This window comes from Leptonychotes weddellii, chromosome 12 (genome assembly GCF_054177405.1).
Source record: "Leptonychotes weddellii isolate Sample4059 chromosome 12, ASM5417740v2, whole genome shotgun sequence".
NCBI lineage: Eukaryota > Metazoa > Chordata > Mammalia > Carnivora > Phocidae > Leptonychotes > Leptonychotes weddellii.
Window position 1 is genome coordinate 20,716,491 of NC_138380.1, and position 135,075 is coordinate 20,851,565.

Consider the following 135,075-nt stretch of genomic DNA (forward strand, 5'->3'; position numbering starts at 1 on the left):
AGACTTCTGACCTACAACTGTAAGATACTCCAGCTAACTGTAAGATAATTAGTGTGTGTTATTTGAAGCTACTACGTTTGTGCTGATTTGTTACAGCAGCAATAGGAAACTGATACCAGGTTGTTTTACCACCTGTAGGGACAGAAGTTAAATTGTGGAAAATTGATAGCCATACAAATCCTTCTTGTCCATAGTAATACAAATGGTTTCTGTTCAAAGAACTGTAAAAATGCATTGTCCAGTGCATCAAATTCTCATTTGAAATGCTTTTAACATCTTTGTCCAGTGCGTCAGATTCTCATTTGAAATGCTTTTAACATCTTATTGGTCCCTTCATTAATCAACAAGTTGAATAAAATCTCCAACACATGTTAATTTTATATTTGTATAAGTACATGTGATTAACTAAAAAAACTATAGTATAGTTTATATATGATCATGTGGTGCTCACATTCCGCACCCCTGTGCCTTTGAATCTAGGCTCTCTTAATATTTTTGAATCCACTGTGATCGTACTAATTTGATTTCTGTTTTTTCAGGCAGTCAATTATCACCAATTTAAAAAAAGGCATGTGTTAGCAAGGCCTGCAGTTGGGATTCCAATGGGAAGGTGTTATATCTACCAAGATTTGGGCTATGATGTGGCAATCCATTCAGACTTGGGAACATGTCAAATAGTGTATTTTTTAAATAGCTAAGGCCTTAAGGAATATGTTCTACCCAGGCAACAGATAGGTATTTTGATACTTCTTTTCTGAGAATTCATGCTAATATCTTCCCTACGATCTACTGCTGAACATATTTATCAACAGGGACTGGGACTATCAAAAGCACTCTGTGTAGGAGTAACAGGTCAACCTTGTGAAGTGCTGTCAGCGTGGGGCCGGGCAGGATGGACGAAGACCAGGAGTGTAAGGGATAGAGGCTCTCTCCATACAACAGGTGCAGAGAAATGTCACAACACCCTCAGGCTGTTCCAGGCTACGGAAGCCAACCTCCTAACTGGAGACACTGAGCTCAGAGACGTTAAGTGACTTGCTCAAGGTCTCACGGAGTAAGTCTGGCTGAGTGCTGAATCCAGGTCTTTCCCTGTCCCCAGCCCAGCTTTTTGGTCGCATTAGGCAGGGACTTTGCTATACAGAGCATGGAGTGTTGTGTTCTCGCTAGGAGCGGTACTGCCCCAAGGAGTTTTGGGTTGTCTCGATGATTGAGGAACACTATTGCATGCGGAGGACATGAGCCAAGACTGCTAAGTTGTCCCGTAACAAGCGTGGTAATCCCCCAAATGAAGAATTGTCCTGCATGCGGTCCAATTTTTAAATGTATCCTCAGATATTCATCATCTGGGCCTAAAACCTAATTTCTTTTGTACATAAACACAAAATATTTTTTACATGGTTTAGAAATACAGTGACTTTCTCAGGAATAAACTACTGTATAAGTTAAGGATGGTTGTGCTTTATTTTGTTCAGAATTTTACCTAAAGTTGTTTGTCAATTTGGAAAATCATGTCAGGAGCAGTGATTGAAGGGTCAGGGTTGTCAGGATGACCGCCTGTCTTTGTCTTATTTGTGGCTGTTTGAATTTAAAGTGAGTCTGTTTTTAGGGTAAGCATCAATTATTTCATTATGTGTTCTAGTATAGTTGTCCTGGGCACTTATTATTATTTTATTTGTAATTATAGTAATTGTTATAAATCACAGTTCTTTTTTAAGATTTTATTTATTTATTTCAGAGAGTGAAAGAGAGAAAGCACGAGAGGAGGGAGGGTCAGAGGGAGAAGCAGATTCCCCGCTGAGCAGAGAACCCTATGTGGGACTTGATCCCGGGACTCCAGGATCATGACCTGAGCCGAAGGCAGATGCTTAACTGACTGAGCCACCCAGGCGCCCAAATGATAGTTCTTTTATTTCTCCTTTATACTGTAGGGGCAACATATTATCTTTGGAAATTATCTATAGATTTAATTTCATTGTAGTAAAGAGTGGGTGATACCAAATATTTGTTATAAAACATGGGGAGATTAAACAGGTTTGAGAACCACTGTAGTGGAATGAACACAGCCAGCAAACAGCAAAATCTTGCTGGAACAGCTTGGTTTTGCTGCTTATTTGGGGGCATGTTACAATTTCCCGGAGGTGGTTTCCCCTTCTATAAAATAAGCATAACATCCTCCTTCTACTTCTCACAGTACTTGTATTAACCAAACAACACCATGTAAATACAAGTATAAGGAATATTTCTCAGTGTAGCCTTGAATAGAACATGCTTATTTGGGATTAAATTGAATACTTAACAATGCTCTTATCATTCCTGGTGGAGGTAATGTAGGCTTTAAGTTGTTTGCTTTAAAGTTTTAACTGGGGGGGGGGGGCGCCTGGGTGGCTCAGATGGTTAAGCGTCTGCCTTCGGCTCAGGTCATGATCCCAGGGTCCTGGAATCGAGTCCCGCATCGGGCTCCTGACTCAGCGGGGAGTCTGCTTCTTCCTCTCCCTCTGCCTCTCCCACTGCTCATGCTCTCTCTCTCTCTCTCTGTATCTCTGTGTCTCAAATGAATAAATAAAATCTTTAAAAAAAAAAAAAGTTTTAAATGGGTACTTGACAAAAGAAAATACCCAAACCAAATGGCTGACAAGCTGTTGAAAAGGTGCTCAACTTCATTAGTCAACATGAAAATGGAAATGAAAACTACAAGGTAATAACACCATTATCCACCCACCAGGATGACTAAAATGAAAAACAATATCCCGACAGTGTCAAGAATATGAAGCAATGGAAACTCACACATTGCTGATGGGAGTGTAAATTAGTACAACCCTGTGGACATCTGTTTGGCCGTATCAGTTAAAGCAATCCTATGACCCAACAATTCCACTCCCAGTTATAAAGCCAATCCAAATGTGTACATACATTTCCTAAAAGCTATGGACAAGAATATTCATAGACGCATTCTTATAATAGCCCCAAACTGGAAATACCCTAAATGTCTACCATCAATAAAAGGGATAAATTGTGGTATATTTCTACAATGGTATAACATAGCAGAAGATGAACCATGTGCAACCACACAGATTAATTTCACAATGCTCAGCACAGGTCATATACTTATGAGTACTTATTGTTTGATTCCATTTATATGAAATCCAAAAGCAAACAAAATTAATCTTTGGTGTTTAAAGCAGAATAGCAGTTACCTTGGGGGTGAGTTGGGACTGGATGGGGTTATGAGGAGGGCATTAGGGAGTGCTGGTCATGTTCTGTTTCTTGATCTAGATGCAGGTTACACAGTATGCTCAATTTGTTAAAATGAATTGAACTGTACATTTTATGTCTTGTGCATTTTTCTATTCTTATTATAAATGATTAATTTTTTTCTTTTTTTATTATGTTATGTTAATCACCATACAGTACATCACTAGTTTTTGATGTAGTGTTCCACGATTCATTGTTTTCGTATAACACCCAGTGCTCCATGCAGAACGTGCCCTCTTTAATACCCATCACCAGGCTAACCCATCCTCCCAACCCCCTCCCCTCTAGAACCCTCAGTTTGTTTCTCAGAGTCCATCGTCTCTCATGGTTCGTCTCCCCCACCGATTTCCCCCCCTTCATTTCTCCCTTCCTACTATCTTCTTTTCTTTAACATATAAAAACGTTAAACAAAAAAATAATTGTTTATCCAGGCCAGTGCTGCTTTAGTCCCATGATTTGCTTTCTTTTTTCCTAGTGATCAAGCCCTGGCAAGTTTAAGGCTCTGTTTGGGACCACAAAGCAGAACAAAGTTAATGGGCTCCTACAGGGGTCAAGGTCAGGAACACAGCTCCAAAGTCCTGCAGCCCAAGAATAAGGGTGTGGTCAGGGCTACCCTTATGCAAAATGCAAGAAAGGCATTTACATAGGTCGGGTTTTTTTTTTCTTTCAGTTTTTCTTTCTTGTTCTCTAAGGGGATGAGAAGTGATGGGAAAAGGGAGTGAGAATGGATCACATGAGAGAATATTTGTGAAAACACCCTGTAAACAGCAAGGCATACAAAAAAAGTTATTAATAGAGGGCAAGGATAAGTGGGAGGACTGGTTTGGGGATGCAGAAGGGAAAGGTAAAGTAGAAAGAGACAATGGAGAGTGTCTCTCTGGTGGTATCTTATTTTTCTCCTTCTCTTACCCAACCTTGGAACTGGAGAACCTTGCGTCTTATTGGGTTGTTCCCGCCCCTGGAGTTTGTTCTCCTTGCCGGGCCGAGTCCCGCTTTCTGCCGCAAGAGGGTGGTATGGCCTCGCTGAGCTGGGGTGTCAACTGCGGGTTTGAGTGACTTCGGCACCATGGGGCTGAGGAGTGGCCAAGAGTTTAATCTGGTTCTGAGAACCAGACCCCAGACTGTCCAAATCCTCCTTTGTCTTCTCCTACCCCAAGTGACCCATGGGGAAACCGTGGAGCGGGAGGGCAGGGAGGCATTTTGCATGTTGCCATTCATCTCTGGTGTATTCAAATCCCGGGCATAGTTTGGGAAGTTAGTGGGAGTGCTTTGTTCTGTGGGCTGGTGGAGAATAAAATGTGCATTGTCTTCACAAGAGCTCGAAGACCAACGCCAGGAATCCAACTCTTTCTGGACCAGAGTCGTGGGGGCTTTCAAAAAGGGAATATTGATACCATGGGCTTTTTAAAACACTCCCCATAAACATTTTCTCTGACTGTTGAGTGATTTTCCCCTCCACTTTTCCTCTCCTCTTGCTTGTTCCATCCCTGAGACTTCACCAACTCCACCTGAACACCACACGGAGGAGCCAGGGGGCACCTAAAAGACCAATCACTCCCTGGGTCTCTGGAGTTGCGCGCATGGATCGCCAGCATCCAAATCATCTGGGTGCTTTTAAATAGATTCCGGGGCGCCACCCCAGACTTACTGAGTTACAGCCACTAGGTGGACCAGAAACTTGCATTTTTAAACAGGCACACATACCGTAGTCCCCTTTCACTACACACTGGTGGTGATGCACACTAACTTTTGAGTTCCGGCTTAGTTCAGCCTCCTCAATTTGCAGGGGAAGAAACCAAACTCAGACAAAGGTCAAGTGACTTACCCTATGTTACCCAGAGGGTTGAAAGCATCCCTACCACTTAAATCAAAACCCTGAACCCTGACTTCACACCTGCAGTTTTTACTCCATACTCTTGAGAGCCCCAGAGCTTTGAAGAGGTGTTTTGGGGGTTCTGCAAATATTTGATGGTAAGGTGATCTGCTTAAAAGAAAAAAAAACTGTTAGCATTTGCCACTTTTATGGTGTGAATCAGGATTTTTTTTAAGATTTTATTTATTTGAGAGAGAGAGCATGTGCTAGCTCATGCAAGCAAGGGGAAGGGGCAGAGAGGGAGAGAGAGAAGCAGACTCCCTGCTGAGCTCCATCCCAGGACCCTAGGATCATGACGTGAGCTGAAGTCAGACGCTTAACTGACTGAGCCACCCAGGCACCCGTGAATCAGGATTTTTTAAAATACCGTGTCTACAACTGTCTCTCATTATCCCCTTTTAATATTATGGAGATCAGCATGAAAATCCCATTGTTAGTACCGACTGACTTAGATAAATTATTGAAAGCCACTTTTACCTGTTTTATACATTGGGATTCCGTGTAAAATTTCATTTGACAAAACAATTCTGCCACTCGGTATAAATTTTATTGGGCACCCGTGAAACTCCAAAAACACCATGTTAAGCGCTGTGGAAATAAGTGAAGATCACCCGAATGAGAAGAAACTGAAGCTACTTATTCAAAGCTTTGCCATAGCCAGGGAGTCAGCTACCATCATTTGCATTAGGTAGAGATGCGAAGGCAGGCAGAGGAGAGGAAAAGCTTTATAGTGACGAAGGGGAAGGCTTCAGGTGTGCCCTGATGGGAGGTTCTTGGCATAGGAAAGCTGGAGGAGGGTGGACTAGAAATGGGGCATCTTATGTGATTGGTTTGGGGAGCATATTTGGCTTTCTCTGCTTGGTCTGAGCTGGAAGCCAGAGCAAAAATTAGAGAAGCTGATACTCAAGTTGATACTTGACTTGGTCAAGTCCTGACTGTTCTGGGCCAATTGCTGCAGAGGCTGTGACTTGGCTTCCTAGATGAGTTGCAGCAGAGGCTGTGCGTCAGAGTTCTATTGTCATATATGGCCTGCCCACTGTCTGTTTTTCCAGGCCCTCAGCATTATATGCATTGTTTCACTTAAGCCCCATTACAGCCCCATGAGACTGTTAATGTTATTATCTCAGTTTTATGAATGAGAAATGGAGTTGCGGAGAAGTTAGGTAACTTGCCCAAAGTCAGACAGCTATGAAGAGATAAAGCTGGGTCCTGAGCCGAAGCAGACTGACCTCAGACCCCTGCGTTTTTCATTAAGCTGTATTTCTGTCTCTTCTCCATATGAAAAAAAAATGTAGGAATTGACAAACTAAAATTCATTTGAAAATGAAAAAGATCTAGAATGGCCGAAACAACTTGGAAAGAGAATAACAAAGTTGGAGAGCTAACATTCCTAGAGAGTTAACATAACAAGACTTCTTAGAAAACGATAGTAATGGGGCGCCTGGGTGGCTCAATTGGTTAAGCGACTGCCTTCAGCTCAGGTCATGATCCCAGAGTCCTGGGATCGAGTCCCGCATCGGGCTCCCTGCTCTGCGGGGAGCCTGCTTCTCCCTCTCCCACTCCCCCTGCTTGTGTTCCCTCTCTCGCTGTGTCTCTCTCTATCAAATAAATAAGTAAAATCTTAAAAAAAAAAAAAAGAAAACGATAGTAATTAAGAGCGTGTGCAATGGACCTCAAGATAGATCATGGAAGTGAATAGAGAAAAAAAAATGTATATGATGACAAAAATTGATTTTTGAAAAAGATTTAAAGGCAACTCAATAGAGAAAGGATAGTGGTTTCAATGAATGAGTTTGGAACAATTGCATATTCATATGCAAAAAATGAACTTCAATCCATACTTCATACCATACACAAAAATTAAGTCAAACTAGATCTTAGACCCAAATATAAAATCTAAAACTATAAAACTACTAGAAGAAAACATAGGAGAAGAACTTTGTGACTTCTGATTAAACAAAGATTTTGTAGATATGGCACAATCTATAAAAGAAAAATTTGGTAAATTGGACTTTATCAAAATTAAAACTTCTGCTCTAAAAATAAACTAAAAAGACAAAAAACAAAAACCCCTTCTGTTCTTGAAAAGACACTGTGAGAAGAATGAAAAGACAAATCACAGACTGGGAAAAAATATTTGCAAAACACATACCTGATAGAGAACTTGTGCCCAGAGTATATGAGAACCTTTGAAAACTCAATAATGAAACAGACAACTCAATTTTTTTTAAGTGGACAAAAGAGATGAACAGACATTTCACCAGAGAAAATATATAGATGAGGGGGCCCTGGCTGGCTCAGTCGGTAGAGCATGTGACTCTTGATATCTGGGTTGTGAGTTTGGGCCCCGTGTTGGGTGTAGAGATTACTTAAAATTTTTTTTTAATTTTTAAAAAAAGAAGAAAATATATGAATGACAAATAAGCACACGAGAAGATGCTGAAACATCCTTAGTCATTAAGGAAATGCAAATTAAAATCACAATGAGATATTGCTACATACATATTAGGATGTCTGACTTAAAAGACAGATCATATGGTGGGGGAGGATAGAAAAAAGACAGATCATATGGGGCGCCTGGGTGGCTCTGTCTATTGAGTGTCTGACTCTTGATTTCTGCTCGGGTGGTGATCTCAGGGTTGTGAGTTCTATCCCCTGTGTTGGGCTCCACGCTGGGCATGGAGCCTGTTTGGGATTCTCTCTCCTTCTGTTCTTCCCCACTCACTCTTGCTCTTTCTCTCTGAAACAAATACATAAAATCTTAAAAAAATAAAATAAAAGACCAATCATACCGAGAATTGACAAGGATATGGAAGAACCAGAACTCATAAACTGCTGGTGGGAAAGTAAGAGTACAGACACTGTAGAAAACAGTTTGGTAGTTTCTTTAAAAAGTTACATACACCCTACCATATGATCCAACCATTCCACATCTGTGCATTTACCTAGGGGAAGAGAAAGCATATTCCATACAAAGACTTGTATAGGAATGTTCATGGCAACTTTATTGTTAATAGCCAAAAATGGGAAACAAATCAGATGTCCATCAACAGTTAAATGGATAAACAAACTGAAGTATATTCACACAATGGAGTACTACTCATCAATAAAAAGAAATAAATTATTTTTTGTAACAGCCTTAGTGAGATATAATTCACATACAATAAAATTCACCCATGCAAAGTGTGCGAGTCAATGATTTTTTATATATTCCGTGTTGCACAACCATTACCACAGTCAATTTGAGAACATTTTCATCACACCACAAAGAAACCCTGTTCTCTTTAGCAATTGCCTTCAATTTCCCCCAGTTCTCACCGCCAGCCTTTAGGCAACCACTAATCTACTTCCTGTCTCTATACATTTGCCAATTCTGAACATTTCATATTAAAATGGAATCATGCAGTATGTGTTTTTTTGTGTGAGTGTGTCTGGCTTCTTTCACTTAGCATAAGGTCAAGATTCACCCACGCCATAGCGTATCAGTACTTCATTCCTTTTTATGACTGAATAATATTCAACCTTATGGATTATACCATATTTTGTTTATCCATTCATCAGATGGAAGGTATTTGGGTTGTTTCCACATATTGGCTATTGTGAATACTCCTGCTATAAACATTCACGTATAAGTTGTGAGCCCATTTGTTTTCATTTCTCTTGGGTATATACCTAGAAATGGAATTGTTGGGTCATATGGCATGACTTTTGAGGAATCTCAAGACTATTTTCCAAAGTGGTTGCACCATTTTACATTCCTACCAGTAGTTGTTTGTGGGTTATAATTTCTCTATATACTCTCCAACACTTGTTATTATCTGACTTTTTCTTTTTTAAAGTAGGCTTCATGCCCAGCATGGAACCCAACTCGGGGTTTGAACTCACTACTGTGTGATTGAGACCTGAGCTGAGATCAAGAGTCTGACACTTAATGGACAGAGCCACCCAGGGGCCCCTGACTTTTTCATTATAGCCCCCCTAATGTTATTGAGTATCTTTCCATGTGTATTTGTATATCTTCTTTGGAGATACGTCTGCTCAGATCCTTTGCTCATTTTTTAATTGGATTATTTGTCTTTTATGAGTGAGTTATAAGTTCTTTACCTATTGCAGATATAAGTCCCCTATCAGAGGAATAAACCATTGATACACAACAACGTGATGAATCTCAAATAATTATACAAAGTGAAAGAAACCAGACCAAAAAAAAAAAAAGAGTAAATATGGTACAATCTATTTTTATAAAATTGTAGAAAATGTAAAATAATCTAAAGTTACAGAAAGCAGATCCTGGGCTACCAGAGGGAGAGTTTGGAGGGAGGTGCAGAGAGGGAGGGTTTTTAAAAGTGCACAAGGAAACTCTTGGTGATGATGTTTATTTTCATTATCCTGACCATGGCGGTGGTTTCACAGGCGTATGCATACGTTAAAAATTGTCAAGTTCTACACTTTAAACATGTGTAGTGTATTGTATGTCAATTATACCCCAAGAAAGCTATTTCAAAAGAATCCAAAGAACTTTACAATACTCTGCTGTTTCACCTTTGTCATGTCGGTATTTTTCACCAGAAAACGCCCTCCCAACTATACTCCCTAAAATTTATTTTGCTCTTCTACACTCACCAATGTTCTCCAAGTTCTCCCATCCCACACAGCTCGATTCCAGGATATGCCCCCATTTCCCGCCCCATTCATTGGTGCTCCTCTCCCAGGAGCCCAATGTCAGACTGCCCAGGTCCTAGGATGATGCATGCTTAAGATTCCTGCAGAACTTAGCCCAATGTCTTAATTCTGGTTTAGTTTGTTGATTAAAAGCACAGACTCTGAGGCAATAAGCAAGTTCATTTACCTGTATATGCCTTACTTTCCTCACATATAAAACAGGCATAAAGGCACAGCATAAGCAATATAGTCAGTGAAACTGTAATAGCGTTCCATGGTGACAGATGATAGCTACATTTGTGGTGAGCCTAGCATAATATATAAATTTGTCAAATCACTATGTTGTGCACCTGAAACTAATGGAACGTTGTGCATCAATGATACTCAATTTTTTTTAATTTAATAAACAAAATGGGCATAAAAATAGTGCTTACCTCACTATTTTTAATCATCACACACAGGGTTGGTGTGATGATTAAATGAGTTAATATAAGCAAGATGTTTGGATCAGTTGCTGGCACATAGCAAGCCTAGATAAGTGTTTGCACTTATTTATATTTGGGACAAGGGTGGAGATTTGCCAAGAATTGGGTGGGTAGCTGTTTCTGGGGGAGAAAGAACTTTCGGGCTGTTTGGGAAATAGTTTCCTTGTGGTTTCTTCTTTATGGGAGGATCTGTTGCTGCTGGCCCTTCTTTTGTTAGAAGTTCTGATTGAGGGCGCCTGGGTGGCTCAGTTGGTTAAGCCACTGCCTTCGGCTCGGGTCATGATCCTGGAGTCCCGGGATCGAGTCCCGCATCGGGCTCCCTGCTCGGCGGGGAGTCTGCTTCTCCCTCTGACCCTCCCCCCTCTCATGTACTCTCTCTCTCTTTCATTCTCTCTCTTTCAAATAAATAAATAAAATCTTTAAAAAAAATTCTGATTGATCTTGCTTTGTCGTGTACTTCCGTCCATGGCATATCTAGACATTGAGGGCATGGTGAACCTGTTATCAAGGGGAGATACAAAGGTAATGAGGGGCAAGATTATTGCGCTGAGCCTTTCAACATTTGTTATGTGAACCCAGGGAAGGGAATGATGTACCAAATGCTACAAAAGCTGGTATTTCCAGCCATTTGTTTGGTCAGACATTTGTCAACTCACTCCTTCCTGATAGATCAGCACTGTGAGAACAAGATAGAACAGAGAGGCAATGTCTCTTCAGCAGAACATAGACTTATTCTATGGATCCAGGAGAGTACCCTGACCCCAGCACACCTCTCTGTGGGGTAATAGAAGGATGGGGAACCCCTGTTTTCTCTTTGCTTGTTGACCCAGCCTTGTAAGAACTCCCCTTACCTAATAAAGCCTAATCCTTAATGTATGCTGAGTGACATGTTAGAATGCATCTTAAGTCCTGGAACACAATAGGAGGTGACCCAGAAAGGCCCACCTGGCATGACAGAAACACACTGAGAGTTATATGGTCTATTCCTCTGGCTCAGTTTCTGTTTATTGTTGGCCTGGGGACTAGGATGATTCTTGGGGCAGAGAAGTCCCTACAGGATAATTAAAAGTTGACTATATAAACATTTCCACAAATTAAACCAAAGAAATGTATTTAGCGCTAGCTGAATCTAGACACTAATTGTTTCCTTGGATCAAATCATAAGGCCTTTCAATTTTTTTTTTTTAATTTTTAAATTATCTTTTCGTTGTGGTAAAAAAACACGTTACATAAAATTTACCATCTTAACCATTTTTAAGTGTACTGAACAGAACTATTAAGCATATTCACATTACTGTGCAACCAATCTCCAGAATCTTTTCATCTTGCAGAGCTGAAACTCTATGTCCATTGAACAACAACTTCCCATTCTGTCCAGCTCCAGGCAACCATCATTCTACTTGTTGTTTTTATGAATTTGAATACCCTAGACATATAAGTGGATCATATAGTATTCATCTTTTGCGACTGGATTAATTCACTTAGCTTAATGTCTTTGAGGTTCATCCATGTTGTAGCATCTGTCAGAATTTCATTCCTCTTTAAGGCAGAATCATATTCCTTTGTATATATACATATACCACATTTTGTTTATCCATTCATCTGTTGATGGAGATTTGGATTGCTTTCACCTCTTGGCTATTATGAATAATGCTGCTAGGAACATGGGTGTACAAATAACTTTGCAGTTTCCTGCTTTCAGTTCTTTTGGATATATACCCAGAAATAAAATTGCTGGATCATATAGTAAAGGCTTATCTTGGAAAAAAAAAAAACATTATCTAAACAGTAAAATGAATATGATTCTATTGTGGTGTAGAAGATATTATATACATGAATTTTTAAGATAGGAATATTCCCAAAGTGATCTACTGATTCAGTGTAATTTCTACCAAAATCCCAGCTGACTTCTTTGTAGAAATTAGTAAGCTGATTCTAAAATTTATATTGAATAGTAAGGGACACAGAACAGCCAAAAGAGTCTTGAAAAAAGAAGTAGCAGAAGGATCATACTTCTCGGTTTCAAAATTTACAATAAAGCAATGTCAATCAACACAATGTGGTATTGGCATAAGAATAGAGCTATAGACCCATAGAATAGACTTGAGAGTCCAGAAATGAACCCATCCATCTATGGCCAACTGATTTTCAACAAGGGTGCAAGACCACTTAGTGGGGAAAGAATGATCTTTTCAACAAATGGTGCTAGAAAAACTAGTTATCCACAAGCAAAAGAATGAAGCTCTCACCCCATATATAAAAATTTACTCAAAATGGATGTAAAATATAAAACTCTTAAAAGAAAATGTAAGGGTAAATCTCCATGACCTTGGATGTGGCAAAGGATTCCTAGATGTGACACCAAAAGCATGAGCAACAACAACAAATAGATCAATCGGACTTCATCAAAACTAAAAATGTTTGTGCTTCAGAAGACACCATCTCAGTCTGTTTGAGCTACTATAACAAAATACTATAGACTGGGCAGCTTACAGACAACAGAATTTTATTTCTCATAGTTCTGGAGGCTGGAAGTCTGAAATCAGGGTGCCACCGTGGTCAAGTGAGGGCCCTCTTCTGGGTCACAGACTTCTCATTGTGTCCCATGGCAGAAAAGACCAGGGAGCTCTGTGGTCTCTTTTATAAGAGCGTAACCCCACTCATGACAGTTCCACTTTCATGACCTAAGCATCTTCCAAGTGTTCCACATCCTATTACCATCACACTGGGTTTCATAATTTTGAGGGGACACAAACATTCAGCAGACACCACCAAGAAAGTGAAAATACAACTCACAGAACAGGAGAAAATATTTGCAAATCATATATTTGCTAAGGGAGTTGTATCCAGAATATACAAAGAGGTGTTACAACTCAATAATAAAAAGACCATAATCCAATTAAAAACGGGCAAGGATCTGAATAGAAATGAAGAGCTGGGGGCGCCTGGGTGACTCAGTTGGTTAAGCGTCTGCCTTCGGCTCAGGTCATGATCCCAGCATTCTGGGATCAAGCCCAGTGTCGGGCTCCCTGCTGAGCAGGGAGTCTGCTTCTTCCTCTGCCCCTCCCTCCTGCTCATGCTTTCGCATGCTCTCTCTCTCTGAAATAAATAAATAAAATCTTAAAAAAAAAAAAAAAAGGGCGCCTGGGTGGCTCAGTTGGTTGAGCGACTGCCTTCGGCTCAGGTCATGATCCCGGAGTCCCTGGATCGAGTCCCGCATCGGGCTCCCTGCTCGGCAGGGAGTCTGCTTCTCCCTCTGACCCTCCTCCCTCTCATGCTCTCTGTCTCTCATTCTCTCTCTCTCAAATAAATAAATAAAAAAATCTTAAAAAAAAAGAAACAAAGAGTTGATCAGTCATGCTACAGTGTGGATGAATCTTGAAAACATTATGCTAAGTGAAAGAAGCCAGTCACAAAAGGCTACATATGATGTAATTCCATTCATATGGAATGTGCACAACAGGGAGATCTATGTACAGTAGACCCTTGAACAACACAGATTTGAACTGTGTGGATCCACTTGTACACGGATTTTTTTCAATAAATGCAGTACAGTACTGCAAATGTATTTTCTCTTCCTTATGTTTTTATTAACATTTTCTTTTCTCTAGCTTACTTTATTATAAAAAGAGAGTGTGTATAATATACATAACACACAAAATATGTGTTAATCAACTGTTTATGTTATTCGTAAGGCTTCCAATCAACAGTAGGTTATTAGGAGTTCGGTGTTTGGGGAATCAAAGTTAATTGCAGATTTTCAACCGTGCAGGGAGTCAATGTCCCTAACCTCCACACTGCTCAAGGGTCAACTATATAGAGAAAGTAGATGAGTGGTTGCTTACAGCTGGGGTGGGGAGAGAAGCAGGCGGGAAGAGGAGTGGCAGCTAAAGGGCCTGGGATTTCTTCTGAGGTGATGAAATGTTCTAAAATTGACTGGTGATGTTTGTACATATCTACGAATCTACTAAAAATCATTGAATTGTACACTTTAAGGGGGTGAATTGTATGGTATGTGCATTATATCTCCATAAAGCTATTTAGGAAAAAAAATTTATTGGAAAGATCAGAATCCTGTGACTCTAGGACAGGGCCGTGACTGCTGGGCCCTCAAAGGACTCTTAGAGGAGAGGACTCTGGCCCAGAGCAGGGGTCCTCCTTCTAGGATCCCCTAACTTGCAGCATCAACACCACCTGGGAGCTCCTTAGAAAAACAGATCTTTGGGCCACACTCAGACCTACTGAATCAAAACTCTGGCTGTGAAGCCCAACAATCTGTGTTCTCAGGAGCTCTCTGGTGATGGATGCTGGTACAGTCTCAAGTTTGAACATCACTTGAGCACTGTGGGGGAAGCCAAGAAGATTCTACCTCCCCTCTGCTCTTTCTGGGCACGTGTTTGCTCTGTTGCTACAGACAGACTCTCGGCACTGCCCATCCTCCCCCCAGCCCACAGTAGTTGTCATGGTAGAAAATGGCCACCAACAATTCCCAAATTTAATTTTTTTTTTTTTTTTTTTTTGAGCACCAGCCAAATCGGGACCAGCATCCAGTTCCAATTGCAGATCCTGGAGGAGAAACTCAGGTGGCCTGGTTTGTGTCAGCAACCTTTGAATGGAGGGAGGTGGGGTAGGGAAGGGAAGAAAAAGCAATGGGTATCCTTTATGGGTGGTGACAGAAGAAAATCTAGGGTGACTAAGCATCATGGTTTAACTGGGACTTTCCTAGTTTCAGCACTGAAAGTCTCATGTCCTGGGAAGCCCCTCAGTCCTGAGCCAACTATAACAATTGGTCACCCGACAACTGAGGCTTGGGGCAGGAAGGGAAGGGCCTTCACTTTTGCGGAGGGTGCAAAAAAGAAAGGAGGTGAGACTCACAAATGGGGGTATTTGGGGATGTTTAGTGCATTTTTGGTTGTCACCATGATGCGTATGCTAGTGACATTCTACAATACTTGGGTCAGAACTACACAAAGAAGAATTGTCCTGTCCCAAATGTCAGTAGCCCCCCTGCTGAGACCCTTCTGTAGCAAAACGAAGGCATGACCGCTAACCAAGTTGCATATTAAAATCACCTGGGACCTTTAAAGTGCCTCGATTGGACCTCTAGACCCAGCCCCAGGGTTTCTGATTTAACTGGTCTAAGGAGGTACCCAAGGCCAAAATTAAAGTTTCCCCCAGGTGAGTTTAGTGTGCAACTGGGTCGATAGGACTGTGACAACTAGAGAGGGATCAGCCGCGGAAGTTGGCGACCTGGAAGGTGAATTATTTAGGCCTTGGGGGAAGAAGGAAGTTGGAATGTCTGAGGCTGTAGAGAGAGATCTAGAAGGCTGGAGGACAATGATGAAGACTTGAGGTTTGTTCATGGAAAGAGGCTCTGCAGCCTAGATCCAACCCCTTGGAACCAGAGCAGGTACGTGCTCAGTGCCCATTAAGCAGAGTGGCAGGGCAGGTGAGAGTCAGAAGTGGCTCTAAATACCTAAGTTCTTCAGGAAGTAAAAGCCGGCTGGTCAGCCCAGAGAAGCAGGGAGATGCAGGTAGCATGACAGGGGTGACAGTGGTTACAGGTGCTGGGCTGGTGAGGTAGCCAAGCCTCTGCCTTGCTTATTACCTGGACAGCTCATTAAATACACAATTCCTCCAGTATTTGCAAAGCCTGTTGGTTTGGGGTAAAAACTTGTGATTTCTGAGTCTCTCAGTAAGACCAGAAGTGAATGTTTGACTTCACGTATTTGTAAAATGGTGTTTAATTACTTTAACAGTTGTTTACACTACGCCTTTCACATGATCTTACTTTCACATGATCTTACTGGGTCCTTCTTGTGCATGGTGGGTAACTCTCATGACCTCTTTGGCAAGGAGAGTCCAACTTAGGACAACAGTTAACTTGGTTAGAGTCACATGGCTAGAAAAAAGGGGCACCAGGGGGCCTGAGTTTAGGACAGCCCTCTTTTCACCACGAGAGAGTTCTTTTTCTCTTCCCATAGCCCACTGCGGCCTTCCTGCATTTGTGAGGGAAGTGCATTCTCCTCTCAGCCTGGCTGGGCAACAGTTTGGATCGCACCAGTCCCAATGCATTGCTTAAAAACCAACTGGGCTAAGTATCAATAAATGTGGATATAATATGTCTTATAAAAATTAATCTTGTCAGGAGGAAGCTACTCCCCTTACCCCAATGTCTGGCTTCCAAAGAGAAGAGCTCAACAGAGGAAGGAAGACTTTGCAGGAGATAGAAGAGCAGGATGCAGGGAGAGCTTGGTGGACCCTTCCGGAACTGTGTATGTTTTTTTCTCCATTGCCCCTGGGTTCTCTGAGCAAAGTGGGTTTCCTTTGCTAAAACAAATCTCCCTTTTTTGGTCTCTGAACTGCAGGATACGAGGCATAAAATAATAATAATAATAATAATAATAATAATAATAAATTAAATAAAACAAATCTCACTTTGTTAATGTTGAGAAAAATTCAAACCTGCTCAGTGCTTTCCCACCCCAGTATATCAGAACTGTCCCTCACAACATCTTGACTGTGAACAGTTAATTGGTGCTCTCATTTTTCCACAGAAATTCATGATCTCAAAAAATAAAAAATAGGGGCGCCTGGGTGGCTCAGTCATTAACCGTCTGCCTTCGGCTCAGGTCATGGTCCCAGGGTCCTGGGATCGAGCCCCGCATCGGGCTCTCTGCTCCGCGGGAAGCCTGCTTCTCCCTCTCCCACTCCCCCTGCTTGTTTCCTCTCTCGCTGTGTCTCTCTGTCAAATAAATAAATAAAATCTTTAAAAAAAAATAAATAAAAAATAAAAAATAAATAAATAAAATAAAAAATAAATCCATGATTTCTATTCACTACCCCCCTCTCCCAGCCTCTTCCACCAGCTTGAATTTGCTTTGTGAGTAAAATCGGGTGAAAAGCTGGCCAGAACTGAAGGCACTTCTGAGTGGAGAGCCAAAGGCAGATGCTATCCTCAGCACGCGAGCCCTGAATGTGGGTTTAATTGAGGGAAAAGAGATTTGTCCGATGCTGGGTTTACGGCTGTCTCAAGTTGTGAAGCTGAAGGCATTTGGTCTAGAAAATGTGTCTTAAGGGTTGAGTAGTCAGGAGAAGGGCCAGGAGAGGCTCATGCTGTGCAGCTTTTTCTTGGCAAATAGCCACCAAGATTTAATCCACACTGGTCCCTGATGGTTATGACTTCTTTGAGTTTATATAGTATCATCGTTTGGGGAAAAAAAACAAACAGCTGTGTTGTTTTTTAATTTTTTTAATTTTTAAATTTTTTAATTATTTTATTTATTTATTTTTTAAAGATTTTATTTATTTATTTAATTGACAGAGAGAAAGAGACAGCAAGAGAGGGAACACGAGCAGGGGGAGTGGGAGAGGGAGAAGCAGGCTTCCCGCCGAGCAGGGAGCCCAATGCGGGGCTCGATCCCAAGACCCTGGGATCATGACCTGAGCTGAAGGCAGAAGCTTAACCGACTGAGCCCCCCAGGCGCCCTGAATTTTTTTATTATTTTTAAAAAATAATTATTTATTTTAGAGGGGTGGGGAGGGGCAGCGGGAGAGGGAGAGAATCTCAAGCAGACTCCCTGCTGAGAGTGGAGCCCCATGTGAGGCTCAATCTCAGGACCCTGAGATCATGACCTGAGCTGAAATCACGAGTCAGACACTTAGCTGACTGAGCCACCCAGGCGTCCCTGTTTTTTAATTTTATTTTTTTTTAAGTGTGCTCCAGACCTGACATGGGGCTTGAACTCATGACCCTGAGATTAAGAGTTGCATGCTCTACCAACTGAGCCAGCCAGGCGCCCCAGTTGTGCTGTTTTTGATAAAATATGTTTGTTAAAAATGTAAATAATCATTATAAAGAAAATTCAATTTATATAATCATTATTAATGCATCCAACAAATAATTATTGTGAGCCTGCCATTTGCCAGGCACCATTCAAAGCACTGGGGATATGACAGTGATCAAAACAGAATGCCTATTTGCACAGAGCTTACATGTTAATGGAAAGAGTAGCCAAAAAATAAAGAAATATGAAATATATCAAGTGGTGATAAGAAAGTATAAACTACTCAAAATCCCATCACCAGAAAAAACCGTTGTTAACATTTTGGTGAATATCCTTGCAGACCCTTCTTCTTGCCTGTATACAAATAGAGATATAATTTTATATCAATGGGTATTTTCACGTGCTGAGCACAACCTGCTTCTGGTTTTTTTTTTAAGCTTTTTTAAAAAATATTTTATTTATTTATTAGAGAGAGAGCACAAGCAGGGGGAGCAGCATAGGGAGAGTGAAAAGCAGGCTCCCTTTGAGCATGGAGCCCGATGCGGGACTTGATCCCAGGACCCTGGGATCATGACCTGAGCTGAAGGCAGATGCTTAACTGACTGAGCCACCCGGGCGTCCCTGCTTCTGTTTCTACTAAGATTTTCTGACATCTTTTCGTGTCAATAAATAAAAATTGACATGATTTTCCCCCCCAGTTTTGACTTTTTTTTAATTTGGAAAATTTCGAACATATAGAAAGTAGAGAGAATGATATAGTGACACTTTTCCTAATCCCCATTTAACAATTGTTAACATTTTTAAAAAGATTTTATTTATTTATTTGAGATAGAGCAAGAGTGAGCGAGAGAGAGAGCACACACGCAAACTGGGGGGAGGGGCAGAGAGAGAGGGAGAAGCAGGTTTTCCACTGGGCAGGGAGCCCGACTTGGGGTTCGATCCCAGGATCCCGGTGGGATCATGATCTGAGCCGAAGGCAGACGTTTAACTGATTGAGCCACCCAGGTGCCCCACAATTGTTAACATTTTGCCATATTTCCGTCAACGATTTGGGGGCGGTGCTTATGTCTGTTAAACCATATTACAGACTTCATGAACTTTGTACCTTTTCTGTTCCTACCCCACCTGGGTGAACTGCAATTCAATTCTTTTTTTGGGGGGGGGTGCAGAATTCAATTCTGACATTAACTATCTGGAGTTAGTATCAGACTCCACAGGCTTAAGCTCAGACTCCCACAAGACGGCCTTCACTTTAGATGTCAGCCTTACTTAGGGGTCCCCAGGCCACCTGCACTCCTGACCAACTGGCTACAAATTAAGGGGTTCCCATAATCCCCACAGGTTCAGTAATTTGCTAGAACAACTCACAGAACTCAGGAAAGTGCTACACTGATGATTAAAGTTCTATTATAAAGGCTATATGTGGGGTGAGGTCTGAGAGGAAGGCTGAGCTCCCATGTCCCCTCTCCATGGAGTCAGGGTGTGGTACCCTCCTGGTAAATCAAGGTGTCAGAAGCTCCACTGAGATTCAGTGTCCAGAGGTTTGTTTTGGTTTTTTTTGTTTGTTGGGGCGCCTGGGTGGCTCAGTCGTTAAGCGTCTGCCTTCGGCTCAGGTCATGATCCCAGGGTTTCTGGCTCGAGCCCCACATTGGTCTCCCTGCTCAGCAGGAAGCCTACTTCTCCCTCTCCCACTCCCCCCTGCTTGTGTTTCCTCTCACTGTCTCTCTCTCTGTCAAATAAATAAATAAAATCTTTTTTAAAAAAATGTGGGGTTTTTTTGTTTGTTTATTTGTGTTTTTTTAGAGAGGGCAAAGGGGGGAGGGGCAGAGGGAGAAGGAGAGAGAGAATCTTAAACAGGCTCCACACCCAGCGCAGAGCCCAAGGCGGGGCTTGATCTCAGGACTCTGAGATCATGACCTGAGCTGAAATCAAGAGTCAGACGCTTGGGGCATCCACCCAGGCACCCCTCAATGTCCAGAGTTTTGATCAGGGTTTCATTACTAGGCATGATTGATTAAATCAATGGTCATATGATTGAACTCAGTCTCCAGCTCCTTTTCCCTCATAGGAGGTCAGTTGGGCCCAAAGTTACAAACCTTGAATTGGTCTTTCTGGTGACCAACCCACATCCCAAAGCTATCTAGAGGTCCACTGGTGCTTTTCATTCAGTTTCATATTAACTATCAGTGAGATGCACAGGCAGTCACGAGACCTTTTAAGAATGTAGCAACCGGCACATGTTTTATCCTTATCAGAACTATGCAGGCTATAGGACAGCCTTTGGGGCTAAAGGTGAACATTTTTCTGCTTCTATCCCTCATCGATATGTAACAAAATTAACAATAGTTCCGACTTGATTTTCAATGGCTGCCTGGGATCTAAGGTATGCATACACCCTAATGTTCAGTTCCTTATTGATGGAAATTTAGGATATTTTCGTCTTCCACTAGGGCAAACCACACCGGGATGAACATTCCTATGCATGCACCTTTTTACCCTAAAAGTGTTCTTTTACTACCTGAGAAAATTGTGGCTGCTTGTTCCTGGCAGGAAGCTGTGAAATCCAATCTGAGGGTTTTGTCTTCCAGCTAAGCACAGCCTATCTCTGTTTTAGAGCCGTCCGCCCAGCTGTGCTTGAGTTTCTACTACCATCTGTGTGCCAAACAAGTCTGATGTTATCTGGTTCTTTTGGGTGAATAGGAGGGCCTTCTCCTGGCTCTCCAAGGCCAAGTGGAGACAGATGCTATGGACTGAATTGCTTCCCCGCCAAATTCATATAAAGCCCTCACTCTGATGCGACAGTATCTGCAGATAGGATTTTTCGGAGGTAAGGAAGATTAAATGAGGTCATAAGGGTGGTGCCCTATTCCAATAGGACTTTGACCTTATAAGAAGAGGAAGAGAGAGAGATCACACTGTCTTTCCCTCTGTATGGAGACACCCTCTGTATGGAGTACACAGTGAGAATCTGGTCATATGCAAGCCAGAAAGAGAGCTCTCACCTGACTTGGCGGCACCCTGAACTTGAACTTCCAGGAAGCCTCCAGAACTGTAAGAAAATAAATTTCTGTCATGTAAGCCACCCAGTCTGTGGTATGGCATTTATGACAGCCTGAAGTGAGACAGCAGAGCATTTAATCAAAACTCTTTTGATGACAGGTGACAGAAACCCCATTTGAATCAGTTAGGAAAAAAAGTATTCATTCAGGGAACTCTAGGAAAGGTTGAACAACCCAAACGAGAAAAGAATAGGTACTGAGAGGAAACCACTGGCCTCTGCCACGCTGTGTTTACAACTTATCCCCAGAGTTCAGTGACTCACCTCATCCTGGGGTTTGGAGTAGGGGTCAGGGGACGAGAGAAGAGAACGAAGGAGAACTGGATGGGGCCACGATGTCACAAGCACCATCCCATGGCAGATCTAAGCTTTCATGGATGTCCCCATGGCAGCACCTGTCTGGGAGTAGAGAGGAACTTGTTTATTGATGTATGATATTCCACCTTGGGGTAAGCTCACCACTAGTGAGTAAAAGAAACACCCTCTCTTTCTTTCTTCCCTTCAGAAAAACACCTTCTTGCTTAAAGAAAACATATTTCTTTGCTTGGAGGAAGAAGTGAGGACCTTTCTGTTGGGAGTGGGGTCAGGCCCATTGAACTTTGCATCAGAGTTCAGTGTTCCTAGGGTGGCCATCGTGCCTAAGGACAGAAGTTGTAGAGCTTTTGGTATTTCAATTTTTTAAAAAAAGATTTTATTTTTAAGTAATCTCTATACCCAACATGGGGCTCAAACTTACAACCCTGAAATCAAGAGTCACATGCTCTACCAACTGAGCCAGCCAGGTGCCCCAGGTATTTCAAATATTTCTAAAATTTTATTTCAGATTTATTATTCTAACAGTATTTGACCTCTTTGGAGCATTTGATGCTGCTTCAAAGATGATCCCTTTGCAGTACATTCTCCTGGTTCTCCACTTTCCTTTCTGGCTACTCCTTCCTAGTCTCTACTTCCTTGCCAATCCTTCAGTGTTTACCTGTAGGGCTCTGCCTTAGCCCCCCTTCTCCCTGGCTCATCTCAACCATTTCCTTGTCTTTACCCACCACCTATATATAATGATGACTCTCAAATCTGTATCTTCAACCCAGTCCCTGCCTTCAGTCTCACACATACTACAGTCTGCTGGCCTTGGCTCATTCATAAATGCCTCAATGCTCAACATAGCTAAGACTGAACTCAACATCTTCACCCTTGCACCCCTCCCCATTACCACAAAAGTTGTTTTTTTCTTCTGGGTTCCATACTCAGAACCCTGGTTTCTCTTTCCTACTAACACAACCTACAACTCAATCACCATATCAAAATTCTTCTTCCTAAATTCATCTTAAGTATCCATATCTCCATCAGCACTGCCACTAGACCTCTACGCCACCAGACCTCACCAGGATTATTTACAAGTTTCTTTTTTTTTTTTTTAAGATTTTATTTATTTGAGAGGGAGAGAGAAAAAACACAAGCAGGGGGAGTGGCAGAGAGAGAGCAAGAAGCAGACTCCCCACTGACTGCAGAGCCTGATGTGGGGGCTCGATCCCAGGACCCCAGGATCATGATCTGAGCTGAAGGCAGACGCTTAATCGACTGAGCCACCCTGGCGCCCCTACAAGTTTATTATTTCTGTTTTTGCCCCCCTTGCCCAGCCACTTAGCATTGCAACTAGATTGATTTTTCTGACTAAAGAGCTAGGAGACAAGTTATTTAAAACATTTACTATATACCCACTATATAACAGTGGTTTGAGGACAGGAAGAGAAATAGGACACTATGGGGTGGGGAGGTTGTTTGTTTTTGCAAATATTGGCCAAATATCTACGTGGTGTTTTAAAAATTCTAATCACAAAACTTTTTAAAATAATGATTTTACTGATATATAATTCACATACCATAACATTCATCCTAAAGATGTATAAAATGGTTTTTATATTCACAAAGTTGTGCAACCATCACTATTTAATTCCAGAATATTCCTTCTCTCCCCACTTCCCCTCCCCTGGCAACCACTAATCTATTTTCTGTCTCTAGAAATTTGCCTATTCTTGTATTTCAAATTAATGAAATCATATAATATGTGGTTCTTTTTTTTTTTGGTCTGGCTGTTTTCACTTAGCATGTTTTCAAGGTTCATCCACATTGTAGCGTGTATCAGTATTTCATTCCTTTATTTTTAAAATTAATTAAAATGACATAAATTTATTTCCTCATAGTTCTGAAGGCTGGAAGTCCCAGATCAACGTGTTGGTGGACCAAGTTTTCCTGAGGCCTCTCTCCTTGGCTTCCAGATGGGTACTTCATTACTTTAATATTTAATATTCTATCATGTGGATATATCACATTTTGTTTATCCATTTATCAGTTGGTAGGCTTAGGGTTGTTTTCATTTGGCTATTATAAATAATGCTACTATGAACATTCATGTACAAATGTCTGTATGGACTTATGTTTTCATTCTCATGGGTATACACCTAGGAGTGGAACTGCTGGGTCATTTGGTAAACTTAACGTTTTGAAGAATTGCCAGACTGTTTTCCAAAGCAGCGGCACCAATTTACAATCCTACTAGCAGTGTGTGAGGGTTTCAATCTTTCCACATCCTCACCAACACTTGATGTCTTTTTTTAGCCATTTCAGGGAGTGTGAAGTGGTATCTCATTATGGTTCTGTATATCTCGTTTGGAGAAATATCTATTCAAATCCTTTGCCTATTTAAAAAATTGATTTGTCTTTTCATTGTTGAATTGTAAGAGTTCTTATACATTCTGAATGCTAATCCTTTAGATATATGATTTGCAAAAATTTTCTTTCATTTTGTGGATTGTCATTTCACTTTCTTAATTGTGCCCTTTGACACACAAAAGTTTTTAGTTGTTTTTTTTTTTTTTAAGATTTTATTTATTTATTTGACAGAGAGAGAGATAGCGAGAGCAAGAACACAAGCAGGGGGGGTGGGAGAGGGAGAAGCAGGGGGGGCAGGAGAGGGAGAAGCAGGCTTCCTGCTGAGCAGGGAGCCCGATGTGGGACTCAATCCCAGGACCCTGGGATCATGACCTGAGCTGAAGGCAGACGCTTAACGACTGAGCCACCCAGGCGCCCAAAAGTTTTTAGTTTTGATGAAGTCTGATTTACCCGTTTTTCTTTTTGGTGTTGTACTTTTGGTGCCATATCTAAGAAACTATTGCCTAATCCAAGATCATGAAGATATAGTCCTGTTTTCTTCCAAGGGTCTTATAGTTTTAGCTCTTACATTTAGGTTCTGGGATTTATTTTTTCATTTATGTGCAAGGTAGGTCCAACATCATTCTTTAGCTTGTGAATATTCACAGAACTTTTAAACTGTATGGCTGGTCTTTCTTTGCAATTAGACTATAAACTCCATGAGGGCAGAGACCAAAATGATCTTACTAAATTTTTTTTAAAGATTTTATTTATTTGTCAGAGAGAGAGTACAAGCAGGAGGAGCAGAAGGCAGAGGGAGAAGCAGGCTCCCCACTGAGCAGGGAGCCCGATACGGGACTCGATCTCAGGACCCTGAGATCATGACCTCAGCCGAAGGCAGACGCTTAACCAACTGAGCCACCCAGGCGTCCCTTACTAAATTTTTTCTGAATGAATGGATGAATTAGGTTGCCAGAATATCACGTTTCTTTTCTTTTGTCTGAAATCATATCAATTCTGTGCAGTAGCACTGTTTTCATTATGATGTTGGCAATTCAAATCTGTTGACAGTAACAATTCAGAAACGAATACACAGGCTGATAGGAATTGTATTATTTAACAGGCTTCATGGTAGTGAAACCTATTTGGATTCAAATCCTGACTTTAAGAACTGTATAACCTTGGGCAAAGTACATTACCTACTTCTTATTCTATAAAATGGGGATTTAGTTGGTGTAGCTGTCAAAAGGATTAAATCAGATTTTTTAACTACAGTGCTTTACACATTGTAAGCATTCATCAAATAGTGCATTTATTACTGCAAAGAACTAGCAGCAATGTTGGGAAATCCATTAACATACTTTTGTCCAAAATTTCTTCAGAGTGCAGATTCCAAGATTACCATTTTCTTTTGTGAATTGAGAATTGTCAGACCTTTGTTTTTTGATTTGGAAAGACATACACAAAAATTCAATTCAATGTGGAAATGATCCTTTTTTTAAAAAATATTTATTTATTTGACAGAAAGAGAGAGTGAGAGAGGGAACACAAGCAGGGGAGCGGGAGAGAGAGAAGCAGGCTTCCCGCCCAGCAGGGAGCCCAGTGCGGGGCTCGATCCCAGGACCCTGGGACCATGACCCCAGCCGAAGGCAGACGCTTAATGACTGAGCCACCCAGGCGCCCCTCAATGTGGAAATGATCCTAAAGATGTATGTAAATACCATGGAGTTCAGAGTGTCCTGAGCAATAGAATAAAATACCTTTTTGGGCTAAGAACTTAGTAGACAAGGGGCTGAGCAGAGATCGTAGGCATTTTGGGTTCATCTCAGTGTGGCACATATTTCAGTTTTGTACATTACTTGTACATTACGTGTCTGTCTCATCCACCAAAGTCAGTACAGAAACCCTGTCTTCAGTTATCTTTGCATTTCCAGTACGGTGGACACTGCACGGACGGTTGAATTGAGGCGCCTTGTCCACGGGCGTCAGAAAGGATTCCCTGGATAGGAATGGAGAAGTCCGAAGGGGGTTGGAAAGACCTTGGACCCACTGCCAAGGAGAGAAGAGCAGCTCAGGTATGGAACACACTGGTCCTATTGCTCCAGTCGTACGCAAGTAACGGAGAGAACCACAACCGACTGCCTCTTCCCAGCTCCTGGCTCGGCAGGGCCACTTCCGGGAGGGGGCGGGGAGACAGGAGGAGGCGTGCCGGGAAGAAGGCCGTTTGCGCTGCACCGGGCGGAAGTGTGCCAAAGGTACCGGTGCTGCGACTTCCGGTCCGGGTTAACACCGCTTAAGTACACTGCGTGGTTTGTGTAGCGCGGGGACAGACTTCTGAAGGCAATTCAGTGGGTGAAGAGGAGAGTATCGGCGTCTGAACTCAGAAGCCTGGAGTCTAGTGGGAGGATAGGAAAAAAAGCCGGGAACCCAAATACAATCTAACCTCTGTTTCCGAGGGGGCAACTTCCACGGGAACCCCTCTGCCCTGGTAACGGCCAAAGAGGAGATGGCGCCAGTCAGGGAGCGGCCGTGGCCGACACAGTGAGGAAGCTTGAAGGCGGAGCAACCGGAGAAGCCTCGGGAGAACAGCCAGAGCCGTCGCTGTCGCTACCACTGCCACCACCATGGAAGGGGCAAAGCCGACTTTGCAGCTCGTATACCAAGCAGTGCAGGCGCTTTACCACGACCCAGATCCCAGCGGAAAGGAGCGCGCCTCGTTTTGGCTTGGAGAGCTGCAGCGTTCGGTGAGGGGCCCAGAGAGGCCGTTCTGCGCCGCGGGGCAAGGGCGGGGTGGGACCTAGGCTCGAGCTGGATCCTGAGCCGGGCGGTTGGCCTCGTGAGATGCTCCTTAGGGAGGAGCTGCTGCCGCGGGGTGGGGCTGCGAGGCTACATATATGCCGCTTTTCGGAAACTAGTCGCAGCTGGTCGGTCGCGAACTGGCCCTTTCCCCACCCCGTACAATCAGATTTGTAGGTCCTGTACTCGCTTGTGGTATCGATCTGGTCCTGTTTAAGTTTTACGCTTGCTCCTTGCTTCTTAGGCCCTGCTTTCGCGTTTAGTCTTCCTTCAAATCCAGTCCCAGTCTCTCTCCATCTTCCACTTACGGATGCTTTATCCGTCTCCTCTCGGTGTCCCAGTGTTCGCGTCTGGCAATTCCATCCCAGTCGTAGCCTTGCACCTTAGTGTGCCTTACTGATTTTTCATTAAGTAACAGTGATAGTTTGAATCTATTATTCTCGAAACTTCTCAGGTTTCTAGATTCTTTTACACGCGAATTTCCACCGTGTTTTGGAGTACAACGTGATGTAAAGAGAAAAATACCAGTTGAAAATCCTTGCAGTTAGTTCACATCTTGCTGCATATTTGTTCCCTAACCTTGTTTTTTTCCTTGACTTTAGGTTCTTTATAAGATATTGGTATCCATAGCTGCCTTGATTATTCCATATGACTGTGTGAACATCCAGTTAGGGGTTTAATTTCAACCTGTTAGACCTATTGTATTTCTGCATTCTTTGATTCACGTGTCTTAACTTTCCTCTAAATTTCATACTCACTTTTTCTGTGCTTTATTTCTATGTGTGTGTATACTTGGTGATCTTGCTGACTTTCTTATTTTTGCATTTTATATTCCCAAGCATATTTTTAAAGTTTACTCCTTCTCCTTTCTTTTTTAAAACTAATAACTGATACTCCTTCCCCTTTCTTTTTTAAAACTAATAACTGATATTTAAAATTTTGCAACTTTGGCTTTAGATATTACATTTAAAAATTTGGGGATCCCAAGTTCTGGATAAACTCATGGGAAAAGATAAAGGAATAAGACTCACTGTAGGCTACACAAGAAAATCATTCACATGTGCTCTTATTTAGTGTTTAGTTTTTGGGGAGTTATAAATCTGATACATCATACTAAAAGTCATCTCTTCCCTACTAAACTTGCTTTTTGTTGTGTGTATTTTAAAATAAATATTTGTGTGCTTACCCTGTACCAGCAACTGTGCTAGGCTTTGGTATATGCAAATGAACCAGACAAAAATCTCTGCTTGCCACATAATATATTTGTGATGACTAAATGAGTTAATATCTGCAAAAAGCTTAGAAAAGTTCTTGGAACCCAGAGTTTAAGATATGTTAGTAATTGTTATTTAAGTGGTAGTCACTCTTCTTACTTGCCACTACTCTCTGTTACAACCTTACATTATCATCATTATTACTATTTACAGTAAGGGTCCCAACAGGAACAGATGGCACACTTGTAATAGAATAATTCAAGGAGGGCTCATTTTATAAAAGTATTGTTTATAAAGGTGCTGGTATAATGTGGTACCACAAGAGATAATGAAGTAACCAGTAGCCAGACTGATTAACATCCATAGGCAGGAAGGAATAGGAGAGGGAGTAGTTACTTGAACTCCGAAGGAAAGTGTGGAGTTGGCTGCCTTGAGAGGAGACGGTCTGGAGGAATAAATATATTGACCTTATTCCCCTAAACTCCTGGGATTCTTATTTGGGCAAACCCAAACAGAAGCTAGGGGACACTGGAACCTGTTGATATAGTCCATATAGGTCAGCATAGTGGGGCAAAAAGCAGTAGGGAAGGGTGGAAAAGTGGACCTAAAAACACATCATTTTTAGGCAACTTCAGCATCAGGATTCACAACTCAGCTGACATTTCAGCCCTTAATTCCCTTACCTCCTTTTCTCAGCCTCGTGATCACACTGTCACATCTTGGATCTTTTCATTACTAAAAAGCCACCAACTCAAGTCACTAACTCAGCTACATGGTCACACAGTCACAACCTGAATCTTGTCATTATTAAAAAGTCACCAGCCTGGGGGTGCCTGGCTGGCTCAGTTGGTAGAATATGTGGCTCTTGATCTTGCAATCATGAGTTCAAGACCCATGCTGGTATAGAGCTTACTTAAAATAAAAGGCGGGGAGTGCTTGGCTGGCTCAGTTGGTTAAGCTCAGGTCTTTATCTCAGGGTGGTGAGTTTAAAACTCATACTGGGCTCCACACTGGGTGTGGAGCCTACTTTAAAAAAAAGTCACCAGCCCCCCATATCACTAACTCAGATATCTGCTCTGATCACAACCCACTCTTCTAGTTTGCTGCTTAGGGATTCAAGTAACCTTATATAGTAGGCGTTTTTTGAAATCTATAATTTTTGAAATTTTTTGAAATCTATAATTTTAATTTCTATCAAAATTAAAAAGTTATGGGGCACTTGGGTGGCTCAGTCGGTTAAGTGTCCAACTCTTGATTTTGGCTCAGGTCATGATCTCAGGATCGTGAGATCCTGCCCCTGCGTGGGGCTCTGCACTGGGCAGGGAGCCTGCTTAAGATTCTCCCTCTACTAGCTCCCCGACCTCTCGCTCACATGCTCCCTCTCTCAATAAAAAAACAAAACCAAAAATCAACCCCCCCCCCCAAAAATGTAGTTTTTTTTTTTTTTTTTTAAGATTTTATTTATTTGACAGAGAGACACAGCGAGAGAGGGAACACAAGCAGGGAGAGTGCGAGAGGGAGAAGCAGGCCTCCCGCAGAACAGGGAGCCTGATGCGGGGCTTGATCCCAGGACCCTGGGATCATGACCTGAGCTGAAGGCAGGCACTTAATGACTGAACCACCCAGGCACCCCACGTAGTTGTATTTTTAAAACTTAAAATATTTTAAAATAAACTTTTAAAACTTTAAAAAGTTATAAAATGGAGATTTTACAAGAAAAAGTCCTACGATGTAAAGAGCAGTTATGTTTAGACTTTCTTCTGTGAAAGATGAAGATTTGGACTCCCTCCGTCTTCTCTTCTGTTGCATCTCTCTAAACATAGTTATATCAGTTTTTGTTAAATATACACAACACACATTGTGAACCACATAGCATATATAACATGGTAATTTTTCCCTTTTTTGTGCAACTTTTTTTTTTCCTGGTGGTAGTCATTACCTTTTTCTTTCTTTCACATTTGCTTCATCTTCTGTATATCTGTAATAATTTGTTCAAAACCCTCTGTGAGTATGTAAATATCCTCTTAGTATGTTCAGATTGGTAATGTTTCCTTTTTTGGTAGAAGAAAACCTCTCCCTAGAGGGCTCTATCTTCCTGCTCGATCTGACCTTGTTATTCTCCAGGTCTGTTGCATAATTATTGTCCTGGGATCTCTATTTAAACCCTCCTAGGGAATTACATTCTCTTTCTTGTGTTAGGTGCATTGAATCCTGGATCCCATGATCTTTTCTTGGATTACTCCCTTATTTGATGGCTAATTGAGAAGGGAACCTTTACCCCTTCTCTCTTATATTTCTGTTGGTCTTTTTTTCTTGGACCACTTTTATCCTAAGAGCAATCCTCTGCATATAAATGGGGCTGCCAGTGCAGGTGGGAGAATGAACCAGGGAATGGATCTTACCACTATGTATGTAGGCTTTATTTATTTATTTTTAAAGATTTTATTTATTTATTCATGAGAGAGAGAGAGAGGCAGAGGCAGAGGGAGAAGCAGGCTCTCCACGGAGCAGGGAGCCCGATGCGGGACTCAGTCCCAGAACCCTGGGATCACGACTGGAGCCAAAGGCAGACGCTTAACCGACTGAGCCACCCGGGTGCCCCAGTATGATATTCTTGTCCTTAGGTGGGTCTGTTGGCTAAGAGTGCAGAGTCCCTCTGTATCAGTCTTTCCAAAGTAAATCTTGAGTCTTCTGTGATGGTGGGAGGATAGTAGCCTGGCCACTAAGTCACGGGGAAGATCTCAGTCTAACTGCTTATTACAGATTTTGAACCCACTCCTTTGTTTTTTGTTCCACCTGTGCATCTGCCTTCAAGTGTACCTTTTAATTCTTGTACCTGGTACTTTAAATTCCCTGAGATTTTGCAACGTGAATCATTTTGCCCCCTTGGCTTCCCCTTTCTCATCCTGTCCTTCCTCTGAAAAAGTTTCAACTTTTTTAGACCTGCTAAGACAGTTAACTCCTCCATAAGCATTCTAGTTTTCACAGTTTTGTTAATATCAGTCATGTTTCCATTCTTTTTGTCCTTGTGGAACACCCCCCCCCTTTTTAAAAAATCTCTTTACTCTGATTTTAGTAGATTTTTGGAAGGGACCTTGCAAACAAATGTATTCAGTCAGTTCAATCATGTTAAACAAATCCCTGAATTAGTTCTTGAATTTCATCAAAACCTTATTCAGTTGACTGGCTCCTATTGTTTCTTCATTAGGTCTTGTCTTTACTTCTCTCTAATTTGGATTACAAGGTCTATCATTCTAGTAATTTTCTTAAATATGCTGTACCATCAGCCCTTCACCTCTGATTTGGTATAACTTCAGCATAGGTGTAGCCAACTGCTTCTCCCTTCTCCTGTCAGGTCTAGGTGCTCTGCATCCATTTTCTGAATTCTTAGGAACCTTGATCTTTTGGTTATCCTGTCTCTCACTTGCATCTACAGACTCCCTCTTTACTGCGTCTTTCCCATCAGCATTCATACAGCTGTAGTATTTCCCATAGTAAGCAAATGGTTATGGTGGGGAGGGAGAAGGGAGGTGGTAGAGAATGCTTTCTCTGTCCAATTTTGTTATTTCTTTAATTCTTTCATACCTCTGTGGTTTTACTCTTTCCCTGTCTTGTCTTCAAATGAAGAAACTAACCAATCTTTTCAAAGCCTAGCCTAAATTCTTTCTCCTTGAAGTCTTTTTTTTTTTTTTAAAGATTTTATTTATTTATTTGAGACAGAGAGAATGAGAGAGAGAGCACATGAGAGGGGGGAGGGTCAGAGGGAGAAGCAGGCTCCCTGCCAAGCAGAGAGCCCGATGTGGGACTCGATCCCGGGATTCCAGGATCATGACCTGAGCCGAAAGCAGTCGCTTAACCAACTGAGCCACCCAGGCGCCCTCTCCTTGAAGTCTTAACTGATTCTCTTCAAATGAAAATCATTCTGCCTCCACTGAACACCTAGAGCACTTTATATAATTGCATTTGTAATTTTTTTTTACCTTTTTGAAAATCTGTTTTGTTCCCCCATTAGACTGTAGAATCATTTTATTTGTTTATATGATACAGTTGAGGGAATAATTTAATGGTTATTAAGAAAGCAGTGATCAAGGTGCCTGACACAAAGGTTCTTAAAAATGTGTGTTGAGGGGCACCTGGGTGGCGGCTTAGTAGGTTAAGCGTTTGACTCTTGGTTTCTGCTCAGGTCATGATCTCAGGGACCCACATCAGGCTCCATGCTCAGTGTGGAGTCTGCTTGTCCCTCTCCCTCTGTTCCTTCCCTTGCTCCTGCTCTCTCTCTCGCAGAAATAAATAAATAAAATCTTTAAAAACAAAAATGTGTGTTGAATGAATAGCTGGTTGTAGGCACCTCCGAAGGGATAGTTGGATGTCTCAAATTTGTCTTTACCTGTGGATTTCATTTATTTTTGCTGCCTCTCTCTACCATACCCATGGGTAATTGAAAATAATATTATTCAGCCTCCTATGATGTTCTGTTTTGAGTCTTTCCATCCTTATTTATTTATTTTTTAAAGATTTTATTTATTTGACAGCAGGAGAGCACAAGCAGTGGGAGTGGCAGAGGGAGAGGGAGAAGCAGGCAGGGAGCCCGATGCAGGGCTCGATCCTGGGATCGTGACTTGAGCTGAAGGCAGTTGCTTAACCAAATGAACCACCCAGGCGCCCCTCCATCCACCCCCCCCCTTTTTTTTTTTAAACAACCTTTGTGAGGGGCACCTGGGTGCTCAATCAGTTAAGAGTCTGCCTTCAGTTCAGGTCATGATCTCAGGGTCCTGGTATCAGCCCAGCAGGGAGTCTGCTTCTCCCTCCCCCTTCCACTTGTGCTCTCTCTTGCTTTCTCAAATAAATAAATAAAATCTTTGAAAAAAAACACAACCTTTGTGAGATAAATTTATATTGCCCTCATTTTACTCTTTAAAAGACTTGGGTACAGGAAAGGAGAGGAACTTTTTGACTCAATGAGGCTTTCTCGAGGTAGTCACTAAGTACAGACTAAAAGTCTGTTCTAGTGTAGTAACAGGCATATAGTGTTTTAATTTCAAGTTTGTTGTTAAGGAAAGAATTTGCCTAGTTTGTTTGAAAACCATTTTGAAGAATACACATTTTTTTTAATATATTTTATTTATTTATTTGACAGAGAGAGACACAGCGAGAAAGGGAACACAAGCAGGGGGAGTGGGGGAGGGAGCAGGGAGCCTGATGTGGGGCCCTATCCCCAGGACCCTGGGATCATGACCCGAGCTGAAGGCAGACGCTTAACAACTGAGCCACCCAGGCACCCCAGAAGAATATACATTTTGAAAAAACGTATCACTTCCCTCTTAACTCTCACTTTACTAATCTTAAAGCCATTTAGTAGAATTCTAATGACCTGGTGACAATAGATTTGGTTTAAAGGTGTAATTTAGATAAGGTTTAGTCCATGCTATGAGTTAGCATCTTTTCTCTTTCTGTAGTATTTATATAAAACAACCATTTGCCAAAGAATCTATATTCATTACTCTAAACTTTTTTTTTCCTGACAAAATTCTTGGAAACAACCTACAGCCATGGTTTTGATTTATGTGATAGGCAGGTATCACTGATATCCAAAGTGTTTTAAAATAAAGCAAGTTATTTTGAGACAGATCTTAAAGGAAGCCTATCAGTGAACTGTTCTGAACACTTTGTCCACTTCTGGTAACCCAAATGAGTAGGTGGTGTAGAAAGCAAGCAATAGAAGGAAAGACCATCTCTTTATACAGCTAATGAATTATGCTATGCATTTCTTCTGAGTTTGTAAGTTAGATTATAAGGAGACTACTTTTATAGACACAATCTGTGGGTCAGAGGTTAGCTCAAAAATTTTATAGTTCAGTCTGGAAACTGAAACGGAATGATGAAATCATAAAAAGCAATCAAATGAAATCATGCTCTGATGGACTAAGTTGACGTCATGTTTGGTTTGTCACATATCCTTGGGAGTTTTCTTCTAAATATCCTATCAGGAAAGTCATGGATCATGGAATTTCAGCTTCAGATTTCTTTCTTAATAATTTTCCTCTCTGGAATTTCTTAATTCTTTAGTCTAGTTAAAAAAAAATCTAGGGTCTTTGGTTTTTCTTTTAGCAATTGCAGTTATTGACTTGACATATCTGAAAATCTGGGCTTTTTTTATGCTTATGCTTTCATCCTCCAGTTAAGTGACTTTTAAAACATGACATGCTTTTGAAAGGAGAGCTTTCTAGAAAAGAGAAAATATTCATCTACAAATTTGTGGATCATTTAATTCAATGAACAGGACTACTGTATGCCTTGCATTGCTGGAAACTGGAAACATAAATGATAAAAACCAGAGACCTGTATTCCAGAGTTTAGCAATCTGGCTGTGTCATCTAATATGGTAGCCATTAGCCAGATGGCTATTGTGGCTACTTAAATTAATTAAAATTAAATAAAAGTTAAAATCAGTTCCGTATTTGCCACATTCCAAGTCTTGGACAGTGCAGATACAGACATTTCATGTCTTTGGTGTGTTGGAAACTATGAGTGAGAATTTGTGATGGTATTTATGTTGGCATGGTAGTCTGTTAGCCAGTGGCATTCATCCATGTTTGGATTAGTTTATTTCTTGTCTTCCCAGGCCTTGGACCAGAGTTGGTAGTGCGATTCAGGATATAAAATTATCAGGGCAGTGCTGCATTTTCTAATTATAACACAGTTTTCTTCCAAAGCTTTCCAGATAGTTCATTTTTTTTTATGTTGATTGCACTGATGCCTATAAAGAAAACGGAAAATAGATTGCATAGATTTTTTTTTTTATTGTGGTAAAATATTCATAACATAAATAACCATTTTTAGGTATATAGTTCAGTGGCATTAGGTACATTCATGTCGTTGTGCAGCCATCATCCCCGCTGGTCTCTAGAACTTTTTCATCTTCCCAGACTAAAACTCTGAACCTATTAAATAATAACTCTCTATTGCCTCTTCTCTCCAGCCCCTGGCAGCACCATTCGACTTTTTGTCTCTATGAATTTGACTATTCCAGATACCTTGTATAAGTAGAATCATATACTATTTGTACTTTTGTGTCTTGTTTATTTCACTTAGCATAATGTCTTTAAGGTTCATTCACAATCATTCCTTTTTTAAAATTGCAGTAAAATGTACATAACATAAAATTCACCATTTAACCATTTTAAAGTGTACAGATTAATGGGTTTAAGTACATTTATGTTGTTGTGCATCCATTATCACCATTCATCTCCAAACTTTTTCATCTTGTAAAACTGAAACTGCCTATTAAACACAGTTAACTCCCCATTTTTCCCTCCCCATCCCCCAGCCCCTAGCAACCTGGTTTCTATCTCTGTGAATTTCACTACTCTAGGTACCTCATATAAATGGAAACATACTGTATTTGAACTTTTGTGACTGGCTTATTCACATAGCATAATGTCTTCGGGGTTCATCTATGGTGTATCATTTGTCAGAATTTCATCCTCTTTTAAGGCTGAATAATAACGTATGTACCACATTTTGTTTATCCACTCATCTATCAATGAACACTTGGGTTGCTTCTACCTTTTGGCTATTGCAGATAATGCTGTTATGAGCATGGGTATACAAATACCTTTTGGAGGAGGCCCTGCTTTCAGTTCTTCTGAGTATATATCCAGAAAGGGAATTGCTGGTTATATGGTAATGCTGCTTGTTTTTTTTTTTGTTTTAAGGAACTGCCATACTGTTTTCCAGATTTTATAGAATTTTAAGCTCTGTTGAACTTGAAAACAAATTTAATTCATAGGAAGTTGAGATTGCTCAGATTACCTCTCTTGTATTTTTCTAGCTTGTACCCTGGTACTGAAGTAACTACCAGAGAGAGTTTTACTGCTGTACAGCTGAAGTCTCAGATAGGAGCTTTATTTCTTGTTACTGGAAGTTCATAGTGCTGCTAAAGGGCAAAATATTGTAGTGTTTGTCGTGCAGAAGTCCTTAAAAATACTGACTTAATTTTCCTTTCTGGTAGAGTTTCCAAAATGACAATATTATGAAACGTGGTTTTTTTCTTTTGGTAAGAAATTTTCTGTTAATGGAGTTTTCATTATGTATTTTACTTATTTTTTCTCAAGCCCATAGCACAGTTCTTTTCAGTTTTTCCTCTGTATTCATTGTTTTCTTGTATTTTCTGTTTCAGCCATGTATAACACTATTTAAATGGCCCCAGAACAGAAGAAAGTACTTAGAATTAGACCTGAAAATATACATGTTTTTTACATAAGGTTTCAGAGTTTTCTAACACTTCGATGCTTTTTTTTTTTTTTTTACAACACTTTAAGCTAGACATTTCACATTCCTATAAGACTGAAAAACTTGAATCTTCAGCACAGTGTTAACATATGCTTAATTTGTCTGAGAATATTCTCATTCTTCTGGTTTGTATGAGTTGTTGTAAAACTTGGCTCAGATGGGCAGGAATAGAGACCGGTGATTAAAGGAAATACGTTTTCTATATTTTTGGCTTTTAGGAAGTACTTACCTTGGCTTTGTTTCAAATGGTTTCAAGGTTGGCATTTTCTGCTTTTAAAATAGGACTGCCTAGTATAATTAGTAAGGCCCACAGCAAGCAAAGTGATTACCAAGGAATGCATGCTTGAGTCACTCCCAAACAAAGTTGATTTTATGGATCCAGATTTATTTATCTTTTTTCAGGGCCATTCTTGAGGTTCACGTTCACATACTTAGGTTATTGAGGATTTTAAATTTGGATAGGGATTTTTTACACTTGTCATGAAAATATTTTGGCAGGATTTCTCAGTACCATATTATGCGTGACTGACAGTCATAAATTTGAGCCAAATTTCATTTGACAGAGTTCATTAGGACTTAGGATTGTTCGAAAATGCTTGTCCCAGAAACGTGGGGATCTCATCAGAAACTGAGGCGGCCACAGGATTCAGTGCTGTCATTTGGTCTTACTGATTGCTTTCATTGAAATCAAGATAGAACAATGCATGTGGGTGCTACAGTCTGAAAGTTGACTTGAAGAGTGTTTGGAAATTTCTCGTGGACTTTGAATAGCTTAATGATCTTTTAAAGAATTATTTTTAGCTAGGAATCTCTACCCTCCTATAAGGGAAATAGTATCTCCCTTTTAATTATTTATTCAATTATTATGGAGATGGCTGTGAAAATGTTTAAGTTGGCTGAATTTGTCTCTATAAAGGAGCCTTTTTGCTTCTAGAAAAGTTATTTAATGCGCAACAAGAGTATTTTGTGGGTATGGGAGCCTGCTAGGGGCTTTTTATGACTGTTTTTCATTTACACTCTGCTTTTGGAGATGGGCATTGTTTACTTATCACTGCTGTGGTGAAGGTTTTAGCTAAGTTCATTTCATCATGGTTTCTGTATTTCAGGCCATCTTACAAAACAAGTTATTTTGAAAAATATCATTTTTAGGTAGTAATGGTTATCTTTTAGGCTCCATAGTTTATGTTTTTCTTAATATTCCTTCAAACCATTTTCTTTCCCTAAGAAAACCATCAGAAAGTAACTCGTGACAGAACTAGCAGTTTATCCTAAATTTGTAAAATTCTCATGAAAGATTAGATACAAAGGCTTAAGATAGTTGACCAAATTAAAAAGTTACTTTCTCTGTTTCAGGTAAATTAGACTTACTCACAAGGGAATGATTTTTTTTCTTGATTTGGGAAATTCTCGTTTTCTAGCTCTTTACCACATTGTTATAGGGTATATGTCTAAAGCTTTTGTTCTTGGACTGATAGTTTTTTGGGGGGTTTTGTTTTATTCTTTTTACTCTACTCTGTCTTAGTCTCTTCCCCCAATATACTGTAAATCTTTAAAAGTCTTTATATAATAAATGTATCATTCATTAATTGAAATGCTTAAAAAAGTACAGCAACCTGATACTTTTATGTTACTTTTCAAATTTCACTGAAATATTTGTATTTCCAGAACCTCATTTTCTATTTGCCAGAGCTCTTCTGTCCTCAGTGAAGTATTTTAAGTAATTCTGCTTAATTTGAGCAGTTTTTTGTAGGATTAACTAGCAGCTTTAATCCACTTCCAATTCTTGGCAGCTAATGAATCCTTAGGCTCCTGTCTGGGTGTGTGCTTGCTTTGTTGACAGCCTGCCTGCTCAGTGATTTTAGGTTGATTCGGCAGTTTTAGAACTGTTGGTGTAGAAGTGAGTCTTGGAGCAACAGAGCACCATTAAAGAAAAAGAAAGGGCAAGTACTTTTAGGATCTGCTGTGAAGTATAATGAAAGACTTAGAGTATGTTAGTGAAAGGATTGCTGGGCCATAGCCTGCTTCATATTCATCACATAGTCATGGAAATATCTTTTGAAAAGACTGATGTAAAGGCCTGTTCTGCTACTGCTTTGTGAAATGGAAGATTGGAATTAGATGCTTAAATGGAAAATGTTCTCTTGTTGCAGCCTCTTTGAAATGTGCTGCTGGTGGGAGCTGCAGCTTCCTCCTGCTGACTCTGAGCCCCAGGCTTCGGTTGAGATGGTCCTTTCAGAAATGTGGAGCTTAGTCCAAGCCTGGATTTCAGTGGGTAGCACCTGGCATCTGTGGCTAGAAAGTCCTATAAAGTGTAAGTGCTTTATTCTCTCCTTGTCAAGAATCCCTTTTCCTTCCTTATCTTCCTTCTGTCTGCAACTCAGCAGAGGGGAAGTACAATGAGCAATATACTGTAGTGTCTAGGGTATCAGGATTTGGTTGCATTTTCTTTATGATTCAGTGACCAAAACAAGATTATTTGTTTTTGGATGTCAACAATTCTTAAACCGTCCTAGAATTCAAAATAAAGTGTTAAATTATGACCCCTTAATATATAGTACTGACAGTATCATCCCAAGTAATTTTTCATTGACAGTCTACTTAGCAGCTGTGATATTTAAGTTTGCCAGGTTTCTTTAGAGATCACTCTGTATTTTATTCTTACTCTAAAAGACAAGTATTTGAAAAGAGAGGCACATTTGACCAGTGGGTGAGGTAGCATCAAGATAAATAAGGATGGTTAAAATGAGAGGACAGCTCTTTCCCTTTGGTTCTACCTGTTTGGGAATTTTCTGAAGACCAGTTTCTCCTAGAAGTGTCCTAGGAAATTCAGCTTTTAGTTTAGTTACAAAACAACAAAAACCTAGATAATTACATAATGAGCATTAAAAGATACAAGTTTTATAGGTGATTTAGTTGCTTGGAGTTAAGTGCTGTTCTCTTTTTTCCTATTTCAGAAATACTGGTAATATTTTAAAGTAAGCTCATTCCAGAAGATTCCCGTTTTAGGGAGATTTTAAGGTTCTTTTCACTGAAATTTTTCTGAAAAATCTAAATCTTCAGATTTTAGCTAGGAAATTATTGAGCTTCTTCTCATTGCTAAAACAAAATCTATATTTAAAATAAAACAGAACCAAGGCTCCATCTGTGCAAGGCATGTGAGGTTCTACAAATGAGGATTCTGAATGAAAAATGTCTCATCCTCTCGGCCTTTGTTTTCTTTATCTGTAAAGAACTGATTTGCTTATTCTCTCTTGCCCTTTCGCAGTACATTTTGGATTCTGTTCTTAGAGCTGATTCCCAATCCTTAAGTATTTAGCTATGTAGTAGAAGGATGAGCTTTTCATGATTGGGAACGCAAAGAGGTGTTACAGACTTAGGAGATGATAGTATCTTGTCATTTTGCTTCATATTTAGTAATTTAATAAATACTTTATTTAAGTACTTCTTACGGCCAAAGGATTTTGTGAGATGTAGACAGTAGTTAAAATTGTTCTTTACCTTTGAAGAGCTTTACCTTTGAAGAGCTCACAGTCTTATTAGAAAAGGTGAACGAAGCCCTGAGTAATTATAGTACAAAGTTCTACGGTTGAGCTGTCATAGAGCCAATATAAAAAGATTCCTGCCTCCAATATTTTCTTGTTATCTCTGTGTTTCAGGAGTTTGAATATGATGTGTTTAGTGGTTATTTGTGTGGGGGAGTGGAGGACAGGAATGTTCTCTGTTGCCCCAGTCTACCATAGTCTCAGCTCCAGGGCCGCTGTTCTCAGTGGTGGGGCGTTCTCAGTGGTGGGGCTTTCTCAGTGACCCTGATCTCACCTATGGCATTCTTGCTTTGCCTTGCATCTGGCAGGTCTTGTGCAGGATACTTTTATTTGCCCTTCTGTTGGTCTGTAACAGCAGTAGGTCTTCACCTGCCGTGAGGGTGACAAGATTTGCTGCCCCCACGCAGCTTGAGGCTTTTGTTCAGTAAGGGAGAGGATCTAGTCAGCTTTTTGTGCCTTCTGTGCCCTTGAGGGTTCCTGTCCAGGATCATCCTACCCGAAGGAGTTTTTCTCTGGTCTTTTGCCCTATCTCCGATCTTTGTCCTGAGTATTTGGGGGAGGTCTGTGGAGAAGAGCCTGTAGGTGGTTGTGAACTCCCCTTGTGTCTCTGAGTCCCAGAGGTTTTACGTGTTCATGCTAGTCCATACTCAGACTTTATCAGTTTGTTCATAATTTTAGCTGTATTTTTATTAATTGGTTATGTTGTGCCCTGTGTCTTTTCCTCATTTGTTATTGCCACAGATGAACCAGTACTTGCCTCCTGTCTCCTTGGAGGTCTGTCTTTAGATTTCAGTCTACTTGGTTACCCTGGGACCTGAGCTTTCTGATGCATTTTAAGAAGTTATTTTGTCATTTATTTGTTTTTGTTTATTGTTAACTCAAAAGCAGTGTTCTTTCTGACTTGCTACATCTTAGATAGATGTAGAACTCCTCTCAGGTATTTTTTTTTTTTTTTTAAAAGATTTTATTTACTGTCAGAGAGAGAGAGCGTGGGCACGCCCACACACACAAGCAGGGGGAGGGGCAGGCAGAGGGAGAAGCAGGTTCCCCACTGAGCAGGGAGCCTGATGTGGGACTCGATCCCAGCCAGGACCCTGGGATCATGACCTGAGCCAAAGGCAGACACTTAACCAGTTGAGCCACCCAGGCGTCTCTCCTCTCAGGTATTTTTATTCATATGTTTTAAACCCCACAAGATGATATTACTTTATATAATCAGCGTCCGTAAAGATTTACTCACATCCTTAACCTTTCTATTACTCTTCATTTCTTCCTATTTACATGTTTCCATCCAGAATTATTTTCCTGTTCCATGAAGAACACCCTTTAGTGTTTTCTTCTTTTTGGGTATGTTGGTTATAAACTGTCTTCTTCTCTTTTACTATTATTTAAAATTTTTTTTGTTTATTTATCTTATTTAGTTAGTTAGTAAGTAAGCAAAGCAGCGAACAAGCAGATAAGCAAGCAAGCACTAGACCCAGTGTGTGGCTTGAACTCATAACCCCAGGATCAAAACCCAGGTGGTCTACCAACTGAGTCAGCCAGGCACCCCTTTCTTTAGGGTCTTAAATGTCTTATTTTGTTACATTTTGGAAGGGCTTTTTGTTGGTATAAAATAACTGATTGGTAGTTATTTTCCTTCAGTACTTTGAAGATACTGGTTCCCATTGTTAATGTTGACAAGCCAGCTATAAATCTAATTGTTCTTTTAAAGATAATATATCTTCTTTTCTCTTTTCTCTGTCCTTTAGATTTTCCTCTTTGGCCTTTTTTTTTTTTTTAAGATTTACTAATTTATTTGAGAGAGAGCACGTGAGGGTACAGAGAGAGTCTTAACCAGATTCTGCACTGAGGGCTGAGCCCAGTGCAGGGCTCGATCTCATGACCCGGAGATCATTACCTGAGCCGAAACCAAGAGTTGGGACGTTTCACCGACTGCATCACCCAGGCGCCCCTCCTTTTTGGCTTCTTGACCTTGTTATTATGATGTGCCTAGGTCTGGTTTTTCTGTCCTTAGGGTTTATAGAGCTTCTTAAGTCTGTGGGTTGGTGTGTTTTACCACTTTGGAAATTTCTCAGCCATTATCTGTAGTGCTTCTGCCCCATTTCTTCTTTTCCTTCTAGGATTTTAGTTATATGTATGTTAAAGTTTTTCATTGTGTCCCACATGTCACTCGGATTCTTCCCATTCTTTCCCTTCTGTCTCTTTTGATTTTGTGCTTCGGTCTTGTTGTTTTCTCTTGATTTGTTTCTAGCATAGTAATCTTTTCTTCAGTTGTCTAATTTGCAGTTTTAACCCTTCCATTTGGTTATTAATTTTGGTTACTGTATTTTTCAGTTTTAGAATTTCCATTTGATTCTTTTTTATAGATTACATTTCTTAATGGACGTTCTCCAGTTTGTCTTCTAATTCCTTAAATATATTAATCAGCTACTTAATTTTTTCCCAACTGTTTGAAAAGTTCATAACTTAAAAGAACTGTAGAGTGAACAGTGATAACCCTTCTCAATTTGACAGTGTTCCATTTGCTTCTCTCTGTCTTTCTCTTTCTGTCCTTCTCTGAGTGTATTTTTTTTTTAACCTTTTGGAAGTAAATTGAAGACCTTTTAATGCTGTACCCCTAAACACTGACATATTTCTTGTAAGAACAAGGACATTTTTCTAAACTAAAACCATTGTTACTCTAGAAATATAACTTTGGCATAATGGTATTATCTAATACACAGCCTATATTCAGATTTCCCAATAGCTTTTATTTTTTATTTTTCCTAATCCAGGATCCATTTAAGGAAATGCATTGCTTGTAGTTGGTCTTTTTAGTTCTTCAGGGTATTTTTGTTTTTCTTTTATGATAGTGACATTAAAAAACAAATCTAGGCCCATGTTTGTTTTTAATATGCCCCGCTATTTGGATTTGTCTCATCATTTTCTCCTGATTTCATTCAGGTAAAACATTTTTTGGAGGAATACTACACGGTTGATAATTTGTTGTTTCCAGTGAAACACATCAGGAGTAGTATAAAAATTTGTTTGTTCCAGGCGCCTGGGTGGCTCAGTCGTTAAGCATCTGCCTTCGGCTCAGGTCATGATCCCAGGGTCCTGGGATTGAGCCCCACTTCGGGCTCCCTGCTCGGCGGGAAGCCTACTTCTCCCTCTCCCCGTGCTTGTGTTCCTGCTCTCTCTATCTCTCTCTCTCTCAAATAAATAAAATCTTAAAAAAAAAAAAATTGTTCCATTATTGGTGATGTTAAGTTTTGTCACTTCAGTTAAGACATCATAGTTGTTTTAGTCCTCATTCCATTATCTAGGTACATTATTTTCTGTTGTCTGTTTCTTTACCCTTTGTTATTGTTATTTAGTCTTGCTTTTGTTTGATACTGGATATATTATGAAAAGTTGAAGGGATACTAAATGATGTTTTCCTCCTGACATGATTTCTTTTGCTTCTGGCAGGTCTTTATAATAGGACCAAATCCCTTTAATCTAAGAAGAGATTGAGCAGATTCTAAACTGTGTTTCTTTCTTTCATTTGGTGATAAAATACACGTAACATAAAATTTACCATTTTTAACTATTTTATCTTATTTATTTTTAAAGATTTATTTGAGAGGGAGAGAGCGTGCGCATGTGCGCATGGGGAGGGGCATAAGGAGAAGGGGAGAGAAACTTTAGTAGACTCCTCGCCGAGCTTGGAGCCTGATGTGGGGCTCGATCCCAGGACCTTGAGATGACCTGAGCCGAAACCAAGAATCAGTTGCTCAACCGACTGCACCACCCAGGGACCCCCATTTTAGCTATTTTAAAGTGTACATTTAGTGGCATTAAATACATTCACATTAATGTACCACCATTACTTTTTTTTTTTTTTATGACAGGGAGAGAGAGACAGCGAGAGAGGGAACACAAGCAGGGGGAGTGGGAGAGGGAGAAGCAGGCTTCCCTCGGAGCAGGGAGCCCAACGCGGGGCTCGATCCCAGGACCCTGGGATCACGACCTGAGCCGAAGGCATATGCTTAATGACTGAGCCACCCAGGCGCCCCAAATGTACCACCATTACCACAGTGCATCTCCAGAACTTTTCATCTTCAACTGAAACTCTGTACCCATCAAACAGTAACTCTCCCCATTATCCTCTCCCTTCAGTGCCTGGCAATCAAAATTCTAACTTTGTCTCTATGAATCTGACTACTCTTGGTACTTCATATTAGTAGAATCATGCAGTATTTGTCCTTTTGTGTCTGGTTTATTTCACTTAGCAAAATGTCCTCAAGGTTCATCCATGTTATAGCATGTAATGGTACTTCTTAAGGCTGAATAATAATCATTGTATGTGTATACCACATTTTGTTTATCCATTCATCTTTCAGTTAGCATTTGAGTTGTTTTCAACCTTTGGCTATTTTGAAATACGCTGCTATGAACATTAGTGTATATCAGTATCTGAGTCCCTACTTTCCATTGTTTTGGGCATATACTCAGAAGCAGAATTGCTGGATCACATGGTAATTTTATTTTTAATTTTTGAGGCTCAGACGGTTAACACTTAACTATCTGAGCCACCCAGGTGCCCCATGTTGTGTAGTTTTCAGTGTACAAGTCTTTTTGCTTCCTTACTTTATTCCTGAGTAGATTCTGTTCTTTTTTTTGATGCTATTGTAAATGCAATTGTTTTCTTAATTTCCTTTTCAAATTGTTCATTGTTAATGTATAAAAACTGTTCATGTTTAATATATAAAAACTGATTTGAGGTGTTGATTTTGTATTTTGCAACTTTCCTGAATTCATCTATTAGTTCTAATAGATTTTTTGGGAATCTTTAGGGTTTTCTACATATAAGATCATGTCATATGTAAGTAACCATCATTTTACCCCTTCCTGTCCAATTTGAATGCCTTTTCTTTTTCTTGCTTAATTGCTTTGGCTGGAACTTCCAGTAAGAATTTCCAATGCTGTGTTGAATTTAAGTGGCAAAAGTGGGCATCCTTGTCTTGTTGCTGATCTTAGAGTTTTGAAAACCTGCCAGTGACCATTGAGTAAGATGTTCATTTTGGGTTTTTCATGTATGGTCTTTTTTATGTTGAGGTAGTTTTCTTCTTTTCCTAGTTTGTTGAGTGTCATGAAAGGGTGTTACATTTTGCCAAATGCTTTTTCTGCATCAATTGAAATGTTAGTCTTTTTTTCCCCTTCATTCTTTTAACATATGGTATATTACACTTTTACATTTTTTTATGTTGAACCACCCTTGCATTCCATGAATAAATCTGTCTTGGTCATGGTGTGTAATCCTTTAATGTACTGTTGAATTCGGTTTGCTAGCATGTTATTGAGGGGTTTTTTCATCAATATTTAAATTGGTCTGAAGTTTTCTTGTGTCTTTGGCTTCGGTATCAGAGTAGTTTTGGTTTCATAGAATAAATTAGGAAGCATTCTCTCCTCCTCTTCAGTTTTTTGGAAGAGTTTGAGAAAAAATTGGTCTTTAAATGTTTGGTAGAAAACACCAGTAAAACCATCTGGTCCTGGGCTTTTCTTTATTGGGAGGTTTTGATTCAATATTTTTACTAGTTATAGCAATATAGTCTATTTAGATTTTCTATTTCTTCTTGATTCAGTCTTGGTACATTGTATGTTTCTGTCTGCCCATTTCATCTACAGTATCCAATTTGTTGGTATACTGTTGTTCATAGTGTTTCTTATAATCTTTTTTTATTCTGTAAAATTGATAGTAAGTCCTCACTTTCATTTCTTTCTTAGTTAATATAGCTAAAGGTTTGGCTTTTTTTTTTTTTTTAATCTTTTCAAAGAATCAAATCTTTGTTTTTCTGTTCTCTATTTTATTTATCTTTGCTCCAATTTTTATTATTTTCTTCCTTGTGCTAGCTTTGGGTTTAGTTTGTTCTTTTTCCTGCAAATTGCCAGCTGCATCCAAAGGTTTGATGAGACACAAGTTTGATCCTCTTGTCATTGTGGTATCCTGTTCTTTTGTCAGGATGCACATAATATTTGGTTGGTTGTTCTCATGATCTGTGAAACAAATTACCTTAAAACAAAAATTGTTTTGGGGGTACTCAGCTGGCTCAGTCAGTAGAACATACGACTCTTGATCTCAAGATTGTGAGTTCAAGCCCCACATTGAGCATGGAGCCTACTTAAAAAAAATTTTTAAAAACAAAAACAAAAATCACTTCATTGTATCTCACAATTTTGTAGGTCACAAATTTGAGCAGGACTCTGTGGATTCTAATTCTGCTCCATGAAGTTTGGTGGATGGGCTGGTCTAGAGGTTCTCAGATGGCTTCATTTTCATGACTGACACTGATAGAAATGGCTGGAAGGCTGGACTTATCCGGGCTCCTCTTGCTTTCCATGTAGTCTTAGGTCTCTTTACATTGTCTCTCCAGTAGAGAACTCTGAGGTTTGTTTTTTTGTTTTTTTTTTTAAGATTTTATTTATTTATTTGACAGAGAGAAACACAGCGAGTGAGGGAACACATGCAGGGGGAGTGGGAGAGGGAGAAGTAGGCTTCCCGCTGAGCAGGGAGCGCGATGATGCGGGCTCGATCCCAGGACCCTGGGATCATGACCTGAGCCAAAGGCAGACACTTAACAACAGAGCCACCCAGGCACCCCCCTGTTTCTTTTTAAAGCTCACCCACTAATTTTATCCCCTATTCATGAATATTGCCTATAGCAATTATTACTGTGGTGTTGAAATAGTAATTGTCTATTTTTCTCATTCCTTCTTACCTTTATTAACTAAGCATTCTTCTGTAAAAATGATGTTTTATATCTTACAAATAACTTCACACTTATTTATTTGGTCATTGTTCGCATCAGTATGGACTCATGGCATTTGCTTTATTTTTGAGTTTATAATCCAATACTATCATAATCCATTTTCTTACACTAGGTTTTTTATCTTTGGCCATTGAGCTCTTTCAGGTTGGCTTCTATGTCCTTTGGACTTTAGACTGGGTTTTTGTTGTTGTTGTTGTTTTAGATTCAGCAATTGTTTAATGTTATCGTGTCCAATTTATTTAGATGGATAGCCAATATCTCTGTGTTTTTCTGGTAGACTAGTTTTTAAAATGTTTTTCTGGCCTGCTTTCCTTGTAGAGATGTTATTCTATTCATTATTTTCTTTTTCCCCTTATATCTATATATGGCATTTGGCTTCAATTGCTTATTTTTTTATGAAATTAGTCTTTCTGAACTTTTGGAGGCATGGCTAAGGGTAGTATTTTCATCTTCAAAGAGCTTCCTTTTCTGTTGTTTTCTGATAGTATTTACAAATGTGATTTGATTTCTAAGATTTCCTAGTTTTGTTACCTTCTCCTTTTCTTCTTTTGTCTCTATTTTACTTATCCTGTATAATATTGATTCTGTTCACAGCATTCTATCTTCAGTTTTGAGTCCTGTCCTTCCATTTCAAGAATTTATAGAAGCTAGACTGTACCATCTCCTTAGATGTTATGTAGGCCTCTTCCACTCACCTCTTCTACTCACCTGCTTTCAGATCGGACAAAACCTCTTCTATTTTCAGTCCTCAAATTGTCTCTCTGTTCTTTCCATTGAATACTTTTTGGTTCTTTTGGTGTTCCTCTTGCCTTATATCCATTAGATACCCTGTTATTTTTCTCTGCTTCTGCTTTTACTGAAGCTGAAACTACACAGGTCTTACAGATGTCACTGGTTTGTCCCCAACCACTTATATTTTGGGGTTCTTAGACATAACAAGATAATACCTGGTTTTGTTGTAAATGCCCATAGTGCTTTAGTTTTGCTCTTTAACTGCTGTGTTTTTATGAGGGCATTTATGGAGATTCCAAGGTTTCATAGAATCTTTTTGCTATTATTTTTTTAAAATAACAGTTGGAGGGGAGCCTGGCTGGCTCAGTTGGTAGAGCATGCGACTTGTGATCTCAGGGTCATGAGTTCAAACCCCACATTGGGTACAGAGCTTACTTAAAAAAAACAAAAGCCAGGGGCTCCTGGGTGGCTCAGTTGTTAAGCGTCTGCCTTTGGCTCAGATCATGATCTCAGGGTCCTGGGATCGAGTCCCGCATAGGGCTTCCTGCTCAGCAGGGGAGTCTGCTTCTCCCTCTCCCTCTGTGCTCTCTCTCTCTCTCAAATAAATAAAATATATTTTTTTTAAAAGCCAATAAACTAGATTATAAAGTATCAGTTTGAGAAAAATATATTTTGATGGCATATTAAACTACAGATGTGCTTGAGTTACTGGTTAGATACCAAATAGCTAAAAACTTACGTGGCTGGAAGATTTTTTGTGTGACACAATGTTTTATGCTTATTTTCCACCATCTTATTTGATTGAAAGCTAAGTTTTATGTTAATTAACCTCTAATGAACTTCAGTGTCTCTGTTTTCAGTTTACTTTGGGAACTTGTACAGGCCATTTATTCTGCCTGTTTCTCTTTATTGACTCCTGTTTATCTTTGGAAAGATCTTGAAGAATCATTATGTATTACTTGTGAAGTGCTCCAGCTTTATAAGAAATTAACTAGGTGAATCTATGTGATCTCCTTCCACAATTGCTTCTGCTGAATTGAGATTGAAAATTTTTTTTCAGTTCATTATTGCCAACCTACTTTAGCCTTCTCCCAAGAAGAGGCAGTTTGGTTGAATTGGATTAAAATTAATCAGTTGTTAATTAGTTGCCTACTCTGTACTGTACAACTTTGTTCCCAAAGTTATCTTTCAAAATAGAACTCTTTTATAACTGTGACTAGCCATTAGACCAAATCCTATGCTTTCATTCCATTATTATTTCCATAGATACATTTATTTTCTCCTGTGAAAATGATTTTAGTAGTATGTATATATAGCACTTTCCCAAACATAAATACATTAGAAAATAATAGAAGTATGTGAAATATTCATTTAGGGTGAGATTTTTTTTCTGCTAAAAGGAACTAAAGATTGAAATGTAGGTCTACTGAGACCTATTTATAGATATATTAAAATGGTTATCAGATTCAATTCTCAAAGTGAAGAAAAGCTTATTAAAGTGGAAAGGAAACATCTAAACAGATAGGGTTGGAAGTTGTACAGTGACATTTTAGTTTTAGTAGGAGCTTTTGGGACTTTTTTCTTCCTACTCTCCCCCCTACACAATAATGATTCTGATCAGCAAGATTAGACCTATTGATCTGATTGATAACTCTCATGCCTTCCTAGAATGAGTCAGAAGGATTTAGGTAATACTTTTGTTGAACAGGGCCTATAAATATATAGTTTGAGGTATTGGCTAAATTAGTGGGTAATTTAGCTTGTCATGTTTTTATTATATTGGTCTACATATGTCTTTATATGTATTGAGGTGTAACATTAAAATTACTTAGTACAATATCCTTTAAGACATTTTTGTCTGATCTGCTTTCAGGTTCATGCATGGGAGATTTCAGACCAATTGTTACAGATCCGACAGGATGTGGAATCATGCTACTTTGCTGCACAGACCATGAAAATGAAAATTCAGACCTCATTTTATGAGCTCCCCACAGACTCTCATGCCTCTTTACGGGACTCATTACTAACCCATATCCAGAACTTGAAAGACTTGTCACCTGTCATTGTAACGCAGGTAAATCCTGTGCTTCTCATTAGGGAAATTTGTAAGGCCATTAGGATTTATCAGATTTTGATTGACATTGCTAGGCCATGTGAAATAATGTTAACTTTATTATGGACTTAATGGGATATTCTTAAGTGGATAGAAAGTGAAAATCTTCTATGTTAATATTAGAGTTCATTTGATTTCAAACCATTTTAAATACCAGAAGTGGGGGAGATGAGTATAGGTTTTCACAGGCAGGCATATGTGGTGCCCCCCCCTCCCCCCACCGTTAAAATTGCAGATGATAAAAATATTGTATATTCTTTTGTTCTGGGTCAGAGGTCTGCCTACTTGCTTTTAAAAAAATCGTTTCTGGACCAGTTGGCTAGTAAAAGTCTTACGAATGAAACAGTGAAGCATCTGGCCCTTCCACCTTAGACTGGTAAATACATTAGAAAGGAAAACTGGAAGCTTCAGTGAATACATACTCATGTGTGTTCTCTGCCTGGCATAGAAGTGCCCTTGAAGAGGAAGGAGGCTTTTGCATAAGGCTTCAAGATGAGAAATGGAAAGAGAAGGGAAATGGCATTCCATTACTTGAGGAGTGAGTCAAGGGCTGACTTTGTCAGTAGCTTTGGCCTTTTGGCACAGTATAATTTATCTGTCCATGAAGTTCTATGGTATTGCCAAATAAAAGTAAGTATTGATATATTCTGAGGAAAATCTATAGTCTGTTCTTTCTGATTTCTTTTTGTTGTTTTTTGGTTTTGTTTTTTCATTTTTAGAGGTTAACTTTTAAATCCTAGCAATTTGTAGCTAGCCCGGAAGAGTTTATATTATATGTGTAGTTGTGGAGGTGAGGAGAGGTGGGTGGGTGGGGTGTCAGTCTTTGTTGTCACATTGTTTGGATAAAGAAGTTTAGTTTCTTTGCTTTCCAATTAATATTGATGGTAACCCTGTTTCTGTTCATCTGTTCTATTCATTTATTTAATCTCTTCTTATTCAGCTGGCTTTAGCAATAGCAGACCTTGCCCTACAGATGCCTTCCTGGAAGGGATGTGTACAAACATTGGTGGAAAAGTAAGTAACTTGTATTAACTATATTCTAGCATTTGGAATTACTATTAACCTTGTACAAAGAGAAATTTGTTCGCATTAGCTAGACATTTGGAATATTTTCCCAAACACTTAACAAAGAATTATTACTAACTTTTGTTAGATTAAAAGAAAATCATTTAAAATTTAAATATTACAGAAGTGTGTCATGTGGAACATAAAAGGCCTTCATAATTTATACACACATGTTCCTTGAATTAACTGCAGCGAAGTCTTTCATTGTCTTGTGGGTCACTCCCACTAACTGACATGTCAGCAGTTCTATAAAAACATTGTCAGAATGTTTAAGATTATATTAAATGAGAAGTCATTATGAGTAAAAGTTCTTACTGATTGGGGTTTATTTCATATCTGTCAAAGGGACAGTATGATTTTTAGATACATGGAGCCTGCTACTTTGAATAAAAGCATTTCCTCATGGTCTTGGCCGGATAATCTTGATATTTGTTTGCATTTTGGCATTTGGTTAGGATATTATTTTTGAGCAAAGTGGATGTCCTTTTTACCTAATCCAACTACAGTGTGTCATTAAAGCCTTTATATGGATAGTTGGTTTTTGTTTTTGTTTTTTTTTAAGATTTTATTTATTTATTTGACAGACAGAGACACAGCGAGAGAGAGCACAAGCAGGGGGAGTGGGAGAGGGAGAAGCAGGGAGCCCGATGCGGGGCTCAATCCCAGGACTCTGGGATCATGACCTGAGCCGAAGGCAGCCGATTAACGACTGAGCCACCCAGGCGCCATGGATAGTTTGTTTTTTTTTTTTAAGAAAATTAACACATGTTCCTTGAAAAAACTTCTAATAGTGTGGAAGCTTTCAAAGTAAAAGCCTTTCTCTCTCCCTATTTCGGTATTTCATAAGTAACCACTATTAATGGTTGACTATATAGCCCTCCAGACTTTAAGCATTTTAAAATAAATAAGTGCGTATATATTCTAATATATCTATGTATTTGTTCACTCATATGTAATATATTTCATATACTTTTTTTATAGTATGTTGTGGACATCTTTTCATGTTAGGACATAGATATTTCATTCACTATAATGACTATGTATATTCCATTGTATAACTGTCTGTAACCTTTTTTATTCTAATAATGAGGACCTTTATATTTTCCCAATATTTTTGCTATTATGAAAAAGTTTTGCAGTGCATATATTTATATACTTTGCATATGTATGTGAGATTTTCTGAGAGAAATTTCTGGAAGTGGAGTTACTGGGTCACAGATGATGCAAGTTGAAATTTTGATTTCCAGATACCTTTCCAAAAAATTTTATCTGTTTTTTCCTCCATTTTAACAGTAGAGAGAATGCTGCTTTTGTTGTTATAGGTTATTCTGAAGCCTGTTGTTATCTTGTGATTGTGTATTTTCTGACTGAGTAACTTTAATCTCTCCCCTTTCCTTTTCCAGATATAGCAATGATGTAACTTCTCTGCCTTTCCTGCTGGAGATCCTTACAGTGTTACCTGAAGAAGTACATAGTCGTTCCTTACGAATTGGGGCTAACCGGCGCACAGAAATTATAGAAGATTTGGCCTTCTACTCTAGTACAGTGGTATCTCTGTTGGTGAGTAAGTGTGAAATACTAAGTTGTTCTGTAGGGGCAAAAAGCCATGGTGGTTATTTTTTAATTCAATTGCATTATTGTGAAATACGATTTCTTTGCAAGAATTGGCAATGATAATACTGTGACATTTATAGAACACTTTACAATTAAATACTTTCATATTCAGAAACTATACTTTTTGAGCTTGTAAGTAACACTGTGAGGGTGATGTTATTTCCATTTTATGAATGCTATATACAGGCTTGAGACTTATACAACTGCTAGTTCAGAATTTGAACTCAGGCTTTGTGATTACACATCCCTTGCTTTTCTACTACTTCATGGTACAAACTGTTGGCTCTTGACAAAGGACCATGATAATGTATAAATTTACTTAAGGATCAGTTGAGATTTGATAGGGAGGTGGTTCAGGACTTTAATTGACCTTTGGGCAATATCACAATTATAGATTAGGTAATACTACACCATCTTTTTAAAAAGAGTTAAATGTGATTAGGTCCTTTTTGACTAGGTAGACATTTTATTTTATTTTTTTTTAAAGATTTTATTTATTTTTGAGAGAGAGAATGAGATAGAGAGATCATGAGGGTCAGAGGGAGAAGCAGACTCCCTGCTGAGCAGGGAGCCCAATGCGGGACTCTATTCCGGGACTCCAGGATCATGACCTGAGCCGAAGGCAGTCGCTTAACCAATTGAGCCACCCAGGTGTCCCATAGGTAGACATTTTAATGCTGTAGACCAGTGATGGGTAAATTTATGGCCTATGAACTAGTCACCTATTTTTGTAAATAGAGTTTTACTGTAAATAGTCATGCCCATTCAGTTATGTATTGTGTACGTCCATAATTTTGAGCTGAAATGGCAGAGTTGAATAATTTTCACAGAGACCACATATAGTCTGTAAAATCTAAAGTATTTACTCTTTGGCCCTTTAAAGAAAGTATTTGCTGGTTCTTGAACTTGATGGTATTAAATTATATAGCCGCCACATCTCATTTGTAGGTCTTTATAGTCTAGTCTAGATCAATTTTTTCAATAATGTGGTTATAGATTATTTTTCAGGGAATTGTTTGAGTACTTTTGCAATATCATAGAACTTTTTTTTTTTTAATTTTTATTTAAAGATGATAGTTGCTTGAGAGTTGGGGGTTTTTTGTTTTTTTTTTTTTAAGATTTTATTTATTTATTTTGACAGAGAGACAGTGAGAGAGGGAACACAAGCAGGGGGAGTGGGAGAGGGAGAAGCAGGCTTCCCTCTGAGCAGAGAGCCCAATGTGGGGCTCAATCCCAGGACCCTGGGATCATGACCTGAGCCGAAGGCAGACACTTAATGACTGAGCCACCCAGGCGCCCCAGAACTTTTTATTTGAAAAAGAAATTTTTTACTTAAAATTGTGTTAAGATTGGTGTTAGAAATTCACTGGAAAATTATTCTTTTATATGCATTTTTCAACTTACCATTTATTTTAAAGAAATAGTACTATTGAGAATTAGAAAATACAAATTATATTCAAACCATCTGGAGATCACACTGTTAACCCTTTAGTACATATCCTCTATGAACGTATGACAAATTTTTTAAATACAAATGAGGTTATATTTTACCTATCCTCCTATAGCCTGCTTTTTCAGTCATCCAGCTTCCTCTTTCCATTTCAGTAAATTTTTATATCATCTAATAAGTACCCAGACCATCTTTACATTCCCCAAGTTCATCCTAAAATACCCTTTACAGCATTTTTCCAAATCAGTATCCAGTCTAGAACCATGTATTGTATCAGTTTATTATGATTCCTTTTTTTTTTTTCTAAAGATTTTATTTATTTGACAGAGAGAGAGCAAGTACACAAACAGGCAGAACGGCAGGCAGAGGGAAAGGGAGAAGCAGGCTCCCCGCTGAGCAGGGAGCCCGATGCAGGGCTCGATCCTAGGACCCTGGGATCATGACCTGAGCCGAAGGCAGACGCTTAACTGACTGAGCCACCCAGGCCCCCCAGTTTATTATGATTCCTAATCACAGTCCCTCTTCCCCTTCTTTTCAAAATGACACTGATTGAGATGAGATCGGACCAGTTATTTTATAGACTGTCTTGCCTTTTGGATTTTCTGGTTGCTTTGTCTTTGTTTCATTTAGTTTGTTTTTCTGTTCTCTGTATTTCCTTTATTTGGAAGTTGTATCTAAAACAGCCTTTCTCACTAGGGATTCCTCTAGAGAATTAAGCCTGCATTAATGCCCTAAGGCATCCATTGTATGGAACAAATTCTCTCCTATGCATTAATAATGGTACAAGTATACTATCCTTAGGATAATGGAGAAAATAGTCACCCAAATAATTTTCTGTAAGAATTCTTCCCAGAACCCTGGTTGAGAAAGAAAGACTTGATGATTGATTTTAAAAGGTTAAAGATTTTAAAATTTTTATTTATTTATTTTTAAGGGGGGGGCGACAGAGAGGGAGAGAGAGAATCTTAAAGCAGGCTCCATGCCCAGTGCAGAACCTGACATAAGGCTTGATTTCACAACCCTGAGATTGTGACCTGAGCCAAAATCAAGAGTCGGACACTTAAATCAACTGAGCCACCCAGATGCCCTAAAAGGTTAAACATTATTGACTGGAATACATCATAGATACTTCATGTGTCATCTTATCAGAAGAGAAATACTTTTTGGTGACCTTCCATTAGTGATGTTAGGGTTGACTAGATTAGGATGATGACAGTTTGATTCTTCCATTTATAAAGTTTGTTTTCCTCCTTATAATGCAATTTGTATGATGGTAGTTCATAAAACAGAAAATGTTAAATTCCATATCAACCTTTGCCTAAAGATTTAAAATTCTAGTTGGTAATCATTGTCTTAATAATTTCATTGGGGGGGCACCTGGGTGGCTCAGTCGTTAAGCATCTGCCTTCGGCTCAGGTCATGATCCCAGGATCCTGGCATCGAGTCCCGCATCCGACTCCCTGCTCTGCGGGAAGCCTGCTTCTCCCTCTCCTACTCCCCCTGCTTGTGTTCCCTCTCTCACTGTGTCTCTCTCTGTCAAATAAATAAATAAAATCTTTAAAAAAAATTTTCATTGTGGTTTGCAAAATAATATTTTAATAATTCTGTCATTCTTTCTGTGTATGTATTAGTTGCCTTTCTTGTGAGTATTCTGGCATTCTTCTACTAGAAAAGCACTATAAATCTTAAATTCTTTTTTAATTTCCTGTTTGCAAAATAAGGTTTTGTTTTAAACCTACCTCAAGTGTTACTGTTTTTTTTTTCTGACATCTCTTCATGGAGTGTTACGGCTCATGGGTTTTCATTGATTCAGGGTCTCAACTAAAATCTTTCTTTTGATGCTTAAAATATTATAACTTTGGCCACTGGAGCATTTCTCTCCTTCCTAACACAAAAAGAGGACTAATACCTTGTTACCTCCTTGCCCCAGATCTAGAATCCTTGGTTCCTTTTAGTATCAGTCTGGGTCTAGTCAGAAGAGAGAAACCACATAGTAGTATGTGGGAATGTTTAATACAAAGAATGATTAATTCTAACTGGAGATTACAGTGATGAGGGATTGTCTAGTAAGAAGTAAAGAGAGCTCTAAAGAATATAAGCATAAAACAGAAACAAGGAGCAGACGTTAACCCCAAGGCTAAGATAGAGTTTCCAAGGAAGAAGGAGTTCACCCCCTCCCAGGGCTGAGATCCAGACCCTGTTGGAGAAGGCACAGAATTGTGGAGAAGTCATTTTTGGCACTCTGTGCTGCTGAAAATCAGTCTTTTTGAACTTGCTGGAAATCTGCCTTCTAGGAAGCCCAAGAAAGCTATTCAGGGAATGTGTCTCTCTGCCACAAAATCACCTTGGTATGGGAGTACCAGAGGAAGCTGATGGCCACTATGTCCGGCAGACACTGGAGACATTGAGCACATTGAATCTGGTGCTGAAGAAGTTGTACATTCTTTAGGAGCCAGACGCGATTTGCTGTAAATCCATTGGAGAGGGTCGGGGAAATGCTGGGGAAACTGGTGGCCAGTGCACTGCAAGAGGCAGGCACCAGAGGAAATAGGAGTCTGGGGCTGGAGGAGCGGCACATTCTGTAGAAGGCTACCAAGGGAGCACACTAGCACCAGGAAGCAGACCCTTTTCTCTTGTTTCTCTCTAGTGGCCTTTTGACAAAAAGTCACTGCTACCTGGCACAGGAAAAAATATTTAAAGGGCCCAGATCCATTTTTACAGAGTAGTCTAAAAGGGTGAATTTGGTGCTAAGAGGCAATACATCTATAACCAGCCGTAGTCTTCCTATTTGACTAACTTAGCTTCCTATTTGGTTAACTCTTTTACATACATTTAAACTCGTGTGCAGGGGCGCCTGGGTGGCTCCGTTGGTTAAGCGTCTGCCTTCAGCTCAGTTCATGTTCTCAGGGTACTGGGATTGAGCCCTGCATTGGGCTCTCTGCTCAGTGGGGAGTCCTCTTCTCCCTCTTCCTCTGTCCCTCTCCCCTGCTTGTGTGTACTCGTGTGCTCACACACACTCCCTCATGCTGTCTCTCAAATAATTAAAAATCTTTTTTTTTTTATTTTAAGATTTTATTTATTTATGAGACCGTGAGAGAGGGAACACAAGCAGGGGGAGTGGCAGAGGGAGAAGCAGCCTTCCCGCTGAGCAGGGAGCCCGATGCGGGGCTCAATCCCAGGACCCTGAGATCATGACCTGAGCCGAAGGCAGATGCTTAACGACTGAGCCACCAAGGCACCCCTCAAATAAATAAAAATCTTAAAAAAACAAAAACAAAAGGAAAAAACTTGTGTGCAATGGCATAACAAGCAAATAGGAAGTATGCAGAGCTACTACAGCCCTCATTTATCTATTGGTCAGAAGAGTTCTAGAATTGATATCTATGGCTTTCTTGCACAACTCGTTTCTTCTTTCCCCTGCTGCTGTAGACTGAATATTTGTGTGTGTGTCTCCCCCCTTCCCCCTCCCCCCACCAAAATTTATCTGTTGCTATGGACTGAATATTTGCCTGTGTGCCCCCCCCACAATTATATATTTATATGTTGAAACCTAGTGCCCAGTGTGGTAGTATTAGGAGGTGGGGCTTTTGGAAGGTGATTAGGTCATGAGTATGGGACCCTCGTGAATGGGATTGGTGCCCTTATAAAAGAGAACCCAGAAAGCTCTCTTTCCTCTTATGTCATGTGTAAACTCTAGAGAAAAGATCCTTCATTATGAAGCAGGTAGCCAGTTCCTCACCAGACACTGGATCTGGGGATACCTTGATCTTGAACTTCTTAGCCTCTAAATCTGTGAAAAATAAATTTCTGTTGTTTATAAGCCACCCATCCTATCATATTCTGTTACAGCAGCCTGAATGGACTAAGACACTTGCCTTGCTCAGAACCTCAGCTGGTTGGGGTTCTTTACTCTGTGAAGTGACCCAAACCTTCATTCCCCTAAAGAGTCTGAGCCCTCAATAATCCTGCCTTTTTTGGTTGTTGCTTCTGTAGTTTTCCATTAACCTTTACTGTTGAGCATGGAAGTATTAAGAAGCTCTCTAGAAAATTCTCTGTGTTCCAGACTGAGAACTCCTTGCTTCGATTGTGTAGGGGGAACTCAGTTCTTCCTTGGTTATTGGGATCAGTCACTCCAGCCTACAGATTAACACCCTCCTCCCCTTTTTCCTATTGGTTCAGTGGCATAAGAAGCTCAAATTGTCCAGGTGGTTGACTTACCTTATAGTTTACTGGAATTATGTTTGTATTTCCTGGTAGAAGCATTCCTTCCTTGGGGATCAGATTCTCCAACAGAGGTCAAAGTTGCTCATTACTGTACTTCCCTTACTCTGATATGAGTTCCTTGATTAGGTAGGATGCCATGATGGTTGGATATGGCATTCTGTGAGTCTATGGTTGATACAGTGCTAACAGAAGCACTGCAAGCAGGGAAGGCAGATCCATATCCAGCATATAAGTCTCTTTCTTCCTGTGAGCCTTGTCCTTCCAGACAAATCTCTTCTTCCTTCATGATAGAAGTTCAATGTAATCAATCAACCTGATCCCCATGGTAGATGGTGCCATTTTAGGGACTTAGTGTTGGTCTCTGCTATTGGCAGATTTGACACTCATCAGTAGTTTTAACTTAGTGGAAGAACATGTTAATCCTAGTGTAGCCTCTGTCCCAGCTACTGTGGCCACTTTGTTTATGAGCGTATTGAGCAAGGTGATTGGGGAAAGGGGCTGACATTATAGAGTTTCTAATTTTGTCCATCTGTCACTGAAAGATTTCTCTATAGTGGATGTCTTTTGGTGGGTAGTCACATAGGACAAATTTCTCCACAGTCTGTGCCTATTTGTATACCATTTATATATACTTCTGCCTCAGACTTCCTTGTCACCAATCTTTTAATCATGCTTCTTCCAAATCCCTGGTCATCCAAATCATTGAAAATTGTCCATAAATAAGTAAAGATCCATATTTTTGGTTCTCTCTCACTCCATACGTCATGGACAACCAGTTATACTGCTTGAAGTTCTGCCCATTAGGATTTTCCTTCAACTACTGTCCTTCACTGTCCTTCACTGTCCTTCACTACCCTGTATGGGTCTGCAGCTCTCCACCTTCAGGTGGTACCAGCATGTTGTGCACATCATTCTGTAATCTGGGCTAGAGTTTTCTTCTTTAGTTAACTAGGTTGTAAGGAACATCCAGGAGGCAGGAAGCAATAGGCATGGATTGAGGGAAATGAATCAATGCAAGAAGAGTTGGTGTCAAAGGAATCTGACCTACCTGCTCATGCAACTTTCTTACACTTTCCTGAACTCAGTTTCTTGGATTCCATTTCTGTTGGATGACAGGTTGCTGTTATGCATGCCCATGTTTAGGTAGTTCAGACGTACTTAGGTCATGATGAGAAGCGCAGGCCACGTGATCACCTGATGTCCTATGGATAGATGTTCAGTTTCTACCAAGGTCGGTAGCAAGCCAGAAGCTGTTTCTCAAAAGAATAATTACCTGCAGAAGGTATAGATTTGCTCCCAAGTCCTAGTATTTGCACTGTGATTTTCCTGGGTCCTTGTCAGAGGCACCATATACTCATTAAATCCAGAATCTCTAGGAAGTACACTCATATCAATGAGATTGGCTCAAGTTAGTGGTATATTCCAGCCTCCCATGGTCTGGTACCCTTAGAATCATTCCTGTATATGTTCCCCAGGTTTCTTCAGATACATGTTAGCAAAGTTATACAGTTTTCTTGATAAGTTATTTCCTCTTGTATATACCTGTCATTCCACCCCTCCCCCCGCCCAGAAGGTGCTAAGATTTGGCCATAGTGGGTGGCACAGGAAATGGTTGTGGTAGGTCTTGAAGAGATTGGGCATCACCTATGAAGCCGTTTGTCTCAGATGACATTATTACAGGGCTTTCAAACTGAAGAAGGCTATTCTTCTCAGACACTGGAAGGCAGACTACATCTGCTGGTAAGGGAGACTCAATAATTTGGGAGTTCAAGATTATGTGTTTCATTAGGGTCCAGACACCAGATGTCTCTTTTCCAAGTTTCAGAATTCCACGTTTTACAATTTCTTAACTTTCACATGAGAAATTTGGTGAGATTGTGAATTCAGCTGTTGTTTATAATTCAGTAAGCCACACAAATTATGTGTATGACTATCAGCCCTGGAGCTATACAAAATAAGAGTTTCATTTAGAGTGGTTGTGGAAGATTTGGTTCTCAGACTATGACTTGAATTGAGTTAAGGGACTCAAGCTTGTCATTTTCTTTTTGTAAGGTCTCAAGTGAAGCCAGAAGAATCCAGTCAGCACTGCAGCCCTCATAAGCATCATTACTGGCGCAGTGGTCAAGTGTAGTAGCCACTCGGACTCCCACGGCATGTGCTTGACTTAACACTTCCTCATAATCAACAGGCAATAGCTTGATTTGTTGTAATCTGAAAAATTTGTCCCTGTGGTACTTAATAAGGTCTATAACTCTGTCATGTAGCTTGTCATGTTACAGAACCCAGAAAATGAAATAGTCCAGAATTGCCAGGAAAAATAGGCTGGCTGTAATACCAGGTACCAAAGGCCTCTTAAACCTTTTTCATTGTTTCCCCCACATTCCTCTTATTCATTCTATTCCATCCCATTTTGTCAGTATTTTACTTTTGTGGTCTCTTCGAATGGAGCTTTTCCTAAACATTGTGTTGAATTTTAAAAGTTTTAAATATTATTCTTCTTGCCCTTATAGTTGACTGAGGCTGTCCTCTAATATATTTTTCTCCCTTCATTTAGTCTTCATTTTGTTAATCCAAGATCAGTTTTTATTTACCTCTGCTTTATTTTTACTGGTGAATGCTTCTGGCATAAATGTTTCAGCTTTGAGGCATTGCTTTAAGAGACAGAGTTCTTAATAATACAGTTCTTAAAGAGGAAGTGAATTGAAATGTCGTTCAGGAAGTATAAAAGCCAAACAGTTGTGTGATGACTTTACATCCAGAGCTTCAAAGATTCAAGTATGTGTGTGGTTGCCATGAATTTACTTGAAGCATTCTTGTTTTTCTTCTTTCAATTCAGTTCAGTACAATTCAAACTAATTGAGAAGAGTATAATCATAATTGCTTGATACAGCAAATATAGGAGGAGCATGGCTACCTAGAAGTACAAGAGTCAACATTTAGATCACTATGGGAATCTGTACCCCACCACAAACCCCATGGCAATTATGACGTTTCTGACCCATTGCCTGTAAAAGTTACTTTTAAACATTTTTTTTTAATCCAGAAAAAGTTGCATTACACTTCATTTTGGAAAAAATATACATCACAAAAACAGTTTGCAAAGAGAAACAGTGCTGAGTTTTAGTTGGCTTTTCATTTTATCTCTTTTATCAACCTACCATATTTATAGTAGTGTCACTTTCTGTGGAATGGTGTATTTGCTGGAGTATTCGAGTGCAGAAGCTGAAACATCAGCTTTTTATATGGGGATATACAATAGTAGGACTATCTTGTTTTTATTCTGTAAAATCAACTATGTAGATGAGTATTACTTGAAGATAATTTTTTGATACAATTATATTAATGCAGAAGAGGGATCTAAGAAACCATTATTTCTTTTTTTTTTTAAATTATGATTAATTTATTATATACGTATATATATATATTTTTTTATTCTTATGTTAATCCCCATACATTACATCATTAGTTCTAGATGAAGTGTTCCATGATTCCTTGTTCGTGCACAACACCCAGTGCTCCATGCAGAACGTGCCCTCCTCAATACCCACCACCAGGCCAACCCATCCTCCCAGAAACCATTATTTCTGAAACAGAACTATCTTTGGGCAAGTCTGCAATCTCTTTGTATCTCAGCTTCCCAGTTGAGAAAGTGGAAATAGTACCTGGCTGTAGTTTTAGTGGGGATTAATGAATTAAGAATATTGAGAGCACCATCTGGTACTTACAAAGCACTTTTAACTGTTAGCTGTTAGTATTCTTTTCCTCCTCATTATTACACCTAAGAGGTGATGGTAGTGTTTAAATTTAAAGTTTGGCATTATTTAACTTTTTTTCCCTTCTTTTCAGATGACCTGTGTAGAAAAAGCAGGAACAGATGAGAAAATGCTTATGAAGGTCTTTCGCTGTTTAGGAAGTTGGTTTAACCTAGGAGTTTTGGACAGTAACTTCATGGCGAACAATAAGTTACTAGCACTCCTTTTCGAGGTTTTGGTAAGTAATGGCTTTGTTTATGAAAGTATTTTTACCACGTAGTCACAGTAGTAACTAACCTTCGGGGACATAGCAGTGTTTTCAGATTTCTGTACAGTGATTGGAAGGTGTATAGTAAGAAAGCGGCAATGTCTCTTCCTTGTTACCAAGTTACCAAATGAAGGTATTAATATTAATACTCAGAATAGAATGTAGTTAGGTTTAATAGGAAAGCAGTTTTATATGTTGATCAGTGATTTACATATTAAACAACAAGTAACAAAAAACCAGTGGTCTCTTTTTTCTTGTTTTAAAAATATAATAATGGTCATTGGGTCTTTGAGACAGTTACAGATCAGAATATTATCTTTGCAGTTGTGATCATTTATTTAAGCATCAGGGTATGTATAGGGTAGATTTGAGGCTTTTGAGATTAATGGAATAAAAAGTAGTGTCTTTTTATGTACTTGTGTATGTTTTCCATAAACTTTGAAAATAATAGTACCTAGTAATACATTATTTTGTCTTGGTAGATAGGAGTAAGTGAGTGCATAGAGTAAGACTACTTTTTAGAACAGGAAACATAGCAATGTCTCAAGCACATATTGAACAGGTCTTTGGAGATGGGAGTGATTTTGTCTCCTTTTCCTGGATGGTCTCTTTCCATGAAGTCATATTAGTATGGAAGCTCTGTGTGTACTGGTTAGTGCACTGTTATTTAGAAGATGGTAGCATGATAATGGGTTGATACCACTGTGAATTAAAGAAAAGGAAAGCACATTCTCCAAGGAGACATTTTTGGTGTTTCATTGTTGTTAGTGTATTTATGCTTCATTCTTGCATCAGGAGCTAAGACTCAGGAAAGTTAGGACACTAATAATTGTTTTGCTAGTCATTGTCTTTGTTTCCATGTCTATTGATGCCCTACCTCAGTAATGGTAATTTTGGTTCTCATCTCACTAAACTGTGTGAAGAATAGTCAGTATAAATAAATTAATATCCCACTTTTGTTTAAAAATTTATGAATATGAGGGACACCTGGGTGGTACAGTCAGTTGAACGGCCAACTCTTGGTTTCAGCTCAGGTTGTGAGATTGAGCCCTGCTTTGGGCTCTGTGCTCAGTGGGGTATCTGCTTGAGATTCTCTTTCTCTCTTTCCCTCTCCCTCTACCCCCCAACCCCCGCGCCCTCTCTCTGTCTGAAAGAAATAAGTAAATCTTTTAAAAATCTATGAATACACTTGATTACGTATGAAGTGAAGGCAGCTTAGAATACATATCAAACTCAAGACAGTGGTTACTTCTGGGAATTAAAAGAGGGGTAAGGAACAAGCCAAGTAGTGTGCCAGCATTATATTATCTTCTCCACTGATCCAGTGTCAGGATCCCTCTGCCACTTAAAAGACGAGTGGTTTTAGAGTCAGAGTCAAATATATTCTCATTCTTACATTCATTCAGTGATTCAAAATCATGCCATATTTTAGTTTGCTTTATGTTTGGACCACAACTTTATTACAGATATATAGCCTTTTCTCCCATAGTTCTTTTTTTTAAAGCTTTTACAAATATTATACTGGATATATATACAAAAGAATAAATTTGAACATTTATTTAACTTTTAAAACACAGTAATAATAATAAGTATATTTGAATCCACCTCTCAATCTAAGAATAAGCTAATGAATAATTTGCATCTATCTTTGTGTTCTCCCAACCCTGCTTGTATTAACTCTTTCCCCGCCCTGGAGATTCTAAATGTCCTTGTTTTTTATTATTCATAAAAGACTAATATGCCTTCACTAAATTTATCCATCCTCTCAACTGTACTCTTCTAAGTAGAAACCCTAGAGGTCTCTTTAAACTTTACTCTAATTTGTATCAATTGCTCTTTAGATCTACTTCCCAGCTGGCGTTCTGGAACTTCTCTTTACTGTGCTTCTGGATTAGATTGTTTTTGAACCTCCTCAGATACCTTCCTCAGAAAGATATGTGGGAAGTAAATTTTGAGTTTTTGCATTCCTGAGAAATACTTATATTTCGCTTTTATTCTTGATTGATGGTTTACTAGGTATAGAGTTCTAGATTCAATATTCTTTTCCTTCAAGATTTCCAAGGCCTTTCTCTCTTGTATACTGGCAGGCATCATTGCTGATGAGAAGCTAAATAACTGATTTTTGCTCCTTTCAAAGTTACCTTCTCTCATTCCCAGAAGCTTTAGGATCCTCTGTTGAACCTTGGTATTCTGAAATATGATGATGATGTGTTCGGTAGGTATGGGTATTTGAGACTTGTTGGACCCTTTCATTTTATTTTTTTAAAGATTTTATTTATTTATTTATTTGAGGGAAAGAGAGTGTGTGCCAGTGCGGGGGAGGAGCAGATGGGGAGGGAGTGGGAAAGAATCGCAGGCAGACTCAGTGCTAAGTGTGGAACCCAACGTGGGACTCAGTCCCACAAGCCATGAGATCATGACCAGAGCTGAAACCGAGAGTCAGGCTCTTAACCACCTGAGCCACCCAGACGCCCCAGACCCTTTCATTTTAAATAGTACTTGAATATCAGAAAAAGGATGGAAAAGATTTTCACAGACTAAAACAGTGTAGGGAACACATGGCATTACATTTGGAGGGGTGGTATGGGGGGGAAAAAATGGAATTTTAGAAGTCACGTGACTGTGATTGAGGTACAGAAAGGCTGATTTGTTTGGCATATAGGGAAATAGAAATAAGACAGGGAAGATTGATGAATATTGTCTGGTTGAAGGCCATGACTGTTAGGCTGTTATATATTTAAAGTACATGTTCAGAAACGGGCTATAATTGTTTTGCTAGTACTTGAATTACAGCTTAATGATCATAACATCTTCCCTATTCCTGCCATCTCCCAGCAACAGGATAAGACCTCATCCAATCTACATGAAGCTGCTTCAGATTGTGTGTGCTCAGCTCTCTATGCCATTGAGAATGTGGAGACTAACTTGCCATTAGCCATGCAGCTTTTTCAAGGAGTCCTAACATTGGAGACTGCTTATCATATGGCTGTGGCACGTGAAGATTTAGACAAGTGAGTGATTATTTAAGGCAGTAGCCCCAGATTCCATCCTTCGTGATTTTTTAAGACTCTGGGTAAATATAGACACCACAGCCTAAAGATGCTCTGTTACTCTCGAATGAACCTAGAGTGGCAAATTGGATGCAGAAGGAGAGGTTGGAATAATGGAACGTAGTAATTTTTTCCACTCACAAAGGATAAGGCTCTAAGAATTAGGGATGAACTTTGGAGTATCAAGTGTGATTTGATAAGGATTTTATTCAAATGTTTTCGTAATTGAGAATTTGAACTGACTTATGAGTGATTTGCTTATATGTATAAAAATATATGATAAGGAAAGGTGGCTTTTATGGAGATTTTGATACAGCATAGCTAATAATCACTACATGTCCCTTAGGCTGAGGATCCTTTTACTTAATTAACTATGTCTGTGAGTATGTACATATAATATACAGATTTCTGACTTGGTGCTCTCATTACTCTTTCATTTGCAGAGTTCTGAATTACTGCCGTATTTTCACTGAACTATGTGAAACTTTTCTTGAAAAAATTGTTTGTACTCCAGGCCAAGGTCTTGGTGACCTACGAACTCTGGAACTGCTGCTTATTTGTGCAGGACATCCTCAATATGAGGTAGTGTTTGTATTATGCTAAACCCATTTTTCTCCAGGTTGTTTGTTGCATATTACCTATATTCCATTGCCACCCGTCTAGCTTTTTATTTGTGGGAAACTATAGTCTTATTTTTGATTAGCGTGATGTGGTGGTTTCCTCTGTATTAGAGTTTTTCTTTTTAAATTATATTTGGGTTTCTGCTTTGAATCCTTTTCGATTTTCTTACCCGGTTAGCTGGGCTGACTGCTGTAGGCACCTCAGGGAACCCATTAGAAAGAAAGCTTACTACCTTTTAACTGAGCCCCCTCTGTAGGTCCAGTTATTCTTTTTAGAGCTTTACAGCTAAAAACAAAACAAAACCACATAAAATCTTAACTGTATAAGTCTTAACATCCAAAATTTTTTCTCCAGATTGTGAGTGGGAATGAGAAAGGGATTGAAAGGATTTAAAAGTCTACTCTGTTCCAAAATCCCTACAACACCCTGCCTCTTAAAAAAGTTGGCTAGATTTTTTTAAGTCTTGTTTATTCAAGAAGTTTTACCTCCTCTTAATAGTATAAGAAGTGAGAAAGAACTCCCAAATTGGGTATTGTTTTAAATCGGTCTATTTTGGATCCTTGATGGGAAAAGGATGGTAGGGCCCCTCTAAGGGAGGAGCACGGCTCTGTGATTCTCATCTCTTTTTCTCTTATTCATTAAAAAAAAATGTATTTGTTTGACCTGATCTCATGAGGATATCTAGATTTGGATGAAACACAAAACATGTATGGGAGTAAGTGTAGCACTATGTAATAATTACCACTCCTTTAAATAGTGCCATAAGTAAGATAAGCTGTGGATAAAGTCCCAGACTTTTTCTTCCCTTTCAGTCCCACTCAGAAAAGTAGGTGAGTAAAAATGACACAAGGTTGGTATGTTCAGGGATTTGCAGATGGTTTGTCTGTCAAGAGGTGGGGTTTTTTTCTTTTTCTTTTTTTAAGATTTTATCTCAGACCATGAGCACAAGCATGAGCGGGGGAGGGGCAAAGGGAGAAGCAGATACCCTGCTGAGCAGGGATCCCGATGTGGGGCCCTATCTCAGGACCCTGGGATCAGGACCTGAGCCGAAGTCAGACGCTTAACTGACTGAGCCACCCAGATGCCCCTGTCAAGAGGTATTTTAATCTCAAAACATGAAATGATTTTAGATTTGAGAAAAAATATTTAAAAGAGACTTCTATTTCTGTGTCTGTTTCTCTAAATTCAGAATCATACTGTTGGAGAGTTACCAGCTAAAGAGGGACTGTACACCCAGTTACCGTAAATGGAGTTTGGGGCCTATCATGGGAAGCTAGTTTGGGAGGATAGTAATAAATCTGCTGGAGAACAGGTGGCTTCTTAACTGGTTCTACTCGTATTACTTTAGATTATATCTTCTTTCCTCTATGGTTCTAGTAATAAAACTGTCTTCATATTCCATTCCTTTTCTGATTCAAATAACCCTTTTCTTTTTCTTTTAATTTGACAGGTAGTAGAAATTTCCTTTAACTTTTGGTACCGACTCGGGGAGCATTTGTACAAAACTAATGATGAAGTTATTCATGGAATCTTCAAAGCTTACATTCAGAGGCTGCTTCATGCCTTGGCTCGACACTGCCAGCTAGAACCAGACCATGTAAGTTCCCTTCTCCACTTCTGCAGATCTTAATTTCCTACTCTTTTCAGTGCTAATTTGAAAATGAACTAAAAAGAAAATAAAGCTAATGGAATCTACAGGTTTTCTGTCACTCTGTAGCATACACTAAAGAAATCAATACCAGTGTAATGAAGAGTGAGTATAAGGCTTATATAGAAAGAAATAAATTCTGCTGAGCTAGTAATTCTTCTCTTAGAAATTTTCCTTAAATAATTCTGCTGAAGAAAAAAAACGGGGGCGCCTGGGTGGCTCAGGCGTTAAGCGTCTGCCTTCGGCTCAGGTCATGATCCCAGGGTCCTGGGATCGAGCCCCGCATCGGGCTCCCTGCTCTGCGGGAAGCCTGCTTCTCCCTCTCCCATTCCCCCTGCTTGTGTTCCCTCTCTCGCTGTGTCTCTCTCTGTCAAATAAATAAATAAAATCTTTAAAAAAAAAAAAAAGGCTATTTTATGTATAAAGCATTATCTGTAAAGTAAAAAAATGATAAACTCATGTACAACAGTATAAGAAGAGTTACATAAATTATGATGTTGCAACTTGGTGGACCATTATGCAAAATAATGACTTTTGAAATAGCAGTAATTGGTTTGCTAAATGAAAAAATTAGAATGTAAAATTTTATGTGCTGTATTTTTAATGGTATAACATGTAGTTGGATTAAAACTAACACAAAAGAAGTATTTGTGTGAGGTTGTGGTGAATTACATATGATTTCCTTCCCCATACACATACAGTACACATTTTTCTTTATATTTATACTGATTTTGTAATTTATAAGAAAATATAGAAATAATCTACTTGCTTAGAAGAATATATACTAGAAATACTATAAAATAGCCTAATTGGAAAACTCTTTAACTTCCATTCTTTGCTTAGTCTCTTAAATCTTATAGCATTTATTTCATCCTTTTGGTTGGTTGGTTAGTTCGTTTAATTCCTGTCCTTTAACCCAGGACTTGAAGAGAGTTTTTTCTCATTACTCACAATTAGCTCTGAAGTGAAAACTATAACTGTCTTTGTTCTCTTCATTTTAATGTTAACATTGTTGAGTCATGGTATTTTGCACCTTGAAAGAATCTTAGTGATGATCTAGTCTAGTGGTTTTCAACCTTTATTTTTTGTTGTTTAACTGAGGAATTCTATCTTCAACTACATCTTCCATGGAAGCCTGATACGTAAATAAAAGCAGGGCTTCTGGCTTCAGTTGGCTCTACTTGCTTGATCCCGTTCTTCCTTTTGTTAGTTCCCTGGCACCATTTCCCTTGCGACAATTCCTTATACTTGTGGATATATAGTGCTTTATAATGTGTGGAGTGCTTTATAATTCCTTACCTCAAGATAGCCATCATTTCCCCCTCATTCTCTGACTTTAATTTCTTCATCTTAAAGCAAGGAGGTTGGACTAGATCAGCAATTCTCAATAGGATTAGGGCTTTTTCCACATAGTCATGGATAAAGCTTCTTATACATGCCCTTAACCATCTCCCAATTGGAAGCATGAAGTATAAATGATCTATTTTTTAATGAAAATTTTCAAATATTTGGCAAAGGTGAAAATTTTATGGTGAATATCTATATACCGACTACCTGAATTCTACCATTAATATTTTACTATACTTGTTTTATGTTTTATTATATATCTGTCTACCTATATAAAATTCTTTTTAAAGTCTAAAATTCTATCCTGGGGCACCTGGGTGCTCAGTCAGTTAATCGGCTGCCTTCGGCTCAGGTCATGATCTCAGGGTCCTGGGATCGAGCCCCGCCTCTGGCTCCGTGCTCAGCAGGAAGCCTGCTTCTCCCTCTCCTGCTTCTCCCTCTCCCACGCCCCTGCTTGTGTTCCCTCTCTCGCTGTGTCTCTCTCTGTCAAATAAATAAATCTTTTTAAAAAAATAAAAAATAAAAAGAAATAAAATTCTATTCTACATCTAGCTGTTGTCATAATGACTGATTCTGGTAAATCTTGAACCATGAAGTTTCAGGGGCTTATTCAGTACTAAAAATAAGATTAACTTATAAACTCTTTTTTTTTTGTTGTTAAAGATTTTATTTATTTATTTGACAGAGACAGAGACAGCGAGAGCAGGAACACAAGCAGGGGGAGTGGGAGAGGGAGAAGCAGGCTTCCTGCTGAGCCGGGAGCCCGATGTGAGACTCGATCCCAGGACCCTGGGATCATGACCTGAGCCGAAGGCAGTCGCTTAACCAACTGAGCCACCCAGGCGCCCCTAAATTATAAACTCTTAAATTACCACCTCTTCCAGGTCACTTCCCACCCGACCACTCAAATTTTTTCAACAACAGAGCAAAGTGTGGCTTGGAAAAAGGGGTAAAAGGAAGAACAGTTTCTCATAGTAAAGGTAGAGGATAGGTTGTATTGACTTTACATACCTAAAAGTTTAGGAGACCATATATAGTAAAATACCTTTGATTTAGGCAACTAATCTCTTAATGGCTTTTTCTTTATTCTTGATTTTATAGAGGTCAGTGAAAGCCTTAGTGATGAGTTTAAAAGAAATGTTCTCTGACTTGAAATTTCAGGAGGGGGTTCCTGAGGAGACTGATGACTTTGGAGAGTTTCGGATGAGGGTATCAGATCTGGTGAAAGACTTGATTTTCTTGATTGGGTCTATGGAGTGTTTTGCTCAGGTAAGTCCATTTGGAGATTCTTACTGGTTTTACTGATCACTTGAGTTGTGTTCACTTCTGTGTCTTCTGTAAATGTTCCACTTTTTTCTTAAATTTTAATGGCTAAATGGGACAGTAGATATGCAGGTGCCTAGCACACTGCCTGGCATATAGTAGCTTTGTTTGTTTAGTAGTCTGTGGATGGTTCAGTTATGGTTTACTCTCATTATTCTTGCTGTTGAAAGCTGTTCTACTTGTCCAGTCAGAATGGAAAATCATAGATAAACCTTAAGGCCCCAAGGTATTTATAGGGAACTTGGACCTAGCCAGGAAAATAGGCAAGTTTTTCTGCTTTATTAATTATGTGCCAAATCCTGGCAACTCTTTTAGTTATTTGGCATTTCCTTTGTCCACACTTACGGTTAGATTCCTGTGCAGTTTCATCCCAGAGGTGACTATACTAGAGTAGAAGATTCATAGTCCTATGATTTTCCTGACAGCGAGTAACATTTTACCTCATAAGGTTGCAATCATCACCATTCCACATCACTTAACATTAGCATAATTTCAGGCAGTTTTCATATTGCTGGATCATGCTCTAAGCTCTGAAATACTCGTTTTGATGCTTATCAGCAATACTGAACTAACCTTTATTTTTTTGGTAACCCAGCCATTTTGTATATTTGGGGGCATAATCTGATTTAGAAAGTGTTAATAAAATTATGCCTATTTTTTTTTTTAAGATTTTATTTATTTATTTGAAAGAGAATGAGAGAGAGAGAGCATGAGACGGGGGAGGGTCAGAGGGAGAAGCAGACTCCCTGCCGAGCAGGGAGCCCAACGCGGGACTCGATCCTGGGACTCCAGGATCATGACCTGAGCTGAAGGCAGTCGCTTAACCAACTGAGCCACCCAGGCGCCCAACCTATTTTTCTTTATATTAAGCGAAGTGTGTTTATTGATCTAATTACAAAGGGTTGAAGATTCCTAGAAAGCAGATTCAGTGAGATCACCAGATCATAAGCAGATGACCTGTGTTCACATTTCAGCTCTTCTGTCATTCACTATGTGGCTTTGAGCAAGTTACTTGTTCTTCAGATCTCAGTTTACAAATTTACTTAAATTGTCAGTGTTGTCCAAGATGTATTCTGTGGAACACCAGTCCTATGAGATGTTCTTGGGGGCGAGGGGAATCCTCAATTAAAATTGGGAAATGACTTAAACAGTATGTTAAAGGCTCGGTGAAGTCCTACAACAGGAGAATATTTAATTTTATCTTACTTAGCAGTGTTTGTTATTTGACTACAGAAACCTTATTTAAACTCACTGCCAATCAGATGGATATACCCTGGGAAATTTCTGGACTAGAACATCTCTTGAGTATTCTGCTTGGTCTCCCTTTTTCCTCCCCTTGCTTGGATATGGAATTCTAAATAGCTACTTTTTAAGAATTTATACTACTAGTGTTGATGCGGATAAGTCTTTAAAACAATAGAAATGTAAAATCAATACATATATAAGAAATTTACATTGTGTCTCAATTTTAAGTGTATTTATGTATTTAGCAGTTATTATAGGGATCAGGAAAAGACATTCATGTAATATGTTTTGCTTTTCCATAATACTCATTTTGTGGGGGCAGATGATAATCTTGATACACTCTTGGGGAATCTAACTGGGTTTATTTCGGATATTAAAATAGCAGTTACTTGTCGTTAGTGAAGATGTGAAAAATGAAATAATATTCTCCCCTGGCTCTGAGAGATGATTAATTTAGAAACAAGGGGCTGGATTTATTTTAACTAACAGGATTTTTTGTTTTGTTTGTTTTGGAATTCTATTCTGTTTTCCTTTTAATGGATCCATAATCCACCTCTTCTTCTCTAGTTATATTCTACTCTGAAAGAAGGCAACCCACCCTGGGAGGTGACAGAAGCGGTTCTCTTTATCATGGCTGCTATAGCAAAGAGTGTTGATCCGTGAGTGTCTAATAAGTCTTTTGCTGGGAACTCTAAATATCAAAGGAAGGAAAATTACACCATTTTTCTCATATGGTATATGTTTGGAAACTCTTAGAACTTCTTCTGTAATGCTGCCTAGTCTTCTGACTTCTAGAGTCTATTCCAGAGTAGCATGCATTGCTGATATTCATGTTTTAACCACATATCTTAGAGTTAAAATTATTTTGTTCTTGATGCTAGGAAGATAATGCTGATTTATTTTTCCAACTGAGGCTCCCTTGTGAAAGTTGATATAATAAAAAATTTGTTAGGCTGTTAAATTATTGGTACTTCCTTAAAAGCAGTTGAATAGGCACTAATTAGCTCTCCTCTGCTTTTGGACCTTGGGTAAGTTATCCTTACAAATATTTCATTATATTGTTCTCCTTTTTGTCTGCCTTAGAGAATCATTTGTGAGTTTCAGAAAGGCAAGACAGGCACCATTTCACCTTAAAAGAGTAGCAAAATCTAAGGGGCAGTTATTTTTGTTATTGTCATGGGAAATTTTTAATTTATTAGAATTTGATTTCTGATTGAGTAGCATAGAAATTCTATTACTTTAACATGAATTCCTAAAAACAAAATTTGTGCTGTGAGTTTATAAATTGATGCTAATATCTATTAAGTTTTCTTGTATTGTGATCAGATAACCTGCAACTGAGCTCTATCCCAGGCCTTGGTTGGAGAGATGGTTAAGGCATGTATTTATGAAAAGTATAGTGCTTCTTACTTAGCTGCTTACTTAGGGTTTAGTCAGTGAAATCTTACATTGTTTCTAATCCAGTAAATATTCAAGGAGAATAGAGTAGGTTTGTTTTTCTCTAATAAGATGTACTGGTCCTGAATTACATACCATACTGTTTGCTCTTAAATTTGTTTTGGTATCTTTTGGAACCTTCAGTGATAGTCTGAAGATTATTAAAATCACTTCTATTCTAACTGATATGTGCTGGTGTGAAAAAGGATGGGTAGAGAGTCTCAAAAATTAGCTTAGTGCTCCCAGGAAACATAAGGCATAAATGAGAGAAGATTTTTATATTGTTTTTTGTTTATCCACATTTGAGGCCAACTGCATGATTATAATTTTTTAGTGTATATAAGGACTTAGTTTATCAGCATGGAGTGGTTTTACTCTAATCCAGGACATTATTTGGATTTTAAACATCTTTCGTTTCTGGATTATATCCTACACTACGGGGGCATAAAGAATTTCAGCCAGTATTCTTGGGGAGTGGAAAAAAGACAAGGAAAGGGAAAAAATAAATTCTTGGAGCCATGGAGAGTATTTGGTTAACTTTAATTTTCCCTCATGTTCCAAGTCAGGGCACCTTTACCTATTCGTGCAGCTTGTATTCTTGTTCCTTTAGTTAGTGAGCTGGCCCACCCATACTTACCTGTTCTTAAAATTTCCAGTATCCAGCTATCAGAAATCTTTTGGAGAAGAACTAATACCAAGTGGTCTGTGAGAATTATTCATTCATTTAGCCATTCAATATTTATTGAGTGCCCACTATGTGCCAGGCACTGTTCTAGGTACTGCAGATATAAGAATAACTAAAACAGATTCTTTAAAAGAAGACATTCATCCACAGTAAATGCCTGCCTCTCCAATTTGAAGAACCTTATTTGATAGCAGGATGTGTCTTTAGATACTTTATTGGCATTTAGAAGATTAAGGAGCAGTATGCTTCTCTGAAACAGTATCTTCTGTTTCTGTCTTTTTGCCTTAAAAAACTTTCATACCAAATGTTAAGGACTTTCATCCAAATGGTTATGTGTTTAGAAAAAAGCAATGATTTGTCTTTTTGCGGCCTGTTACTAGACCAGAATCTAACCTCCGAAATCAGTAACTGTGAGTACTTGCCTTTTGTACTCAGGGAGAACAATCCAACACTTGTGGAGGTCTTAGAAGGAGTTGTCCGTCTTCCAGAGACTGTACATACAGCTGTGCGATACACCAGCATTGAATTGGTTGGAGAGATGAGCGAAGTGGTTGATCGAAATCCTCAGTTTCTTGGTACGTATGAACTCACTCCTCTGCAGCTGCTGAGAATGATTTTTCTGATTTTGTTCTTCTTCTCTTACTTTTGCTCTTGTTCGCTTGTTCTCTATTTTTATTGGTAGGTAGAATATTTCTAGACACTGAGAGTAAATACTGTATTATGAGTTATTGCTTAGTTGACACAACATTTATAAACTGATCATCCTTTGGAGAAGGGATCTTTGAAAGATTAGATCTCTAGATAGGGAAACAGTTTGCTTCTAGTAGTCTGCTTTGGCATGAACATTGCTGTTAGTCTCTGGCACATGCTTGAGCTAATCAGACTCCCTGTAGTTCTAACTTAGGTGCTATTAATAGGCGAAAGCAAAGGAAAGGTTTTTTTCAGTGTTAAATACATGCTCCTTTTAAAAATCAAGAATTCTCATTTGAAACAAAATAAGTACAAATTAAAATTAAGAATTTTGACTTACATAACCTCTGGATGCCCTTATTGGCTTGAAAAAATAAAGATTATACAGAGTAACTTTAGAATCAAAAGTAAAGGTTGAAGTCATTTATTTTATTCCTCTCATTTTGCAGATAAATCCAAAGAGACTAAATAATTTATCTAGGGTAGTATATATTAAGCCCCCCTGATAGGAGTGATATGTTCTGAGAATTTTAAGAACACCCCAAACTTGTGAATATCACTAATTATATATTAAGTTTGATGTATTTCCTATGCTTATATTATCATCATTTTTTTTTAAAATTCCAGTATAGTTAACATAGAGTGTTATATTAGTTTCAGGTGTACAATATAGTGATTCAACAGTTCTGTGCATTACTCGGTGCTCATCAAGATAAGTGTACTCTTAATCCCCTTCACCTATTTCACCCATCCCCCCACCCACTCCACCTCTGGTAACCATCCATTTGCTCTCTGTAGTTAAGAGTCTGTTTCTTGGTTGTCTCTTTTTTCCTTTGTTTTGTTTCTTAAATTCCACATATGAGTGAAATCATACGGTATTTCTCTTTCTCTGACTTATTTCACTTAGCATTATATTCTCCAGATCCATCCATGTTGTTGCAGATGGCAAGATTTCATTCTTTTTTATGGCTGAGTAATATTCCGGTGTGTGTGTGTGCATGCACACATGTGTTTACACCCCTTCTTTATCCATGCATCTTTCAGTGGACACTTGGGTTGCTTCCATAATTTGACTGTTGTAGATAATGCTGCATTAAACATAGGGGTGCATGTATCTTTTTGAATTAGTGTTTTCATATTCTTTGAGTAAATACCCAATAGTGAAATTACTGGATTATATATTTATTACCACCTTTCAGCTTGATTTTATTTTACATATGATCTTTTTTATTATTTGAAACTCTTGCTTAAAAAGTGATGTTTCTTTTTTCTTATTTCTGTATGTAGAGCATATGATAGACATGCTCACATTATAGCTGAGATACTTTCAAGTTCAACATACCATTTAAAGATTTTTTTCAAAATACCTATTTTCTAGGGGCGCCTGGGAGGCTCAGTCATTAAGCATCTGCCTTCGGCCCAGGTCATGATCCCAGGGTCCTGGGATCGAGCCCCACATTAGGCTCCCTGCTCGGCAGGAGGCCTGCTTCTCCCTCTCTCACTCCCCCTGCGTGTGTTCCCTCTTTCACTGTGTCTCTCTCTGTCAAATAAATAAATAAAATCTTTAAAAAAAAAATACCTATTTTCTAATTCTTAGATTCTTCACTTCTGTTATCTATCTCAACATTTGACTTTCTTCTCTGAATGTTTTTCCACAAGAAACTAAAGTGAGTTTGTTTGTTAAGCCTTATCATTCAGTACCACCATGCAGTATCTCATTTAAATGTGTGCTTCAGCAATAAGACAAATTGCTACATGTTTGTACTTTAGAATAGTTAAAACAATACGTTCCATTGAGAATCACAGAAGCATGCAGTATTATAGTTCCCTATACTGTATACTTAGTTCTTCTGATTCCTAGGCTTAAAAGTTTTAGGCTTCTTTTGTGGAGGGGGCCAAGGGTTCATGCTGGTTGGTGTATCAGATCGGTCATTAGACTAGAAATGGAGATAACATTTTAATGTGCTTTTTGACATTCTTTTGATTCCTTCTTTCATGGTTTGGTATGAGGTTATTCTGACATACTTATAAAGTGCTCTTTTAATCATATGTGATTTTTCCATAGAAAATCATTCTGATTTTTATAAAGTAAGGTAAAAGACAAGTAGAACGTGCTGTATAGAAATTCACCAGTTTGATCAGTTTCTTTGGAACACTTACATTTGCTACAAAGTAGAATATTTTTCTAGAAGTACTAAAGCTCAATCTGCCTGTTTTTAAGGCCTTTTCTAACTATAAAGAAGCAAGTATAAAAGTGTCCACTTTAGATAACTGTCATTGTCCTGATTAACGTAGGCTGTTTTTACATAGTGACTCATCTCTGAGTATAAATAATGGTAGCTCTCTGAGTGAGCTTTATATTCTTTCTTATATTACCTTATTCTTAATACTTGGATGGTCTTATCCACCAGTGGTTTTCAAACCATGCTGTGTGAAGGCCTAGCCATGAGGAAAGAAATAGAAGGTGGATAGATAGGACCCAGGGCTCCCTGACACTATGTCAGTGAGATGAGCTCCTTTTTTTATGTTTTATATATTGGAGTTTGAACACATTTCATTTTTTTAAATAGTTGTTTTGCTTAAAAGGGGGAGGGCAGGGATATAAACCTCTGTTCTAAGAAACTAGAAGTTTTCCTTGAGTTTCAGAAATGTAATGTCTACTGTATGGTTTCTCTCCTTAGACCCTGTGTTGGGCTATTTGATGAAAGGCCTGTGTGAAAAGCCTCTGGCTTCTGCTGCAGCCAAAGCCATTCATAACATTTGCTCTGTCTGCCGAGACCACATGGCTCAGCACTTTAATGGACTCCTGGAGATTGCCCGTTCCCTTGATTCCTTCATGTTGTCTCCAGAAGCTGCTGTGGGCTTGCTAAAAGGTATTTACTTCAGATGTTAACAAGTAACGTCTCTAAGCCACTTCTGGAGGGTTATCTTATACTAGTCAGATCCCAATTTTTCAGTTGCAGGATGCTTAGTGATGGAGAGAGTTGGCTGTTCCACTCAGGGGAAGGTGTTGATTATATATACATGCATTCTTTTCTTAGAATATTTTAAGGCCGTATAACTAATTCAAACTGCTTACAGTGTGTATAGCACAGACCTAAATTTTGGGGTGGCGATGACACATTTGAACTAAACATAGTTCCTTTTTGAGTTGGGGAAAGAATAAAAAGGGAAACCAGATAGCATTGCCATACCAAAGTGGTAGGTGGAAACTTAAAGGTAGTGTGTGTGGATCAGTCCTGTCAGTAGAAACTTGGTCTCTTAGTGGTCTTTAACCATTATGGATCAGCTTTACACTCAGTGATTGCCTATCCAGAGGCAAGCAGCCAAAGTAGTGATGAGGTTCAGAGTAAGAAGAACTAGATTAAGGCTAGGAAAAAAGAAGAGACTTTAAGTATGATGGCTATTTTTAAATATTTGAAAGATTATCCTATAAAAGAGGGAACAGATTTATTTTATGAGTAGTAGTCAGTTGTTGACATGTACTGGCTTTTAGAAAGAAAGCACTTTCTAACTAAACTCTGAAAACAGATTGGGGCGCCCTGTGAGGTAGTGAAATCCTTACAGCTTGTAGTTAGAGGGGATTGAGGATATATCAAATAAAAGATTGGGTAATATAACCTGTGTGGCATCATTTAAGCCTCTGTGAATAGCAAACAAGTTAGTCTTGGCTAGACTGGATGACCTTGTGTGGGAACTAACTGATCTTTCTATATCTATGGCCAAGTTCCTTTCCAGTCAGTGTATCTGCATTTTCCAAGACAGATTTTCTTTTTGTAGCGTGGGTTTTTGTTGTTTCCATTCATAGGCATAGGTAATAAAGCATTGAATCAGAGTCAGATATTCTTACTACTGAATTACTGCTAGTGGTTATTTCTGCCATCTCGTAATTTTCTAGTGAAATTTAACCTTGATACTGAAGTGACGTCTAACCTGTATGTTGTAGGATGTGGCATCTCCGTCATCAGTGATATCTTCTTAATAAAACTTTTTATTTTTAAATTTTTTTTAAGATGTAATTATGGGGTGCCTGAGTGGCTCAGTTGGTTAAGCGTCTGCCTTTGGCTCAGGTCATGATCCCAGGGTTCTGGGATTGAGCCCTGCATTGGGCTCCCTACTCAGCAGAGAACCTGCTTCTCCCTTTTCCTCTGTCCCCTGCCTGTGCTCTCTCTTTCATGCCTCTCTCTATATACGTCAAATAAATAAAAAAAAAAAGGAAAGATGTAATTTGAGAGAGAGAGAGTGCATGTGAGCAGGGAAAGGGGCAGAGGGAGAGAGAATCCCACCTAGACTCCTAGCTGAATGGGGATCCCGACTTGGGGCTCCATCCCACAACCCTGAGATCATGACCTGAGCCAAAATCAAGAGTCAGCCTCTTAACCGACTGAGCCACCCAGGTGCCCCATAAATACATCTTAAAAAAAAAAATTCAAAAAATAAAAGTTATAATAACATTCTTTTCTGTGGGAATGAATTAAAAGGAAAAAGCATATTTAAGTTAGAGTCCCCCCTCCGGTTTTAAATAAGTCTAACTCACCCATGGCTTATAGACTACCAGGAAAAATCATTTAGTTTTTTCATTCACATTTTGACTTATGGATTGATTATTATTCTGTTGAATGAAATTTTGGAAGAGAGAAAAATCAGTCATGGAATTTTTTTTTTTTTTTTTACCTTGGAAAGGACCTAGACTGATACATAATCGTTTGGCTCTGGGGGAGATGCTTCAGCTTTGATGGGCATTATGATAAGAGGAAGGCTGAATGAGAAGGGTCTGGGCCTTTTATTCCCACTTTAAGCTAGCTACTTTTTTTATAAATGTATTTTATTGGAGTTCCAAGTTAAGATTTTATTTAATAAAAGAAGGGGTCGGTAGGCTTTTGCAACTATTTAAAAAATGAAAGAAAGGCAAACTAACTTATTCTTCTGTTCAAAGCACTCAAAATTTTACAGATAAAGAAACTGAGGCCCAGAGATAATACCTTACCTAGCTCATAGATTCTGTTATGGTATAACTAGAATCAGATCTCTAATTTCAGCCCATTCTTACAAAAAAAATTATGTTTCTCACACTTCTCTGATGATAAGAATTGCTTACAGTACTTATCAAAAATAAAGGCTGTCCTTGACATGCTAGATCAGAACCTCTGGGAAGTTTGAGAACCATTGTACTGTGCTATATAAAAACAGCTTTGGCATTGGCTTTGTGAAGGAGATTTTTTTTAAGTATTTGAAGAATTGGAAGGGGAGATGTATTTAAACATCTTTAAACCCATAGTCTGCTGAGGAGAGAGAATTTAATATTAACTTCAGTTACAAATGTTAGTGTGAAGGTCACTTTGTTGTCTAAGCCAAATAAAGAGAAACCGACCTAAATAACAAGATACTATAACTGAAAAAGCAATGTTGATCTTTTTAAAAGAGTGAAACCAGCCAGCCTCTTCTGTTAGTCAAATGATGGAGACCAATGAGTTACCTCAGTTCAGCTTTTATTTTGTTTTATTTGTATTTTTCTTTGTCTTGCAGGGACAGCACTTGTCCTAGCCAGGTTACCTTTGGATAAGATTACTGAATGCCTTAGTGAACTATGTTCTGTTCAGGTTATGGCATTGAAAAAGGTGAGTCCAATTTAAAAAGGGGTTTAGTAAGACAGAATTTACAGGTGATCTTTTATCTACCTAGACAAGCCAAAAGAATGAACTAAAAAGTTATTAAAATTAATAAATCTGTCAAGGGAGCTGCCTACATGGAATAAGTATTCTAAAATCAGTAGATTTTCACTATCAGTAATACAATTTAGAAGATATAATGGGGAAAATACCATTCAAGTTAGAAACCAAAACCATAACCTACCATGTTTCCTTCAAGAATATTGTAAAGTTGTCAACTCTTCTCAAGTTACATTTATAGTGCAATAATAGAATTTGACATAATGATTCTAAAGTTTATCTCTAATGATATTCTGGTAGAAACATTTAAGAAATTTTAGGAAAGAATAAGAAGCAACTTGTTTTATCTCTTAAAATTTATTATGAAGCCTTAGTCATTTTGAAGTGTTGTAATAAAAAAAAGCAAAAAAAAGTGTTGTAATAGAAAGTGAAATAAAGATATAGATTATATAATAATGTTACATATGATCTATATTATATAATGTATATAATGTCTTGGTCATTATAAAAGTAAATGGGAAAAAAATTAAATAATACTGTTTTCCACTCCACAGTGATCATGTCGTAAAATGTAGTAATATGCAGTCTTGGGCATGATGCAGTAAGGTGAAGGAAAGTAGTTTGACAATATGAATTTAAAAGTTTGTACTATTTGAGTTTGCACCACCCTAGAAGGAAATAAGCAGAGATTGAGAGGGAGGTTGATGTAAGGATGTATGTTGCAGTGCTTGCGGTAGGTATGTATGTGTAACAACAGGGTATTGATGCCTCTCTGTCCCTTCAGCTGTTGTCTCAGGAGCCCAGCAATGGTATATCCTCAGATCCCACTGTGTTCTTAGATCGCCTTGCAGTAATATTTAGGTAAGAAGTGAGACTGGTTCCCTGCCTTGGGTTAATGCTCAAATAAGACCATTGTGTATTGGAGAAAGCAAGTGTTGTTTTCCTAAACTTCAGGTGCCGCCTATAATCTCTTCTGTTAGGAGACTGATAAGCCCATTACCCGAAATTTTGGTGCAAAGACAAAGTCTAAGAATATGTTCTTGGCAGACCTTTGTCAAAAGATCCTCTAAAATGTAATTAAAATTTTTGGTCTCTAGATTGGTGATTATCAGACTTTAACATGCACCACAGCCATCTGGAGGGCTTATCAAAACAAATTGCTGGTCCTATCCCCAGAGTATCTGAGTCAATTGAATTTTGGGTAGGACCCAAGAATTTACATTTCTAATAAGTTCCCAGGTGATGCTGTTGCTGCTGCTTGCTATTCCAAGGACCACACTTTCAGAGCTATTGCTGTGTTTTGTAGGGATGCAAAAAAGTCATGAAGCCTTTTCATTGATCACGTGAAATTAATCCTTCTTTGAAGGATCTTTCTTTGAAGTCAAGAGGAGCCTAATGATTAAAAAAAGCACTTGAGTTTTGAGAGCTTTTTATAATTTGTCAGACCCATAGATATAACTGGAATATCAGAGTAGTTGTTATGTAAAAGCCTATGTGGAGTAAGTTAAAACTGAGGTGTGTTAGCTTATGTGTTCTTGTCAGCAGGTTTTTCTTTTTAATTTGGTGCAGTGCTTTTCTTATATAATCATGATAGCCCTGTTATATGACATTCTGAAAGCCCAACCAACAGTCCTTACTTCACAATAAATGGAAGAAAATCTGCAATAGATGGAAATCCCCCAATTTAAAGAAAATAAGATTTTTATTAAGTTGCTGTTGAGCTTATTGAAATTAAAGAATTTCTTTCTTTTAAAGAGGTTGGTAATCATACAGGATTTTTTTCCTGCTTTCTTTCAAATTAATGGATTCTAGAACTAGACAAGTAATTGGATTTGACATACTATGAGTGGGCCCATATCATGTATCACTGGATTCAGACTAGAACCATGAGAAACATCTTGGGTAGACTAGAATTCCTGAAGCTTTTGCCTTTTAATGCTGAGAGTGGAACAGTACTTGGTTTCTCATAGTGGATTTAGATAACCTGGTTTTTAATTAATATTTTTTATTAATTTAGAAGAGTCTACCTATTCTGGTTTTAAAGAGAAAAAAAAGAAAAAGATAATTGTGCTCCACAACCCATGTTAAGCCAGAGTTAGATTGAGTTCCCATGCTTTAGTGGAAGTGGCTTAAAGGTGGCAAAAAAAGGGAGAGGGGGAATGATTTAAACCATGTGCTTGTGTTTGTTTGACTGAATAGAAGGAAAAGGTGTTGAGTCATAAATAACTTTATTATTTTGGTATTCTTTATGTGGTAACAATATTACCAAGTAAGCTAGCGGGGTTCGGGGCTGTGGCTCTTCAGTTAAATTGCTCTTCTTTTACTATTTTGGGTTGTTGCCTTTCCCCAGACACACCAATCCCATTGTGGAAAATGGACAGACTCATCCGTGCCAAAAAGTCATACAGGAAGTAAGTGCTTAACGGATGCCCGTGGAACAAGGCTTTCTTCCTTTTTCCTTACAAGGCTGTGGGTAACTAAAGTGAGAAGGTATTGTCTTCTAGGTTCATAGGAAGATTGAATTTGTTGATACAATTGATACAGTTTAAATTTCAATGAATAGAAGAATTTATATTCAAATAAATATTTTTTACTTAAGATTTGATAAGAAAACAGACTGTGGGGAAATGCACTCAAAGTCCAGAGAAGTAGAGAGAGATTAACTATGTGAATCCTGGAGTTGCTAGGAGGCCTGATTAATACTAGCAGAATTTTTTTTGACAAAGCCATTTATCCCTCATTGCTTTTGTTTCCCAATCGTAAACACACTTCTCCTTTTTTCACGGAGGGTAATATGAGGATCAAAAGGCATGTTTTGAGAAGTGCTTTTCAGACTTCAGGGGGGAAACACCAAGTATCCATAAGTGACAGTATCAAATAGTGCCTTTTTATTAGCTGTGCCCTTTTGTTCAAAGAATTCCAAATCAGAACTGTCTTTAAACATCTGTTCCTCTATAATTCATACTAATTCTTTTCATCCTAAATCAGGAATTCCAAAGTTTATCTTTTAGTGAAGTTAGACATGCTCTTCTTCCTGTTCTAAAGAGTCACTGCTTCTCTTAAGAAGTGGTTGTGTTTTAGCGATGGATAGCATATTGCGTACACACGCACGCACACATGCACTCATGCACACTAGATTCAGGCTACGTGTTTTCCTATAAAGAAAGCTTTTCCCAAATTATTTGAAAACCAAATCAGATGTTACCAACTTGGGAGCATTTTTTTTTTAGCTCTTAGGTGTTCATTGTTTTCTTTCTTGTGCTCTTTGACTTTTGACTCAGATATGGCCAGTTTTATCTGAGACTCTAAATAAACACCGGGCTGATAATCGGATTGTAGAGCGTTGTTGCAGGTGCCTCCGCTTTGCTGTTCGCTGTGTAGGCAAAGGATCTGCAGCCCTGCTTCAGCCACTGGTTACACAGGTAAGTTCTTCCTGAGAGGGAAAACGTAAAGTGTACAGAATTTGAAGTAGGAGTCTTTATTTCTTTTTTAAAGATTTTATTATTTGGGAGAGGGTTGGGGGGAGCAGGAGCGGGGGGAGGGACAGAGGGAGAGGGAGAAGCAGACTCCCCGCTGAGCAGGGAGCCTGACTTGGTGCCTCTCCCAGGACCCTGAGATCATGACCTGAGCTGAAGGCAGACGCTTAACTTACTGAACCACCCAGGCGCCCCTGAAATAGGAGTCTTTAGAACAAAAACTTTGCTGATGAAATGAAACACTTTTGTATTTATTAAATTACAAACTCCAGAATATTTGAAAGAGATAAGTGGTGCCTGTGGTATGTTGTCTCTGAGGGAAACTGCCTATAATCTATTCTGTATAGTGATAGTCTAAATAGTAACACATTCCACTGTGAAATTAAGAAGAGAATCACTTTAATGCTCAGCTCTCATATACCAGCGCTAAGCATTTTTATACTAATTTTTCTTTTTAAAATGTGTCCTGTCAAATTTTGCTGTTTCTTGGCCCAAAGGAATTTTTTTCTGTCTCAACCACAGATGATCACATAAGTCTGTTACTTGTCAAGAAATGTTTGACTCTTTCATAATCACCAAGATTGATACATAATTATGATGGTGTGACTCAATGTATGAGTTCTCTAAGATCACATTCACATCAAGAACTATTCTATAAACAAAGCCTATAACTAGTAACTTAGATCACTAAGTAATTTGATGTTAACCTTACAGCAAAGCCAGGACTAGATTGAGGCAAGGCAAAGTGTCAACGTTGGCATTTGCAGGACTTGGAGTAAGTGCCTTCTTAAGTTTTGCATCCATGCATTGAGGGAAAATGCACAGCTCCAGGCTGGGCCACACCCACCCAGCCAGAAGTGACCTTTGTCTACCTGGACAGTATATCCATGGTGCAGATTTTAAGGAGGCAAACCCTCTGAGGAGCTGACCCTGACAATGAGTGCCCCCTTAAATTCTGCACCCTAGGTGCCTTTTTTTTTACATGTTAAATTTTATTTTTTAAGTAACTTCTACACTCAGCGTGGGGTTCAAACTCATAAACCTGAGATCCAGAGTCATATGTTCCACTGACTGAGCCAGCCAGTTGTTTTTTTGTTTGTTTGTTTTTATTTATTTGTCAGAGAGGGAGAGCACAAGCAGGGGGAGTGGGAAGCAGGAGAAGCACGCTCATGTTGGGCAAGGGGCCTGATGCAGGACTCGATCCCAGGACCCTGGGATCATGACCTGAGCCGAAGGCAGACGCTTAACCGACTGAGCCACCCAGGCATCCCCCCGCCTTTTTTAATAGAATTTGTACAATATATTTCTCTTCGCTTGCATATTTTACCGACAACTTAACATCCTTTTTACAGGCTGCACTCACTCAGCTTGATATAATCAAAATTCTTTCTTTCAAACAAATAAGAAAAATTCAAAATCGTAAACCCTTAAGAAAACAAATTAAAAATGTTGAAAATAAGTCACTCCTCCCATTAGGAGCAGTGTCCATTTGTACAATATATAGGGTTTGGGTTAGAATCTCTTTATGGATCAAGCACATGTTTTCACGACACCTTTATTCTTGCCAGTTTTATTAGCTCCTGCCTGGCAACTCTGCTGGTCTTGGAGGTGTCGGTTCCTTGGTGGCACCTGGGAGCCGAGGCGGGTGGGATGCAGGGTGGCCGGGCTGGTGGGGCAAGCAGGGGAGAGCAAAGGGCTCGCTCTGTGCAAAGTGGTCAGAGAGACCAGAACAGCCAGGGCAAGGACAGACAGCAGCGGGCAGAGGCCAGCGTTTATTTACAGTTCAGCTTCCTGAGGATGGAGAGCTAAGTTTGTGGTGACTGCCCCCAGAGGTGTGACCCTGCCCCGCCTGTCTCTCCTGGGCACCTCATTCTTAAGGAAGCATGCACCCTCAAGTAGGGTCATGCTAGTGCAGTATCAGTTGGCATATGCACAGCCCTGCCTCCTTTATATTATAGATTTGATTGAAGTTTATGTTTATTGTACCCTGAGGATACCATATGTTTGTACTGCATGTTTGTACTGTTTCCACCTTTGGTTATATGTCCTCTTCAGTGTAATCCATTCTGGGTCGAACATAACTTGATTTAGTGCCCCTTTGCTGTTAGAGGATACCCTCATGACTTTGATTTTTTTTTTATTCCTGCTAATTAAGTATGCGACCAACCCAGTTGAGTAGCACCTTGTATAGGAAATGTGTTCTAAAGTCAGTATATGTGAAAAAATGAAAAGTATTTTTTAAAATCCAAAAATCAGAAGTCAGCAAACTAGAACCAATGGGTTTTGGTTTTGTAAATGTAGTTTTACTAAGATCCAAAAATCAGAAGTCAGCAAACTAGAACCAATGGGTTTTGGTTTTGTAAATGTAGTTTTACTAAGAGGTTGCCATGCTTATTCATTTAAGTATTCTGTATTGGCCAGTTGTGCTATAGTGGCAAAGTTGAATAGACAGATCATATGACCAGCAAAGCCTAAAATTTTTACTATCTGGCCCTTTAAGAGAACGTTTACCAGCTCCTGACTTAAATCATTCATTATGTAGAGCACATAGTTTTGAGTATACAACACCGAATAGAGTCATAGCTCTCATCACATGCCCATTCTGTGGTATATGTTAATAATAAGAGTCAGTCACTTTGTCTTACAGCCCCCACCACACTCATTGAGTTGAATTTATATAATAAAACCAGTACATTCGGTTAAGCGTCCGACTCTGATTTCAGCTCAGGTCTTGCTCTCAGGGTCATGAGTTCAAGGCCTGTGTTTAAAAAAAAAAAAAATCAATACGTGTGTTGTGATGGCATTTTACATTTTAATTTTTGGAGGAGAATAGGGAAAAAATGCTAAACAAATCATTTAATTCAAATATGTATATTGTATTAACATTTTTATTCTCTTGAGATCCAGGTATCTTGATTAGAAACACTGTTTTTTACTTAAAAGTTTAAGTAGAGGGGTTTAGAAACAACTCAAAATTTAAACAGTGCTTTCACAGTCTCTTTCAGGATAAGGGTATTTGGTATTTTTAGCCCTGCTATAGCTATATATGCTTGCTTTTTTTTTTTCTTAATAGTTAATCTTTAATGCAAATAAGAACAACCTTTAGGTATTGGGATTTATGCTAGGATTTTGCAAATAGCTTGGATGATTGCATCTTACTGGCTTCCAGCTTGAGCTATTATACAGCTCTCTTACAACATTGTTTTGGGAAGATAAAAGGTCAAAGGCTGAAAGGACTCTAAAAAGAGTACTTGAAAATTATTGAAGAATTGAGCCCTGTGTTTCAAAAAATGTTGCCAACAAGCTTTACTATGTTGCCTTAAAGAGAAGAAACCAGTCTGTCTCTGAATTTCTTCCTCCAGACAGTTTCCTAAGTTGATACTTAGGCAGGTAAAGAATTGAACAACTGGTTTCTCCCTTGGCAGATGGTGAATGTGTACCATGTACATCAGCATTCCTGTTTCCTGTACCTTGGCAGTATCCTTGTGGATGAATACGGCATGGAAGAGGGCTGTCGGCAGGGACTACTAGACATGCTCCAGGTCTGTTTTCCCTGGGGAGTATCTTGGAGGGATTAAAGCCCTGAGCGGTTTGTTCTTCACCATGTTTTGAATTCTCTTGCTTCTCATTGTTTATCCTCCAGGCATATTGATTTCCTAATAACAGAGAGGTAGAAACTTGCTAGTTGTTCTCTGGACAGACATGCCTGGGAGAATGAGAGATTGACCATATGACTGTAAGGATCATTACAGCTATTACTGCCAAATTTATGCTCTCTAGAGATAATGGTTTTTTGAGAGGTGGAAAAGGGAACAAACGGATATAAAACAAAAGATCTCTAAGCTCAAGCATGATTCTATTTTTAGGTTCTTGCCTAGAACAACCAGTGAACTAACTCACTTATTAGCAGGGATGGTCATAGGGTAAATAGTAGGCATTGGAAAAGGCTCTTGATACACTGCTTTTTTCCCTCCTAGTCATAGGGAGGAAAATATATTAGGGAGTTAATGATGCTCCTTTTCACAAGATGTCTTGCCCTTTAAAATTGACATTTCATGGGGCACCTGGGTGGCTCAGTCAGTTAAGTGTCCGACTCTTGATTTTGGCTCAGGTCATGATCTCAGGGTTGTGAGATCGAGTCCCACATCAGGCTCTGGGCTGGGCGTGGAGCCTGCTTAAGATTATCTCTCTCCCTTTGCCCACCACCCCCACTGGCGTGCTCTCTCAGAAATAAAACCGACATACTATCCTTAAAACTTCAAAAAAAACTTCATCTACTCCTTTAGTGGACTTGACCATATCTAGTACATAAGCAGTCTTTACTTTCAGAAACTTCTAAAACTTTCTTTTTTTGAGAGAGAGAGAGAGTGAGCTGGGCAGGGAGCGTGGGAACAGGGAGAGAGAATCTTAAGCAGGCTCCATGCCTAGCATGGAGCCCGACGCGGGGCTCACTCTCATGACCCTGAGATCATGACCTGAGCTGAAATCAAGAGTTGGGCGCTTAACTGAGCCACCCAGGTGCCCCCGGAAACTTCTAAAACTTTGAGATGACATCTGTCCAGTTTCATCAACTAAAATTTATACCCTCAACCCTTTCTGAAATGTGGACTTCATATGTGAAAAGTATATCAATTGAGAAAGATTTCTCTCTTCCTTTTCTTGATCTGATTCTCATCATAGTCTTTTTCTTTTCCCACTTTGCTTCCCCCACTTTGTTCCTTTTGTATATGTTGTGATATTTAGCAAGTGTGAATGCTGTTGGATTTATATACTAGCATTTATTTAAAACCACTGTTCTGTTTTAGGCACTGTGCATCCCTACCTTTCAGCTGCTGGAACAGCAGAATGGGCTCCAGAATCACCCTGACACTGTGGATGACCTGTTCAGGCTGGCCACCAGGTCAGTCCTTCTGAAGAGCAACCCTTTCTTTTATTGCTTATCCCCATCACTGCTTCGTCTTGTCATGTAACACTTGACTGTTTGCTTCTCTATAAAATGAGGTTAGTGAAGTATAGGTAGGTTAATGATTCATAGCCCAAAGTTAAATTGTGAACCAGAATATCCCTGTAAGTGAGGAAAAGGAGTTGGATGGGAGCAGGGTAAAGCAGCTGGGTTTCTATCACAAAGGAGAGAACATGGACAAGACAAAACCAGCTTGGTAAAAACATATGACTAGAAAATCTCTAGAATCCCCTGTAGTTTTAACTTTCTGTGCTGCTCTAATGACATGATCCACTTCAGCTTTTTCCTTTAGGAAGCTTGGCATCCTTTAGATGTAATCACATCTCAGAGTAAAAAATTCTTAGGATTTTAAGGTGCCTTAGAAGGTATCTTGTTCTGCACTTCCTGGTTCTACCCCCAGCTTTCCACCCCAGTTTTTTGCTTAAAATTCCTTTTACCAGTAACACTGACTTAGATTATTGCCAAACCTTTGAATTCTTTCTTTAGTCCCTCGCTAAGGAATTTGAACCAAATCAGTTAGTGAACATAAAAGCATTTAAAAATTATGAAAAATAGATTATTATATGTAATTATATATTTAATACATATTTTATCACAAATGCAAAGTAGTATTGACTATTTCAGGATTGTATGTCAGACGTTTTTTTGGTTAGTTTTTGGACAAGTTAGAAACACCTTTGTTGTTGTTGATACGGGAGAACGTTGGGTGGACTCTCCAGTCTCTGTTTTCCCAATGTGTGTTCCTTGAAAAACTGATCCCCAGAGATGCCCTTTGCACATAAGCATTGTGAAGTAAATTTGGAAAATACTGTATCTTTTTTGTGGAGATTCTCCATGTACATTAAAGGGTCTGAGAAATCTTGTGGGACGTTGAGTGGAAAGTTTAGAGAGTTCCCATATACCAGTGCTCACCCGCCCCCACCATGGCCTACCTCACTGTCAACATCCCCCACCAGAGTGGTTCGTTTGTTGGAATTGATGAACCTATATTAATACGTCATTATCACCCAAAGTCCATAGTTTACATTAGGATTCACTCTTGGTGGTGTACCGTCTGTGGATTTGGACAAAGGTGTAATGACATGTATCTACCAATATAATATCATACAGAATAGATTTAATACTGTAAAAATCCATGTGTTCCACCTGTTCAGCCCTCCCTCACCCTCTAACTGCTAGCAACCACTGATTTTTTACTGTCTCCATCTGTAGTTTTGCCTTTTACTCTGGCTGCTTGTAGAGCCTAATCCTGTCATTTATATCTAGCCTGTCTTTCCACACCAGATTTATTCAGCGTAGCCCTGTCACCTTGCTGAGGAGCCAAGTGGTCATCCCTATCTTGCAGTGGGCCATTGCTTCCACTACCCTGGACCACCGGGATGCCAATTGCAGTGTCATGAGGTTCCTACGAGACCTTATCCATACAGGGGTAGCCAATGATGTAAGTATAAACATTGTACCTTGCTACTTTGCAGCTCATCACTTTTTACATGTCTTCCTCATTTCTTAGGGGAAAACCAGATTCTTGTTATTTGATCTATATTGGTAGGTACATACCATTCACTAACCAAAACATTAACTATTAGATTTAAGACAGCCTCTACTAAGTGCTGTAAGGTATATATAACAGTCTAAAAGTATTTCTGCTCCCATGTCATTCGAGGTTTAGTAGAAGAGCTAAACAGGTATGAATATTTAAATAACAATAGGAAGGCAGTATTTGATTGCCAGATGAGTGATAAAAGTCATGATTGCTATGAGATCAGAGGAGGGAAAACTCCTTGGTCAGAAGTGGGTTGGGATTAATTTCTGGAAGAAGAGGGACTTCAGTGGGACCATCGGATATAGGTGGAATTTGGATGGATCAGAGAAGGAAGGATAGTCTTAACTGGGGCATAAATCATAGAGAAAGTCAGGATAGTTGGGCTGGAGTAGTAAAATAGTTCACACATTTTCAAAGGTAGATTTGGCTAAATATGGATTAGAATTTAAGGTAATAGAGAACAGTGAAGAAATAAGCAACTATGTGAGTGGGCTAATTACTTAAGAAGTTTGGTCATAAAAGTAGAAAGAAAAAGAAGAAAACTAGATGTGAAAAGCAATTTATAAAAAGTTATTTCTGGGGTGCCTGGGTGGCTCAGTTGTTGAGTGCTTTCGGCTCGGGTCATGATCCCAGGGTCCTGGGATTGAGCCCACGCATCGGGCTCCCTGCTTGGCGGGAGGCTTGCTTCTCCCTCTCCCACTCCCCCTGCTTGTGTTCCCTCTCTCGCTGTCTCTCTCTCTCAGATAAATAAAATCTTTAAAAAAAAAAAAGTTATTTTTTTCAAGATATTAGAAATATATGTATATTCAAGACTAGAGAGAGGAAGAAAATAAGGTTTTTTTTGATAGAAAAGATTAGGTACCTGATAGAAGTCTTTGTTTATTCAGTTAGTTGTTTTTTTTTTTTTAAGATTTTATTTATTTATTTGACAGAGAGAGACAGCGAGAGAGGGAAAACAAGCAGGGGGAGTGGGAGAGGGAGAAGCAAGCCTCCCGCCTGGGATTGAGCCCCGCATCGGGGCTGAGCCGAAGGCAGACGCTTAATGACTGAGCCACCCAGGCACCCCAATTCAGTTGGTTTTAAAAAAGGAAATAGGAACACTTTAAATTATTTTTCTCTGAAAAATAATTAAAATTGCTACCTGTAACCTTTAGTCATTGTTTCTCTTCTGCTTTCTATTCATGAAAAATCTAAGGGTTAAGGTTAATCTCAGCTGAAATCCATGCCCATTTCCTTGATACTAACTTCTTGATATTTTCTTCCTAAGGGCAGAACATTTTATTGGAGTCTGTGAATCTAGCTGTTATATTTTATATATACTTCCTTTTCCAGGAAGGAGGAATTATTAAGCGTGGAGAGTTGAAATTAGAACTCATCTTTTGCTCTTGTTTCCTTATAGCACGAAGAAGACTTTGAATTACGGAAAGAACTGATTGGACAGGTGATGAACCAGCTTGGACAGCAACTTGTAAGCCAACTGCTCCACACGTGCTGCTTTTGTCTCCCTCCCTATACCCTACCAGATGTGGCTGAAGTGCTCTGGGAGATCATGCAGGTTGACAGACCGGTAAGACTGTTTTCAGGAAGAACCCATTCTCACAGTCCTTAAACTTTGGTCCCTGGAGGCAGACTATAACTTTGAAACCAGCTCTGTTGTATATTCATGGAACCTAATCTAGGCATATTGCTAAGTTTAATTACTCGATGAAGGGGCCTGTAGAAGGCCAGTAAGTCATTATTAGGTTTTTGAAAGCATGTTGGTGTCACTGTCACAGGGTTTGTATTACCTGAAGTGAATACTAAGCATTGAATTCAGCTGTGTGCTGGCCAGTGAGAAATTTGTTCACTTGTGAGAGATGCCCACATATCAGTTACATAGTAGTACAGGTTATTCAAGAAGTGAATTCACTCCAAGCATAGCACTGTATAAAGGTTTTCCTTGGTAATAAATCTAGCCAGAGCATTTGGGGATACAGAAGCAGAAAATCAGCTCACAATATACACTTGGATTTCTCCTTTGGATTAACTTGCATCTTGTTTCAATTCTTGATCCAGGTCATTTATCACCTGAGCATGGAAGGTTTTTTTAGGCTATCCAGTAATGTCCAAATAATATCAGTACTGGGCCACATGATCACAAATCAGGTTATGTGTACTGCATGAAAGTTTTGAGCATAGTGGTACTAAGTATACATAGCCTATACATTATTTTTTAAATAGGATTTATAATTTTTTTTTTTTAAAGATTTTATTTATTTATTTGAGAGAGAGAGAGAGAAACAGCATGAGAGGGGATAGGGTCAGAGGGAGAAGCAGGCTCCCCGCCAAGCAGGGAGCCCGATGTGGGACTCGATCCCAGGACTCCGGGATCATGACCTGAGCCGAAGGCAGTCGCTTAACCAACTGAGCCACCCAGGCGCCCGGATATATAATTTTTAATATTAATTAAAAGCAGTTTAGAAAAGTGCACAGTTGGTTCTAGTTAAAGTGAGCTATCTTCCAGAACCACAGAAAAATCCAGATGCACAAGTTTATTTTAACTTTTTTTTTTTTTTTAAAGATTTTATTTATTATTTGACAGAGAGAATGAGAGAGAGAGAGCACATGAGAGGGGGGAGGGTCAGAGGGAGAAGCAGACTCCCCACTGAGCAGGGAGCCCGATGCGGGACTCGATCCCCGGACTCCGGGATCATGACCTGAGCCGAAGGCAGTCGCTCAACCGACTGAGCCACCCAGGCGCCCTATTTTAACTTTTAAGTCCATATGCATCTTAATGTTATCTCTTGCTTTATATCATTGATGACAGTTGTTAGCCTCAACTTCAGCAGTTTCACAAAACAGAGTACACTTTTACTGTTAGATTCTGATGTTACTGAGCCAGAAGTTCTGCCTTGGATTTGTGTGTTCATCTCCAAAATTCAGCGATTGGTTTATATTGTCTTAGTGAGCATCTGCTTTACTTGATCTTTTGCTAAAGTGAAAGGTGGTCATGTGTAAGGCAGATGCTTGATAAATTTCTCACATTTTCTTTAGGTTTATCTTCCAAAACAGCCACATGAACTTTTTTTTTTTTAAAGATTTTATTTATTTGAGAGAGAATGAAAGAGAGAGAGCACAAGAGCGGGGAGTGGGAGAGGGAGAAGCAGACTCCCTGCTGAGCAGGGAGCCCAATGCGGGACTCGATTCTGGGACTGGATCCAGGATCATGACCTGAGCCAAAGGCAGTCACTTAACCAACTGAGCCACCCAGGTGCCCCTGAACTTTTTTTTTTTTAAGATTTATTTATTTGAGAGAGAGAGGGGACGAATAGGAGGGGCAGAGGGAGAGGGAGAGAGACTCTCAAGCAGACTCCGAGCTGAGTGCAGAGCCCAACACTGGGCTCATCTCAGGACCTGAGCCTAACCAGGAGTTGGACGCTTAACCAACTGTGCCACCCAGGCACCCCTAATTCTTCTATAGCAAACTCTTGAGGCTCCTATGTGACTTTGGTTTCATCAGGTAGCTCTGCAGTTCTTCATGTAAGCTCAAGTGCTTCAGGAATGAATAGTATCTACAGGTCCTATTGCTAGTTGTTCAGCATGTTCTTTTTCAATCTAATATGGCTATATTTTTGTGTTTTCATAAAGAAAGTACTCAGTGAACCCCATCAGTGCCAACAGGTTTAATCACAAAAGTCCTTGACGTGAGAAATAAAATTTCCATACTGTTAATTTTTACAAACATACTTGTTTCCCAGGTGTCAGAAAACTTATTATGTAAATTTAACTTTATAAAAACATTCTTGGGGCAGCTGGGTGACTTAGTTGGTTAAGCAGCTGCCTTTGGCTTAGGTCGTGATCTCAGGGTTCTGGGATTGAGCCCTGTGTGGGGCTCCCTGCTCAGCGGGGAGTCTGCTTCTCTCTCTCTCTCTCTCTCTCTCAAATAAATGGAATAAAAAAAACTTTAAAAAAATAAATAAAAATAAAAACATTCTTAATTTGTAAACATATGCTTAGGTGCTAACAGAGGGAAGAAAATTACAACAGTGAGTTGAGTCAGGAACAAAAACCAGATATCCATGGGCTCATAAGAGTTTATAGATAGATACCCACAGAATGGGTGTCAAGCAATTTAAAGTGATTGTTTTCTATAAACATCAACTTACAACTGAGTTTTTGTAAATGAACTCTTACATAAATACAGGTTGTCTGTACCCTGTAAACTGATTGAAATTATAAGGTTGTAAGCCCAAAGAAAAATTGCATTCTTGAGCACTTTCTTAATTTTGTAACATTTTCAAAATTCAACACACGGGAGGGATTTTTCAATAGAAGATGGCTTATCAGCTTTGTCATGTGACGTGAATATACGTGAATATATTTAAATCCTTACCTTCTTTGTTGGATACCCATCTGTGGCAAATTTATTCAGTGCTTTCAACCAGATTTCTCAGATTCCTTTATTAGAAGATGATGAGACCCATTGTGTGCTAGCTGATTAGTTTTGCTTTTTAGTTTCTCTTCTTATTCTTGGTTGGGGCTATATTGTAGTTAACTCATAGGCTGTTTTTGGATGCCAAAACTTTTTATCAGTTAAGGGTTCTTCCTGAATCTCTTGCCCCTCCTTGTTGGTCTTAGTAGAGTGTTATCTTCCTTGGGGGCAACATTTGGAGAATTACGCAGGACTTCTTAAGCATTTATAATATAATATTTACTTTTGCTCCAGTATGTTATCATAAATTAACATAATGGGGGAATATATAATGTAAAGAATTTAGTTATAAAAGGTTATTTTATTGCTGAAAACTACGACCAAGGTGTACACCCTACTTAAGAAAGGCATGGAAAATTTAGAGCTAACTCAAAGAACAGTTCAACTGAAAATAACCCAGAGGAAGTCTCTAGAATTTGATTTTTAGTTTGAAGAGGAAGGAAGTAAGGTTTTTTTGTGCATGTAAAAGGTATAAAGAGACTATGCTCAGATGTAAATAATATTCTTTTACAATATATTTTTTTAAAGATTTTATTTATTTATTCATAAGAGACAGAGAGAGAGAGGCAGAGGGAAAAGCAGGCTCCCCGCTAAGCAGGGAGCCCGATGCGGGACTCAATCCCAGGACCCTGGGATCATGACCTGAGCCAAAGGCGGACACTTAATCATCTGAGCCACCCAGACACCCCTACAACATTTTTTAAAAAGATTTATTTATTTGTGAGTGAGAGAGTGTGCACAAGTCGGGGGAGGGGCAGAGGGAGAGAGAATCCCAAGCACACTCCCTGTTGAGCAGTGGATCCCACAGCCCATCAGATCATGACCTGAACCGAAACCAAGAGTGAGACGCTCAACCCACTGAGCCACCCAGGTGCCCCAATAATATTCTAACTAGCAACCAGAGTGAGCAACAAATTTTCCAACCCAAAGAACAGGCAGGTATCACAAAGGAGCTGACTAGATATGACTATTCTACTGAGAGTTGACTTTAAAATCCTTTAGACCCTGGATTCATATTATGTATATATTCTCTGACATGTTTACTTAACTGTACTTTTTTTTTAAGATTATTTATTTGAGAGAGAGAGAGAGATAGCGAGAGCAGGAACACAAGCAGAGAGGGAGTGGGAGAGGGAGAAGCAGGCTTCCTGCCGAGCAGGGAGCCCGATGCGGGGCTCGATCCCAGGACTCTGGGGTCATGACCTGAGCCGAAGGCAGATGCTTAACAACTGAGCCACTCAGGCGCCTCTTACTTAACTATACTTTTTGTCCTTGCTCTTTGTGGTACTGAACTTTTGCTGTAGGTTGCCTTTGATCTTTACACTCAAGAGTTTTCTGGCAGCTGTTTAATTTTTGAAATATTACAGAAGTTTAATGACAAACAGAACGATAGTCTCATCCAAAAGAGACTTCCCTTCTAAGGTAGAGAAGGGCTTTCTGAAATGATGCCTGTTACACCTTTGAAGGGAAGTCTAGGTTTGCCTTTGTAGACTATTCCAAACCCCAGAGGGTTGGAAGGCCTGAAAATAGTAGTGATTTTGTTAATTCCTTTCCTTACTTCCAAGTCGGGAAGAGCTGATGCTGCTAAGAAAAACCTGCAGGTTTTGTTATTACTTGTAGGGTCCAGTTGAGTAAGTCCTGCCTCCTCTTAAAACTCTTACTGTCTCTCTGCACAGACTTTTTGTCGATGGTTAGAGAACTCCTTGAAAGGTTTGCCAAAGGAGACAACTGTGGGAGCGGTCACAGTGACACACAAACAACTTACAGATTTCCACAAACAAGTCACTAGGTGAGTGATGTGAGGTTTTTTTGGTTTTGTTGTTGTTTTTTTTAATGTGAACAGAAATGGGTATGCAGAAAAAATGTATCTTTGTTTCTTATACCAAATTTACCCAAGAGTATGTTTCTGTTTGCCTTGGTAAATTCACAGTTTAGTGTCTGTTCAGCATTAACTTGCACAAATTGACATTAGAAACCAATCTGAGGAAATAGTCAAAGGAAAATAGTCAAAAGAAGAAAAAGGCTAGGGTTTTAATATCATCATGCCGTATAGGTGTGCATCAATTTTACTGTACAAATTTATTAACTGGTATAAGATCTTAATGGCTAAGTGGAGGCGTTATCTCTTCCAAAAGAAAAATGCATTCATTAGCCCACTACCCTTCACAAGATCTGTCTTTATCTTTCTGAAGTCCTCTGTTCTCATCTGTATTCTGGGGTCAGGAATGCAGATGTGAATAGGCGAAGCATTAGTTGTAAAACATAGATGATGTAAATTGCAGTGAATTGGAAAATTTTCACTATGCCTAAAGATACTGAAATTCTAATTTCATGCAGGCCAAACAAAATATCTCTCTGAGATGTATTAGCCCATGAGCTGCTTGTTTACAGCTTAGTAAAAATGTTAAGTATACATGAGTATTTTTTACTGTGAACCCATAGTAAACACTTTAAGTGTAACTACATATTCTTCCTAATTACTGCTTTATAGCCAGAAAGCTATTACTTAATTTCCGTACAGTGCCTCTGTTAGTAGACACTTAGATTATTTTTTAGTATTACGGGTAATATTAAAACCCTAGCCTTTTCCTTCTTTTGACTGTTTTCCTTAAAATGCAATCACTGAATCAAAAGGTTATGAGATTTTGATGGCTTTTGGTAGTATTAATGGTAGCAATTTTGTAACTGTGTGCTACCTTACCCTGATAACGCCTTTTTATATATCTAGAATCTCTAGAATTTTGCCTAAATTTTAGGCATTGGCTTATATGCATACAGTGGTGGAATGATTTACAGGTCCAAGAATGAGTGTTGCAGTAAGGTTTGGTAATAGTGAAAAACACTGGAAATATTCTAATTGCTCATTAATAGAGAATGGTTAAATAACAGAATGTAACTAAATAAAGAGGCACTAAAAAAGAAGGAGCAAGAATATGCATGTCATGCTACAGAAATATATGTAAGTATATTATAAAGGGAAAAAATAACAGTATCATATAACCCAACTTGTACTGACAATTTTTTTAACTTCTAATTGTGAAAAAATACACATGGAATTTATTTTAACCATTCTCAAGTATACTGTTCAATAGTGTTAAGCACATTCACATTGTTTGCAGTCAGTTTCCAGAATTTTTTTCATCTTATAAAACCAAGACTATACCCATAAAACAGCAACTCCCCCTTCTCCCATTCTCCATCCCCCAGCAACCATCACTCTTTCTGTTTATGATTTGACTATTCTAGGTACCTATATAAGTGAAATCATATGGTATTTGTCCTTTTGTGACTCAGTGTAATGTTCTCAAGGTTCATCCATGTTGTAGCTTGTGTGTCAGAATTTCCTGCCTTTTTAAGGCTGAATAACATTCCATTTTATGTATCTACCACATTTTATTTATTCATTCATCTATTGGTGGACATTTGGATTGCTTCTACCTGTTGGCTATTATAAGTAATGCTGCTCTAAACATGGCTGTACAAATATCTCTTCAAGACCCTTGCTTACAGGGTGCCTGGGTGGCTCAGTCAGTTAAGTGTCCCAACTCTTGATATCTACTCCGGTCATGATCTCAAGGTTGTGAGATCGAGCCCCGCATTTGGCTCTGTGCTGGGCATGGAGCCTGCTTAAGATTCTCTCTTTCTCTGCCCCTCCCCACCTTAAAAAAAAAAAAGAAAAGAAAGACCCTGCTTTCAATTCATTTGGATTGAAAAGAATTCCCAGCACTGTCCTTTTCCCCACTGAATGGTCTTGGCACCCTTATTGAAAATCATTTTACCATATATGCGAGGGATTTATCGTGGGGGCCTTCTGTTCTATTCCCTTGGTCTCTGTGTCTGTCTTTATGTCAGTACCATACTGTTTTGATTACCATGGCTTTGTAATAATTTGAAATTGGGAAGTGTGAGACCCCCAGCTTTGTTCTTTTTCCAAGGTTATTTGGAATATTCAGGGTCTTTTGAGACTCCATGTGAATTTTAGGATAGATTTTTCTATTTTCACAAAAAATGTCAGTAGGATTTTTGATAGGGATTGCATTGAATCTATAGATCTCTTTGAGTAGTATTGACATCCTAACAAAATTGAGTCTTCCAGTCCATGAACAGGAGAGGTCTTTGTATTTATTGGTGTCTTTATTTCTTTCAGCAACATTTTGTAGTTTTTTACGTTCTTTTTGATGCTGTTGTAAATGAACCAACTTGCACTTTTTAAAAGTTGTTTTATTATATATGTTATATATATGCATAGCAAATTTCTGGAGAGATAGACAACTAGGACCAGGATGGCAGGGGAGGAAAGACTTTCACTTTTTATTTCATAACTTTCTGTACTGTTTTCATTTTTTTTATGAGCATGTGGTATACATTTATAATTAAAACCAGACCTAGTTTTTAAAAGGGGGAGAGGGGTGCCTGAGTGGCTCAGTTGGTGAAGCTTCTGACTTCAGCTCAGGTCCTGATCTCCAAGTCTCCTCAGGCTTTGTGCTCAGCGGGGAGCCTGCTTGTCCCTCTTCCTCTGCCCCTCCCCCTGCTTGTGTGCATGCCTGCTCTCTCTCTCTCTTCTTTCCTGCGCTCACTCGCTCTCTCAAATAAAAATCTTTAAAAAAATAAAAAGGGAAGAAAATAAATTGTAGGTGGTGGTATAAGAGCTAATCTTCTTTTCTGAGATTTCTTATCTTACTTTCCAAAATAGTTTACTTTCTCACCTCCCAGAGTTTCTCCAAATTTTGCTAATTTGTTAAAATTCCAAGCCTATGAGTGCTGTTATTTTGTAGCTTACTAAAAGTGGCTTAACTTCATGTCCCAGAAGTATTACTGATTTTGGCCATAGATCAAGTGACATGTGACTGCCTTCATGACCTATTTTGTCGGAAGGGAATTTCCCCTCCTCTAGATAGGTGTATATTGACTGGGATGGCTTTACAAAATTATTTTATTTCTTTTTACTATGAATCTTCCCAGTAGAAGTAGTATTCCACCTCTAAGCAGTCTCAGGGAAAAGTAGCTTCTTTCTGCTTCTGTTTTGCTGTATTCCATCTAGTACTGGTCAGTAGAAGGGCAGGATCATTTGGGCTCTAATTTCCTTAAAGCAAATGAGAGCCTGGAGAGAACCCTCAAAGAACTAGGCTTAGAGTCAAGGATGTTGGCATGCATCTTGCCACTTACTGAACCTCGGTCTATTCACTGAAAAATAGGCTTAGTACTACTTATCTTATTCATAAGGGGTTCTTAATGAGATATCAAGTAGAAATTTAAAGATTTGATATGTAGTAGGTGATCGGGGAATGTTAACTTTCTCCTTGGAAAAGAACCTGCTGGAATGTCGTTATGTACTTGCAAAGCTAGCTGGAGCATGTCTCCTGCCAGCTGTAAGGCAACCACCCACACATTCTAGAATAAGTCTCCACCAAACCTGTATTCCCTTATCTGGGCTAATCTGTGATAGGAAGAACCATAGAATAAGTCTGAAAAGTCATGGACATTCCCTCATTTAAGGAAAAGTGAGTGGCACAGAAAAGGAACCCAAATAATGCAATGCTATAAACAAAACTATCTGTGATCTTTGCCCTGTGATACGGGGAAATAAGGTGCACTACCAGCCTGGCCTACTTGGTCTCTCATTGTGGAATACATTTTGTAGTTCGTCCTATAGTAGGCTGTGACGTGGTGGTGGGAAATGAACGGAAGAGGCAACGTCGAGGTACTAGAGAAAAGGTTTGAGACTGCTCACCTCCTTGTAGTAATTCTTTCTCTAGTATGCGTTCTGCTCTTGAACCTTCTGTTCCATGCATGACTCAGTCTCCCTTTTGGTTGTAAGGTCCTATAATTCCTGCCTCAACATGCTGCTTTGTTTGCCATCCTAACAGGGAGGGTAAACTGGTTCAGTTTCATTTCAGCAAGTCCAAGCCTGTTTTTCAAAGGGTACTGGTAATTAATTCCCTAACATTTTTAGTTGGTCAACTTAAAGAAAGCTGAGGTTTTTCATTTGAAATATCATTCTTGCTCTCCAAACACCACTAATTATGACTAGAAGAAATCCTGCCATCATCTCCCATGTCTCTATGTTGATGTTTATTCCCTGACTCTGAACACTTACATGAGAATCTCAAGGTCAGAAGATGTGGAATAAAGGAAGCATTGACTCTAGAGTTAGAAGCCAGTATAGGGGTGTCTTGCTCAAGTCGTTAGTTAGAGCTCGGTTACTCTCCATTATCCACGAACATCCGGTGAGAAGGGCTGTATTTCTCAGCACACCGCTAGGATTACAGGTCTTGAGAAACGGTTACCATAAAAGTATTCAGAAGTATGGTGAAAGGATCAGGGTTGTGGGAATAGAAGCCAGAAAATAGAATCTAGAAAAAATAGTGGCCATTTTAAGACTTTTTTTTAAGGTTTTATTTATTTGAGAGGGAGAGATAGCGAGAGATAGAGCATGAGCAGGGGAGAGAGGGAGAAGCAGACTCCCTGCTTAGCAGGGAGCCCGACGCGGGGCTCGATCCCAGGACCCTGGGATCATGACCTGAGCTGAAGGCAGAGACGCCCAACCAACTGAGCCACCCAGGTGCCCCAGTAGTGGCCATTTTAAATAAATGAATGAAATGGGAAATAAATGCCAGAAGGACTGAGGTGGAAAACAGAAAATAGTTGTAGCTTTTAAGTTTGGTTTTTTTTTTTTTTTTAATCCATTTCTTTGGGCCTAATCAAGGACACATTAAACATTTGACTGAGGCTCTGGACACCAGAGCAGTTGCCAACAGGACTGGGAGCAGAGCTGAGCTGACTCGAGATGCCAGCCTACCCCTCTTTCACCCTGGCTAACAGTTCTCTGTAGTTGCATTCTGGTTTTGGCACTTTTTCTCCTGTGTCACAAGAGAGGTGAAGGATGGAGTTACCATTTCTCTTCCGGATTAAACCAAGGGTAGAAGAAGGGTAGAGTTTAAAACATGTAAGGCATTAGAGTAGCAAAAGAATCTTAAGCCTGCATTGTTGCCCCACATTTAACTGTTTCTTACTGTTGTAGTTCCTTATGATAACATGCCACATGGTGGCTTCTCTTGGGTTACATATCTTCTTCCTTTGTGACAGTGGGAGCATGAGTGATCTGTGCTCGCCAGCCCAACTGCCTCTTCAATAGTCAGTATTGATTTGGAAATAGACTGAGGGAAGGAATGGTTGTATTGAAGCATGTTAAATTCACAAATGGCAGAATTTCAGTAAAACCAGAAGACTTTATCATTTTCATTAATTTTGGATGGAGAGAGACTGGAGAAAGTTTCTAGAATATCCTGTTGAGTCAAATCTTGGGGTCTGAATCAAGGTTCTTTTTTTTTTTTTTAAAGATTTTATTTATTTATTTGAGACAGAGAGAATGAGATACAGAGAGCATGAGAGGGAAGAGGGTCAGAGGGAGAAGCAGACTCCCTGCCGAGCAGGGAGCCCAATGCGGGACTCGATCCCGGGACTCCAGGATCATGACCTGAGCCGAAGGCAGTCGCTTAACCAACTGAGCCACCTAGGCGCCCCTCAATCAAGGTTCTTAATGATGTTTCAGACCTTATAATAGGTGGGGAAATCCAGATGTAGGCACTAAGGAGATAGCTCTCCTTTCACCTTTTCTGTGGAACCACTGTTAGCAGTTCTCTCCCCTGGTGTTTAACCATTACGAGGAGAAAGCTCTTCTAACATTGAATCTTAGGCGGTAGGCTGTGGTCCCTGAGTTTTTCTGAGCCAGAGAGTGGGCCACGGAAGAATGAGCATATTCGAGAGTTCTTCCTTTTCCAGGTACTATTTGTAGCTCAGCTTCATGTTCAGTTACCAGAACCTGTTCTGAAGACTGACACAGGAATGAAGGTGGGCATCAACTGGTTTCTCGGTGACAGTTTTGGACAAATCAGGCCTTTTGAGAAAAAAAAGGGTCAGGTGAATATTGGGCTATTCAAAGCCCATCTCAGTGCTTGCCTGAGGACCAAGTCCTGCTTCCTCCCCCCTTTCTACATGCCTTAACCCTTTCCTCTATCCTCTCCGTTCTCCTCCCACAGGAGGAAACCCTGAGCAGCCTGTCCAACTAGAAAATTGATGACTGATAGAGACTTAGTTGCCGGAATGGGCTTTGTAAACAAAATCTGCTTTTAGAAGAGAATGAGAAAACCAGGGTACCTAAGTTAGCTCAGCTCATAGAGTTAAAGTTGTCAGCCTTAGGTGAATATGCTTGCTTTTTTTATTTGGGGGTTCTGGCTTTCTTGTATTTATGTCAGGGACTTCAACCAAGTGTTGAACTGACTTAATCCTCCAAACATTATAAGGTAGGTACAGATGCGGCAACGAAACAGGTTGGTAACTTGCCCAAGAGTGATGGAGCCAAGATTCAAACATACGCAGTTTTTTCCACAGCCACTCTTTAGGGACCATACAGCTTATAATTATTCTCACATGCAGTAGTTAATATTTGCCTTGAGTTACAGAAAGATCCAAAGCAGAATCAAGAGACAATGGAGAGAGCTTCAAGCAGAGCTAGGATAGTTCTCAGTGGACCTCAGTGTTGTGGCTGTTTGCAGCATATTAACATCTTTCTCATCAGGGGCCAACCTACCTTTTCTTTTCTAGTGCTGAGGAATGTAAACAAGTTTGTTGGGCCTTGCGAGACTTCACCAGGTTGTTCCGATAGCTCACACTCCTGAACTGTGCCTGTCACCCAGGTGAGTGGTTATAGTTCCTGGCTTTTCCCCTCACTGTCAGGAGCGCTCGGGATGGCATAGGTTTTTGTTTTGTTTTGTTTTAAAGATTTTATTTATTTATTTGAGACAGAGAGAATGAGATCGAGCATAAGAGGGGGGAGGGTCAGAGGGAGAAGCAGACTCCCCGCCGAGCAGGGAGCCCGATGCGGGACTCGATCCCGGGACTCCAGGATCATGACCTGAGCCGAAGGCAGTCGCTTAACCAACTGAGCCACCCAGGCGCCCAGGATGGCATAGGTTTAATGCCCATCATGGGACTTGTACTATAGCTAGTTAGGGAAGGACTTAACAGTCCTTAACACTGCTGAACAGTTAAGAAAGGACCCTGGTTTGCTTGGGCCCAGGCAGCCAGGTAATTGCCAGCTGCTTTTGGATACCATCTTCACCCCCATAGGAAAGTTATTATTGTAGGAGATCTCAAAAAAAAATTCCTCCTCTCATCCCCTTACAGACACTTTAGGATGGTAAGAGTGTATGTTAACAAATAAATATTTTTAACCTGGCTACTTTGGTGAAAACAGTACTGACCTAAAGCTGACTGTGATTACATTGACACCATTCTCCTAAAACTGACCTTTTGGATTTAATGAGCAAAGATGCTTATTCTTAACACTTTTACGGTCTGAACACTGAAATGCCAGGTTCTGCCAAGGCAAGAGGTAGAGGAAAGGAGATAGCATCTTTGTCTAGCTCCTGATCACCAGTTTTTCTCCATGTGCTTCCTGACTCCTGGTTCTGCAGCAAAACAGGAATCTTAGCTGAGGACAGAAAGAACTGGGTAGTGGGATTTGGGTGTCAATTTCTTGACTGAGAGAAGAAAGGCAGTTCTCCTCTTAAGCACCCGCACCCCCCTTTGAGGTCTTAGGCAGTATTTATTGTCCCACGAGACAGTTCTCAGTGAATGTGCAGCACCTCTCTGGTGGTTTCTGTCATTTGGTGTAGTAGTAGATGAAGGCACTCTGCAGCAGTGCCCCTCACCCACACCAGAAATTATTTCTAAATGTTATTCTTTAGTGAGTAGTGATATCATTTGGGATTCTCAAGTTCTGCGGTGTCCATAATAGCCAACATTGGTACACATAGGCTTACTTGGGGACAGCTGTGGATGCTCGTGGCTGACATTTATGGAGCCCTTACTGTGGGTCAGGTACTGTTCTCAGTGCTTTGTGTGTATTCACTCAGATAATCCCAAGGTGGTTCTCTAGGTTAGTCACCGTTATTTCCATTGTACAGGGGAATAGAGGTTCCAAGATGTTAAACGATTTGCTTGATGTCACAGTCAGGAATTGATAGATACGCTGGTGCCAGAGCCTTTACTTCTAACCACTCTGCTTCCTACATTCACACAGTACCCTTTTCATACAGACTAAATCAGTGGTTTTTAAACTTCTGTTAGTAGGCAAAGTCTTCCTTCAGAATAAACTCTTGCATGAAACCCCAGTATTTAAATGGACTAAAGCAGAGATTTTCTGGTTGGTTTGAGGTGGGCAGCCTGGACCTGCTGGCTCACTCTTTACCCCCCGACAAAGCATCCCTAGTTTCCACAGCACACTCAGAAAAGGACTGCAGGCAGTATCCATTACAGCAGTCGCTCTCTTGAAATCACAAGTAAAGACTCCAACTTCTTTTTTTTTTTTTGCTGAGTTCTTATGGCAGAGGCCAGAATGAGGTACCTGAGCAAATACGAAAACTTCTACCTTGACTTTAGAAGAAGCTTATTATCTCCTGAACCATTATTGACGGTCTTCTCTCTTTTGTCAGGAATGTCTTTTTTAATTAGAAGACAGGAAGAAAACAAAAACCAGACTGTGTCCCACAATCAGAAACCTCCATTGTGGCAGAGGGGCCTTCACCGCCACCACGGTGTCCCGCCAGACAGGGAGAGACTCCAGCCTTCAGAGGCCGTCCTGAGGAGTTCCTGTTTGGGGGTGTGAGGGAAAATCAGCGCGGTTTAAAAAAAAGATGGCTGCGGCCTGTCCGGCGTGGTGGGAGGGGAGCTGGTTTCCTGGTGAACTTGTTTCAAAGGAAGAATAATTTTAAAGAAATAAAAAAGGAAAAAAAGGAAAACTAAACTGAAACCAGAACTGAAACGTTCACTTGGTAGCAGTGACACGCACGCACACATGTACCTATACACACATGCTAACACGCGTGTGCACACAGAATAAAAGTACAAACTTTTGTGAAACAAACCATTTACTTAGGGAAAATGGGAATTCAGATGACATAGCTGCAATTGGAAGAAAAGGGTCAGGATCATCTCTTAAGGTTTTCTATTATTTTTTCCTCTTTCTCTCTCCCACCCTCCCTTCTTTCCCTTTCCCTTCCTCTTTTAAAGAAAATGAGTAGAAATTTCTCCCACTCTCCCCAGCATTTCTTCCCACCTCTAGAGTTGTTCCGACAAGGAGGAGCCTGTTGGTTTTATATCATGGTCACATCAGTGATACCAGGACCTGCCAGGGCCAAAATTCATGTATATTCCCAGCCCTGACCCCATCCAGTCTCTAAATCCATTTCCAATCCATATTGGGTTGTCATCGGCCTTGGAGAGAAGAGCCAAAATTAGGGTGAGTGGGATATAAATGTATATTCTAAGTTTTAGGGTTTTTTTTTTTTAAAGATTTTTGTGTTTTTTAGTTAATTTTTCACCCACAGACATGAGAGAGGACAAAAAAAAAAGGGTGGGAGTATGGGGGAAAGTGTTTACAGGGCTAACTGTATTTTACTAAAAAAAATGTGGAAATTACTTGACTTTCGTTGGGGGGTGAGGCGGGAGAGGGAAGCCCAAAACAGATCTTAATGTTTTAAAGGAGTTGCGGCCCCGCACAGGTGTTAGATACGAGGGCACTGTTCTGTCTGGTGTTGTAGCCATCTCAAGAACAAATCAACAGCAACAAAAAAAACAAACAAAAAAAAAAAGAAAAAAAAAGAAAGAAAAGAAAACAATAAATTTTTAAAATGTAATCAGTGTTTGTTTTTCCTTCCTTCCACTGCCTCAGAGCTCTGAAATGATACAGCTAGACCGCGTGAGGGAGCGGACTTAGCCCTTACCTGGGAGACAGCTGGAGATGGAGTTTAAATGGTGGGCCCTGCCCTTCATGCCACGGACCCTTCATATTTTGGGGGAGTGGCTCCTTCTGCATCTTTTATTTTAGTTCACCCTAAAACTCCTCATGCTGCACTTTATCCTTTCACACAGCCTCGGTGGGAGAGAGAATGGGTCCGTCAGCATGTTAAACAGAAATGTGGTACGGATATTCTTTCCACAACAGCCACCCAAGTGGACTGATTCCTAGCCCACTGAGTACAGTGTTTGGTCTTTGAAAACAACATGCCGTACCACTGACAGAATAAGCTGCACATACTTCAGTTGTACAGTTGACCAGCTCTGACGTAGGTACACCCATGAAGCCATTAACACGGTCGAGGTGGTTAACACGGTCGAGGTGGTGAACGTACCTTGACTCCCAAAGCTACCTCCTGCCTCTTACCGTCCTCCGGTAGCCACTGATCTGCTTTCTGTCACTGTACATTAGTTTGCATTTTCTTTAGTTTTATATAAATAGGATCACATAGTATGTTAAAGTATTGGTTTTTGAGCTAAGAAGCTTGACTGCGGAGCTCTATATAATATTTGGAATCCATGAAACAAACCTTCCTGCATAACATCAGTTGTACTCAGAGTTTGACTTGGACAGGATTTTAGACTGCATACATTTAAAGATCCACGCCCTTCCCTCAGCTAGCTTCCTCCTAGAAAGCAAAGCCAGCCAGTTGAGAGCTCATGGAGCCCCACTGACTCATCAGCCTGGAAAGGCAGGCCCTCCTCCTGTTGTGGCCTCAGAGATGAAGGGCAGATGCTAGGGGGAAGAGGGTCAGCTGATACCAGAAATAGGGTCTGATAGAACAGCATGGAAGCAACTGGTACTGGAAAAAGTAAATAGCTGAATCTTTTTAATATTTATTAATTGAAAAAGACATAAAATTCCACTTCTACCCCATATTCTTAGACTCTCAAGAAGGAGGTAGCTGCCGGCCTTAAGGATCTGGTATGATACCTAAGTGCCCATCTCAGGAGGGAGAGAGATGTAAGGAAGTGAGGCTCAAACTAGGGAACCCCAAAATCGGATCAGGCCCATGCCCTGCTGAGGGAGCATGGCCCACAGCACTTGGCTCTTTTTGCCTGAGGAATTGGGGGCAACCACAAGAGTGGGCCACACTGGGACAATTCCCTCTCAACTAGGCCCCCAGGCTTGGTGGAGTTAACTTCTCTGCTCACTGGGGCTAATGGCTGAGTTCCTCCAGAGTGAGCAGAGGAGAGGCATACACAGCAAGACCGTCCTCAAAGCAAAACGCTTCCAGCTTCCCTCGGGTGCTACAGGAGAAAGCCTGGAACTTGGACCTCTCTTCCCCTCTCCTTGGTGCAGAGCCACTTCCAGGAGACCCAGCTAGAGGGCCCTGGAGCCAGTCAGGTGCCCACTGGGGCCATCATACCTTCACGTGAGCCCACACAGCCACCCGGGAAGCCTGTGTCAGTTGCTGTCTGCAGTCTCACTGTTGCATGCCAGCCGGGTGCATGGGCCAGGCCCCCTGGCCAGTACTGAGGCCTGCCACAGGAGGGGCCTGGGCCACAGGCTGCAACTGCTGCTGGGACTGCCAGATGTGATGGAGCTCCTTGAACTGCTCCACCATGCGGTCTTTAAGGTCTGGGTTTGAGATCTGTAGCCGGATACTATCAGCTGACCAAGAAAGCTCCCCTGAGAACATCTCCAGCAACAGCCGAGCTGCTACAGGCACCACCTGGGGGAGCAAAGAGGGACAGGGAGAACCGTGGCGGGACTGTCCAATCCAGTTGTGCCTGAGGCATCCACCAGGAAGAAGGGGCACTAATTTCTACTTCATACAAAGGCTACTTATGTGTGGGCAAGCCTGGCCTTGATTGTCTCTGGTTGCCAAGTCCACCCTGCTCAGAGAGCCCTCAGCCTCCACCCTGGGGCAAGAGCTGAGCCCCAGGGTTCCCCCAATACTCAAGCCAAAGCAGAGCAGGGGTTTGAGAGGTGAGTTGGTGGTATACCTGTACGGTGATGAGCTTCTTCTCTCGGGGCTTGCGGTCAGGCCACTCCTCCCCAAAGCAGAAGAAGATCTCAAATGGCGGTGGGGTGTTAGTCTGGCCCTTCTGGAACAGGATGAGCTCTGCAGCAAGATCAAGACCCTTAGAGGCTAGAACCACGCCCCTGGACGAGAGAGAGCCAGGAGGAACCTGAGGCGGGTCCCTCACCATTGAGAAAATGCTCCAGGCTGAAGAGCTTGGTTTTGACCTCCCGCTGGATGGGGTTGGGGTGTGAGCCGTGAGCTGAGGCGCAGGGCCCGCTCCAGAACACCTTGCACTGGCACAGGCGGATGGCATACAGATCTTGGCCTTGCAGCTGGAGTATGAGCCCGCGGTCGAGGACATCCAGCAGCTGGTTTGTGTAGAAGCGCTGCTTGTCGCTGGGGATGTCCTCAGGGCTGGGGAAGCGCACTTGCTCCAGGCTCACAGGGCCGAAGAGCTCTACCTGCTCCTGGGTGGCCTCAAGCTGACTGTAGAAGAGCCGGCAGCCCTGTGGGTTGCTGATGGTGAGGGCCTGGGGTGGCCGCCCCCGGTACTGGAACTTGATCTCCAGGTCAGTCACTAGGGGGCAGAGGGCAGGCCCGGCCAGTCTGTGAGCCCCACGCCGCCTTGTTCTGCAGCCCACTGACTTGCTCTGTCCCGTCTGCCCAGCAGCCAGGCCATCTCATTGGCTCTCCCACTTCCTTCCCCCCTCCAACCCCCGCCCCGCCTCAGGGAGGGCCTGGCTTGAGCATCTTTGCTCTTCATCCTCCACCCTTCTTGCAAACCAACCCCCCAGCCCTACTTTACCCGGCCCAGCCCTCCTGTGGGTCCTTACGAGGCAGCATGTGGGGGCTGATCAGCAGGTCGGGCAGGAGTTGTTCGCCCGTTGGGGGCAGGCTGGCAGCCAGGGGCCCAGGCTGCAGTCTTGGCAGGACCTCCGGGAGAAGCTCCCCAAAGCCAGCAGGGTTGCCGGGGGCGGGGCCCAGGAGGTTGGGGTCTGGTGCAGGAGGGCCCAGCACCACAGGCGGCTGGAGAGTGGGCGGCCACTTGACATCCTCTTTGGGTAAAGAATAGGGTGCCATGGGGGGGCCAGGTTGCACTGCTTCTACAGAGGGTGGGGGCAGGCAGAGCTTTAATGCTACTTCTGGGAACTTCCCCCCCTAGGCCCACCTACTCTCAGCCCTGGGCCTCCCCCCAGCCTCCCTTCAGCCCCCTCCCAGGTACCTAGGGGACCTGCAGCTTCTCCTTATACTAGGCCCCCAGCCACGCCCCCTCCCAGCCCCACCTGTGATGCTCAGGCTTGGTAACATCCTCTGGAGCTGAAGGGAAGACCCAGGCAAAGGAGGAGGGAATAGGCCAGAGAGAGAGAAGGGAGGACAGGTTAATGAACTGATCTGATGCTAAAGAAAGAACCCATGACAGGCAATTCCCCGGTGTTCAGCTCGGCAAGGCCAGACCCTGCCTTCGCTCCCAGCTCTGCCCTCCAGGCAGCTCCGTGAACTCTGAGCGCCTTGGTGTCCTCATCTGCCTTCTACAGGAAGTAGTACCTACCCAGCCCCAGCTCCTGTGAGGGTGTGTCACACAATGTGTGGGCATGTTTTGTACCAACAAAGCCCTAAGGAGGTTCAGGGTGGTGACTGCGTTCCTAGCCTCAGAACCTCAAGAAGAAACTCAAGAGAAGAGCTATAAAAAGGGCAGCAGGGCCCTGGAGGAAAGGGACCGCTTAATCCTAAAGCAGAGCAGCCCCGCAGAAAGGCCCTAACAAGACCCACCACGTCAGTGCAGGCAGGTGCTGCCAAGAATGGTCCCGAGCTCACGTTTTCCTCTTCCTCCTCCTCCTCCTCTCCTGCACCAAAAGTGTAGTCCTCACCGGGCTGCGACTCTGCAGAGCAGGGAGAGAGAACCCCGCCCAGAGCTGCCCCAGCAGTGAAGTGAAAGGCCACACAGCCGCCAGGAATCACTAGGGACCTCCCCGACCCCATGGCACTAAGCTCCTTAGGTCACTAGACCTACACTCCCTGGAGCCAAGAGCCAAGAACAGGGACAAACTGAGGAAGACAGACACGGAGCCTGGTCTGTGCCAAGTCATTCCGGGCCCCACACAGGGTCCATCGCAGGCCACTCCTGGGAACCTGGGGTGTTATGACTTTGAAGCATGTCCCTGACCACTGCACGCTGGAGGGGCCCTGGGCCTTCCTGAACAGGCTCCTAGGTAGCCGCCAGCTGGTCAGGCACGGTACCTGCGGGAGCGGCGCCATTAGAGCAGACCTCGTAGATCTTGTAGGGCTGAGGGGGCATGTCCCGGGGTCCGTCATAGATGAGGCGGAAGTCACGGCTCTTGTTCAGGGCACAGCGCAGGTTGGCCTTCCACTTAGCCGGGTCCGCCTCGTCCACCCCCTCCGTGTACTTTCCTGTCTCCTTGGCCCAGGCCTGAGGCAGGAAGAAAAGATAGGACACCACAGAGAATCTCCACCCTCAGCAAAGCCCCAGCCCCTCCTGGCCCATGGGAGTCACTGCTGAGTGGTGAGAACTTCAGGGACACGCGGAGCCTCACCTGAGTGTCCCTCTGCACGGTGGGAGATAGGACTCCAGTCCTTCCCAGCCCTCAGGGCTCCAACAAACGAAAGGAAACCTAAGTGCTTTGAAAGGCATTTCATTCACTGCTCCTGCGAGGGTCAATCAATATAGGTACAATCTCTGAGGAGGACCGTGTCACACGGTGAATAAGAGCATGGGATCTGGAGTGGGATTGGGTTTGAATCTGGAAATGGCCACCCACCAGCTGGGTGCCAGGGGCATGTCACTCTGCCTCTTTTTGCTGTAATATCCCCATCGTAGTGCCCTCCTCACAGGGTGGTAGTGAAGACTCCAGGGCCCACAGAGCTTCCAGAACTGTGCCTGCACTTCGGATGGGCTCCATACACTTTAGCTGTTGGTATTATTTTTGAGGGTAAGTTGGCTGATAGCAGGATCACAAATATTTCTTCCCTTTAACCTAGCAATTCGACTTCTAGGAATTTATCCTAGGGAGACAGAAGCATCCACACACAATTCTGCACCTACAAGGTTATTCACTGCAGCACTATCTGTAAAAGCAGAAGATCCCAAATAAATGTCCATCAACGGGAACTGGTTAAATTAACGACCAATCCTTAGAATGGAATACTGGACAGCAAGAAAAAAAAAAAAAAAAGAAGTTTTTGATATCCTGACGTGTTACAATCTTCAAGAAATATGAGGTACAGAAGGGTATGTCTACATCTATCATTTTGTGAAAAGCGGGCGGCGGGGGGAGATAGGTACCTATTTGTGCCTATGCACAAAAATCAGGAAGGATAAACAAGAAACTGACGATAGTAATTGCTCTGGAGAGGGGATGGGTGGCTGGAGACAGAGTGCAGAGGGAGATTTTTGCTGCAAACCATTTTACACTTTTTAAGTTTTGAATTTCATTACCTATTCAAAAATAAGAAACAGATTTGAAAAGAACCTTCAAAGGGTAAATATCAACCCACAAAGACTACGGAAAGCATATCCAAATCTTTATTAAAAAAAAATAAGGATTCTGTTTGACCCAGCAATGTTGAACTCCAAGAACTAACCCCAAAGAAAATCACTTGAGATATACAAAGGGTAAGAGTTTAGAGGGGGTACATGGTAACGGGTCTTCAATACTGGAACACTAGAAGCAACGTGAAGTGTCCAAAAGCCGGTTTTGGATAACTAAATTACGAACCCCTCCAGTGGTCACTGAAAGGGACGTGACATTTTTGGCAGAGGAAAGCTGGTTCTGATGTTGGGTGGAAAATGCAGGATGCAAAACAATATACGGTTGATTTCATACAGAAAGCTGAATATATAGTTACCTCCTCGTGTTCCCATCACAGGGGCATTCTGTGGTCTCCTTTTGGAGTATGTGCACACCAAACACGCACACTGCACACGCACACTGCACACGCACTCACAGGTGATGAGAATGTGACAAGAAAAGGGAGGAGGAGGGTCTCCAGGGGGGTCTTTCAGTCTCCACCTTGCTCTGGGCAAGAGGTTAAAAAAGGCACAGTGAGGGGCACCTGGGTGGCTCAGTCGTTAAGCGTCTGCCTTCAGCTCAGGTCATGATCCCCGGGTCCTGGGATCGAGCCCCGCATCGGGCTCCCTGCTCGGCGGGAAGCCTGCTTCTCCCTCTCCCACTCCCCCTGCTTGTGTTCCCTCTCTCACTGTGTCTCTCTCTGTCCAATAAATAAATAAAATCTTTAAAAAAAAAAAAAAAAGGCACAGTGAGGGGTATGCCCCGCATCCCCTTGGTCCAAGCCTGGGGTCACCTGCAGCCAGGTGGCTGGGAGAGTGGTCAGTTTGAGATGTACGGGGATCCTCTTCTAGGGCAGGGGTGCCCCAGAAGTCCAGGCAGTTACCCCTGTCCGGAGCTTACCTTGAAGATGGTATTGTCTCCGTCCTGGCTGGGGCCGTGCCGCGTGGCATGGCGCCAGGGGATGCAGAAGAATTTCCTTTCCCCATTGACCCACTGCAGCCCTGGGTACTGGCAGCTGTTCACCTGGGCCACCAGCCAGGGCTTTAATCGCACACGGCGGGGCGGAGGGGGTGCCCTGGGGGCAGGCTGGTTCATGGCCAAGGGGTCTGTGGGAGAAAGAGGGGGTCATCAGAAGATTTGCAGATAGACACTCCCTGCAGCAGGAAGATGGGGGTGGGAGGGACGCAGGGGCCCAAGCCAGGGATATTATGGCTTTCTTTCCTCCCAGTACTGGGGGCTGGAGTGTCTCTGGTCTGCCCAGATGCTCACAGCCAATTCCCTTTTCCAACCATCAGCCTTCTTGTCTCAGGGTCACTGCATCTGTGCTTTGTGTTTGGGGGTGAGGGGGAGAAGGAGGGGGTTTATAGATAGAGTGGATGCTGTGCGTGCCCCACCCAGACGTGCCGTACCAGGTGGGACATCGACTCCCCAGCTGCTGTGAGGCTGGAACGGCACAAAGATACCGAGCGGCTCACTGCTGCCTCACTCCAGGGTTAGGCAGCCCACAGCCGGGCCATGACTGACATGCGCACACAAAACGCCAGGCGCCTTGCTTCAGGTGGAGCAAGCTGGTGGAACGCGTGCTCCAGAGCTCCCTGTGGGGTCAGGCTGGAGGCTGTCTCCAGCCCGTACCACCTCTTTGCTCAGCTTTCTTCCTGCCCAGCCCGCTTCCCTCCCACCCCTTCTGCCCTCCCTCTCCTTGTCCCAAGGACTCCCTCACTATATCACCTTCTAGGAGACCTGGCTGAAGAGCAAGTCACAGCGTGTGAATGGAGAGAGGGTTCCCATACCCGTTCCTCAGAGCTTCCTTCCCTCCTCAGCTTCCCTCAGGGATGAAGCTTCCCCACAACCTGGACATCTTGAGAGAAATCCCATCAGCCCACTCAGTCTACCTCCTGCATCACCAGGGCAGCGGCCTTAAGTGGGACTTGAGAAATACCAGCCAACTGATATACCCGAGATGCTAGAAGATTCTGTCCTCCAGCTATTTCTCCCCCACCAGCCTGCTCTCTCCAGGATCCTCCTCTGACTCAGAGTGGGGTGAGACCAGAGGTCAGAGGAAGGCCGCTGGGGCTGTGACACAGGCAAGGGTCCATGGTGGGGCGGGCCTGTCAGGTAAGGAGGAATGGCTGAAGGAAATGGGGCATCTGGGTTGGTGGATAGGGACAAGAGCTATCCTTTTTTTTTTTTTTTTAAGATTTTATTTATTTATTTGAGAGAGAGAGAATGAGAGACAGAGAGCACGAGAGGGAAGAGGGCAGAGGGAGAAGCAGACCCCCTGCTGAGCAGGGAGCCCGATGCGGGACTCGATCCCGGGACTCCAGGATCATGACCTGAGCTGAAGGCAGTCGCTTAACCAACTGAGCCACCCAGGCGCCCCGACAAGAGCTATCCTTAACATTTGTGGTACCACCGTGTGACAACAGGACTAGGGTTTGAGTCAGCCTCCACCAAGGCAGACTAGACCCAGGTTGAAAAAATTTCTAACAGCTAAAGCCGTGCAACTAATAGGCTAGGCCTGGGAGCAACTGGTTTCTGGGGGTACTCAAGCCTGCCTTAGGTGGGAGACTGGAACAACATGATCTCTCAGGTGTTGACCCTATCATTCCAGGCTTGCTTAGAGCTCAGTTTCCCCAGAAATTCCCTGCCCAGTGCCTTTTTGGGCTGGAGGTGCTAAGTGCCGCCTCCATGCTGCTAAGAAGTCCCCATCTGCAGGCCTATCCTCAGAGCAGTGCCCAGCTCTGGGCTAGGACAAGGGAGAGTGGGAGAGCCCCCAGCCCTGTCCCCAGGCCTCATAAGACTGGTGGCTCAGTTCCCCTTTCTGAACCAACCTCCACCCAGCCCCAGGGGAAATGAAAGTGGCCAGACAACTCGGAAATCTGACTCACTGTGAACTTGGGGGAGGGAAGATACACGGAAACATTGACATTTGGGCCCCTACGACCAAATTCTCAATCCCCTACCCTGTAGCTCATTCCCCAATCCCCAAGCCTTGCTGCTGGTCATTATACATTTATTGTGGTTCACAGCATGGGGTAGAGCCTCACCCACCACAGTGGTATTTATAGTTTGCACCTGCACCCTCTGCCCAGAGCCCTTGGTCCTAGAACAGACCGGTGGTAGTCATCAGTAGCTGTCAGTTGTGGCTAAGTGAAGGTGGTCAGAGGAAAGCTCTGTCGACCCAGAGCAGAGGCAAGCTACCCTGACGCCCACACTTCCACGTGGTCAGGCCCACAGCCGAGCAGGGGGTGGTGGAGCTGGGACACCAGGGAGGGCCTCCTTCTCTGCCCAGGGCAAGGAGGAAGTCAGCATGAGTCCTGCTGCCTAGCCTGGCCCAGCAGTCCTGTTCAAGACAAAGATTTTTAAATTACTCATGTCAGTAAGGTACGATCGCTTGGGGCGGTCTAAGGAGCGGGGTATGGAGAGGAGACTCTCATAACAAGTCTGGCCACGGCCAGGGGAGGGTGTCCAGCGGGCCAGAGAAAGGTCTTCAGCCTCAGGTGCACCAGGACCAGGCTCAGTGTGTTTCCCAAGGAGGTTTCCTCCTGCCTAGAGGTGGACTTAGATCTCATTTCAGACTATCCTAATGCCAAGAGTTCTGAATTTCAGTGGGTTTGTGCCCCATCCCTACTTTGCCTCCAGGTAGAAACAGTCACCTATAGTCCCAGGGGACCTCAGAAGCTATAGCACCACCTTGGAAAGCCCATCCCCCATTCCACGCACCTTGCTGTGAGGACTTGATTTTTCAATAGAGGGCAGGCCTGACCAGGTCTGTCTTCTCAGGGGTCTGGAGACTTGGGGTGAGATTTCTGCAGCCCCCAAGCCTAGGATTTGAGCCCAGGAGAGTGGGGAAAGCCAGAAAAACCATCAGTTTCCATGCTGAGGACCTGAGGAAGCCCTCATGGGTGAATTTTATAAAAGTGAAGCATCTGGAGGGGCAGCTCAAACTCTTGCTGAGGTGGGAAAGCCCCACAATTCACCTCCGGGCCCTACAGTTCCAGGAGCCAACCACCTGAGGAGCCTGGAACACTGTGGGGACCAGGGACCCCTATGGGAGGAAGCTCTGCAGCTCCTTGCCACCTGTGGAGTTTGTCAGATTCACACCGTCTACCGCAAACCCCACACTAAGCTCAGGAAGAAGGCAAAGGGTTCCCTGCACCTGGTATGACCCTAATCCCACACCTTTCAAGTGAGTTGACCGCATCCTGAGACAAGCTGGGGCTCTCAGGCAGCACATGCTTCTCTCGGCTTCATTCAGGGGAAGGCCGAGGTGCAGGGGGAAACCCCAAAGTAAGGCCTTTAGGTAAAAAAGAGTCGTTTCCCAGTGCTTCCCTAGACTTGCCAGGAGTCTTAGCGCCCCGACCAGATCGTGCAAGGGAGGGCGGGGACCCTACCTCTGGCCCCTGCTGCCCCTCTAGCCTCCTCCATCGGGCCCGCCTGCGTCCCGGCTGGTGCGGGTCACTCATCCTCGCTCTGGGCTCGGGGGGAGCTCGGGCCAGTCCTGCGGAGCCACCTCCAGGGCGCGGGCTCGGGCTCTGCCTCTCCGAGCGCTCCCCCAGCTGACGGCGCCCCCTGTCTCTTCCCCACCCTTTGTGCCCCTCCCCCGACCGCCCAGAGACCCCTGCGCTTTGGGCGCGGTGGGGCGCGGGGGAAGCACCTTCTACCCGCGTCGCGGCCACAGCCTTCTCACTTTCCCTCTACTTTGAGACTCTTACTTGTTTTGTTTCTAAGTTCGAGGGAAGGACGTAAAGAAACCAGTGCAAGAATTGCTCCCGGTGGTTCTTCTCTGCTAGGGGGGCAGCTCCTCTTGTTGTCGGTCGCGAGTCAGAAGACGACGCCCCTACCCGACACCATCTGCCCACACACTCTGCCCGAATTCCTGCCGTTGGCCTTAAGGTCCTGGGAAGACGATCCCTTTAAGCCTCATTCTCTTAACCGACAGGGTGAGGGGTGCCGGGGGACGAGGGATGCGGAGCGCGCAGAAAGGCGGAAGACCCTCTAAGACCCAAGCCAGCCCGCCGTCGCGCGCCCGGGCTCTCCCCATCCTTGCGGTGGCTTTGGCGAGACGAAGGGAGAGAAGAGAGGAGCTGGCGCCCCTGGCATTGGTGGCCACTCGGCCGCCCGGGCCTCCGGGCGCCCGCGGGACGGAGGCTGCCGGTGCCGGGCATCCCGCGCTGATCCGGACGTAGGAGAGGCCGCCAGACCGAGGGGCGCGCCCAGCGGTAGGTGCACTCCCCACCCCCACCCCACCGCTGGAGCTCCACTGCCTGGCGGAGCCGGACGCGACCCCCTCCGCGCTCCCGCCCTGCCCCAGGCCCCCGCCCGCCGCCGGCAGGTGCCGGGAGGGCGCGGAGAGGAGCGCGGGCAGCCGGGACCTACCTGTCTACGGTGCGCCCGCGTGGCTGCGCCCGGGAGCACGGGCGGGGCGGCGGGGCTGAGCTGCGCTCTCCCGGAGCTGCGCCTCCCGCCCGCCTGGCACTTCCGCATCGGCCGCCCCCGCCCCCGCCCCTGGGCCGCGGCTGCAGAGCCTGGGAGCGCCCGCAGCGCCCCGCCCTGCCCCTCGGGACCACCCCGCCCCCCCCACCCCCCGCCCCGCCCTGACCCGGCGACCGAGGGCCCCCGAGCATTGGGCCCGGCCGGGCCCCCCTGCAGCCCAAGGCCTCCGGGGAGACGTCAGGCAGACTACTGGGCTCCTTCGGCAACCTGGAACGGCAGAAGAGTCATTTGACAACCCCAGACCCCTTCCCCACGATGCCGAAGTGCTCGCCGGAGCCCGGGAACTTCCCCAGCCCGCGCCCTTCGGGAGCTCAAGATCCGGGCAGAAACAGGCGTCAACAGAGTGCATACGAGGGCGCCGTGGGGCCGACTGACAGCTCGTGGGTCCTCGCTCCGCCCGCCCGGGCTCCTTCGTAGGGTCGCTCCAGGGCCAAGCCGCTGGCATCCGGATCCGGACACCCCCTCCTCGACGTGCTTGCAGGCAGGGTTCCTCAAACCACTCTGTCCCTTTCTAAGTCCCAACCTTCGCACCTGCCTGCCTACCCCAGCTCTCCCTTCCCTGGTCGCCGTCAGGACTTCTCAGGGTCAGTGCGTGGTCTCTTGTCCGGCGTGTCACACTTACCGCTGCTTTGACCATCCACCTACTGTTCTGATCGTTCTTCGGTTCCATAAATGGGTCTCACCGGACTCAACCTTCATATGTCCTGTTCCTTCTCCTGAAGCATTCTTTGCTTGATAATGACTGCTCTCGGAATTTTGTTCCAGCATCATCTCCTCTGGAAGCCTACCTTGACCTTCCTCTCCTTTGGTCGGGTTACTGAGCTCCCAAACTCATCCTGGTTGGCTTCACTTACGAAATTTTTATTTTAATGTCTGATCCCCACTGGAATCAGCTTACTCAGGGACTATTTTTGTCTTTTCATTGTTTTCTACAGTAATTTTTTTTTTTTTAAGATTTTATTTATTTATTTGACAGAGCGAGCACAAGTAGGCAGAGCGGTTGGCAGAGGGAGGGGAGAAGCAGGCTTCCTGCAGAGCAGGGGGCCTGATGTGGGGTTCCATCCCAGGACCCTGGGATCATGACCTGAGCTGAAGGCAGATGCTTAACCGACTGAGCCTCTCAGGCGCCCCTAATTTTTAATAAAAATATTTTTAAATGAAGAAAATTTTCAAGTTAATTGATTAAATTTTAGATAGCAACTAAAATATATACATTTTTGATAGTATTATTTGCCCTTTAAAGTTTAGAGCTCCTGTGTTTTTTTCCAAATCCAGCATTAGGGTTCACCTGGGTGGCTCAGTCGTTAAGCGTCTGCCTTTTGGCTCAGGTCATGATCCCAGGGCCCTGGGATCGAGCCCCACATAGGGCTCCCTGCTCAGCGGGAAGCCTGCTTCTCTCTCCCACTCCCCCTGCTTATGTTCCCTCTTTCGCTGTGTCTCTCTCTGTCAAATAAATAAAAAAAAATCTTTAAAAACAAAAAACAAAAAACAAATCCAGCATTAGTTGATGAATCAGAACTTTGACCTTTCCCTCCTCTCCTTTTCCCTCTGGGAATGTCTGCGTTGTTCTTCACTACTAATCTGTATCATTACTTATTATGTGCTGTCTTTTTTCTTATTTTCTGCATCTCTCTCTCTCTGCCCCAACCCCCAGCCCTAATGTAAAATGGAAATATAGTTATGTACAAGTATTTTATTATTTGTATCTGCTGAGTATTTCACTATTTCATATTTTTAAAAATTTAAAGTGTGGATGGGGAAAGTGTGGATCGGTAGATTGTTTTATATTTTTCTTCTGTAAAAATGAAACTGCCATTAAATAGAAAGTGGCCACCACAAAATGGGAACGCTTTTCCACCGGAGATCAGTTACACTCGATAGAAAAAATATTCTACGTTGGTCCAGAAAATATATCTGGAGAAATAGCCACCAAGATATTTCTTTTATTGTCAGATGTCCCACACATAGTCTGAGGGACCATGAGACTCTAGGATGCTACCTCTTGCCCACTGTCCCTCTTGCTCAGGTGAGGTCCCTGCTCTTAGCGACTCTGTAAAGAATACCATGCTGGGGCTGTGTGTAGAGGAAGCTCACCACACGAGCTGGCATCCATCCCTGGTGCTAAGTGACCTTAGGCCGGTCCTATGAATCTCATTCTCTGTCTGTAAAGGCGAGAGGATGTTACCGAGCTCACAGTGTTGGCGCGAGGCTCCAGTGATAGGGACTAGCTCTGCTCCCCTGGGGTCCTGCCTTGCCCAGACCAGGGGAACTTGGACCAAGAACCACTCTGGGCCAGAGACACGGCATAGGAAGGAAGGGGCAGGGGCAGAGAGCATCCTTCAGGCTCTTCCAAAACAGAAGGGTCCCCTTGCCTCCTGATGTTGTCTATGGTGAAGCAAAAGAGAAGTGAGGCTATACCCAACCCCCGTGCAATCACTCCTGGTCCCCCACCCCCACGCCCCCAGCAGGGAGCAGGGAGACTTGGACTCCACAGTCCCAGATATGTGTCCAGGCCCCTCACTCCCAACGATGAGCTAGCCCCTGTCCCCACTTCCCTTGACCGGGGTGGCAGATTGAGGGTGTGGTGAGAGGCCTGATTTCCGGTAGAGGCCAGGGTGCATGAGTGTGTGGGTGGGGGGAGCCGTGTCACCAAAGGGAACTGAAAGAAGCCTAGTGTGAGTGGTAGGGACAGAGGACAGAGGTGCAAGACGCAGTGGAACAAGAACCACACACACACACACACACACACACACCCCGCCCAGCCAGCTCTGGACCTGCCCCTTTCAGTGCAGGCCTGTGCGAAAGACAACTACCTTTACCTCCCCTCCGGTCAACCCACCCTGTCAGCCTCAGCCCTTGGGATTCCCCAGGCTCACCTGTCTCCCATGTACCCCCTATTTCTGGGAACTTTTTGCCTAGACATCAGGCCCTGGAGTCTGATAGGCCTGAGTCAGTCCCTGGCTCTACCACGGAGCCATTGTGTGACCTTGCGCAAACCACAGACTCCCTTGGAACACCCTTTCGCACCTGTAAAATGAGGATAACATCACTGTCACAGGTTGGCTGCGAGGCCTAAATTCAACAAGTGCCCAGTGAGCACGTTCTACGTGCCAGCATGAAACAGTGAACAAAAGTCTCTTTTGTTTAAACTCCCTGCCCTCCTGGAGCTTCCATTCTATGGAGGTAGACAGTAAATGCTTAAATCACAAAATGAGGGGTCTTTGTGGGTCATGGTTTAGGCTGAGCAGAGACACATGACCTGACCTGGGTTATAACTCGGCTACTCTCGGCTCCTGTAAACATGCAAGTGGTAGCTTTATTATGAGTGATGCCCAGGAGGCCACCCTGGGGCTTCTTCCCCTTTTCTTGCCAACTGCCACCCCTTCAGAGCTTTCCAGTCCCCCACTTGGCCAGCACTGTCACATGCACACCTCTAGACCTCACGTCTCCACGTCCCCCTGCCAGATCCGCAGCTCCCTTTACCTCTTCACTTGGCCTGAGGCCTGAGGGCTGTGCCGTGGCCTGCATCCATCCCAGGCCCTGGCTCCCTGCTCCCTTGGCCTTTTTAAGCACAGAGGCTACTTCCCTTTTCCTTCGTGGTCAGCACCTTTCCTCACCCTGACCCCCGGCAACCTGGCTTCTACCCCTTTTCCATGGATTCTGCTCTGGACCTCAGTCCCACAGCGCAAGCAGGCTCTGGAGCTCCCAAGAACTCCTCAGAAACTCCAGTCTCTGCCTCTCTTTCTCACATAAACGCTCAGATCCTGCGGTTGCACTACTGCCTGGATTTCTCACCGGCTCGCTATTTACTTATTTATTTATTTAAAGAGAGGGCAAGAGAGGGGAGGGGCAGAGGGAGAGGGCGAGAGAAAATCTTAAGCAGGCTCCATGCCCAGCCTGACTCAGGGCTCCATCTCACAGCCCTGAGATCATGACCTGAGTCAGATACGTAACCGACTGAGCCGCCCAGGTGCCCCTCTCATCGGTTCTTTCAGTAAGGGTGGTGGGGGCTCTCCTAGCTCAGCTCAGTGCCTTCGTCCCCCCACCTGGTGCTGCCCGGCCTCTCAGGTGCAGGGTATAGTCGTCACTGGTCCTTCTGCTCACACCTCCCCCACTCACATCCTCCTCCTAGATGGCCAGGATGCCTCGCCCAGACATCCTGATACCCTCCCACTGCCACCCCTGCGTGCAATGATTCAAGCACTCTGAAAATCTGCTGAGCTCAGCATTTCACTCAAACCACTTCCCTCCCCACGACTGGGCTCTGTCACAGAACGGATCAGGACTCCCATCCTTCCCGCCTGTCTGAAGAGCATGAGGCACCTGGACAAGAAGGAAAAGAAAGAGGAGGAAACTCAAGCCTTCTAGGCTCCTGCACTGTGAATGGCTGCTTTATGGGGACAGAGGCCACTCAGCCCCACAGGATCGAGCTGTGGATCTCAGTGTCTTCTCTTGTCCCAGATGGACCTTGTTGATGCCAGAGTCTGTAGATGTTTCCACCAGGGACAGGGGTCCCATCCAGGTACACGAGGCCCACCCATTGTTGGTTGGGGTGCAGGAGGTCCTGCAGTCACAGGCTCCAAGGTGCTCACCAGCCAGATTCATCTCAAGCCTCTGCAGCGCGGAACCAGTGCTTGGGAAAGTGCCTGGGGCAGGACTGTTGTCCTTTGAGGGGAGACATGAGGGAGGAGTCAGTTCTGTCCAGGATGTCAGGGTCAGCCGAAGGCATAGGGGGCGCTCCTCAGCTCACATCTGGGCCTCAGGGTGGTGGGGAAATGACAGAGGGTCCAGGATTGGCTCTGGGACTCTGGAAGAGGTGCTCTCTGGCCTGGAGCAGCTGAAGCATGAGGTCCTGGGAGGGGGCACAGGGGCAAGACATTCACCCTACATGGCCTCTCAACACTTCACCGTGGAAGGTGGACGTCCCTGCCCCTCTTTGGCCTTCTCAGGGGGCAGGGGTGGGGGTTGTGGGCTGAGCATTTCCCACTTGGGGTGGAGGGAAGAGTGGGAGCTCTTGGAGGCTGGTAGTAGCCAAACAGAGCTGTGGGAACAGGTGCTGGGTTCCTGCCAACCAGGCCCTCCTGGACTACTATATCCTGGGGGGTCAGGCTCTGGGGGGCCCGGGGTGGGGTGTCCTCCAGGCTGCTCTACCGCTCTGGTAGCTTCTGATGCCAGGGGTGGAAAGTCAAGAAAGCAGAATGCTCTAGGGGCTCAAGGGCCCAGGGGGGCTCCTTGGGCAGGCCCCCTCTGCTCTCTTAGGCCCTCCCAGGGAAGAGGAGGCTGGCTGCCAGGCCTCTCTGGAGGGGAGTCTGGGGGCTGGTTCTTACCAGGCCAGTGTTGTCGAACACCACTGTTTCACAGCTCTCCAAGCCAGAAGCCAGAGGGAACTCTGATGCCCACCCAAGTCCCCGTGCCAGGCCGACTGGAGCCATAGGGGTGCTGGGGGGCATGTGGGATCCAGGAGGCTCCACGGATCTGGGTCAGTCTCGAGGGCCATGGATATCCTGTTTCTCTCAGCCTATCCTCCTCCCTCTTTCCTGGGGCAGCACTTCCAAAGCTGCAGGGAGGCTGACATGGCTTGACGGCTGATCCGGGGCCCATCGTCTGAAAGAGGTACCTGCTCAGGCAGGAAAGAGCTCACAGGGACTTCCTCATTGCCACCCCCCTCTCTGACTCACTGCAAAGGCTTTGCTTTACAGTAGCAGGTCACAGGGTGCCCAGAAGAATTGGGCAAGGGGACAGAGAGCCCAGGGATCCTGGGCCCCCCCTGCAACTTGGCCATCTAGAGAGCAGTTCGGGGCCTGGGGCTCAGGAGAGAGAGTAGGCAGCAAGCACCTTGCAGAGGGATGGCCTATCCCAAGCTATGGAGCGAAGCCAGGAGCGGTCACCGCTGGCCCCCACCGCAGCTCACGGCTGAGGGGGCCTACTGGTTCAAGGCCGTGTGGGAAAAGGATGCGCTGTGGAGGGGCAGGCCACATGCTGGGCTGACCTGAGGAGCAAATGCAACCGGGTAATACTAATGAGTCCTTAATACGTGCTGGGCACTACTTAGCACTTTTCCTGTTACTGCATTTAATTGCCACAACGAGCCAACATGAGGTGGGTGCTGTTGGTAACCCCCTTTACAAAGAAGCAAGCTGAGAAACTTGCTCACCTGGTGAACTTGAACAAGTTACTCTGCTTACTGCCTTGTGGTCTTAGTGTTATCCTTAGCTTGTACAAGCACCACCTGATCTCTGCCTTCATCCTCACATGGTGCTGTCCCTGTGTTGTATCTTTGTGTCCAAATTTCCCCTTTTTATGAGGACATCAGTCATATTGGACTAGTGCTCACACTAATGACTTCAACTTAACTTTAAGAATTAAATCTGCCATGCTCCTATGTCCAAATAAGGCAACATTCTGAGGTCCTGGGGGTTAGGACTTCAACATATGAATTTGAGGGAACACAACCCCTAACAATATTTAACGTGTAACCTACTTTGCACCGAACGCTGGGGTCACACTTGACTTTCATGACAACCGTAGAAAGCAGGAGCATGCATTCCCTTTGTTTTATAGATGAAGACCCTGAAATTCAGAAAGGTTAGGTAGTTCACCCAAAGGCACACAGCAACTAGTCTGGGATTTGAACCAGACTAAACCATGAGTGACATCTGATCGCTCTGGAGACGGACAGACCGGGGCCCAGGTCCTCGCTGTGTGACCTGGGGAGCAGCCTCTCTGACCCTCAGTGTCCTCATTTATAAAACAGGGTCAATACCGTCCTGTCAGCAACAAGGTACTGTTGCTCAGTGGTGAGGATGAGGTCTAGCCCGGGGACTGACGCACAGCAGAAGAAATGCTAATCATATAAACGTAGCAGCCGTGGCTCTGTGGAGCATGTCCTGTGTTCTGTCGGTTCCGGGCGGCTGCCTCACTGTGACCACTTGTCCTCGCTGGGTCCCAGGGGCTGGCAGAGCCGGGGAGCCATGCAGATCCCTGCACTCCGGCCGCCCAGAGCTCCCCCGGGGCTAGCCCCCCTCCTAGGCTGCCCCCACCACACCTGCCCCGGACTCTTTCCCTCCGCTGGGCCAGATGCAAGGTGAGGGGGAAGGTAGAAGGAGTCGGCAGCTGGCGCCTCCTTCCTCATGCTCAGGCCCCACGGTGTTGTCTGTGTAGAAAATGTGCCCCTGAGGGGCGCCTGGGTGGCTCAGTTCGTTAAGCGTCTGCCTTCGGCTCAGGTCATGATCCCGGGGTCCTGGGATCGAGCCCCACCTCTGGCTCCGTGCTCAGCAGGAAGCCTGCTTCTCCCTCTCCCACTCCCCCTGCTTGTGTTCCCTCTCTCGCTGTGTCTCTCTCTGTCAAATAAATAAATAAAATCTTTAAAAAAAAAAAAGAAAGAAAGAAAATGTGCCCCTGAGTGAGGCTGCCCCTCTCCAGCTGCCTCACCCTCTCTCCCTCAGGGACAGCCCACGAGAAACTGTAGGATCAGGGGCGCTTGGGTGGTGTAGTCGGCTGAGTGTGTCCGACTCTTGGTTTCGGCTTAGGTCGTGATCTCAGGGTCATCAGATCGAGCCCCGTGGGGGGTTCCCCACTCAACAGAGTCTGCTTGAGGTTCTCTGTCTCCCTCTCCCTCTGCACCCCTGCTCTCTCTCTCTCTCTCTCAAATAAATAAATGAATCTTCAAAACCGTAGGATCAGAGAACAGACCAGGGGATGGGGTGCAGGGAGGGGCTGTAGTGGTAGGAAGACTAACAGTGGTGGGTACACTAAAAAGAGTGAGTTTTATTGTATGGAAGTGACAAATAAAAATTTAAAAAGTGATTCAGAAGAGCCAAATACTAAATGTCAAGACGTTTTGGGCATAGCCTAACAAATTTATTGAGTTTGTAATTTCCTTTTAAGGCAAGCAAAAGGCCGATAAATGATAAATAGGTCTTAGAAAACTCTTTAAATAAACCTAACATAAAAATTCTAAGTAATTACAAAAAGCAAAGCAAAGGAAAAGAACACATCCTTCACAGGCAGGCAGGGGCGACACCTTGCCCCCACCCTCTGTTTCTCCCTCCCTCCAGCCCGGCGCTTTGGGGCCCTGCTGCCCTTCTCCTGACCTCCTCTCAGCTCTCAGGAGGCTGACCGTCGTCTGACTTCTGTCAAGCTCCCCGACTGTCCCCGGGCCCCAGGGAAAGGCCCCACCCTCTGTATGAGTAGCTGCCGTGACAAGTACACACGTCAGGGTCCTGGCAGGACACAGGTGCCATGACAGGCTGGCCAGTTCACAGAGGTGTGAACAGGGTTATGAAAGCCAGGGGGAATGTCCAGGCACCCAGGACCTAGCATCGGTGGGGGGGGGGGGGGAGCCATTATTGGCCTCCAAGGGACACCCTCTGGGGCCTGTGGCCACCGCAAGGTGAGGGACACAGTCTGTTCCACATCCCTGCCCCCATCTCTTATTAGTGCCTCCCACGAGCTAAATCCCCCCGGAATCTAGAGGCCAAGGGAGCCAGGGGCACGAAAGCCGAGGAGTTCAGCCTCTTCGGGGCGTGGAGTAAGGCAGAAGAAAGCCGAGGACAGAAGGGGCAGGGGTGGCAGGCAGAGAGAGACCAGAGCCACTGGGAAGGGAGGGATCTGATGGGGGAGTGGAGGCGCACCCTGGCGCCCACAGTTACCTCAGACTTCTCAGCCCCCTGAGAGCTGAGAGGAGGTCAGGAGAGGGGCGGCAGGGCCTTGCACACTTGTACGTGTGCGTTCTGTGTCCCAACTACTTCACCCCGCGGGCCCTAGTCAGGTTGTAAACCACGCCTCCCGCCTGCACCCTGCGCCTCCTTCAGCTGGGCTGGGCGTCTGGTGAAGGCTGTTGTGGGTCCAAGGGTGCAGAGGCAGAGAGGTGGGGAGCCCCAAATCTCATGGGGAAGACCTCAGGAGGGCTCAGTCTCTGGGGTCCAAGAGCCAGCACTGGGGTTGGGCTGAGGGTTAGGGTGGGCCGCAGGGAGGCCTACGGCAGGTCTCCTTCGGAGAGGTCTCTCGGGGAGGTCATCAGACATCATGCCCCCCCTTCTACCTTGGACTGGAGCTGGGAAGGCAGCAAATCCTGATACTGGGTGTCACCTGGGATGAGGGGCGGGGGTCTGGGGTGGGGGTTCAAGGGCAGAGCACTCCTCATTATGCTTCAGCTTTGCCCCTGCCCCAGACAGGAGCTGAATTGTGACCCCCAAAGCCCTAGGTCTGGGTCCCCACAGAAGTGTGAGTGGGTGCAGGGAGCCCCGTCCCCAGTGAGTGAACTGATTCCTGCTATGTGGGTGACCCTGGTCTTCACCTTGTCCTGTGCTCCACCAGCCCCCCGCTCCCAGGTCTATTCCCAAAGTTTTCCAGATGCGCTGACAGGGAGGCTTTGCTTTCTTAGCAGGGCCGCTGGTTGAACCAGGAAGGCAGAAGCCTTCAGCAGCTGTCCACTCCTCACACTTCCTCGCATTCCGATCCCCCACTCCACCCTTCATCCCTGGGTCTGCCCTCCAGCCCGGCTCAGCTCAGGCTTCGAATTTTAGGATACTCTAGGGAAAGGGCAGGGGATAGCTACCATTTCTACCGAGCCCTGCCCTCACAGCCTGTTCCTTCCTGGGGGCAGAAGGGAATGTGTCCCCGTTCAAGGTGCAAGAAGGAGCAGCGGGGGCAGTTGCCAGGGAGCCTGACCACAGGGCTACCAATGGCCTGCGCCCAGACCTTAGGACACGTGCTTTCCTGGGCCTGAACATCTGACTCATAAAATCTGAGGTGATCCCGAGGGCTGTGCAGCCCCCCAAAGGCTCTGTCAAAGCTGTCTCCTCTGTACTGCTCACTGGGGCCACCGTGTGGCCATCTCAGTGCCCCGGTCCTCCTCCAGGTGGCATCTCTTGTCCAAGGCCATCCTTCCTTAGGTAACTCTCCTGCCCACACACTGTCCAGGACCTTTTCTGGGGACAGCTTACCTGGATGGGATAGGAAGACAGTATCGTAAGCTGTCCGCAGCTTAGCCTAGAGCAACCACTAAGAAAATAACTTAAAAAATAGTAAGGGGCGCCTGGGTGGCTCAGTCAGTTAAGCATCTTGACTTCAGCTCAGGTCATGATCTCGGGGGCCTGGGACCCAGCCCCATGTCAGGCTCCCTGCTCAGCGGGGAGTCTATTTGTCCTCTCCCTCTGCCCCTTCCCATCCCTCTGCCTTTCCCTTTCTCCCTCTGCCCCTCCCCCTGTCCCTGCTTGGTCTCTCTCTCTCTCCCTCAAAATAAATAAATAAAATCTTAAAAAAAATAATTTAAAAAAATCATTCAAGGAATAATTTAAATTTTATACTGGAAAATATTCACAATGTAAAAGAAAGCAGTCTGGGAGAAATAGAGGAACAAAAAAGATGAGATATTTAGAACACTAGTAAAATGGCAAATACAACTATACCAATAATACAAATTGGATTAAACAATCCAATCAAAAGGCAGAGATCATCAGACCAAATTAAAAAACAAGATCCAACAATATGCTGTCTATAGGAGACACATTTTAGATTTAACGGTACACAGATAGATGTAAAGTAAAAGGATAGGAAAAGGTATATCATGCAAACAGTGACCATAAGAAAACTGGAGATGCTATACTAATATCAGACCCCGTCCATTTTTTTTTAAGTTTAAAGAACAAAGTTTATTTATGTTTAATATATATAATAAATGTGAATTTAAATTAACCAGTGGATTTCTAATATATGCCATCATCATAGTAATTTTTAATTGAAAGAGAATAATTGAAACACAATATTGTATTAGTTTCAGGCGTAAAACATAGTGATTCCGTATTTATATATATTACGAGATGGTCACCACAATAAGTCTAGTTACCATCTGTCACTGTACAAAGTTGTTACCATATTACTGACTACATTCACCTGTGTTATACCAGACCCGATAGATTTTATTTTTTTTAAGGATTATTTATTTATTTATTTTTAAGAGAGAGAGAGAGAGAGAGAGGGCACAATCAGGTGTAGGGGCCCAGGGAGAGGGAGAAAGAGACTCCCCGCTGAGCAGGCAGCCCCATGCAGGGCTGGATCCCAGGACCCCGGGATCATGACCTGCGCCAAAGGCAGATACTCAACCAACTGAGCCACCCAGGCGCCCCAACCAGACCTGCTAAATTTTAAGACAAAGGAAGTGACTAAAGATAAAGAAGGACATTTTATAATGATAAAAGTACAATCCATCTAAGAGGTGACAATTATAAATATATACACACCTAACAACAGAGCTATACTTCACACTGTATACAAAAATTAACTCAAAATGGATCAAAGACCTATATGTAAGAACTAATACTATAAAAATAAGAAGAAGAAAATAGATAAATCTTCCTAACTTTGGATTAGGCAATGCTTTCCGAACTATGACATCTAAAGTGTGCCACAAAAGAAAAAAAAACCAGATAAATTGGACTTCATCAAAATTAAAAACTTTTATGCTGCAAAGGATGCTATCAAAAAAGAGACAACCCACAGGATGGAAGAAAATACTGGCTAGCCATATACCTGATAAGTAACTTCTATCTATAATCTATAAAGAACACTTAGAACTAAATAATAAAAAAACAACTCAATTAAACCTGGGAAAAGGATTTGAATAGACATTTCTCCAGGGAAGTTATATAAATGACTAACAAGCACATGTAAAGATGCTCAACATCATGAGTCATTAGGGAAATGCAAATCAAAACCACAATGAGATACCACTCTACACCCACTAGAATGGATACAATAAAAAAGTCAGATAATAATGAGTGTTGTAGAGGATGTGGAAAATTGGAGCCCTCATATATTGCTGGTGGGAATGTAAAATGGTGCAGCCTCCTTGGAAAACGATTTGGCAGTTCTTCAAAAGGTTAAAGATAGAGTTATCACATGATGCAACAATCCCACTCCTTGGCATACACCCAAGATAAATTAATGCTTATGTCCACACAAAAACTTGCACATGAATGTTCATAGCAGCATTATTCATAACAGCCCCAAAGCGGAAACAACTCAAATGTCTATCAACTGATAAGTGGATAAATAAAATACGGTATATACCTACAATGGAATATTATTTCACGGGACAAAGGAATGAGGTCCCGATACAGGTCATGACACCAAGGATCCTTGAAAATATGCTCAGTGAAAGAAGTTAGACACAGAGGACCACATATTGTATAATTTACTTGGGTGACAAAAAAAAAAGAAAAGTTAAAAAAAAGTGTGAGTGCTTGCCCAGAGCTGGGGGATGGGTGGTGGTGGGACACGGGGTGACTGCCGAAGAGTACAGTGATTCTTCTGAGGGTGATGCAATGTTCTAAAGTTGATTGTGCTGATGGTTGCACAGCTCTGTGAATATACTAAACTACTGAATTGTACTCTTTTCTCCCCCCTGGATAACAACACCCTTTACTCAGCACCAGCAGTGCCCTGGGAATAGCACTAGGGTCTTCATCTGTCTTATGTTTTTAATTAATTAATTAATTAGTCTCCACACCCAGCAGGGAGCCCAAGGCGGGGCTTGAACTCACGACCCTGAGGTCGACCCTGAGATGGAGTAGGTTCCTCCACTGATGGAGCCAGGGGCCCCCCACCTGTTTTATGTCAACACTGAGATGCTCTTGTGGACTGCCAGGGACCGACTCACTCCAGTGATGGTGCTGTCTGACCTGCAGTCCCCAGTAGCCACAGGTCCCAGTTTTTGTTTCTTTGTCCGGGTTTATATACACTTTCGGGTGGCCAAGAGCCTCAGCGCCTCCACACCGCTCAGGCCCAGCAGCCCAGGAAGGTCACCGCCCCCGCCATCTTGTGAGCTCTGAATGGTACCCGGTAAACGGGTCAATCTATGATATGTGAATTATAACTCAATAAAGCTGTTACCAAACAAAAAACATAAAGAGGGAACCCAAGGTTACTACTGGGTGCCAGGACATCTGGTACCTCAAGATAGCCCAGCTGTGGTTTTGATCCCCTGGACTCTCCCCCTTGTCATCTGATCCCTCTCTCCACATTACCTGGAAGGAAGAGCTGCTATTCCCGTCCCTCAGTCCTTGCCCTAGGTCTCGTTTTTCTCTCAAACTGGGGGCTGGGGCTGGGTGAGACCAGTTGCATGACTACAGCCCCTTTGGACCGTCTTGGCCCCACTCTCTGGCCAGCCCATGTGGGAAGGCAACCCTGGGCATCTCAGAGCCCGACTGCCAAGGGGTTCTGAGCTAACCCAAAGCAGAGTGTAGACAGTGCCCCTACTCACCAGCATCCATCTGGCTCCTCAGAGCCACAAATTGAGTTGGGTCAGTTCCGAGGGAGGCTGTTAATGATAGGCCTTGCCTTTGTTTGGGATCTGAATCCTGGGGTCCTGACCCAGGATCACAGGAATAGGGGCCAAAGGCACTTCGGAGTCTCAGTAGCCCCAGTCCAATCCTTGGATTTTATAATGGGATTGAGGCAGTGGAAAGAGAGAGCCCTGTGTGTGCCCATCCACCAGTACCTGCCAAGCAACCCCCCAGCCCAAGGGGTGCTCCCAGCCCTCTGTGCGAGGGAGAAGACGCCTAAATCTTGTAACTGCATGAATTCCCAGTGCTGCGGAAGAACCGATGAGAAGCAGAAGTTCCCTGCGTGCAGGAGTCATGGGCGGTGGGAGAAGAGCCAGCAGGCACCCCACAGTGGCTAGGCATCAGAGCTGGGGTGGAGAGCCAGTTCCGCCACTTTCCAGCTGAGTGAGCTTGCTTAGGCTGCTTAAACCCTGCCAGCCTCAGTTTCCTTGCCTGTCCGGGCCAGGAGGGATAGGAAGATAAACGGGTGGGTAGGAAGAAGAGGGGAGTGCCGACAGGAAGCTACACCTATGTATCTCGTCTTCTCCCTTCCCCCCCCCCCCCCCCGCCCCTGACTTAGCTTCTCCAAGCCCTCATGGGATCCCCAGGGGTTAGTCTTTGAGAAAAGAAAGTCACAAAAGAGATTGGAGAAACCCTAGGTGGGAATAGGCACGAGAATGATGGGCAAGCTCCCCTCCCGGCTGGAGAACTTCAAGGCTTGGCAGTCCCCGTGCGGGCACCTGGAAACCTTCTGCCCACCCCCTAGGTCCTAGCTCTGCGGCAGGCTTCAGATATGCAATCTGATGGCATCAGTCTCTCTGTGCCAAAAAAAAAACAAAACATGCACACATACTCCTAAAATCCCAGCAGGTTCAATCCAACAGGGAAGTATTCCACCTGTGAGTATTAATCTTCGAGCAGTGTTGGTCAAGTGTGTGGACTGGCATTCCGTACCGAGTAGACGTGCCGCAGCTTGGCACAGAGCCTGGGACGTCCGGAGGCGGAACTTTGTGGCATTTTAAGGACAGGCAAAGGATGACCTTCCTGGAGGGCCACTGGTGGGCTACTTACTCTGAATCTGGGGGAAGGGTAGCCAGGCTGAGGGATACAGTTGTGGGATTTGAATCTCAGGTCTATGACGAACAACACCTCCCCCACCCGCTGCAGCAGCTCAAGCTGGTCAGCTACGGGTGACTTTTGCCAGGGGTGGGGGGGCGGGACACGATGTTGTGAGTGGGGAGGGAGGGTCCTGGGGAAATCAGGAGGCTGAGACGGGAGCCACTGAGATTGCTGACTCAGGGGCAAGCTGGCCAGGGTTGTGGGGTGGGGCTGGGGGCTGAGATCCTGCACAGCCTGCTGCAAAATGCCATCTCCAAACAAAATCATGTGGTGTACACACGCTTGCACATGGTTGTGTGAGCCGGGAGAAGGGTGTGGAAGAACATACCCGTGTTACCCTTGGTCACGTCGGGCTGGGAGGAGATGGGCAAGGAAAGGGGCTGGAGCAGATGTAACGATGCACTTTGCATACCTTTGTAGTAACTCACTGCATTTGTTACAACTGGTGTGATTTGAAAGATAGCAAATGAAGTAGAAAAATTAATCATTTACTACTCCTTTCTGTCCCTCCCTCCCCACAGTGGCCTTTTGCTTCCAGCCAGCAAATCCAGAGAGAAAACCAACCTGCTGCTATTGGCAGTAACAAACGCCCGGGAGGTAACTTACGTTGGGGTCTTCTGTGTGCTGGGCACCATGCATACGTCAGGCACACATCCTCATCGAACTTTCTCCACCTGCAGTAGGGTTAGTACTTCATGTTATAGATGAAAGATTTCGGCTTAGGTAGGCGGAGTAACTTAACGAAGTAAATAGTAAGGTTCACATATTGGCTGAAGACCCAGGAGGAAACAGAATTCCCTTCAAAAGGGTTTAGCTCAGGAGAACTTCTTTTTCTTTTTCTTTATTTTTTTAAGATTTTATTTGAGACAGAGAGCGTGCGCACAAGTCGGGGGCGGGGAGCGTAGAACAAAGGGGGAAGGAGAAGCAGACTCCCTACTGAACAGGGAGCCCGACGCAGGGCTCGACCCCAGGACCCTGAGATCATGACCTGAGCTGAGCTGAAAGTAGACGCTTCATCGACTGAGCCACCCAGGTGCTCCTAGCTCGGGAGAACTTAAAGAAGGGACTATTTACAGACCGGCAGACTCAGTGGTAAGAGAATTCATGAGGGATGTTGAAGACCCGGGACTAACAATAGCAGGAAGCCAGCACCACCCCGGGGGGCGGGACAGAGAGGCCCAACAATGGGTGGGCAGAGAGGACAAGGGGAAGGAATACCAAGGGAGCCCAGGTGAGCAGAAGGAGGGAAAAAATACCCCCAACCACTCTCCTCTCCTGCCTTCGTGCCTCTCATTGGCTGACCCAACAGGAAGCCAGGGGGTTTGCTGTCTGTAGGGGTTGGGAGGGGGGAGAATGAATGGGAGTGGGGAGAATGAATGGGAGGGGGGAGAATGAACGGGCGTGGGGAGAAATGCAGAACCACCAGCGCAGACGGTGAGTGTGGAGCAGGAGTTGAACTCAGAACTCAGGGACTCTGAACCCTGGAGTCCTTCTGCTGCCCACACATCCTCCCCCCCCCCGCCCGGCTCCCACACAGCACTCTGTATGTGGGGCCATGCTGCCAAGTAAGGACTCAAGCCCGAGTCTTTCCTGCTTTCTCTAGCCAGAATGCCCTCTTCTAAAGAATGGACTAGGTGTTGGTCGGGATAGCCGCATCTGGCAGAGAAATGTGAGGCCTGTATTCCAAGCCTGACACTTGTGTGCATCCATGATCCCATGCTCACACTCCTCCTCTGCCAGGGACCCCATTCCCCCTTCCCTTGGCCTTCCCGGGGGCATTCCATGGAGGACCATGTTTCATTTATTGCTATATCCCTGTATCTGGCTCAATGCCTGGCACAAAAGAGACTCACAGTAATCGCTCACGGTGGAACTCAAATGTCTCTCCAAACTCCCTTTCCTTGGGGCCTTGGGTTTTTATTTCATAGAGTGAATTTTCCAGAAGCTTCTCTACCTTCTCTTGAAGATAAAGAATGTGCTCTTTCTAGCCACTGATTCACCTGAGCTTCACAAAACACTTTATAGGGGGGTGCTATTAGAGCGACAGGTCACAGCTAAGAAAAATTAGCCACTGGAAGTTAAATGACTTGCCTGAGGTCAAGTAGAAAACATCGTCAGACCCAGGATTTGGTCTGGCAGCTCTCACCAGAGTCTGCTCTTAGCCTCTGCCCCACCCAGTCTCCCAGGGGACCTGCCTTATAACAGGCACCATTTTCTTCAACTCTGGTGGGATGAGAGCTGCCACTTCTGGTTTCTTCTCTGGCCTGGGGGCCCTAGCTTTGCCCTGCTCCTGTGAGCCCAGCTCCAGGCCTGCAGAGGCCAGCTCTCAGCAGTGGCTCACCCCGCCTTTCCCCTTGCTGTCAACTGCACAGGAACTTTTAGGGGTCCACTCTCTTGGGGGAGATGCTGCCCTCTCTTAGGGTGCCTGGAGAGTGGGCCGGGAGGGGAGGGGGACCTTTAGCCCCTGCCTGGGCTGGGGGGAAGGGTGCCTTCTGACTTGCTGGCTTTGACAGCTGGGAGGGAGACTGCTTTGGCAGGATTCATGGCTCCACCCTCTATGTCCCTTTGCCTGTGAGCTCGGGGGCCCATCCCCACCTCCCCCTGCTTCCCAGCTGCACTGAGGAGTTCGTGGCCAGCTTTCCTCACTTCCTCCCTTTGGCCCCCTCTGCCTGCTGAGCCCCACGCCCAACCCTGCCCCCAGTCCCTGCTGCCCACCACCCCCTCCCCCCCCCCCATCCCCAGGCCTGACTTTAGGAACTGGAAAATGGGCTGGGACCAGGCAGCAAAGGGAGGCCTTGGCATTTGGGGCCAAGCCTGGGGTTAGTGGGGTGGACAGGGGTGGTGAGTAGAGTCTGGGAAGGAAACACATAGGTAGACAAAGGAGGAAGAAAGCAGGAGACCTTGATCTCAGCAGCCTGGAGCAGCATCTTTGCTGCAATTTGTTATTTACTGTTATTTACACACTTAGCATGTGCCAACCACTACCCTATTTATATACTCTCACTGCCAGTCTATAAAGTAGACATTAGTTTGCAAACAAACTGAGGCACAGTTAGGGGTCTGCCTAAGGACACATGGATTTGGCTAAATAGGGTTTTTAACCCAGTCCCATCCTCCTGTAAGCAAGAAAGAAGCTGAACTGGGAACCCCAGGGCAAATGGAGTAACCCCAAGGGAGTGGGGGGGAGGCAGGAAAACCAGCTGTCCCAGGGCCTCAGACTGATAAATTTGTGTTTATTGTCAGGGTCTCCACCAGGGACCATAAGGCAGGAGAGGGTCCCAGCTTCCTGCCGGGTTGAGGCTGCTCCCCGGGCGCTGCCCTCTACCACAGGGCTGGGGTCAGGACGGCGCTGGGCTCGAGGTGCCCATCGGCGAGGCGCGCGCCCCCGGGCGGGTTGACAGACTCCAGAAGCGCTCCCTGAACAAAGACTGGGTGGGAGGCGGCCTGGTGTGTCCCCACCCCGCCTCCCCCAGCGCCTGCGGAGCTGCGACCACAGACAGCGAGGCGGAGCGAGCATGGCGGGGCCCCGGGCCGCTCCGCTGCCCCTCGTCCTGCAGCTCATCAGCCTGGCCCTGGTCTCGGCGACCGGCGGAGGTAAGTGGGGGCGCCGAAGGCTCGGGGGCGGCCCGGCGGGACCCCGTTTTCTCACTCAGCCCAGCCCCAGGGAAGGAGCTGGGGCCAGGCTGCCTCTCCCGACCTCCCGCCGCGGGGTGCAAGCGCCTCCCGGGCCAGCCTGAGTCCTCCCCGTCGGTGGAGGAGCCCGCGTGGGGGCGCGCACGGAGGCTGGGGCCTGGGGCCCGGGGCGGGGGGGGGGTGCTTCCTGCAATGGCTCGGGAGGAATTCCTGCAGGCAGCGGTGGGGGAGAGGCTGCCCTGGAATCTGGGAGTCTGAAGTTAATTATTTGTCTTGAGAAAGCGGGGGGGAGGGGGGGCAGGCCCGCTATGGGAGCTGACTTTGAATCTGTGTCTGGCCTTCCGTGGGGGGGGGGGGGG

General features: G+C 42.6%; 3 protein-coding genes, 1 long non-coding RNA gene and 1 other non-coding gene across 11 annotated transcripts in view; 4 read left to right on the top strand and 1 right to left on the bottom strand.

Annotated features, from left to right (window-relative positions):
• Nucleotides 1-26,031: 26,031 nt before the first annotated feature.
• On the top strand, nucleotides 26,032-104,600 carry TNPO3 (transportin 3). 2 transcript variants are annotated; one of them, XM_081800118.1, is made up of 24 exons: nucleotides 26,033-26,507; nucleotides 38,216-38,376; nucleotides 49,007-49,207; nucleotides 50,187-50,260; nucleotides 51,715-51,871; nucleotides 61,446-61,589; nucleotides 64,455-64,630; nucleotides 65,113-65,251; nucleotides 66,741-66,887; nucleotides 69,447-69,554; nucleotides 71,421-71,512; nucleotides 73,411-73,550; nucleotides 76,347-76,538; nucleotides 79,192-79,283; nucleotides 80,119-80,195; nucleotides 81,685-81,745; nucleotides 82,616-82,756; nucleotides 86,236-86,352; nucleotides 87,616-87,710; nucleotides 89,058-89,214; nucleotides 90,716-90,883; nucleotides 95,464-95,576; nucleotides 102,392-102,483; nucleotides 104,284-104,600. In XM_081800118.1, the coding sequence occupies exons 3-23, from the start codon at nucleotides 49,085-49,087 to the stop codon at nucleotides 102,450-102,452; spliced, it is 2,574 nt and encodes an 857-aa protein (XP_081656244.1). In that variant the 5' UTR covers nucleotides 26,033-26,507; nucleotides 38,216-38,376; nucleotides 49,007-49,084; the 3' UTR covers nucleotides 102,453-102,483; nucleotides 104,284-104,600. The 2 variants fall into 2 exon arrangements, with proteins under 2 accessions (XP_081656243.1, XP_081656244.1); XM_081800117.1 differs by lacking the exon at nucleotides 38,216-38,376 and having other exon boundaries at nucleotides 26,032-26,507.
• Nucleotides 47,486-47,558, top strand: TRNAT-UGU (transfer RNA threonine (anticodon UGU)). The gene has a single exon. It is a non-coding gene; the product is annotated as a tRNA-Thr (tRNA).
• Nucleotides 104,601-105,142: 542 nt separating the features above from the next.
• Nucleotides 105,143-116,623, bottom strand: IRF5 (interferon regulatory factor 5). Of its 6 annotated transcripts, none has more exons than XM_081800123.1 (10): nucleotides 116,523-116,610; nucleotides 114,357-114,486; nucleotides 112,044-112,249; nucleotides 109,855-110,044; nucleotides 109,432-109,496; nucleotides 108,900-108,933; nucleotides 108,450-108,671; nucleotides 107,801-108,193; nucleotides 107,597-107,715; nucleotides 105,143-107,322 (listed from the first exon to the last, which is right to left on the bottom strand). In XM_081800123.1, the coding sequence occupies exons 3-10, from the start codon at nucleotides 112,236-112,238 to the stop codon at nucleotides 107,074-107,076; spliced, it is 1,467 nt and encodes a 488-aa protein (XP_081656249.1). In that variant the 5' UTR covers nucleotides 112,239-112,249; nucleotides 114,357-114,486; nucleotides 116,523-116,610; the 3' UTR covers nucleotides 105,143-107,073. The 6 variants fall into 6 exon arrangements, with proteins under 6 accessions (XP_081656249.1, XP_081656247.1, XP_081656248.1 ...); XM_081800121.1 differs by having other exon boundaries at nucleotides 108,450-108,719; XM_081800122.1 differs by having other exon boundaries at nucleotides 109,387-109,496.
• Nucleotides 114,448-116,396, top strand: LOC145716482 (uncharacterized). The gene is made up of 3 exons (XR_014139149.1): nucleotides 114,448-114,527; nucleotides 115,139-115,305; nucleotides 116,086-116,396. It is a non-coding gene; the product is annotated as an uncharacterized LOC145716482 (long non-coding RNA).
• Nucleotides 116,624-134,598: 17,975 nt separating the features above from the next.
• KCP (kielin cysteine rich BMP regulator) overlaps nucleotides 134,599-135,075 on the top strand; it is a 22,674-nt gene continuing 22,197 nt past the window's right edge. The window contains 1 exon segment of the mRNA XM_081800911.1: nucleotides 134,599-134,677. Within this exon segment, the coding sequence (XP_081657037.1) occupies nucleotides 134,599-134,677 (79 nt within the window).

Bases quoted from the DNA above. Each gene is read 5' to 3' on its own strand.
- TNPO3 (XM_081800117.1), top strand. From the start codon at position 26,388: ATGGAAGGGGCAAAGCCGACTTTGCAGCTCGTATACCAAGCAGTGCAG. The intron at 26,508-49,006 runs GTGAGGGGCCCA...ATCTGCTTTCAG, and splicing joins TTGGAGAGCTGCAGCGTTCG to GTTCATGCATGGGAGATTTC. The intron at 71,513-73,410 runs GTGAGTGTCTAA...TTTTGTACTCAG, and splicing joins ATAGCAAAGAGTGTTGATCC to GGAGAACAATCCAACACTTG.
- IRF5 (XM_081800124.1), bottom strand. From the start codon at position 112,238: ATGAACCAGCCTGCCCCCAGGGCACCCCCTCCGCCCCGCCGTGTGCGA. The intron at 108,934-109,386 runs GTGGGTCTTGTT...TCTTCCCTTCAG, and splicing joins CACCTGCCTGCACTGACGTG to CTCCAGAGGATGTTACCAAG. The intron at 108,194-108,449 runs GTAAGGACCCAC...TCTGCCCCCTAG, and splicing joins CAGCCCCCACATGCTGCCTC to TGACTGACCTGGAGATCAAG.